At 41.7% G+C, this 128,267-nt stretch overlaps 4 long non-coding RNA genes, 2 pseudogenes and 2 gene segments (V, D, J or C); all 8 read right to left on the reverse strand.

Annotated features, from left to right (window-relative positions):
* Positions 1-1,232: 1,232 nt before the first annotated feature.
* LOC115104373 (immunoglobulin heavy variable 3-74-like) lies at positions 1,233-2,071 on the reverse strand. The segment is given in 2 exon segments: positions 1,233-1,854; positions 1,959-2,071. Coding segments are annotated over 2 exon segments (378 nt in total).
* Positions 2,072-12,256: 10,185 nt separating this feature from the next.
* LOC115104377 (uncharacterized) lies at positions 12,257-12,804 on the reverse strand. Its single transcript, XR_003859718.1, has 2 exons — positions 12,717-12,804; positions 12,257-12,558 (listed from the first exon to the last, which is right to left on the reverse strand). It is a non-coding gene; the product is annotated as an uncharacterized LOC115104377 (long non-coding RNA).
* Positions 12,805-19,474: 6,670 nt separating this feature from the next.
* On the reverse strand, positions 19,475-62,818 carry LOC115104380 (immunoglobulin heavy variable 3-74-like; the record flags this gene model as incomplete). The annotated part of the segment is given in 4 exon segments: positions 19,475-19,845; positions 60,210-61,166; positions 61,279-62,377; positions 62,492-62,818. Coding segments are annotated over 2 exon segments (537 nt in total), but the record flags the coding sequence as incomplete, so codon positions are not given.
* Positions 62,819-65,884: 3,066 nt separating this feature from the next.
* Positions 65,885-69,009, reverse strand: LOC115104384 (uncharacterized). Its single transcript, XR_003859725.2, has 3 exons — positions 68,874-69,009; positions 66,037-66,115; positions 65,885-65,904 (listed from the first exon to the last, which is right to left on the reverse strand). It is a non-coding gene; the product is annotated as an uncharacterized LOC115104384 (long non-coding RNA).
* Positions 69,010-71,109: 2,100 nt separating this feature from the next.
* Positions 71,110-73,641, reverse strand: LOC115104383 (uncharacterized). The gene is made up of 4 exons (XR_010461211.1): positions 73,528-73,641; positions 73,346-73,432; positions 71,305-72,619; positions 71,110-71,199 (listed from the first exon to the last, which is right to left on the reverse strand). It is a non-coding gene; the product is annotated as an uncharacterized LOC115104383 (long non-coding RNA).
* A 2,414-nt stretch (positions 73,642-76,055) lies between these two features.
* LOC115104379 (uncharacterized) lies at positions 76,056-87,871 on the reverse strand. The gene is made up of 3 exons (XR_003859720.2): positions 87,383-87,871; positions 76,602-76,708; positions 76,056-76,487 (listed from the first exon to the last, which is right to left on the reverse strand). It is a non-coding gene; the product is annotated as an uncharacterized LOC115104379 (long non-coding RNA).
* Positions 87,872-96,244: 8,373 nt separating this feature from the next.
* On the reverse strand, positions 96,245-103,780 carry LOC115103524 (immunoglobulin gamma-1 heavy chain-like; annotated as a pseudogene).
* Positions 103,781-104,902: 1,122 nt separating this feature from the next.
* Positions 104,903-120,504, reverse strand: LOC115103523 (Ig heavy chain V region 5A-like; annotated as a pseudogene).
* Between the last annotated feature and the right edge of the window lie 7,763 nt (positions 120,505-128,267).

Raw genomic sequence — 128,267 nt, forward strand, 5'->3', positions numbered from 1 at the left:
ATTAATGCGTCTGAGCTCCTAGAGTATGCGGCTCTTTTCTTTTGTAAGTTTAATATAAAGATACAATGTAGGAGTAGCGTCTAGACATGAACAACAAACAATACTGCCTGGGGAAGGAAACTAAGGGAGTGCCAGATAAAAGGGGAGGTAATGGAGTCCAGGCGTGCGTAATGATGAAGCGCAGTTGTGCGTAATGAAGTTTCCCAGGACCGGTGGTTCGAAAACCAGCAACGTGGAAATCACAGATGATGTTGGGATCCAGAATGTCCTCCCCTGAAACACAGCACCGCTCCTCTGGGCCATACCCCTCCCAGTCCACAAGGTACTGCAGCCGACCCCCACAACATTGGGAGTCCTGTAGAGATCTGACCGCATAGGCGGGAGCTCCCTTGACGTCCAGGGGGTCGGAGGGGTGTCGTGGGGACAAGGAACCACTGACCTGAGAAGGGAGACATGAAAAGATGAGATACGGTAGTCACTGGGAATCTGTGATCTATACGCCATCTTGTTGACCCTCTTCTGAATAGCATACGAAGTGGCGACTCATGCCATCCGCTGGATGCTGCTAGTGTCTGGAAGGTGAGCACGCACTCAGCAGTCGTCTGCTCACCCCCTCTTTGCCCTCCGGTGGATGATCAAAGATACCTCTTAACCGAGCCATGAACCACTAACACGAATCCAGCTCCTCCTCTCTCCCAGACAACCGTGGTCCATTCCTACGCCCGCCCAGTCATCAGAGAAATAACCGAGGCAACCTTCAACCTCTCGGTGGTAGGAGCTCCCATCTGTTGTGCAACGTATAGGGAACACTGTAGTCGAAAGCCACAGCATTTACATGGCGTGCCATCATATTTATCCGGGAAGGACAAGCGGTCATCGCTGAACTGGGCAGGTTGCTGAATGGGCTGGTGTGCTGGCTGGATCGACTGGTGGTAGAGTATCCTCCACTAGTTGAAGGCAACGCCTCTCGTAACGACGTTGAACGCTGGATGGGAGGAGTGGGAGTAGATGTGACAAGTAGAGATGAAAGGATCACGGTTTGCTAGTGGGAGCTGTACTGTACTTGGTTCATGACAATATTTAAATGAATAACCCTTATATGCTACCCAAAAGTATCTTCATTCTTATGTTTGCTGATGTAATACCTCTGAATTGCATACATTTGAAATCTGATTTCATTCAAATAAGCTTACCTAATTGAAAGGCATTACAAAATAAATGGTTTGAGCTGCTTGACATTGATAATAATTTTACTAAATGACCACATGTATTATTGATACTGTTGGTTATTTGACATCACATGAATATATTTCTGTCCGATAAAGATGTTCAAAAAAGAATAGCTAATATGAAGTCTGAGTTGCAAAAAATGCACTTCTGTGTTCATGTAAATAGTGTGCTTTTCACTGTTCATAATGTGTGTGAATGTTTTATGTGGATAACATTGATATCAGTGGACAGTGTTGTAGTGTGTGTGTTTAAACAAACGATGCGCCTCTCACACTGTGATCAGTGTTGATCAGTTTTTGTACGGTGCTGCAGCCTCCTGTGTCACTGTGTCTCTGGCACAATAATAAACAGCAGAGTCTTCAGTCTTCAGACTTTTCACCTCTAAGTACAGCTGGTCTTTAGAGTTGTCTTTGGTGATGGTGAACTGGCCCTGGAGGGACTGGGCAAATACAGTGCCAGTGCCACTGTCAATGCGCCCAATCCACTCTAGACCTTTCCCTGGTTTCTGACGGATCCAGTGTAACCAGCTCAGGGCTAGTCCAGACACAGTACATGACAGTGTTACTGACTCTCCAGGTTTCTTCACTACTGGCTCAGAGGAGGTGAGTGACTGTCCCTGAACAGCTGAAAAACAGACAGAGAGTTTAGATTACTGTGACCCTCCAGCCAAGTAGCACAGCTCCTCTCCTCTCTCCTACACTGGACAGAAATAACTCCAGTTAACTCACCTGAGATGAGAGCTAGGAGGAACATACATTCTAGAACTCTCATTGTGTTACGGATCTAAAATTCTGTAAAAGAAGCACAGACTGGGAGTGGTCGTCGTGACTGAGGGAGATGGTCTGTGGAGGGCAGTTATATCAGACTATTGAAATGGGAGGAGACCTTGGGTCTATGTGAACAGAAACACATTTGCATCTCTATGGTGTTACATGTTTCTCCCCGTAGATCTAGTGGTCTAAAATACTACGTATATTGGCACTGTTGTGAAAAGTTTTGGTGAAAACTCAAGGTGTACATGTAATAGTGACATAGACATGTATCGTTTAATTTTTTTAAATTGAACCTTTATTTAACTAGTCAAGTCAGTTAAGAACAAATTCTTATTTACAATGACGGCCTAGTAACAGTGGGTTAACCGCCTTGTTCAGGGGCAGAGTGACAGATTTTTATCTTGTCAGCTCAGGGATTTAAACTAGCAACCTTTCCGTTCCTGGCCCAACACTCTAACCACTAAGCTACCTGCCACCCAGTGTGACAGTGTATCAATAAGACGTTTTGGGTCCTTGAAAGCGCTACATATGTCCCATGTTTTATTATTACCGTTTCCACGACCCCTATGTTTCTGTTTTTAATAATCAGGTTAGAAACAGGTCATTATGTGCTGTGTAGAATACGTTTACTGAACACTTGCACTGTTCTAGTGAAGATAACACACACTCCCTTACAGTGTATGGACATCACCATGACAACTAAACACCAGACAGTCATCAGTTCCAATGTTCAGTGCTTGTCAGGTTAGTGCAGGGCTTGTTGTAATGTCAGTCCAAGTTGCCTATAATGAGATGGCCAGAGCTGAGTGTTTGATTATAAAGGGATGGATGGGAGGGAGACTTTGCATACACCGCCCTCTAGAGGCTTAAATAGAGACTGAGAGGGAATGACATTTGCTCTATTCCTTGATGATCTCCCCTCCCTGTCCTTTATTCTGCTCGCTGATTTTAAGATTTTACCAATGGGATGTTCAGACTAGATATGTTTAATATTTTATACAGCGCTGAACAGCACAGAAACAAGCACATTTCCCTATGTGGGACAATAGAAGTTGTATTGAATTATATGTATCTCTATCTGCTTATCCCCTCTTGGGAATCTATTATGGAGTTCCCCAAATATATATAAATGGTCCATTACTGTATTTAGTTTGAGTATATTTCTGTTTGCTGATCACATTAACTTCTTACGGATCAGTGAGAAGTTAACAGCCCACCTCGACAACATCCGGTGAAGTTGCAGAGCGCCAAATTCAAAATACAAAAGTTGTAATATTAATATAATTCTGTCCAATACAAATACTCAAAACGTAACAGCTAATATGAACTCAATTCTGTAAAGTTGACTTTGGGTTCATGTAAATAATGTGCTTTTCAGGTAAAAATGTGTGTGGATTACTTTTTGGGTTTAATATTGATATCCGAGATGCGCCTCATTGCCTCTCATACTGTGATCAGTGTTGATCAGTTTTTGTACGGTGCTGCAGCCTCCTGTGTCACTGTGTCTCTGGCACAATAATAAACAGCAGAGTCTTCAGTCTTCAGACTTTTCACCTCTAAGTACAACTGGTTTTTGGAGTTGTCTTTGGTGATGGTGAACTGGCCCTGGAGGGACTGGGCAAATACAGTGCCAGTGCCACTGTCAATGCGGCCAATCCAATCTACTCCTTTCCCTGGTTTCTGATGGATCCAGTGCATGTAGTAGCTACCCATGGAGAAACCAGACACAGTACAGGACAGTGTTACTGACTCTCCAGGGCTCTTCACCACTGACTCAGAGGAGGTGAGTGACTGTCCCTGAACAACTGAAAAACAGACAAGAGTTTAGATTACTGTGACCCTCCAGCCAAGTAGCACAGCTCCTCTCCTCTCTCCTACAATGGAATGAAATAACTCCAGTTAACTCACCTGAGATGAGAGCAAGAAGGAACACACATTTTAGAACTCTCATTGTGGGAGTCTTCTAAGGTTATGTAAAAGTAGGAGCACAGACTCAGAGTGTTTGTCTTGGCTGAGGGAGATGGTCTGTGGAGGGCAGTTATATCAGACTACTGAAATGGGAGGAGACCTTGGGTCTACATGAACAGACACACATTTGCATCTCCCACGTATTATTATTTTGGATCCTTGAAAAGCACTAAACTCAGCAAAAAAAGAAATGTCCCTTTTTCAGGACCCTGTCTTTCAGAGATAATTCGTAAAAATCCAAATAACCTCACAGATCTTCATTGTAAAGGGTTTAAACACTGTTTCCCATGCTTGTTCAATGAACCATGAACAATCACCTGTGGAACAGTCATTAACACAATAACAACTTATAGACGGTAGGCAATTAAGGTCACAGTTATGAAAACTCAGGACACTAAAGAGGCCTTTCTACTGACTCTGAAAAATACCAAAAGAAATATGCCCAGGGTCCCTGCTCATCTGCGTGAATGTGCCTTAGGCATGCTGCAAGGAGGTATGAGAACTGCAGATGTGGCCAGGGCAATAAATTGCAATGTCCGTACTGTGAGATGCCTAAGACAGCGCTTCAGGTAGACCGGATGGACAGCTGATCGTCCTCGCAGTGGCAGACCACGTGTAACAACACCTGCACATGATCGGTACATCCGCACATCACATCAAAAAAATAAAGGGAACACTAAAATAACACATCCTAGATCTGAATGAATGAAATATTCTTATTAAATACTTTTTTCTTTACATAGTTGAATGTGCTGACAACAAAATCGCACAAAAATGATCAATGGAAATCAAATTTATCAACCCATGGAGGTCTGGATTTGGAGTCACACTCAAAATTAAAGTGGAAAACCACACTACAGGCTGATCCAACTTTGATGTCATGTCCTTAAAACAAGTCAAAATGAGGCTCAGTAGTGTGTGTGGCCTCCACGTGCCTGTATGACCTCCCTACAACGCCTAGGAATGATCCTGATGAGGTGGCGGATGGTCTCCTGAGGGATCTCCTCCCAGACCTGGACTAAAGCATCCGCCAACTGCTGGACAGTCTGTGGTGCAACGTGGCGTTGGTGGATGGAGCGAGACATGATGTCCCAGATGTGCTCAATTGGATTCAGGTCTGGGGAACGGGCGGGCCAGTCCATAGCATCAATGCCTTCCTCTTGCAGGAACTGCTGACACACTCCAGCCACATGAAGTCTAGCATTGTCTTGCATTAGGAGGAACCCAGGGCCAACCGCACCAGCATATGGTCTCACAAGGGGTCTGAGGATCTCATCTCGGTACCTAATGGCAGTCAGGCTACCTCTGGCGAGCACATGGAGGGCTGTGCGGCCCCCCAAAGAAAGGCCACCCCACACCATGACTGACCCACCGCCAAACCGGTCATGCTGGAGGATGTTGCAGGCAGCAGAACGTTCTCCACGGCGTCTCCACGTCTGTCACGTGCTCAGTGTGAACCTGCTTTCATCTGTGAAGAGCACAGGGCACCAGTGGCGAATTTGCCAATCTTGGTGTTCTCTGGCAAATGCCAAACGTCCTGCACGGTGTTGGGCTGTAAGGACATCCCCCACCTGTGGACGTCGGGCCCTCATACCACCCTCATGGAGTCTGTTTCTGACCGTTTGAGCAGACACATGCACATTTGTGGCCTGCTGGAGGTCATTTTGCAGGGCTCTGGCAGTGCTCCTCCTGCTCCTCCTTGCACAAAGGCGGAGGTAGCGGTCCTGCTGCTGGGTTGTTGCCCTTCTACGGCCTCCTCCACGTCTCCTGATGTACTGGCATGTCTCTTGGTAGCGCCTCCATGCTCTGGACACTACGCTGACAGACACAGAAAACCGTCTTGCCACAGATCGCATTGATGTACCATCCTGGATGAGCTGCACTACCTGAGCCACTTGTGTGGGTTGTAGACTCCCTCTCATGCTACCACTAGAGTGAAAGCACCGCCAGCATTCAAAAGAACATCAGCCGGGAAGCATAGGAACTGAGAAGTGGGGTGTGGTCACCCCCTGCAGAACCACTCCTTTATTGGGGGTGTCTTGCTAATTGCCTATAATTTCCACCTGTATTCTATTCCATTTGCACAACAGCATGTGGACAGTTTGATTTCACAGAAGTGTGATTGACTCGGAGTTACATTGTGTTGTTTAAGTGTTCCCTTTATTTTTTTGAGCAGTGTGTATATATATATATATATATATATATATATATATATATATATATATATATATATGGTCACCCCCAAAACCAATTCTTTCTTTGGCCGCCTCTCCTTCCAGGTCTCTGCTGCCAAACTACAAAAATCTCTGAAACTGGAAACACTTACCTCCTTCACTAGCTTTAAGCACCAGCTGTCAGAGCAGCTCACAGATTACTGCACCTGTACATAGCCCATCTATAATTTAGCTCAAACAACTACCGCTTCCCCTACTGTATTTATTTATTTATTCATTTTTCTCCTTTGCAACCCCTTATTTTTATTTTTACTTTGCACATTCTTCCACTGCAAATCTACCATTCCAGTGTTTTACTTGCTATATTGTATTTACTTTGCCACCATGGCCTTTTTTTGCCTTTACCTCCCTTATCTCACCTCATTTGCTCACATCGTATATAGACTTGTTTCTACTGTATTATTGACTGTATGTTTGTTTTACTCCATGTGTTGTTTTACTCTGTGTTGTTGTATGTGTCGAACTGCTTTGCTTTATCTTGGCCAGGTCCCAATTGTAAATGAGAACTTGTTCTCAACTTGCCTACTTGGTTAAATAAAGGTGAAATAAATAAAATAAAATAAAAATAAATAACTAAATCCTCTCAAACAGCTTCATGAGGTAATCTAGAATGCATTTGAATTAACAGGTGTGCCTTCTTAAAAACATCTAATGACTCCCCATCCCGCATGAGGGAGCGTAATCATCGACTGACACTAATTAGCATAACGCAACGGACATAAATATTCCTAGAGAATATTCCTATTCTTGAAAATCACAAGTGAAATATATTGAGACACAGCTCACCCTGTCATCTCAGATTTCAAAATGCTTTACAGCCAAAGCTAGACAAGCATTTGTGTAAGTTTATCGATAGCCTAGCATAGCATTTTGTCCAGCTAGCAGCAGGTAACTTGGTCACGGAAATCAGAAAGGCAATCAAATTAAATAGTTTCCCTTTGATGAGCTTCGGATGTTTTCACTCACGAGACTCCCAGTTAGATAGCCAATGTTACTTTTTTCCAAAAATATTATTTTTGTAGGCAAAATAGCTCCATTTGTTCTTCACGTTTGGCTGAGAAATCGCCCGGAAATTGCAGTCACGAAAACTCCGAAAAATATTGCAAATTAGCTCCATGATATCGACAGAAACATGGCAAACGTTGTTTATAATCTATCCTCAAGGTGTTTTTCAAATATCTATTTGATAATATATCCACCGGGACAATTGTTTTTTCAGTAGGACCGATTGGAATAATGGCTACCTCTGTATTTTACGCGAAAATCACTCTGGGAGCCATCAGGTGACCAGTTGCGCAATGTAGCTGCTTACGGGTATTCTTCAACATAAATGCGTAAAACTACGTCACAATGCTGTAGACACCTTGGGGAATAGGGAGAAAAAGTAATCTGGTTGATAGCCCATTCACTGCTCAATAGGGACGCATTGGAACGCAGCGCTTTCAAAACACGAGGCACTTCTGGATTGGATTTTTCTCAGGCTTTCGCCTGCAATTTCAGTTCTGTTATACTCACAGACAATATTTTTACAATTTTGGAAACTTTAGAATGTTTTCTATCCTAAGTTATCAATTATATGCATATTCTAGCATCTTGTCCTGACAAAATATCCTGTTTACTACGGGAACGTTATTTTTCCAAAAATGAAAATAATGCCCCCTAGTCACAAAGGGTTAAAAGTTATTTTGTGGAATTTATTTCCTTTTTAATGTGTTTGATCCAATCAGTTGTGTTGTGACAATGTAGGGGGGTATACAAAACATAGCCCTATTTGGTAAAAAGCCATGTCCATATTATGGCAAGAACATAAGCAAAGAGAAACAACAGTCCATCATCACTTTAAGACATGAAGCTCAGTACATGCGGAAAATGTCAAGAACTTTGAACATTTCTTCAAGTGCAGTTGCAAAAAACATCATGCGCTTTGATGAAACTGGCTCTAATGAGGACCGTCACAGGAATGGAAGACCCAGAGTTACCACTGCTGCAGAGAATAAGTTCATTAGAGTTACCAGCCTCAGAAACTGCAGCCTGTCTGTTATGAGACGCGGTGTGGGTGAATGGATGACCTACTCATGTTTAAAGCATGGAGGAGGATGGTGCTTTGCTGGTGACGCTATCTGGGATTTAATTTGTATTTAAGTCACTCTTTACCAGCATGGCTACAACAGCATTCTGCAGTGATTCACCATCCCATCTGGTTTGTGCTTATGTAACCGGTTCTGCACCGGTACCTTTCTGCGTTGTGTTCTGGTAAGGTGTAGGTGGAAGATAAGGCTCTGGACACAATTCTGCCAGTTGTCTCTCTGTTAATGTCTGCGTGGAATATATACAAATACAAGGCAAATGTAACTGCTTCAGGCTGGACTCCATACAAGTATATTTGCCTCTCCTCATCACGCTCTGAGCAAACTGTAGTGTAAGAGTATCAACAAAAAGTACATTGTACAAAATGTACCTGTTCATATTTCCAAAAGACATTTTATAAAATGTTGTCCACCAATACACTAATAAATTGCTAATAAGTGCAAAATAATTCTTAGAGAGTGTACTATTGTACCATTATACCTGAAGCATACTAATGGAATAACAGAGCCATTTTTGACATTCCCGGGAAAGTAACAAATGAACGACAGCGAACTAGGCATATTAAACATGAAATACAAAATCCTCACATTTCACAACATACCTGCATGGAATGGATATAAATACAAAGCAAAAGTTACTACTGCAGTCTGGACTCCATTCAAGTATATATGCCTGATAAAAGACAGTGCAGAAAACCAATGAGAAAATAATAGAACAACTCCCGATGTCTGCACCTGAAAGAGACCCCCTCCCGCCACAAAGCTCATGATAGTTGAGCTAGCTTTGCAAAGTTGCACTCGAACATTATCCACATTCACATGAATATGTATTCCTATAAACAGTAATGCAACACTAAATTAGTGACGATATAACTTTTGATTGTCTCATCTTGTGAATTTGTGAACATTAGCGACATGTGCATTCAAAAGACCGGAGCATATGTAACACCTACCTCTCCTCATCATGCTCTGAGCAAACTGAGGAGTAAGAGCATGGCTCCTGTTGATGACATCACAGCATTAACACAATTTAGAAAATAAATAAAATAAAATAATTCACTCTTGAAAGTAATGTAATACATCTTAAAATAACCTTAAAATAATACATTAAAATAAATTTGAATGATTTTCGGTGAAATACATAAAGTATATTTTACACCTGTTACATTTAGTGGGACTATCGTTCGTTTTTTCAACAGGAAAATGACCCAACACACCTCCAGGCTGTGTAAGGGCTATTTGACCAAGAAGGAGAGTGATGGGGTGCTGCATCAGATGACCTGCCCTCCACAATCTCCCGACCTCAACCAAATCGAGATGGTTTGGAATGAGTCAGACCGCAGAGTGAAGGAAAAGCAGCCAACAAGTGCTCAGCATATGTGGGAACTCCTTCAAGACTGTTGGAAAAGCATTCCAGGTGAAGCTGGTTGAGAGAATGCCAGGAGTGTGCAAAGATGTCATCAAGGCAAATGGTGGCTATTTGAATAAAATATATTTCGAATTGTTTAACTCTTTTTTGGTTAATACATGATTCTATGTGTGTTATTTCATAGCTTTGATGTCTTCACTATTATTCTACAGTGTAACAAATAGTAAATAAGGGATGATTAGTTAATCTGCACTCTCCATACGAAAAGACAGAATACAACAAACAAATGAAGAAGGGAGTGTGACACTAATACTTTGAGCAGATTTGATGGATGGAGTATAACTGCTAAGAAATTGTAGTAACACAGTAATTGTGTATAAAGTATGTGTGTTTTAATTGTTGAAAAGTTTGTATTCTAGTGTCATGTTTAGTGTTTGGATACCTTTATATTCATATGAATGTCATGGAGTTTATGTACCGGTTCTGCGTTGGTTTGTATCAGTATGGATGGCGAGCACAATAATACACAGCTGTGTCTTCAGTCTGCAGACTCTGTCCTGTTAAAGTCATTGTGATGCTGGACATGTCTCTGGAGATACTGAATTTGTTTTTCAGTTTATCACTGTAATATGTCTACCATCGTGACAAATAAATCCGATCCACTCCAGTTCTTTTCCTGCAAGTTGGTGATTCACCCCTGTACAGTAGCTGGTGCTGGTTAAAGAATACCCAGAGGCCTTACAGGAGAGGGTCAGAGGCTGTTCATTCTAACAGAACACAGCTGTAAAATAAAACAAACAAAACTAATAATGTTCCTAATTACATTTCCAAAACTCTATTACTCCGTAGTACACCAATGTTGATGTATCAGTCCCCCAAAACTCACAGGATACAGCTGCCAGCACCAACAGCAGAGATGCAGGGAACATGGTTTGTGTTGAAGCTGAACTGATGGTAACTGCACTTGCTAAGTGAAAGCGGGAGAGATATTCCTCTTCATACAAGAGAGGAGAGTTGCTTTGCAGTGAAAGAGTCATAAAAAAAGAGGAAGGGACGTGTATCATTATGACATGTTATACACAGAATCAGTATCAGAATGTAATGATTATATTTTCAGTGAAGTATTGATGGTTAATTATAGCTAGCTAGTATGAACTCTGAATTTCCTTGAGAATTGGCACATCTTATAGAGCAAATAAGATACAACACATCATGTAGAGTGAAATGTACAGAGGAATGATTTGAGCATTACTTGTGTGTGTTTAAACACTTGATTTGCAATGTACAGTAGACATCTATAAATGTTATTTCTTGTGGGGGAAATACAATATGATTGAGTTTGTTTTCTACTCATGGCTGTTGAGATTGTTGTACACAATTTGTGCTTGTTTGTATCACTGTGGTAACGAGAACAGTTATACACAGCTGAATCTTCAGTCTGCAGACTGTCCTATTAAAGCCACTGTGCCTCTTAAAGTGTCTCTGGTCAAGCTGAACTTGTGTTTAAGAGAATCTTTGTAAGCTGTGCCTGCATCGTGAAACAGTAGATGTTCCCAACCCACTCTGGTATAATGCCTTCAGGTTGGACCCATGATACTCTATAGAGGTTGGTGCTATCAGTCAGAGAATACCCAGAGACCTTACAGGTGATTACCAAAGACTCCAGAATGTATAACCATTGAACTCGGCTGGGTGAGCTTAAGACCACAGTGTACACCTGTTAAGAAACATCATAATATCATGTAGAACAATCTCAAAGTACAACTATTTTAAAGCTATGTAATCATTAATTACACAATATATTCCTTTAAACATGTTATAAGTCTGTTAATTAAACACCCAAATCCTGAGAGACAGGAAACAGCTGCCAACAGCAGCAGCAGAGAATCAGGGAACAGGCTTTGTGTTGAAGCTGATGGGAGAGAGATACTGTATGATTCACACAGAGAGACTGTTTTATATAAGGTAGAGGGAGTGAGATGAATTAGTAAAAAAAATAGAAAGCTATGTGTAATTTGCACAAGGCAGGTACATTGTGATAATTTTTTATTTGACTATTTACGTCAGTTAAGAACAAATTCTTATTTACAATGTTGGCCTACACGCCTGGCCAATTGTGCACCGCCCTATGGGACTCCCAATCACGGCCGGATTGTGATACAGCCTGGAATCGAACCAGTGTCTGTAGTGACACCTCTAGCACTGAGATGCAGTTCCTTAGACCGCTGCGCCACTCGGGAACCGATAGCAATTAGAAATTTCAGAAAACCCACTGAACCATATTGACTTTTCACGCTTCACTTATAGGATGGGACTCAAAAGTATGTTTAGAAAAACAGCCATTGGACTATTTTTTAGAAATCCTTATTTGACCCTTATCACCAAAAAAGGTGTATTTATCAGCATTAAATTAACTATGGGAGTGTTGAATTTATGACCATGGAGTGTGTGCCATTTAGAGTCAAATCGTTTAGAAATCAACACCACAACTTTTAAACTGAAAAAAAACCTACACCCAACTTGCTGTGTATTTGTTGAAAATTAGTATGTAAGATGTTTTTGTCCAGGTCTTCCATTGAGCTGTTGCACTGTGCCTCCAGTTTTTGCACAATAATACACAGCTGTGTCCTCAGCCTGCAGACTGGTGATGTCTAAGTACAGTACATTACTACTGTCTCTGGAGATGGTGAATCTGCTCTTAAAAGAGGCTCCAGAGTCAATTGATCCACCACCCCAGATGATCCCAATCCACTCCAGTGTTTTCCCTGGCTGCTGTCGTATCCAAGCTGTACCATAGTCTGTCAGGGCATAGCCAGAGACTTGGCAAGATAGTTTCACTGACTCTCCAGGAGGTTTGAGTTGAGCAGGGGAGGAGGTCAAACTAATGCTGTATATATCTGAAAGAGAGCAGGAGTGTAGAGAAAGAGAGATGAGAGGAATTCCCCAAAAACTGTCACAATGGCAACAAAAGAACTGACTAACAAAATGATAAAACAACTGACTAATACATTGTTTGGTGTCCTGTATATAAAGAGACTAAAATCCCCCCACTTACATGGCAGGACTGCCAGGAGGAGTAGGGATGTAAGAAACATGTTTCTCTGTTGGATCTCTGGCAGTGTGTGTCTGAGTACAGACAGGGTGGTTGCAGTGAGGAAGGTCAGAACAGGTCATTTATATATCAGAGGGAGGGGCTTTATTTGCATACTGTCTGTCCTGCTAAGACAGGTGTCACTGGATGCATTCTATATGCACAATATACTCATAATATATGCACATACAATACAATACATTAAAATACCTACATACATACCTTTTGTAAATGTAAATAATGACTTCCAGTCGTGGCAGTGATGAAGTATGGAGTCATGGCACCATATTCTGGCCAGGGAAGATGAATGGCTGTGTCCTATAGCTTGTCATAATGTTGTATAATTTCAGTAATTGTGGTATGTTATCCCATGTATTCTTACAGAACCTAGTGGTAAGGCTAGTCAATATTTTTTATCACCATTTGGCATAAGTTGTCCCGCTATTTCAGGTGCATGTGGTATATTGACTATAACTCCTCTGATTTATTAACAAAGGAGATGGGCTAGACATTCTTACTGAGCATTTTATGGATAAAACATTTATTTTTAATACAATTAGTGGAAAAGAGGAGCATTACATAGCTGCTCTTCAGCTTCCATATTCTATACAGTGTCTCCCAAGAGGATGGGTTTTTATACAGCTCTGGTGCTGGTTTATTTTACTGTGAGGTTAGGCACAATAATACACAGTTGTGTCATCAGTCTGAAGGTTCTGCCCTTTTAAAAACACAACATTACTGCTAGAATCTACTGAGAGGCCGGACATGTTGTTCAGTGAATCCTTGTATTGTGTGTCTCCAGAATATGCATTTCCATTCCACTCCAATGCTTTTCCCTGCAGGTTGTCAGATCCAAGCTGTCCAATAGCTACCAACAGAAGAAGAGACCTTACAGGAGATGGTCAGTGTTTGACCAGGCTGGACAGTCATAGAGGCTGGCTGGAGTGAGTTCATAACTCTGTACACCTGGGAAAGAAAATAATGAACAACATTAAATACACAAAATATATACTATATACATTCTAGTAGCTAGTTACGTTGAAGCCAGTTTTATACTACAGGCAGATTTCTTTGTTATGTTTATTTGATTTTGTTCATAACATGACATGCGAAGTGACACGGACAAACTATGTACCTGTGCCTTAACCAGGGCAAAGAGTTATTCCTGCTCAGGTCAAGGAGGTTGGTAAAACTGTAGGGAATCTTGGAGGATGATTTTCTAAATATTTATAGAAATACTTCTCCATTGGGGTTAATACTCTGACCATGCTGTTATAGAATCAAAGGGGGGGGGGGGACCAACTCCACATTAATGCCAATGATTTTGGAATGAGCTTTTTGACGAGCAGATGTCCACATACTTTGGGTTATGTACCATGTGTTGACATACAAGTAGTTCTGTAGTTTTGACCCTTAAGGGAATATTATACTTCATTAGATACTCTGTTACTCTGTTGTACTGACACTCTACTGCCCTCTGTTGACTCTGTTGTACTGATGCTCTACTGCCCTCTGTTGACTCTGTTGTACTGATGCCCTACTGCCCTCTGTTACTCTGTTGTACTGATGCTCTACTGTCCTCTGTTGACTCTGCTGCCAGTTAGATTCTCTGAGGGGTTTTTGTACAGATCCTCCACTCACTCACACCACTGTCTCTCTTGCACAGTAATACACAGCAGAGTCCTCTGCTCTCAGACGAGACAGCTTCAGAGTCATCATGCTGTTGGAATTATCTTTAGTCGTTTCCATACGTCCTTCAAAGCTTTTAGCATGGTTACCTAGGCCTAATCCAGAGTAACCCATCCATTCCAATGCTTTCCCAGCAGGTTGTCTAATCCAATGTGTGTTGTAGCTACTAAAGGTATACCCAGATCCCTTACAGGAGAGACTGAGAGCTTCTTCAGGCTTTTTCATGACTGAATTGGAGGGAATGGACTCCAGACTCTGACCATTTAAACCTAATGGAGAGAGAGAGAGAAAGACATAGGAAGAATGTGTTACAGGGAAAGCAGCAGAAAAATTAAGGGTAGCAAGAGAAGAGAATTTACAAAAAACATTGTCACTGTTCAGTCATTCCATAAAAGACAGCTAATTAAGTACTGCAGAACTCACAGGTCAGACAGAGAGAGAGCAGCAGAAGGGAGAGTTTTCCTGTCATACTGAGGGTGGAGATATGAACTCAGCTGCTCCACGCAAGACAACAAGTCATCAGCAGAACATACGTATATATGAACTCTGAGAGATCTGGATTTACATCATGATGTCATGGGGGAGGGGCTGATAAATGAGGTCAGAGGTGAATTTATGACTCATAAGTAGGGCCAGGAGTTGTCCTTTATTACATGACCTGACCAGGAACAGAGTTTTTCCTGATCAGGTCACTTATTCAAAAAAAATCCAGGTTCTACTCACTACACACAACTGACTGAAGGACTGGAGGAACTGTGGGGAACATGATGATTTTCTAAATATTGATCATCTTCATGAATTCATTTTATTGTGGGTTCATTGAAATGGCATATACATCCATTTGTCAAGGAAATAATTAACATGTATATACAAAAAGGCCATTGGTGCCAAAAACAGTACACCAGTATTCACAGGATATGTTTTCAATGTGATAGTAATTGAAAATTGCAAAAAAAGAGTGTTTTACATTTATACAGCAGAGTCCTCTGTTCTCAGTACATACAGCTTCGATACACCATGCTGTTAGTGTCACACCCTGATCTGTTGCACCTGTCTTTGTGCTTGTCTCCACTCCCCTCCAGGTGTCGCCCATCTTCCCCATTATCCCCAGTGTATTTTACCTGTGTTCTCTGTTTGTCTGCTGCCAGTTCGTTTTGTTCCTCAAGCCTACCAGCGGTTTCCCCCTTGCGCCTGTGTTTTCAAGTTTTCCCGGGTTTTGACCATTCTGCCTGACCTGACCCTGAGCCTGCCTGCCGTCCTGTACCTTGCCCCACTACTCTGAATTAATGACCCCTGCCTGTTCTGACCCTGCGTTCTGCCTGCCGTTCCGGCCCTTTTGAACCCTATCTGGGTCACATGTGCAACCAGGGGAAAAAAATTCTCGACCACCTTTACTCCACACACAGAGATGCATACAAAGCTCTCCTCGCATTACATTTGGAAAATCGGACCACAATTCTATCCTCCTGATACCCGCTTACAAGCAAAAACTAAACCAGGAAGTACCAGTGACTTGCTCAATACGGAAGTAGTGGTCAGATGACATGGATGCTACACTACAGGGCTGTTGTGCTAGCACAGACTGGAATATGTTCTGGGATTCATCCAATGGCATTGAGGAATACACCACCTCAATCATCGGCTTCATCAATAAGTGCATCGATGACGTCATCCCCACAGTGACTGTATGTACATATCCCAACCAGAAGCCATGGATTACAAGCAACATCTGCATCGAGCTAAAGGCTAGAGCTGCCGCTTTCAAGGAGCGGGAGACTAATCCGGATGCTGAAAAGAAATCCCGCTATGCCCTCAGACGAACCAGTAAACAAGCAAAGTGTTAATACAGGATTAAGATTGAATCCTACTAAACCAGCTCTGACCCTCTTCGGATGTGGCAGGGCTTGAAAACTATTACGGACTAGAAAGGGAAACCCAGACGCGAGCTGCCCAGTGACGCAAGCCTATCAGACGAGTTAAATTCCTTTTATGCTTGCTCTGAGGCAAGCAACACTGAAGCATGCACGAGAGCACCAGTTGTTCTGGATGACTGTGAGAACGCTCTCGGTAGCCGATGTGAACAAAACATTTACTCAGCATTCACAAAGCCACTTGGCCAGACAGATTACCAGGACGTGAACTCAAAGCATGCGGACCAACTGTGAATTGTCTTCATTGACATTTTACAGAGTCTGTAATACCTACATGTTTCATGCAGACCACCATAGTCCCTGTGCCCAAGTAAACGAAGGTAACCTGCCTAAATGATTACCGCCCGGGGCATTCATGTCGGTAGCCATGAAGTGCTTTGAAAGGCTGGTCATGGCTCACATCAACAGCATCCTCCCGGACACCCTACACCCACTCCAATTTGCATACCGCCCCAACAGATCCATAGATGACGCAATCTCAATCGCACTCCACAGAATTGTTCCTCATGTATATCCCTTTGTCATGGTCTACTGGTCATACCATACGTGTGTCTGTGTGTTTGTGCATGTCCTTCCTTTCTCTACCAGATGGTTTGTGTACAGCTATTCCCATTAGTTTAACCATAGTGAATCTCTAGCACAGTAATACACTGCAGAGTCCTCTGACATCAACTGGCTCATGTGCATACATTAGTGCTGTCCTTCCATGCTGTGAATCAGCCCTGTACTCCAGAGGCATTGCTCTTGCTACTCTCTGAGCAATCAGTCCAGGTACCTGGCAGATCCAGTACATATAATTGCTGCTTAGAGTGAATCCACTACAGGCACATGTGAGTTTGAGGGATCCTGCAGGGGTACCCTGGACTGATTGTTCAGCCTGTGTGAGTACGACCGTTACACTGGACACCTGAGGAGGGAGTGGAATGACAGGTAAGATCAATCAAGCGGTTAAATCAGTACCACAGCAAAACAGGTTGTACTGATCAAACTACAGTCAGGAACTCAAAGGAGGCAGCTGCCAGCAGCAGCAGCAGAGATGAAGGGAACATGGTTTGTGTTGAAGCTGAAATGTTGGGAGCTGCTCTTCTCTACTCTACAGGACTCTCTACAGAGAGACGTACTACACTATTATAAAAAAAATAGCTATCTAGAACCTAAAAGGGTTTGTCGGCTGTCCCCATAGGAGAACCCTTTTTGATTCCAGGTGAAACAATTTTGGGTTCCATGTAGGAATATTTTCACAGACGGTTCTCAATGGAACCCAAAAAGGTTCTGCATGGAACCAAAAAGGGTTCTAATGTTATAATATTATTTCTAAGAGTGTAGGACAGACAAACATAGAGCCCGTTTATGTAACGGAGAGGTAGAGGGAGAGGACGTGAGGGGTAAGATTATATTTATCTATTTAAAATTATCTGCCGAAATTGTTGCAATCCCTATTAGTAACCTGTTCAACCTCTCTTTCTTGTCGTCTGAGATTACCAAAGATTGGAAAGCAGCTGCGGTCACCCCCCACTTCAAAGAGGGAGACACTCTTGACCCAAACTGCTACAGACCTATGTCTATCCTACCCTGCCTTTCTAAGGTCTTCGGAAGCCAAGTTAACAAACAGATTACCAACCATTTCGAATCCCACAGTACCTTCTCCGCTATGCAATCTGATTTCAGAGCTGGTCATGGGTTCACCTCAGCCACGCTTAAGGTCCTAAACGATATCATAAGAAACAATACTGTGCAGCCGTATTCATTGACCTGGCCAAGGCTTTCGACTCTGTCAATCACCACATCCTTATCGGCAGACTCAGCAGCCTTAGTTTCTCAAATGATTGCCTCGCCTGGTTCACCAACTACTTCTCCGATAGAATTCAGTGTGTCAACTCGGAGGGCTGATTGTCCGGGCCTCTGGCAGTCTCTTTGGGGGTGCCACAGGGTTCAATTTTTGGGCCGACTCTCTTCTCTGTACAAATCAATGATGTCGTTCTTGCTGCTGGTGAGTCTCTGATACACCTCTACGCAGACAACACCATTCTGTATACTTCTGGCCCTTCTCTGGACACTGTGTTAACTACCCTCCAGACGAGCTTCAATGCCATACAACTCTCCTTCCGTGGCCTCCAACTGCTCTTAAATATCAATGAAGATAATCAGCTATAAATCAGGTATCTTATTTTATTTTTCCCACAGAAGGCCTTTTGCATTTTGGTAGGCTATCATTGTAAATAAGATTTTTTTCTTAACTGACTTGCCTAGTTAAATAAAAAACTATTTTTAAAGTGTTAGTAACAGAAGAAGTGACCTTACAGGAGATGGTCAGTGGTTGACCAGGCTGGTCAGTCATAGAGGCTGGCTGAGTGAGTTAAAAATAACTCTGTACACCTGTTGAATGAAAAGAACGAACAACATTAAATACACAAAATAGCAACATGTTACACTATATGCATTCTAGTAGTTATGTTGAAGCGGGTTTTATACTTCAGGCAATTTTCTTTGCTTTGTCTTTCCTCCAAACCCACAGAGACTCACAGGAGGCAGCAGCCAGCAGCAGAGATGCAGGGGGCATGGTTTGTGTTGAAGCTGAACTGGTGGGAGCTGCTCTACTCTCCAGGACTCAGAGGTACATACTAGGACAGACAGACTGATACAGTTTAAGTAGAGAGAGAACCAGGTTTGCATTGACGTAAAGGGGGAGGGGATGTATAAGAGGGTTAGAAACACTGCAGGACCATCTCCACTATTACTGGACTCAACCTTTACAGAGACCCTCTTTAGATTACCTGTTTGAAAAGTGGGGCGGGTTGAAACACTACATTTACCTCCTTGGTTTATACATGTGGTTGGTGGATGAAACATATTTAAGACACTACTTTCGTTTTGACACACTAAACCATTTAGAATCAACATCCATATTATACATTTTTCCTTTAATAACATTTATTATCAGAGTCTTCATCAGTACTGGTCTTTATTTTAATCATATGGAGAGAGAGGGGCCCCTCTTGGTGTATCAACAACACTAGCACCATGTATTTAACAGGTGTATCATTGTGTTATTATTTGATACATCATTAGAATTGTTCCTCATGTTTCCCCTTGTCATGTGTTTGTACACGTCCTTCCTTTCTCTACCAGATGGTTTTTGTACAACTATTCTCATTAGTTTAACCATAGTGAGTCTCTAGCACAGTAATACACTGCAGAGTCCTCTGGCTTCAACTGGCTCATGTGGAGATAGATGTTAGAGCTGTCCTTCGATGCTGTGAATCAGCCCTGTACTACTGGGGCATTGCTCTTGTCAGTGTCCGAATAATAGTAAATGATCAATTCAAGTACTTTTCCAGGTGCCTGGTGGATCCAGTGCATATTAGTGCTGCTTAGAGTGAATTCACTACAGGCACATCTGAGTTTGAGGGATCCTTTGGGGGTCCCCTGGACTGACTGTTCAGCCTGTGTGAGTACGACCTGACAGTGGACACCTGAGGGAGAGGAATGACAGGTCAGATCAATCAAGGAATCACATCAGTATCACAGCAAAACAGGTTATACTGATCAGACTATAGTCAGGAAGCAGTAGAGATGCAGGGAACATGGTTTGTGTTGAAGCTGAACTGGTGGGAGCAGCTCTTCTCTACTCTCCAGGACTCAGAGAGACATACTACACGCTTAGAAAAAAAGGGGCTATCTAGAACCTAAAAGGGTTTGTTGGCTGTCTCCATGGGAGAATCCTTGGAAGAACCCTTTTTGGTTCCATGTAGGACTATTTTCACAGAGGGTTCTAAATGGAACCCAAAAGGGTTTTAATATGGGGACAGCTGAATAATTATTTTGGAACTTTTCTTCTAAGAATGTAGGACAGACAGACAGAGCATTATATAACAGAGAGTGAGAGGAAGCGAGGGGTGAGATTATATTTGCATAATGATGATAAACAGTATAAAAGCCCTGGGAATATCAGTGCAAATGGTGGTAAAATATTTATAATGTGTCAGTTTCTAACACTACACTCTAGAATGGTTAAACATTGTTTTCTTATTATTGGTAATCCTATACTATATGTTTAAAGTTATTATTGTAAAAACAAATGTATTGCGGTGTTTGTAAACATGTTGCTATTAGCGTTCATCAGAAATAAATAAGATTATCTGTGCTGAATGCGGAAGTGTTTTTGTGCGGCTTCTCCCATTAGTTTACCACTGTGACTCTCTAGCACAGTAATACACTGCTGTGTCCTCACTCTTCAGACTGTTCATCTGTAGGTATAGCTTACTGCTGGAGTCATCTCTGGAGATGGTGAATCTACCCTGGACTGACAGAGTAAGAGATTGGACTACTATATGTGCCTATATAAGCAACCCACTCCAGTCCTTTCCCAGGAGCATCTCTGATCCAACTCATCTCATATCTACTGAATGTGAAGCCAGAGGCTGTACAGGTCAGTTGGTGGGATTCTCCAGGCGTTTTAACTACTGGTCCAGACTCAGTCAGTGTCTGACCATGAACACCTGTGGAAATAGAAAGCAGAGATGTTGTTTAAGTTGAAACTAAAACCTGATGTCAACTTGTTTATTTGATAGACAGTATAAACACCTGTTAGATTGACTGTCAGTAAGAATATTCCTGTGGTAGGAAACATGGTGATCTGTTTAGTTCTCTAATGGTAGTTGAGAGTCTACAGCAGAATCCTCCTTCAACAGAGACATTAATAAAGATGGAGGACTAGAATGTTTTGCATGAGCTCCTTCTTACTGGGAGGACCAATCACAAGAGGCTTTGATAGATACCCACAGATCACCTAGTATGAGGTCATCTTGAGATGCTCTGTTATGAAGAAGAAATCCTTCTGTTTGTGTTTCTATGTATTTATTTTACCAGGTAAATTGATGGAGAACACATTTCCATGACAACACAAACGTGAGGAGGAGTTGTAAGGACTGTTTCAGAATGAATGTACAAATTATTACTCATGACAGTAAAGTAATATTGGTACATGCTGCCATCATGTTGTCATAGCATGATAAAGGGGCAAACTTCTGAAACATCCACTAAAACCAAATACTTTTTGACTTTTACTCAAGTCATTTTCTATATCTATACTTGTACTCAAGTATGTCAATTGGGTACTTTTTCCACCACTGATATTAACACATGTTTAACAGTGAGGGTATTGTGTTATACCTATATCTGTTCTTATCCTACTGTGGACCTATGTTATGACTAGTGACTGATACTACATCTAGTTCATACAGTCATCACATCATAGCAGGATATTTCATGTAAAGGCTAAGATCGCCCACTCCTGGTGGGTACATATAACTCCAAACATTGGTTGGTGAGTTTTTGTACAGGTCTGGTGCTGGTTTGTATCACTGTGACCACCGAGCACAATAATACACAGCTGTGTCCTCAGCCTGCAGACTGGTGATGTCTAAGTACAGTACATTACTACTGTCTCTGGAGATGGTGAATCTGCTCTTAAAAGAGGCTCCAGAGACAATTGATCCACCACTCCAGATGATCCCAATCCACTCCAGTGTTTTCCCTGGCTGCTGTCGTATCCAACCTGTACCTTGGCTTGTCAGGGCATAGCCAGAGGCTTGGCAAGATAGTTTCACTGACTCTCCAGGAGGTTTGAGTTGAGCAGGGGAGGAGGTCAAACTAATGCTGTGTATATCTGAAAGAGAGCAGGGAGAAGAGAGAGACAGACAGGAAACTTAACCTGACGAAAGAGAATCAATTACTTTTTCCAACCATCTACGTCTTTATACAAAAATGAACACATGGACAAAAACAACCTTATTTACTGGATTTAATGTCCAATCTTGTTTTGTACCTTGTATTTGAAGAGATAAAAATCACCCCACTTACCTGGTAGGAAGGACAGGAGGAGGAGAGATGTAAGAAACATGTTTCTCTGTTGAATGGCAGACAGTGTCTGTCTGGGTACTGGCAGACAGGGTGGTTGCAGTGATGAAGGTTGTGTCTGCGTGTGTGTGTGTGTGTGTGTGTGTGTTTGTCTGTGTGTGTGGCTGCCCCTCAGAGCTGGTCATTGATATACAGTTATTATCAGAGGGGATTATTTGCATATTCTCCGTCTTTTATTGACAGAGTAAACAGGAGTCAATATTGAGACATCAACCTTGGTTCTGGAAAAAATGCTTATATTGTACAGATTTCCATGCAAACATTCATGACTAACTCAACAATACTGTTCTTCTTCATGGAGGATTAAGAGTTTTTCCCCCCGTGTGGGACCACAGACTGTGAGAGACTAAGATAGTATTAATAAAGAAGCGGTCTATTACATCAGGAGATAGTGCTGCTATTGGGTAGGTGGGGGTTTTGACTACCACAGATTTCATGGTCAGTTGTTCTAGGTCAGATAGTTAGTTTGCTCGATGTGTCATTCATTTGGAACATTACACCATTCTGCAAATCTAGTGCAGCAAGAGATAGTGTTAAATGAGAGAGAATGGTGCTGTGGTTGAAGAAGGGATATACAGTCTCTACTTTGGAAAGTGTAGCTAGTTCACACCGCATGTTACAGACGTTAAGCATCAAGTGTATGAGATACATGTTATACAGTGTAGGAGAGGGAATTGGAGAGATACCTGGCGAAACCTTTAGTTCAGCTCAACATTAATGTCATTTGGACAGTCATGGAGGAAGGTTTGATTTTGATATGCCTGAAGTGCAGTTTAATTTTGGTGAAGCGGACCTAGAGATGCATCACTATGGTGATGTTGAAGAGGAGGGAGAAGAAGAAGAATAGGAAGAGAAGGGAGATCGTGGACGCTCAGGCCGGCCCAGACGACCCCGGCAGCCACAACAGCAACGGGCTCTAAGACACATAGGAGTCCAGATTAAAGACTACCTCTGTTGCTCTGTGTTAAACACCATGTTCGGAAACGTCATCTTCCTAGTGCTCCTGGCCCTGCTCTGCTCTTATCCGGTAAGATGTCTGACATTGATTGGATCATGTCATAACAAAGCACTAAGAAATAAGATGGTTGTCATGGTGAGCTGTATGGGTACAATGACGGCTCCAATCTACCTAGGCACTTTGTTATAGGTTTAAGAGTTTTAAGCCAATCAGGGATGAGACTTTTTAGGTCACCCAACCGCCATTGTGTAATTCAAGAGTTATACAATGCACTTTCTGCAGTTATTGTTGATCTAGCATGAGTAAAATGTGACCAGTTAAACTGACATTTTAATGACATTGAAATCAGAAATGTACAAAACCCTTTATTCCCCTGTCTATGTCCTTGTTTTTCACCTCTCAGGTGAGGAAGAGGATGGCGAAGAGGGGCCTGAAGGGGCGCGGCAGGGCAGTGGTCATGCTTACAGGACCAACACGGCTGCTGTGGTGGTGACCCTCTGTGGCCTGGCCATTTTCTTCCTCTGTCTATATTTTGGTAATTTTCTTTCTGACACAAGCGTGCTATATGAAGGATTGTCATCATATTCGAATAGTTATGATGCCCTCAAAAGCTACCACCCCCCCAAGTTCTGGCCGCAGCCCCAGTTCCGGCCACCGGGCGAGTCCAGGAAGATGCCCCAGGGGGAGAGGATAGGGTCACAAAGAGACAGTCAGTACACATTAGTAATACTAGACTTAATAGCCAGGGACGTTAATGCTACAGGCCTATAGTCGTTTAGCACAAATGGGTTTGTTGAATTGGAGATGGGTACTAAAGTAGAGCTTTTTCATAGCATACAGGATTGTATGCATAAATGCAGAGTGTGCAGAATAATACTGTAATAATACCTTATGCCCATCACTACTCTTTCTAAGAGAGGTCTTGGTGGGACCCTGCTTGGTGGTCTCTGAGTTTGGCATTCAACATAGTTTTTATTCTTTACCCTGTCAAAAACCTTCCTGCAGAATCCATGCTCAGCTAATATTTATGTGTGATTTTACAGAATCGTTGCACTATTATTTCAAATTGACTAACTAAAAACTAAAGTCGTACATTAGCTACACATAGTATTACTATATGGAATGTTGTCAAATATCACTTTGATATGAAATAAAATTATTTTTCACAATTCAATATCCTTACTGTTAAGTCACTGTTAAGTGTTAAGTCAAAGTTGGCGAACTCTCTTCTTTTGGACAGACAAGGTCCTTATGTCCTTCATGTATTTTCTGCTCTTTCTGAAAAGGAGACAGGTCACAACATAAAGAAAACCTCAGAGAGTTATTCATGAAGCATGGACAGTGTTTCTGAGGTTCGGGACATTTCATTCAAGTAGAAGGTTGTCTATTCCCGCTGTTTGCAGAGAAGACTTAGTCAATGTTCCACAGCCTGTTTCTATCTATATACTGAACAAAAATATGTAAAATATTGGTCCCATGCTTCATGAGCTGAAATAAAAGATCCCAGAAAGGTTCCATACACACAAAAAGCATATTTTTCTCAAATTTTGTGCACAAATTTGTTTACATCCCTATTAGTGAGCATTTCTCCTTTGCCAATAAAATCCATCCATTTACATTTACATTTAAGTCATTTAGCAGACGCTCTTATCCAGAGCGACTTACAAATTGGTGCTTTCACCTTATGACATCCAGTGGAACAGCCACTTTACAATAGTGCATCTAGGTCTTTTAACAGTTGTGGAATATCAAGAAGCTGATTAAAAAGCATGATCATTACACAGATCCACCTTGTGCTGGGGACAATAAAAGGCAACTCTAAAATGCGCACTTTTGTCACACAACACAATGCCACAGATGTCTCAAATTTTGAGGGAGCGTGCAATTGGCTTGCTGACTGCAGGAATGTCCACCAGAGCTGTTGCCAGATAATTTTATGTTAATTTCTCTACCAAAAGCCTTGGAGGACAAGGTCGTTTTAGAGAATTCAGCAGTACATCCAACCGGCCTCACAGCCACAGAGCACATGTAACTACGCCAGCCCAGGACATCCACATCCGGCTTCTTCACCTTTGGGATCGTCTGAGACCAGCCACCTGGACAGCTGATGAAACTTAGGAGTATTTCTGTCTGTAATAAAGCCATTTTGTAGGGAAAGACTCATTCTGATTGGTTGGGCCTGGCTCCACAGTGGGTGGGCCTGTGTCCTCCCTGGCCCACAATTGGCTGCATCCCTGCCCAGTCATGTGAAATCCATAGATTAGGGCCTAATGAATTTATTTCAATTGAACGATTTCTTTATATGAAATGTAGCTCAGTAAAATCTTTGAAATTGTTGCATATGTTTGTTCAGTATATGTCTGATGGGTTTTTGTACAGCTCCACCACTCACGTCACTGTACCCAGCGTGCCCAGTAATACACAGCAGAGTCCTCTGCCTTCAGACCAGGCAGTTTCTGATGTGTCATGCTTACTGAGCTGTCTTTGGTCAGTTCAATCTGTCCCTCCAGGGTTTTGGCATAGCCTGCTGCTCCAGTATTGGTGTTGATCCAGCCCATCCATTCCAGTGGTTTCCGGTAGGTTGGTGAATCCAGTTCGTACCATAGCTTGTGAAGGTATACCCAGTTCTTCTACAAGACAGGTTGAGAGTTTCTCCAGGCTTGTTCTAGAGTGGACTGGAGGGAATGGACTGCATACTCTGATCACGTAGACCTGATTTAGAGAAAGAGAGAGAGAGGAAACAAGGGGAGAGGAGAGAGGAGATAGGATGGAATATTAAAGGAAAACATGAAGGAATTGTAAATCTTCTTTGCTCAGCTTAGGAAGAGTTGATGAGGAGTAAAACCAAGCAGAACTCACAGGACAGACAGGTAAAGGTTTCCCTTCATACTGAGGGTGGAGATATAAACTCAGTTGCTCCACACAAGACAACAATACAACAAGTCAGCAGCAGAACAGAAGTATATATGAACTCTGAGGGATCCGGATTTACATCATGATGTCATGGGTGAGGGTCTGATGACTTCTACAGGATTGATGTGCCATCCCAGGACATAGACATATCTGATATAGGCAAAAAGCTTAAATTCTTGTTAGTCCAATGTACAAATCAAATCAAATCAAATGGTATTAGTCCCACGCGCCAAATACAACAGGTGTTGACCTTACAGTGAAATGCTTACTTACGAGAATAATAGACCAAAGTAACAAGTAATTCAAGAGCAGCAGTAAAAAATAACAATATATACAGGGGGGTGCTGGTACAGAGTCAATGTGTGGGAGCACCGGTTAGTTGAGGTAGTATGTACATGTAAGTAGAGTTAATTAAAGTGACTATGCATAGATGGCAACAGAGAGTGGCAGTGTTGTGGAGAGGGGAGGGGGGGGTCAATGCGAATAGTCTGGGTTGCCATTTGACTAGATGTTCAGGAGTCTTGTGGCTTGGGAGTAGAAGCTGTTTAGAAGCCTCTTGGATCTAGACTTGGCGCTCAGGTACCGCTTGTCATGTGGTAACAGAGAGAACAGTCTATGACTAGGGTGGCTGGAGTCTTTGACCATTTTTAGGGCCTTCCTCTGACACCGCCTGGTATAGAGGTCCTGGATGACAGGAAGCCTGGCCCCAGTGATGTACTGGGTCGTTCGCACTACCCTCTGTAGTGCCTTGCGGTCTGAGGCCGAGCAGGACCCATGTCAAATCTTTTCAGTCTCCTGAGGGGGAATAGATTTTGTCGTGCCCGCTTAACGACTGTCATGGTGTGCTTGGACCATGTGAGTTTGTTGGTGATGTGGACACCAAGGCGAGGGAGAGCTTTTTATGCATCTCGGTGTGTGGAGTACAGGTGGTCCAGAGTTATTTTCCCTCTGGTTGAACATTTAACATGTTGATAGAAATGAGGTAAAACTGATTTAAGTTTCCCTGCATTAAAGTCCCCGGCTAGTAGGAGCTCCACCTCTGGGTGAGCGTTTTCTTGTTTGCTTATGGCGGAATACAGCTCGTTTACTGCTATCTTAGTGCCAGCCTCTGACTGTGGTGGTATGTAAACAGCTACAAAGAATATAGATGAAAACTCTCTTGGTAGGTAATGTGGTCTGCAGCTTATCATGAGAAACTCTACATTCCTTTCACATGTTCACAAACTTCAAAGTGTTTCCTTTCAAATGGTATCAAGAATATGCATATTCTTGCTTCAGGGCCTGAGCTACAAGCAGTTAGATTTGGGTATGTCATTTTAGGCAAAAATTGAAAAAAGGGGCGGATCCCGAAGAGGTTGATCAGGGGTATATCTATGACTCATCTATAGGGCCAGGAGTTTTCGTTGATCACATGACATGTCACAGACAAACTCTGTCCCCATGCCCAAACCAGGGCCTGGAGTTTTTCCTGCTCAGGTCACGGAGGTTGGTAAAACCGTAGGGAATCTGTGAGAATGATTTTCTAAATATTTATAGAAATCCTTCACCATTTGGGTTAATTTACTGTAAATATCAGATTAGGGATCAAGCTATCAAGGACAGTCAAAGTGTTCTTCATGAATGAACACAGCTATGTAGGCCTTTATGTGATTTCTCTTTACTTTATATCTTTCGTCAGGGAAATGTGTATATTGTTTTGATGTACAAGTAGTTCTGTTATTTTGGTTCTTAGGGGAATATTATACTTCAGTAGACATGACTGTGTTGTACTGATGCTCTACTGCCCTCTGACTCTGCGGTACTGATGCTCTACTGCCCTCTGTTGACTCTGCTGCCAGTTAGATTCTCTGAGGGGTTTTTGTACAGATCCTCCACTCACTCACACCACTGTGTCTGTCTTGCACAGTAATACACAGCAGAGTCCTCTGCTCTCAGAACAGACAGCTTCAGATACACCATGCAGATGGTATTATCTCGGGTTATCTCGATCCGCCCTTCAACACTCTTTGTGTATGTACCAGTATACCCAATCCATTCCAATGATTTTCCTGCAGGTTGTCTTATCCAGCTCATACCATAGTTTCCACATTGTGTATACCCAGATCCCTTACAGGAGAGGGTAAGAGTTTCTCCAGGCTTTTTCTGGAGAGGACTTGAGGGAATGGACTCCATACTCTGACCATTTAAACCTGATGGAGAAAAAGAGAATGAAGAAGTGAACATGAGAGGGAGAACAGTAAAAATGGATCAAATCAAAGGAGAAAACAACCAATTAAGAATATTCAAATGTTAGCTCATATTTTAGTGTAAGCACAGTAATTAAAGGAGTAGGTGGCTGCAGAACTCACAGGTCAGACAGAGAGAGAGCAGCAGAAGGGAGAGTTGTCCTGTCATACTGAGGGTGGAGGTAAGAACTCAGCTACTCTACTACTAAAGACAACAAGACAACAGCAGAATATAAGTATATATGAACTCTGAGGGATCTGGATTTACATCATGATGTCATGGGGGAGGGGCTGATGACTCTGAGGTCAGAGGTCAATCTATGGCTCATAATTAGGGCCAGGAGTTGTCACATGACCTGACCAGGAACAGTGTTTTTCCTGATCAGGTCACTTAGTCAGAAAAACCTACAGGCCCTTCTCACCACACGCATAACTGACTAGATTTAATTTAATTGTGGATTATTTTAAATATGAGATAGACATCCATTTGTCAAGGAAAGACTCCTTGTTCATCATGATGAACACAGCTTAATGAGGTTCAACACCTCACATAGCCTGTCCTCTTTTTAGTTAATGCATACAACACCAGTTTGTGTCAAAAACAGAGTTTTTCAGACTCAACAGTTTCCCATGTGTATCAGGAATGGTCCACAACCAAAAGGACATCCAGTCAACTTAACACAACTGTGGGAAGCATTAGCTACAACATGGGCCAGCATCTTTACATTAGCGAGAACATTAGCAACAACATGGACCAGCATGTTGTACTGTAATGTTCACTCCATCTACTATGGACTGTTACTTTTCAAACAGTCATTATGCTATCGTGCAAAAATACAGAAAAGATGAACATGCTCATGTTTTCAGCTCCAGCTGTGGTCTGTAGCACCACCAAGGACCATTCTCTGATGATGTACACCCTCTGATAAAACTGAACCAGGAGAACTTTACCTCATTAGAATCTGACTTTCTGGGCCTGAGATATTGTAACTTGAAGGTCATTTTTAAGAGGTAAAATGTATAAGTAGAAAAATAGATTCTGACCAAATTGACTGAACACTGACTATTGAATCGTACATACTTTGAGTATGGAAAAACATATGTATAGTTACTTTTGTCATAATTATTATGCTTTAAGTCACAGAAACATATATTTTTTACCATCCCGTCAAACTGCATACATTCCATAGTCTAAGAGTTTATGTTTGATAATCCATTCTGTTCCACACTGATCCTGCTCTGCTTATCTCAGTAGTGTCTGTTTCTCTCACACACCCCACCCCTCTCTCTTCCCCTCTGTGACCCTCACAGCTGTGTGGCACCACGCTTGGTGAACTCCAGTCTGTCACCTGGGTGTTTCAGGGTCCCAGTTTAGCATCTCTGATGATTCAGATAGACAGTTAAAGCAGTTAAGTAGTCCAGGGACTGTCCCTATACATTTTCATTATCAAATTCTCACTACCTTGTTTCATTTGAAGAGAAACTGCCTTTTTATAAGCCAGCTGGTGGCTGGTAACCATACAATGTTTCAACCACATGAACACGACTGGCATTTGGTTTGAATAAATGGTGAGAATGATCAAATAATCTGACAATTTATTCACGGTTTCATTTATATGATAGACTTTGTTAACAGTTGTATCAATTATAGGATTTAATATTTTCAGTCATTCACTGCTACTTGTCACACACAATGTTATTGACACGCCATATTCATGTTTTGTAGAAAATATAACACACTTATCCAGAATTGCATTGAACAATGAGTCCTTATTTATCTAAAATAACAAATTGCTCTGTGGTTTCTCATAGCTGTTCTGGGCACCTCCCCCTAAATACTTCATGTAATGATTAAAATTATTTATATGGGGTAGAGTTTAAGAATGTATTTGTATCAGGTGTGTCCATCAAAATGAGTGTTGGGCTCAGTAGTTCAAAGCTACGCAAGCATGACTTCTACCCAGGATGCACCTGCACTCTGAAAGACATTTCCCTGGTATAGTATATTGATTAACCCAAAAAATGACCAATATATCATTGTAAAACTGCAGTAACACATTTAAAAACGAAATTACACTTGTTGCAATCAAAGTCATTCCAAAGGTTAGGTTTACCAGCTAACAGAGCAAATGAATGTGAACATACTTTCATATGATTGGTAAACAATACAAAACGTTGCAGAGATCCTATCCAACTGACAATCTCTTACAAATAAATATAAATGATTGGAACCAAGATTTTAAAATAACTGATATTGGCACAAGATAGAGGGATTGTTGGAACATAATTTATGAGATTACAGTTATTGCAAAAATATGCTTAATCCAATATAACCTAATGTATATAATGTATTATACAAGAGACAACATTCACAAATTCTACAGCACAAAGGCAGAGTCATATCTGAAGTGTGAAATTAACAATTACTCAATAATTCATGACTTCTGTGTTACGGTCTGTGTGTAGCTTGTGTAGATGTCAGGTGCAGGACAGCAGATATGAGTAAGTAAACGGAATTTACTCAAAAATAGGCTAATACAAATAAGCAAGCCCACATAAACAGACTGAATAACATAAACAATTACTCACAAACATACATGGGGGAACAGAGGGTTAAATACTGAACAAGTAATTGGGGAATTGAAATCAGGTGTGTAAGAAAGAGACAAAACAAATGGAAAATGAAAAGTGGATCGGCGATGGCTAGAAGGCCGGTGACGTCGACCGCCGAATGCCGCCCGAGGAGAGGGACCGACTTCGATAGAAAGTTATGGTCCGAGTTGGAAAGGTGGCTGTCAGAAGTATTACAATGTAAATGTACTTTTAATTTGTATGTCTGCATATTTCAAGACATGGCATATGAGTCTGCAGTGAGACACCTGGTGGGTTGGAAAATACTTTTCTCATCAATCATCTTTAAAAAAATACATAATACATTTCAAAATCAACCAATCATCCATTGTTCACGCAATGCAAATGTCAAATGCTTTTCTATCTAAATATTGAAAGTGCATGGGCAACGGAGAGGAGCAAAATCATGCAGTTTGAGGCCATGTGGCAGGAAGTGATACGGGCACCGCTGGAGATATGGGTGAGGGCTAGTGGGTCTGGGCAGGTGTGATGTTGTTGATGTTCGTATGATGTCGTTGTTTGTATGTGTTCTATTGTTGATAAAAGGGAGAATTAAATCTGGCCACATTTTTAGGTTAATGTAACTATACATTTATTATTATGTAAACATTTAGAGCATGCATGTTCAAGAGGTCATAGGTCATCACAGGTCTGTGGAGATCTTCACAATTGTTGCAACAATCTGTGCAAAATCTTCAACGGCATTGATCACTTACACCATGCACATTTAATGTAATCTCAACTGCAATCCACCTCATTTGGTTCTGCTATTAGATGAAGCATAGATAAATCATATTAATCTCTTCTATAAATTAACAGAATATCTGAGATTCTATTGCCATATGAATTTTGCTGTGGTTTTGAATGGTTGAAAGAGCAGTGTCCCTTTGGGTGACAACCAAAGCAAAAATCTGACACATTGGAAATCCAACAAACTTTTGGCTGCCTTTGAGGGGGTGAATATAGGTTGTAATCTCATTCATGAACGTCTCATCCAAATATTACCCAATTATCCACTTTGAAATTACGTAGAGTGCCCAGTGGGTAGCCATCTAAGGCAAGTTGTTTGGTGACAGTTGCTGACCATGTGCTGTTGAAACAATGGGAACACATTTTAGGGTACAGTACTTCAGGATCTGAATAGTATTTGTTTTTTGGCATCTAAGTGTAAAAAATCAAATAAAAAATTAAAAAAGGTATTGTCTGACTGTTGAACAGATAGAGAGAGAAGATGAAAGTGATAAAAGATTGACACAACCTCTAAGGGCAGTAGGCCAGATTCAAACTATGCTGACAAGATACCTCAATTTATTTCAGGAGCCACTTGTATGAATGTCTCTGTGATATTGTTGTGATAAATATCAAAATGCAATAGGATTTAAATGTAAATAATTTAATGACTGTTCTTTATCTTTATATTCCTTGTTGAAAAATGACTTCTCTGTAAACAATAGAGAAAATGTTCTGATTGACAGTGATCAGTGATATCTGGCTTTGTCTTTAATTACATGTTTTATATGCATGTGACATGCTACCACCCACCACTGGTTGTTATGCTAATTCGATCTCCCAAGTCTGTGTACTTACAGTGCATTTGGAAAGTATTCACACCCCTTGACTTTTTCCATATTTTGTTACATTACAGCCTTATTGTAAATGGGATTAAATAAATACAATTCCTTATCAATCTACACACAATACGCCAAAATGACAAAGCAAAAAAAGTTTTTCAGAACTGTTAGCAAATTTATAAAAACAGAAAACAGAAATATCTTAATGTAAGTATTCAGACCCTTTGCTATAAGACTCGAAATTGAGCTCAGGTGCATCCTGTTTCCATTGATCATCCTTGAGATGTTTCTACAACTTGATTGGAGTCCACCTGTGGTTGATTGAACATGGACATGCTTTGAATAGCACACACACCTGTCTATATAAGGTCCCACAGTTGACAGTGCATGTCAGAGCAAAACCAAACCAAGAGGTCAAAGGAATTGTCTGTAGAGCTCTGAGACCTATCCAGGCGCTGTAAGATTTGGCAGGTGTCACCAACGCATGGGCTATTGCATCAGGCTGAACAACACCATTTTCCTACGGCTGTATTTACCACAGAGCACAGCCTCTTGTGCCTTATTGCTCAATTACATCATCTATACTTAGGGTACAAAACATGAAGAACACCTTCCTAATGTTGTTCTGGGGGCCATTTTGCCCTCAGAACAGCCTCAATTTGTCATGCCGTGGACTCTACAAGGTGGCTACAGCATTCGATAAAGATGCTGGCCCATGTTGTCGCTAAGGATTGGAAGATGGTGCTGGTGTTAGGGCATGACAAGGTATTCAGAGTGCCCTCGTGCGGTGATAAAGACAGTCTTCCATTCGTTGCCTTCACATATACGGACAAGGTTATATGTACTTCGCAGGTCAAGTTTTGTATAGATGTTGGCGCGGACCACTTGTTCAAGGGTCGCTAGGATCAGAGGAAGAGGGAAACGGTTGTTGACTGTGACATCATTCAGGGAACGGTAATCAATACATGGACGAAGATCGCCATCCTTTCTTTTCAACGAAGTAGCTGGATGCAGCCGGAGAAGAAGGACGAATGAAACCATTTGAGTGTTTCATCAATGTAGTTCACCATTGCCTCATTTTCCGGGATAGATAGGGGGTAAACTCGGGTGGGGAAACTCCAGGGAGTAAGTCAAAAGCACAGTCCCCTGGGCGATGTGGTGGCAGAGTGGAGGCCTTGATTTTGCTGACGACATTGCTGGTAATGGGCGTATTCAGATAGTATCTTGGGTGGCACTGCAGAGGCAGAGTCCTCAATGGTGGTAGCTTTGCAGGGTAGGCTGAGACAACTGGTGAGTGAGGTAGAAGACCAGGACATTAGTTCACCTTGTCGCCACGAGATGGCAGGGTCGTGATAACAAAGCCAAGGGTGTCCGAGGCTGAATGGCTGTTTGGGGGATGCAAGTTCCATGAGTTGAATGGTTTTGGTGTGGAAGACTCCAATCTGGAGGGTGATGCTCGGTCAGGTGCGTAATGAAGCCCGTGCCCAATGGCTGCCAGTCCAGGGTGTTAATCCTTAAGGGAGGGGTGACAGGTGTTAGATCAATGTCAAGCTCTTGTACTAGCTGGTTATCGATAAAATGACCTGCTGCTCCCGACTCTGTCAAGCCCTCTACATACTTAGTAACCCCCTTCACGGTTATCAATACTGGGATGGAGAATTGCTTCTGGGAGATATTTACAAATAAGGACACGCCTACCTGCATGGTACCGGAGGGACCCTTATCTCTCCGTGGGGGGCGAACAGGGCAATGGCTGAGTAGATTATCTTTTCCGCAACAGTATAGGCAGAGCTCTTCCTGGATCCGCCCTTGACGTTCGATACACGGGAGAGGAGCATGGCCCAATTGCATGGGCTCTGGAAGACTCGGACGGGATGACGATATCATGGAAAGAGAAGGTTTCCAGCTCCTGGGTGGCAGAGTTCTTCAGCGGCCAATTATGAGGTGGTCGATAGAGATGGACATACGAAGGTATTGATTTAAATCCTGAAGGTCACCTCTACAGACCAGCTCTGCCTGAAGTTCTCTGTTGAGCCTTCTTTGGTAAACGGTAAGTAAAACAGCCTCACTCCATCCACACCCTGCAGCCATGGTGCAGAACTCAAGGGCATTCTCAGCAGCTGAATTGCATCCTTGTCGAAGTTCTATGAGGAGGTCTCCTATAGGACGACCGGAAGGAGAGTGATCGAATACCTCTTTGAAGAGGGTGTGGAAATGGGTCTCGGATCCGAGCTCTGTGCTGTTGGAAGTCCATATGGTGGTGCCCCAATCTAGGGCTTTGCCTGTGATTAGAGAGACAAAATCCACCCTGCTGTTGTCGGTAGAAAACTTAGTGGGGTTGTGCTCAATGTATTTTCTGCATTGCATCAGAAATCCCTGACATTTCTCCGTTGAACCGTCATATTTTCTAGTCATGGATAAGAATGAAAGAAGGCTATGGATTACGATACCTGGCATCGGAGGAGTACGGATAGGCTGGCGGAGAAGATGGCAGATTTCCTCCATACGCTCCTCTTGCTGGGTTAGGCGCCGCTGTAGCTTCGCTTAATCCATTCCGTTTTTAGGTGAGGTATTCTGTAATGAATACTCAGGGAGAAAAAGGTGTAGATTAACGCACAGAGCGCGGCAGGTGTTTATTTCACCTTCACAGAAGGCAGGAATCAATGGTCATACACAGGTAGGCAAACAGGCATGTGAATCAAAACTAGGACTGAAAGCTATAACTGGTTCTCACAAACGGGCTAGGAATAGTGTTAGTATTATCAAAACGAACAATACCTCACAAACGGCAAACGGAATGAACTGAACGAAATAAGGAGCTGATGAGACCAGGTGAGTAACTAACAGGTGTAGTCAATTAACAAAAAAATGAAAGACAGGGCTATGTTCAAGAACACAAAGAAACAGAACACAAGGTTGACTAAGAAAAAAAAAATGCAGAACCTTACAATATTTTATGGACAGGCATGTCAGAAAAACAAACATGATTGTCATTCATCAATTTGGCTAAAAACAGGAATCAGTATGAAATCAGAAACATAGGACACAATAGCATAATAGCAACCAATACTGGAATGGAGAAAATGAAGATCAGAATATGACAATTCAAATTCATAGCATTGAAATATTCTCCCATATGTTTTCCTGGAGCTTTCATGAATGGGGTAAAAAATAAATATACTAGAAGCGTTAGAAACAAGGATGTATTTCCCTGAAACTAATAGTGTATATCGTTGGTAACTCACGTTATCATGGTTCAATGATAGGTGTTCCATTCTGTGGACTGAGAATAAAAACACTTTGCACAACACACACATTTAGATTATAAAATAGTTTTAAAAAATACATGCAATTACACTACCTTTGGTAATTACCTGTAGTTCTTGAAATTAGAGAAAATAAAAAGCTCATCTAGAGAAAATATTGCATATACATTTTTTATTATCTCAATATTGTGCTATATGTTGGAATGTCTAATAAACAAATATATTGTATACATGAATAATATTGTTTTGTCAGAAATTCATGCCGTTGATACATTTGTGTACTCTATCGTCCGCCCTGCTGATCGTGCTCTATCTGAACTACATTATGCTTTCATTATTTTGCATCAAATCTTTATTGACCTAAATTATTATAAAACTATGTATGTTGTTTTCGAGTGTACGAAAATTATTCTAATGATTGAAGTGTATATACCTAGTATGTTGTACTAGTATAGATATTAAGCTGACTTTTAAAAAACATATTTATGAGTTAGTTATTTAAGAAGCTGAATATAAAAAGTGTGGCTTCTTACTGTCACGGTCTTCCTCCTCTTCATCTGAAGAGGAGAGGCGAGAAGGATCAGAGGACCAAAATGCGAGGTGGTATGTGTTCATAGTGAATTTTAAAAAAGAAAACACTGACCACTGCAAAACTATACAAAAACAATAAACCAATGACGACCGTGACGCTACAACTGAGACCTATGCTGACACAAGCCACTAAAATAGACAATCACCCACAAACAAACAGTGCAACCCAGGCTACCTAAGTATGATTCTCAATCAGAGACAACTAATGACACCTGCCTCTGATTGAGAACCATACTAGGCCGAAACATAGAAATCCCCAAATCATAGAAAATCAAACATAGACTGCCCACCCAACTCACGCCCTGACCATACTAAATAAATAAAAAACAAAGGAAATAAAGGTCAGAACGTGACACTTACATAGAAATGGGTCAGGCCACTTGCTCAATAACACAAAATAGATCATTCAATCTATGTTCTTACTGGTTCTAGACTATGTTGAAATAATCTAAATGACTGCAGCAGCCCCTTCATTAAAAACTTTAGATGCATTTGACCGTAGATCATTTTGTTTTATAATGGGTACATGTTCAGTACACATCCCTGCATTCTCTATTATAAAGTAGGCTGTCCTTCTTTGAGGTCACGTAGGTCAATTTGTTGCTCTCTTTGCCTTTATATAGATCTTTGACCTACTGTAAACTCCCTCGGTTGTTAACATCTACAATAATCATTAGACGTACGCTTCAGAGTTATCATACCCAGTGTCGGGGTTTGTACAAAGTTGGGTAAATCAGCTCTTTGCCTTTAGGATCTTTCTTACCCCCTATTACTTTGGGATTCTAATCCCCACTGTGACCAAATCTCTAACATTCCTGATCCTTCCCATATATTTGAACTCTAAACCTCCCACAATAACTATTGTCTATTGTTAGTCTCAGTGACCTTACTGACAATATCGATGTTTTATACAGATCGAAATACATTGTTGGATACAGTTTTCATGTCTTTCATTGTGCAGACATTTGTTTATTAGACTATATTTCTCATTAAGAATACTGTTGTCAGCCACTTGGAGGCTTGGTGCATGTACAAAGAAAAAGTACCAAATTCAACCATTGGTGGATGGTAACTAAAATAATGGCAATGCATGTAGTCATGTTAATGTTTTCATTGTTTTCTTGTCAGAATTTTATGGTTTTGCATATGACTGTGCATTATATGCTGTCGTAATAGGGTTGAGGATCAGATCAGATGCCTATTGGGCATTCTTGATCAATTATTGATCCATAAAAGACACACACCGGTTCTGGGTATGAGACAAGATAAATATTACAATTTAAGTAAAGTATCAAATAAACAGTATCCTAAATTGAGAGATGAATTAAAAATCACATCAACATCATAATCTTTCAGAATGTACCTGTTTTCCATATAGAATGACATGTATACAGATATTACAACTTTTTGTGTTTTGTCTTAGTGGTTGTTCTTTAGTAAATAGGAAACTCAACAGTGTGTTAGTCCGAGAAACATTATTGAGATGGTTGGTTTATTGTTGTTGAAAGCTTCAAATGTACACAATGTGAAGTGATATTGCAGCAACAGTTTTAAAGTGGGTAATTGTATCAAATATATATCCTTGCATGTTTGAATTAGAGCTCCTTTAAAGTGTTTTCATCACAGCCTGGTAAACACATTCTTGTAAGTTGTCTATGTTGACATTTCTGGTTATGTCTCGCATGTAACATAACACTAAAGATTATGATAATAATGTTATATTATATTTATGATAATACATATCTGCAAACCAAATGTATTTCCCCTTTTTTGCATCTTCAATAGTTGTAGATGTTCCAACATTCGTAGATGACCCTCAGGGTCATATAACAACCAGGGTTGCTGTAGAGTGGACATAAGTTCAACACTCAGGAGTCAATGTCCTATCTTTTGTATTTTTCATACCCTGAGAGAGAGAATATATTCCACACTTAAATAATAGATCATCATTCACTCACACAGCCATGTCTTCATAGAGGTTCATCATTTATTATCTGTAACGGCTTTCTTGTGGAGAAGGAGAAGCGGACCAAAATGCAGCGTGGTCATTTCCATACATGTTTATTGAACGACAAAAAAACCACAAACAATACAAAAACCTATACAGCCTATCTGGTGACTACAAACACAGAGACAGGAACAATCACCCACAAAATACTCAAAGAATATGGCTGCCTAAATATGGTTCCCAATCAGAGACAACGATAATCACCTGACTCTGATTGAGAACCGCCTCAGGCAGCCATAGACTATGCTAGACACCCCACAAAACCCCAAGACAAAAACGCACCACAAAAACCCATGTCACACCCTGGCCTGACCAAATAAATGAAGACAAACATACTATACTTCGACCAGGGCGTGACATTATCATAGTTTTGTCATAGCTTCTAATTATAGTTTCTAATCACAGATTGAATATACAGTGGGGCAAAAAAGTATTTAGTCAGCCACCAATTGTGCAAGTTCTCCCACTTAAAAAGATGAGAGAGACCTGTAATTTTCATCATAGGTACACTTCAACTATGACAGACAAAATTAGAAAATAAATCCAGAAAATCACATTGTAGGATTTTTAATGAATTTATTTGCAAATTATGGTGGAAAATAAGTATTTTCTGCGAACGTTAGATAATATTAACATGTTATACGATATATATACATTTTTTTAAATACAAGAATATGGGCATTTTATATTTAAAAAATCGATGTCATCGGTTTAAAACACCTATAACTCCTGTTTAATATTACAATATTATCCATAATATTCAATACCCACAGGCCGCATCCAAATCGAATATATTATTTTCACTAACTCACCTTCAGAAAGCTCCATTAGGATGGATTCACGGATGATCTTTTTATCTGTTGGCCTGTGGGTTTGTAGCTGTGCTAAAGCGGTGCGAACAGAGTGGGAAAGTATCTGTTTCACTAGACTCGTTCGCAGTTGTGTCCCTAACTAGAGATAGTACGGAATGAGTTTACAGGGCCGTGGTGGCATTTTTTCGGACGATATCCTGTATGCAACACCCTGTATATTTGGTTTAGATTCCAAAGGTAGTGATTTCAAACAACAGGATGGGATGTCGAGACATTTTGTCTGCATGTATTGCCTTTTGATTTCCTACCTCCTCAGGGGTAGTAGCTTGGGGGGTGTCCACCACCCCGTTTATAGACCGGGGTGGTGGGACCGGGCTCTGATTAGAAATAACATTGTTTTAAACCCAAGGGGGCTATCTCGCCATACTGTATTCTTTCTGGGGTGTTTGACTTTTTACCCCCCACATCCTCTTGGTGTTTGACTTTTTACCCTCCCCCCCACATCCTCTTGGTGTTTGACTTTTTACCCCCACATCCTCTTGGTGTTTGACTTTTTACCCCCACATCCTCTTGGTGTTTGACTTTTTACCCCCCACATCCTCTTGGTGTTTGACTTTTTACCCCCCACATCCTCTTGGTGTTTGACTTTTTACCCCCCACATCCTCTGGGTGAGATAAATTCGGATTTGAAAGACCTATGTGTTAATGAATCGAAAGTGCCCATTTTAAGAGACGCCGTCACACACTTTTTGATGGGGGGGTAGGCAGATAACAGTATGCATGATAGTGCAAACCTTGGTTTCAAACGATCCCTATAGAGACACACACCCCCATACCCTTTTTGTTTTTGAAACAAACACACACACGCACTCACATGGCTTTTCCGTAAGTCTTTTTCTTCCGACAGACCGGGGTCAGAGCGAAAACAAGAGCTTCCCATTCATTAAGGGGTGAGATACAATTTTAAAACCATTTTATTTCATTCAAAATATTAACTACTGTAATTGCTGGACTATAATCCGCTACTTTTTTCCCACGCTTTGAACCTCGCGGTTTATACAATGACGCAGCTAATTTATGGATTTTTCCCGCTTTCACAAGATTCATGCCGCCAAAAAACTGAGCACCGTCACATAATGTGACGTAAATCGAGCGCGCTCAAACTTCCCATCATTCTGATTACGGTAGTCATTTTGTCACCCTCATCATGGCAAAGACACGGAGAAATGCATATGATGCAGCTTTCAAGTTGAAGGCGATCGATCTGGCTGTTGGAAAAAGAAATAGAGCTGTTGCACGGGAGCTTGGCCTTAATGAGTCAATGATAAGACGTTGGAAACAGCAGCGTGAGGAACTGACTCAGTGCAAAAAGACGACAAAAGCTTTCAGAGGGAAGAAAAGCAGATGGCCCGAACTAGAAAATTAGCTTGAAGACTGGGTCAACACACAGAGAGCAGACGGCCGAGGTGTTTCAACTGTGCAGATCCGACTGAAAGCCAAAACAATCGCCACCGCAATGAAGTTTGAGGATTTTAGAGGTGGACCATCGTGGTGTCTAAGATTTATGAGATGTAAGGGCCTGTCCATCAGGGTACGGACGAGTCTGTGTCAGCAGCTCCCTCCCGACTACGAGGAAAAAGTTTCAAACTTCCGCAAATTCACTGATGCAAAGATAGAGGAGCATTCCATCGGCCCGCACGACATCGTAAATATGGATCAGGTTCTTCTGACATTTGACCTGCCTCTCACTCGGACTGTCAACAGGAAAGGCGAATCATCCGTCACGCTGAAAACAACTGGGTATGAAAAAACGCACTTCACCTGTGTTCTGAGCTGCACGGCATCGGGAGAAAAGCTTCCACCGATGTTGATTTTTAAACGCATGACGATGCCAAAAGAAACATTCAGAGAGGAATTGTTATGAAAGTCAACAAGAAAGGATGGATGACGGAAGGCCTAATGCATGAATGGCATATGGAGTGTTACGGCAAGCGACCGGGAGGATTCTTTCACAAGAACAAGGCATTGCTTGTGTTGGACAGCATGAGGGCCCACATAACAGATTCTGTGAAAGAAGCCATCAAGAGGACAAACTCAAGTGGGGAGAAATCCTTCACTAAAACGGGTCGCTTGCGAAGAGCCACTTATGGTCAAGTCTGCCAGTGGGTCCTGACAGCGTGGAGCATTGTCAAAAAATCCACTATCATCAACGGGTTTCGAAAGGCTGGACTGCTGCGTGTTGTTGAGGGCAGTTCAGCAGGGAATTTGCCTCCGGATGAAAGTGACGAGAGCGACAATGAAAACGATCCAACATCGGATGAAGCAATTCTGAGGCTATTCAACTCCGACACCGAAGGAGATGACTTCAGTGGTTTCAGTGCACAGGAGGAGGAAGATAGTGACCAATGACTTTACTGGTAGGCTACTGTTTCATTTTTGTTACAAGCCGTGTTTCGTTAAAGCCTATTTATTTTTGTTACAAGCCGTATTTCGTTAAAGCCTATTTATTTTTGTTACAAGCTGTGTTTCGTTTAAAGGCTGTGTAAAGTTCATTTGTTTCAATGTACCGGTAGGCACCTGCGGCTTATAGACATGTGCGGCGTATTTATGTACAAAATACATATATTTTTTTTAATCAGTTGGTGCGGTTTATATTCAGGTGCGCTTAATAGTCCAGCAATTACGGTACATACAGTTTAAAGCATGTCATAATTAAACCTTTTTACTATTCCTTTCTTACAGATATAGGGCCTGGTTAGCCCTGACCTGCATCCGTTTCCAATTCCCCCTACGCCATGACATTCTTGCACGCTCCATCAAAGCTCCGTAAATTTTCCCTCCATGGGTAGATAATCCGTCTGGCATGTAAGGTCCTGGGTATGTCTCAAGGATAGCCACGGCCAGCGCCGTAATTGTTCCCGATTTTGGAAAAGACTGTCCAGCTTTTTCATAAGGGTTATGAATATGGGATAATCACTCCATTTAAAGCTAAACACTGTCATAAAAAAGTTGACATCCATGCATGCCTCGGAAGATACACGAGAACTGACAGACTTTGTTGCATCTCCACTATATCTGTCATGTTGCTGTGGTCTTTTTAAAAGTCAATAAACATGTGTGTAAAGTGTACACTTTTGTTTCACTGTAGATTTGTTTAAGCCCACCTAGAAACACCTGATTTATCTCACAGCATTAACATGCATGAAACCAGTGTCACCAACAGGAGGTTGGGGAGGACAAGGGAGGACAAGCTCAAGTGCTGGAGTGGAATGGTATCAAATACAGCAAACACATGGTTTCAATGTGTTTGATGCCATACCATTTGCTCTGTTCCAGCCAATTATTATGAGCCATCCTCCCACCAGCAGCCCCCATTGGTATGTTGTAATGATTTTAGAGTCATTAGATCATGGGATATTTATTTTAAAGTTTTAGATTCAGACTCAGATCTCTCCCTCCTGGTAGATACTTCTAAATTCAACTGAACAAGGGAGGAGGTAGTTTTACTACTGGTGATGGTTTGTATCACTGTGGAGTCAAGCACAATAATACACAGCTGTGTCTTCAATCTGCAGACTCTGTCCTTTTAAAACAAGGACAGAGTCTGCAGTGTCTCCAGTGGAAGTGTCTCTGGTGATGCTGAACTTGTGTTTCAGGGAATCTTTATAAGCTGTGCTTCCACCACTACTAATATATCCAATCCACTCCAGTGTTTTCCCTACAGGTTGTCGCATCTAAGCTGCCCAAGTGTTAGTAACAAAATAAGAGACCTTACAGGTTTCTGTATGTATCAGTTATTATTGTAAAAACAACTGTACAGCGGTGCTTGTGAACATTTAGCTATTAAAGCATTCATCAACAAGATATGAGGTTGTCTGTGCTGAATGGGGAAGTGTTTTTATACAGCTTCCCCCATTAGTTTTACCACTGTGACTCTCTAGCACAGTAATACACTGCTGTGTCCTCACTCTTCAGACTGTTCATCTGTAGGTACAGCTTACTGCTGGAGTCATCTCTGGAGATGGTGAATCTACCCTGAAATGACTGGGATTAATATGTAGTAGTACTATAACTAGTAGCAATCCACTCCAGTCCTTTCCCAGGAGCATCTCTGGAGATGGTGAATCTACCCTGGACTGACTGGGAATAATATGTAATATGTAACTAGTAGCAATCCACTCCAGTCCTTTCCCAGGAGCATCTCTGGAGATGGTGAATCTACCCTGGACTGACTGGGAATAATATGTAGCAGTACTATAACTAGTAGCACTCCAGTCCTTTCCCAGAAGCATCTCTGGAGATGGTGAATCTACCCTGGACTGACTGGGAATAATATGTAGCAGTACTATAACTAGTAGCAATCCACTCCAGTCCTTTCCCAGGAGCATCTCTGGAGATGGTGAATCTACCCTGGACTGACTGGGAGTAATATGTAGCAGTACTATAACTAGTAGCAATCCACTCCAGTCCTTTCCCAGGAGCATCTCTGGAGATGGTGAATCTACCCTGGACTGACTGGGAATAATATGTAGCAGTACTATAACTAGTAGCAATCCACTCCAGTCCTTTCCCAGGAGCATCTCTGGAGATGGTGAATCTACCCTGGACTGACTGGGAATAATATGTAGCAGTACTATAACTAGTAGCAATCCACTCCAGTCCTTTCCCAGGAGCATCTCTGGAGATGGTGAATCTACCCTGGACTGACTGGGAATAATATGTAGCAGTACTATAACTAGTAGCAATCCACTCCAGTCCTTTCCCAGGAGCCTGTCTGATCCAAGCCATGTAGTAGCTACTGAATGTGAACCCAGAGGCTTGTCAGGTCAGTTGGTGGAATTCTCCAGGCTTTTTAACTACTGGTCCAGACTCAGTCATTGTCTGACTATGAACACCTTTTGAAATAAATCACAGATGTTGTTAAAACATCGTAAAGTGGTAGGCCACACAAGATCAGAGAATGGGACCACCGATTGCTGAAACGCTTAGCGCGTAAAAATCGTCTTTCCTCGGTTACAACATTCACTACCTAGTTATAAACTGCCTCTGGAAGCAATGTCAGCGCAAGAACTGTCCGTCTGGAGCTTAAGATCACCATGCGCAATGCCAAGCACCGACTGGAATGGTACAATGCCCGCTGCCATTGAACTCTGGAGCAGTAGAAACATGTTATTTTGGTTGATGAATAACACTTCGCAATCTGGCAGTCCGACGGACGAATCTGGTCTTGGCGGAGGCCAGGAGAATGCTACCTGCCCGAATGCATGGTGCCAATTGTAAAGTTTGGTGGAGGAAGAATAATTGTCTCGGGCTGTTTTTCATGGTTCGGGCTAGGCCCCTTAGTTCCAGTGAAGGGAAATCATAACTCTACAGCACATATGTCAGAGTCAAGGCCCGCGGGCCACATCCGGCCCGCAAGAAGGTTTTTTACGGCCCCTGGGATGATCTTGATTTATTATTAGAACCGGCCCGCAGCAAGCCGGCAGCCCGCAGATCTTTTACACGCACCAATACTACATTTCCCACAATGCAAAGGTGACGCACCGAGCAGTAGGCTGCTTCATTTCAATATTTATTGGCACATCAGTCGTCAGCATCACAGTAAAATTAACTTTCAGATACCCATCAAAAATGGCAAAACGGAAGGTGGATACTGAGAACCGGGGGTTTCAAACAAGGTGGGAGTCGGAGTATATGTTCACGAAGGTAGCTGGAAAACCTGTGTGTCTTCTGTGTGGAGAAAGTGTGGCGGTACTGAAAGAGTATAATCTGAGACGACATTATGAAACGAAACACGCGGACAAAAACAAGAATATGGACATGGAACAAAGGCTACAAAAGGCAGAGGAATTAAAACGAGGCCTCAAATCTCGACAGGCTCTGTTCAAAAAAGCCAAATCACAAGGCCAGGCTGCTGTCAAGGCCAGTTTTATTTTGGCAGAAGAGATCGCTAAATCAGCCCGGCCATTTACGGAGGGGGATTTCATCAAAAACTGCATGATTAAAGTTTGTGACGAAGTTTGCCCAGAAAAAAGGCAACTCTTTTTAAATGTGAGTCTGAGCAGAAACACCATTGCCGAGAGAGTAGACCAGTTGTCCATCAATCTAAAAGAGCAGCTTGTGAAAAAGGGAAAATATTTTATTGCATATTCCTTGGCTGTGGATGAGAGCACCGACATTTCTGACATTGCCCAGTTGTCAATTTTCATCCGCGGAGTGGACTCCAACCTAAGCGTGACAGAGGAGTTTTTGGCTTTACGTCCTATGCATGGCACAACTACGGGGCATGATTTGTATGAAGAGGTGTCAAGATGTGTAAATGAGATGGAGCTGCCTTGGGAAAAACTCGTGGGTTTGACAACCGACGGAGCACCTGCGATGTGTGGACACAGGAGCGGACTGGTGGCGAAGATACGGGAAAAGATGCAAGAGGAAAACGCGACAGGTGAGCTGACAGCTTATCATTGTATCATACACCAGGAAGCGTTGTGCGGTAAAGCCTTGAAAATGGAGCATGTAATGAGCATCATCACGCGCACAGTTAACTTTATCAGAGCCAAAGGTTTGAATCACCGCCAGTTCAAGGCATTTCTGACGGAGTTAGAAACGGAGCATGGTGATTTGCCTTATCACACAGAGGTGCGATGGCTAAGCCAGGGAAAGGTGCTTCAAAGATGTTTCGAGCTTCGTGAGGAGATTTGTCTGTTCTTGGACAGCAAAGGGAAAGACACAACACAACTCCGAGACGAAATGTTTCTGTGTGAAATGGCTTTTCTGTGTGACATTACGAGTCATCTGAATGCAATAAACTTGCAGCTGCAGGGTCGGGATCGTGTCATCTCTGATATGTACAGTACAGTGAAGGCATTTAAAACCAAACTGACTCTGTGGGAGACGCAGATGCGGAAAGAAAATTTGAGCCACTTTCCCAGCTGCCAGACCATGAAAGAGAAGCTCTCTACCAGTGCGTTCCCGAGCACACAGTTGGCTGATAAAATAGGTATGCTTGCCGCTGACTTTCGACGCCGATTTGCTGACTTTGAAGCACAAAAAGCAGGTTGGAACTGCTCGGTAACCCATTTGCTGTTGACGTGGAAAGCTCACCACCAAACCTCCAAATGGAGTTGATTGACCTCCAATGCAATGATGCACTGAGGGCAAAATATGCGGCAGTGGGTGCTGCGGAGTTCGCCCGTTTCCTCCCGGCACAATGCCCCAGCTGCGCATCCAGGCTGCTCAAACGTTGTCTATGTTTGGCAGCACATACCTGTGTGAACAACTGTTTTCTTTGATGAACCTGAACAAAACATCACACAGAAGTCGACTTACTGCTGAACACCTCCACTCAATTCTGAGGATTTCTTCAGCTCAGAGCCTTACCCCGAACATTGATGAACTTGTGGAAAAGATGGGACACCACCAAGTATCACCCTCAACCTCAAACAAGTGAACATTACTGTGCAATCACATATTTAGAGTTTTTACTCAGTTCAAGTTTAAAAGTTAAAATTTAATATTTGTTTTCACTGCATGTTACTTCTCCTTAAACAAAGTGTTGTTTTTGATTAATAGATTTTTGCACTTTATTTTTTTGTATTTCAATCCAATTATATTTGAAAAATATTTCAGTTGAGTGGATGATAGAAAATTGCTATTATTGTTTTTTCTTTGAAGTAAATTTAGCCCACTTTTGCTAAAATAGAAAATATAGTCTACTGATGGTGCCTTGAATACCGGTTTCTTTCATTTAATGTTCATGTTATGGGGATATTTATATAAAGGAAATTTGTCTTTTGTGTCTGTTGAAAATTAAAGATTACTGACAGAGCCATAAGAAAATATTGCTTTATTTATCTGATCATATTGTAATATATTTGTTAGGTTTTCAGTAGGTTCAATTAGGTTCACTAGACTATATGCGTCATTTAAAAATTTTTCAATGAACATTCGAACAGTCCGGCCCTCGTCTTGTAGCTGATTTTTTTATTTGGCCCTCCGTCCATTTGACTTTGACACCCCTGCTCTACAGCATACAATGGCATTCTAGACAATTCTGTGCTTCCAACTTTGTGGCAAAAGTTTGGGGAAGGCCCTTTCCTGTTTCAGCATTACAATGCCCCCATGCACAAAGCGAGGTCCATACATAAATGGTTTGTTGAGATCAGTGTGGAAGAAATTGACTGGCCTGCACAGAGCCCGGACCTCAGCTCCACCTTTGGGATGAATTGGAAGGTCGACTGCGAGCCAGGACTTCTCGCCCAACATCAGGGCCCAACAACACTAATGCTCTTGTTGCTGAATGGAAGCATGACCCTGCAGGTCATGTAGTGTATGTGCCTTGTGTTGATGTACAGGCAGTTATGTTGTTTTGTCTCTCAGGGGAATATTATACTTCAGTAGATGTGACTATATTGAAAGACGGCATCCCCAGCCGCGCCCTCAGAGCATGCGCAGACCAGCTGGCTGGTGTGTTTACGGACATATTCAATCAATCCCTATCCCAGTCTGTTGTTCCCACATGCTTCAAGAGGGCCACCATTGTTCCTGTTCCCAAGAAAGCTAAGGTAACTGAGCTAAACGACTACCGCCCCGTAGCACTCACTTCCGTCATCATGAAGTGCTTTGAGAGACTAGTCAAGGACCATATCACCTCCACCCTACCTGACACCCTAGACCCACTCCAATTTGCTTACCGCCCAAATAGGTCCACAGACGATGCAATCTCAACCACACTGCACACTGCCCTAACCCATCTGGACAAGAGGAATACCTATGTGAGAATGCTGTTCATCGACTACAGCTCAGCATTTAACACCATAGTGCCCTCCAAGCTCGACGACACAATAGTGGTAGGCTTGATTACCAACAACGACGAGGCGGCCTACAGGGAGGAGGTGAGGGCCCTCGGAGTGTGGTGTCAGGAAAATAACCTCACACTCAACGTCAACAAAACTAAGGAGATGATTGTGGACTTCAGGAAACAGCAGAGGGAACACCCCCCTATCCACATCGATGGAACAGTAGTGGAGAGGGTAGGAAGTTTTAAGTTCCTCGGCGTACACATCACAGACAAACTGAATTGGTCCACCCACACAGACAGCATCGTGAAGAAGGCGCAGCAGCGCCTCTTCAACCTCAGGAGGCTGAAGAAATTCGGCTTGTCACCAAAAGCACTCACAAACTTCTACAGATGCACAATCAAGAGCATCCTGTCGGGCTGTATCACCGCCTGGTACGGCAACTGCTCCGCCCACAACAGTAAGGCTCTCCAGAGGGTAGTGAGGTCTGCAGAACGCATCACCGGGGGCAAACTACCTGCCCTCCAGGACACCTACACCACCCGATGTCACAGGAAGGCCATAAAGATCATCAAGGACAACAACCACCCGAGCCACTGCCTGTTCACTCGCTATCCTCCAGAAGGCGAGGTCAGTACATGTGCATCAAAGCTGGGACCGAGAGACTGAAAAACAGCTTCTATCTCAAGGCCATCAGACTGTTAAACAGCCATCACTAACATTGAGTGGCTGCTGCCAACACACTGACTCAACTCCAGCCACTTTAATAATGGGAATTGATGGGAATTTATGTAAAATATATCACTAGCCACTTTAAACAATGCTACTTAATATAATGTTTACATACCCTACATTATTCATCTCATATGTATACGTATATACTGTACTCTATATCATCTACTGCATCTTTATGTAATACATGTATCACTAGCCACTTTAACTATGCCACTTTGTTTACATACTCATCTCATATGTATATACTGTACTCAATACCATCTACTGTATCTTGCCTATGCCGCTCTGTACCATCACTCATTCATATATCTTTATGTACATATTCTTTATCCCCTTACACTTGTGTCTATAAGGTAGTAGTTTTAGAATTGTTAGCTAGATTACTTGTTGGTTATTACTGCATTGTCGGAACTAGAAGCACAAGCATTTCGCTACACTCGCATTAACATCTGCTAACCATGTGTATGTGACAAATAAAATTTGATTTGATTTATTGTACTGATGCTCTACTGCCCTCTGTTGACTCTGCTGCCAGTTAGATTCTCTGAGGGGTTTTTGTACAGATCCTCCACTCACTCACACCACTGTGTCTCTCTTGCACAGTAATACACAGCAGAGTCCTCTGCTCTCAGACCAGAGAGCTTCAGATACACCATGCTGTTAGAATTATCTCTGGTGACTTCTATACGTCCTTCAATATTTTTTGAATAGATCGTTTTGCTGGCATCATAGTAGATTAATCCCATCCAGTCCAGTGCTTTTCCTGCAGGTTGTCGTATCCAGTGCATGCCATGGTTACTAAATGTAAAGCCAGATCCCTTACAGGAGAGGCTGAGAGTATCTCCAGGCTTTTTCAGGACTGGACCAGAGGGAATGGACTCCAAACTCTGACCATTTAAAGCTGATGGAAAGTTAAAGATACAGTAGAAGAGGAAGGTAAAGAAATTGAGGTTATAACAAACTAACGTTAATGTTCAGTCATTCCTCATTAAGAACAGTTGATAAGGAGTAAAACCAAGCAGAACTCACAGGTCAGACAGAGAGAGAGCAGCAGAAGGTAGAGTTTTCCCGTCATACTGAGGGTGGAGGTAAGAACTCAGCTGCTTCACACAAGACAACAAGACAGCAGCAGAATATAAGTATATATGAACTCTGAGGGATCTGGATTTACATCATGATGTCATGGGGGAGGGACTGATGACTCTGAGGTCAGAGGTCAATTTATGGCTCATAATTAGGGCCAGGAGTTGTCCTTTATCACATGACCTGACCAGAAAAAAGTTGGTCAGTTCACTTAGTCAGAAAAACCTCCAGGGCCTACTCATCACACACATATGCAACTGACTCAATGACTGGAGGAACAGTGGGGAACATGATGATTTTCAAAATGTTGATAACCTTCATGATTTCATTTAATTGTGGACTCATATAGCATATATATATATATATATATATATATTTTTTTTTAACCTTTATAGGCAAGTCAGTTAAGAACAATACGTAAAGGTCATGGGTGACAAAAACAGTACATTAGTATTCACAGGACCGGTTTCCAATGGGGCAGTTAAGCAAAATCTATAATTAAACAAGGAGGCCATTTTACGATTATGCTTTCTGTCATGAATGAACAGAGCTTAATGAGATTCAACACCTCACATGGCCTGTACTTTTTTTTGTTTATGTATACATGTATATAGATGATGTAATTAAGATATAAAGCACAAGAGGACGTGTTATGTGCTCAGTACAGTGACAGGTATTTGGCGTTGTTCGACCCAAAGCATTAGGTGTTGCTGATGCTTTTCAAATCTTACAACGCCCTGATAGGTATTTTACCTATCAGCTAACCACATTGTATGTTATAGAAATCTGAATAGAATTAGGAATTAGTCATTTAATAGGATCTCTTTGGAAATCTGTCAGTCGATGACACAGCCGATGACGTGGCACGCAACCATTGGTTGATGTATGCAACATCTGAAAGGGGGACGTGACCTTTCTCTCTACAGGGGAATTTAAATTTCAAAAGTGAAACAAATCTTCTGAGGTCTGATAGGCAGACAGCAAGGCTTATTGTAACCCCCACTATAACAAACTAAATGCTGGGCTAGAAGCAATGCAAAATAAAGTGCGAGGTGAGATAAATATAAGAGATGATTTGGACAGCAACATGAACATGATATTGTTATGGGAGGTGCAGTGATCATTTTCAGATAGAACATTTTCAGATGGGCATTGGTATGTCTGTGACGGCCAACACAGCACAGCTTGGAACGCTGCTCGTACAATCAGCATTCAGGATCCAAACAACCAGTTTCATAATGTATTATAGCTCATACCAAATTACATACTGTACTATGTTTGCATATGATTGCCTACAATGTCTCAAAACTCTGAGTGGTCCATAATGTGGTTCTGCATTTTGTATTGTCAATGAATGTACCAGTATGTATTGTGGAGTGACACTTTCATCAATGTTTCTAACTCTCTACTTTTGCCTGTAGGACAATGCTCATGTTAACAGCAGTTCAGTTTATGGTTTACTGGTTGATTTGGTTCTCAGTGGAATGTGTGCAGTTTGTAGTCTGCTGTACTGATGCTCTACTGCCCTCTGTTGACTCTGCTGTACTGATGCGGAAGGTTGCAAGTTCAAACCCCCGAGCTGACAAGGTACAAATCTGTCGTTCTTCCTTTGAACAGGCAGTTAACCCACTGCTCATAGGCCGTCATTGAAAATAAGAATTTGTTCTTAACTGACTTGCCTGATTAAATAAAGGTAAAAAAATTAATAAATTCGAACATTATGTTTCATGTATTAAGAAGAGTCATGAAATAGTTGATATCAAATCATATTACAACAGCACAAAAAAATATATTTTAAAAAACAATAACGAACAACAAGTAATGTACCCTAAAATGTATTCTCATTGTTTCAAAGTCACATGGTCAACAACTTTCACCAAACTACTTCACTTAGATGGCTAAACTTCACTCAATGACTTTTTCAATTAATAATTTGACATTTTCTCCCACATCTGCAATACATCACTGTTGTGTGTTGTTTTTAAACGTGTTACTGCACTTTTACAGTTATACATTGGTCCTTTTTAGGGTTAATCAAGATGCTATTTCAGGGAAATGCCTTTACCAGAGTGCAGGTGCATACTGGGGCAGAAGTCATGCTTGGGTAGCTTTGAACTACTCAAATCAAATCAAATCAAATTTATTTATATAGCCCTTCGTACATCAGCTGATATCTCAAAGTGCTGTACAGAAACCCAGCCTAAAACCCCAAACAGCAAACAATGCAGGTGTAAAAGCACGGTGGCTAGGAAAAACTCCCTAGAAAGGCCAAAACCTAGGAAGAAACCTAGAGAGGAACCAGGCTATGTGGGGTGGCCAGTCCTCTACTGTGCCCAATGCTCATTTTGATAGACACGACAAATAAAAATGCATTCTTGAACATATTCTCTCCAAGACATACTAAAGTATTTAGGGGGAATTTCCCAGGACAGCTTTGAGAAACCACATTGTTCAATGCAATTCTTGAAAAGTGTGTTATATCTATTACAAACACAAACCATGAATATGGTCTGTCAATAACATTGTGTGTGATGAGTAGCAGTGAATGACTGAAAATATTAAATCATGTAATGAATACAACTGCTAACAAGGTCTATAATATATATTTAATGGTGATTGAATTGATTGATTCTTTGATCCATCTCACCATTTATTCAAACCAAATGCAAATTGTGTTCATATGGTTGAAACATTGTATGGTTACCAGCCACCAGCTGGCTAATGCAAAAAGGCAGTTCCTCCTCAGCTGAAACAAGGTAGTGAGAATTAGATCATGAAAGTGTATAGGAACAGTCCCTACAGTCCCTGAGCTACTTAACTGCTTTAACTGTCTATCTGAATCATCAGAGATGCTAAACTGGGACCCTGAAACACCCAGGTGACAGACTGGAGTTCACCAAGCATGGTGCCACACAGCTGTGAGGGTCACAGAGGGGAAGAGAGAGGGGTGGGGTGTGTGAGAGAAACAGACACAACTGAGAAAAGCAGAGCAGGATCAGTGTGGAACAGAATGGATTATCAAACATAAACCCTTAGACTATGGAATGGATGCATTAATACTTACTTCTTATACAGTTTGACCAAAATGATGGAAAATATGCCGTTTCTGTGTGACTTAAAGCTTAATAATTATGACACAAGTAACTATATGTTTATTCCATATGTGAGACCTTACAGGAGATGGTCAGTGGTTGACCTGGTTAGACACTCATAGAGGCTGACTGAGTGAGTTCTTCATAGTAAATACTTATGGACAAAGAATTTAAAATGTAACTCACTACAAATAAAATCATATTAAAGTTTTAACAAAACCAAAGCCATCGCTTATTGTTCTATCTTTCCCCCAAATCCAGAGAGACTCACAGGAGAAAGCAGCAGCAGAGATGCAGAGAACATGATTTGTGTTGAAGCTGAACTGGTGGGAGCTGCTCTTCACTACTCCCCAGGACACAGAGGGAAGCACGAGGACTCTCAGATACAGAGAGGTTTTATAGGGACGTATTATGACACACATATAGAGCGAAGACAGTCAGGTATACAAGGACTGGGAATATCAACGCAAAATGGGGGGATATTATGTGATAACGTGTCAGTTTTTAACACTAGACTTATTGGGGATGAAACTGATATGATATGTAGTAACTCCTTAGAATGGTTAAACATTCTTTATGGGACTCAAATGACATGGGTGCTTTTTATTGGTAATCCTGTCCGTGTCCCCACTCTCTGAGGCTCTCAGGGGGAATGGAATATGAAGGGAAAAAACATTTCCAATACTGCATGACAAATATAAGTACCCACCTAACCATTATATTTATCAATGATATACGGTATGTATGTATGTATGCATGTATGTATGTATGTATGTATGTATGTATGGGCTGCAGGCCCAGACGGCATCTCCAGCCGCGCCCTCAGAGCATGCGCAGACCAGCTGGCTGGTGTGTTTACGGACATATTCAATCAATGCCTATCCCAGTCTGTTGTTCCCACATGCTTCAAGAGGGCCACCATTGTTCCTGTTCCCAAGAAAGCTAAGGTAACTGAGCTAAACGAATACCGCCCCGTAGCACTCACTTCCGTCATCATGAAGTGCTTTGAGAGACTAGTCAAGGACCATATCACCTCCACCCTACCTGACACCCTAGACCCACTCCAATTTGCTTACCGCCCAAATAGGTCCACAGACGATGCAATCTCAACCACACTGCACACTGCCCTAACCCATCTGGACAAGAGGAATACCTATGTGAGAATGCTGTTCATCGACTACAGCTCGGCATTTAACACCATAGTGCCCTCCAAGCTCGTCATCAAGCTGGAGACCCTGGGTCTCGACCACGCCCTGTGCAACTGGGTACTGGACTTCCTGACGGGCCGCCCCCAGGTGGTGAGGGTAGGCAACAACATCTCCACCCCGCTGATCCTCAACACTGAGGCCCCACAAGGGTGCGTTCTGAGCCCTCTCCTGTACTCCCTGTTCACCCACAACTGCGTGGCCACTCACGCCTCCAACTCAATCATCAAGTTTGCGGACGACACAACAGTGGTAGGCTTGATTACCAACAACGACGAGACGGCCTACAGGGAGGAGGTGAGGGCCCTCGGAGTGTGGTGTCAGGAAAATAACCTCACATTCAACGTCAACAAAACTAAGGAGATGATTGTGGACTTCAGGAAACAGCAGAGGCGACACCCCCCTATCCACATCGATGGAACAGTAGTGGAGAGGGTAGTAAGTTTTAAGTTCCTCGGCGTACACATCACAGACAAACTGAATTGGTCCACCCACACAGACAGCATCGTGAAGAAGGCGCAGCAGCGCCTCTTCAACCTCAGGAGGCTGAAGAAATTTGGCTTGTCACCAAAAGCACTCACAAACTTCTACAGATGCACAATCGAGAGCATCCTGTCGGGCTCACCGCCTGGTACGGCAATTGCTCCGCCCACAACCATACGGCTCTCCAGAGGGTAGTGAGGTCTGCACAACGCATCACCGGGGGCAAACTACCTGCCCTCCAGGACACCTACACCACCCGATGTCACAGGAAGGCCATAAAGATCATCAAGGACAACAACCACCCGAGCCACTGCCTGTTCACCCCGCTATCATCCAGAAGGCGAGGTCAGTACAGGTGCATCAAAGCTGGGACCGAGAGACTGAAAAACAGCTTCTATCTCAAGGCCATCAGACTGTTAAACAGCCACCAATTGAGTGGCTGCTGCCAACACACTGACACTGACTCAACTCCAGCCACTTTAATAATGGGAATTGATGGGAAATGATGTAAAATATATCACTAGCCACTTTAAACAATGCTACTTAATATAATGTTTACATACCCTACATTATTCATCTCATATGTATACGTATATACTGTACTCTATATCATCTACTACATCCTTATGTAATACATGTATCACTAGCCACTTTAACTATGCCACTTTGTTTACATACTCATCTCATATGTATATACTGCACTCAATACCATCTACTGTATCTTGCCTATGCCGCTCTGTACCATCACTCATTCATATATCTTTATGTACATATTCTTTATCCCCTTACACTTGTGTCTATAAGGTAGTAGTTTTGGAATTGTTAGCTAGATTACTTGTTGGTTATTACTGCATTGTCGGAACTAGAAGCACAAGCATTTCGCTACACTCGCACTAACGACTGCTAACCATGTGTATGTGACAAATAAAATTTGATTTGATGTATGTATGTATGTATGTATGTATGTATGTATGTATGTATGTATGTATGTATGTATGTACGTACGTGTGTATGTATGTATGTATGTATGTATGTATGTATGTATGTATGTATGTATGTATGTATGTATGTATGTATGTATGTATGTATGTATGTATGTATGTATGTATGTATGTATGTATGTATGTATGTATGTATGTATGTATGTATGTATGTATGTATGTATGTGTTTAAAGTATGGCTGAGCTCGTGCTATTAAACCATTCATCATAAATACATTTGGTTGTCTGTGTTCCATGGGGAAGTGGTTTTTGTACAGCTCTCTCAACACTCTCTCTCACTGTGTGTACCGGGCACAGTAATACACTGCTGTGTCCTCACTCCTCAGACTGTTCATCTGTAGGTATAGCTTACTGCTGGAGTCATCTCTGGAGATGGTGAATCTACCCTGAAATGACTGGGAGTAGTCAGCAGTAGTACTATAACTATAAGCAATCCACTCCAGTCCTTTCCCAGGAGCCTGTCTGATCCAGTTCATCCCATAGCTACTGAATGTAAACCCAGAGGCTGTACAGGTCAGTTTGTATGATTCTCCAGGATTTTTAACCACTGGTCCAGACTCAGTCAGTGTCTGACCCTGAACACCTGTTGAAATACATAGAATGTTGAAGAGGGTTTTGAAGCTAAATGCTAATGTGTCGATTTATTTCCGTGATACGCTTATAATTAGGCTGCATTTCCTCACCTGTTAGATAGACTGTCAGTAAAAGTATTCCTGTGGTAGGAAACATGGTGATCTGTGTTGTTCTCTAAAGGTAGTTTAGACCGTCCTCAGTAGAAACAACCTTCAACAGAGACATTAATAAAGAGGCAGGACTAGAGTATTTGCATGAGCTCCTCCTTACTGGGAGGACCAATCACAAGAGGCTTTGATATACACCCATAGTTCACCTTTGATATTTTTTATGTATCTTTATTTTACTGGGTAAGTTGAAAAACACTCTCTCTTACAACAACGATGTGTGGAAGGGATGCAATGTCAAATTGCTGATTAGATCATTATGAAAGTGGATCAATGTTTCTTTACCATCTGTCACTGAAATGTACCAGAGAGAAACCATGTTCTCTGAATCAACCCTTGAAGAATATCTTTATTAAATAACATTGTGGAAAGCTTTTCAATGCAAGGGAAATCCATAAGTGCCTCCTAGAGTGTGAAATTGGAACTAAAGGTCACATCTCTGCTCTTCATGTTCCATGTGTCCCCAGATAATGGGTTTGTACAGCTCTGGCCATGGTTTGTATCATTGTGGGAATTGAGAGCACAGTAATGCACAGCTGTGTCTTCAGTCTGAAAGTGCTTCCCTTGTGGAAACACTGTGCTACTGGAAGTGTCAATTGCGTAGCCGATTTTGCTCTTAAGTGGGTCTATTATGCTGGTGCTCCCACTGCCAGTTCCGCAAACCCCATAACCAATCCACTCCATGTCATATCCAGTAGTACAATAGCTAGCAAGAGTATAACCATAGGTCTTAGAGGAGATGGTAAAGGTGTAATGAATACTCAGGGAGAAAAAGGGGATTAACGCACAGAGCGCAGCAGGTGTTTATTTCGCCTTCGCAGAAGGCAGGAATCGTGGTCACAGGCAAGCAATGGTCATACACAGGAAGGCAAACAGGAAGGTGAATCAAAACTAGGACTGAAGGCTATAACTGTTTTTTTTACAAACGAGCCAGGAAAAGGATTAGTAGAGTCAAAATGAACAATACCTCACAAAGGTACAAACAGAATGAACTGAACTAAATAAGATGCTGATGAGACCAGGTGAGTAACTAACACAGGTGAAATCAATGAACAAAAATGATAGACAGGGCTACGTTCAAGAACACAAAGAAACAAGGCTATGTTCAAGAACACAAAGAAACAGGGTTACGTTCAAGAACACAAGGTTGACTAAGAAAATAAATACAGAACCTTACAAAAGGATTCTCCTGGACTTACAACAATTGAACCAGGCTGTGTTAGTGTGATATCACAGTAAATACCTGTATGGATAAAACACACAAATATATTAACATTGTTCACAAACAACCTTAAAGATACATTAGAATTGTTTATATTTCTGCCAATCCAAAAATGTGTCGAGTTCCTCCCAAATCCAGAGAGACTCACAAGATGCAGCAGCAGCAGACATGCAGGGAACACGGTTCATTTTGAAGCTGAACTGATGGGAACTCGGGACTCAGAGGGACACACACAGAGATTGTTTATATAAGGGAGAGGTGGGGAGAAAGAGAGGAAGAGAGGAGTGTGGTACAATCTGTATAGGGAGAAGAGGCAGGTGTGGGAGGAATGGGAATAGCAGTAAACCTTTCTTTCATAACTATATCAAAACCTTTCTTTGACAACTCTGCCATATTTTTATATTCATTTTCTATTGTACTAAGCTAGATTGTTACTGATGAGTAATAGTTAACCACTGGGCACAGATGTCAGTTTAATAATGTCTCGTTTTGATTAACATTAGATTCAGTTGTCATCTAACGTGAATTCAAACACAAACAAAAATAACACCGTTTTGGGATTTTGGTTAAAAGTTGGAAGAAAATACACATTGCAGAAATTCCTTTACATTGATGGCTTCTTGCAAATCCAATCAGGTATCCACCTTGTTTAATGTCAACAGATGGAAAAAATAATATTGTTTTAAACGAAGTGATGTGGAAACCACGTTGATTCAGACAGTTTGTGTCCAGTGGGATGACTCTTGATACTAGCAAAACCTATTGCCAATATGATTTCACCACAAGACAGAAGTGATAGTGGTCTCCAGTTTTTAATTACATTAGTAGTCAGATATTAATTTCGTGGTCGTTAATAGATGATCTTGTATGTCACCAGTGATGAGTATGAGTTTCATACAGTGTGTGAACGTTTTGCTCATAATGAAAGGAAACAGATGATACACCTGTTTTACATATTTCCTATGTACAGTATACTTTCAGGAACATTGAACTGCAACTGATAATTAACTAAATCTCTGTGTTTATGAGTCACTTCACATCATCTTCCCAGAAGGTGGGTTTTTGTACAGGTCTGGTGTTGATTTGTATCACTGTGGAGGGGAGCACAATAATACACAGCTGTGTCTTCAGTCTGCAGACTCCTTTTGAAAACAATGTGATGCTTTTTTTCAGTGAATCTTTATAAGCTGTGTCTCCAGCATTATTTATATATCCAATCCACTACAATGTTTTCCCAGCAGGCTGTCGAATCCAAAATGTAGTAACAGTAGTAACTGAATATGAGACCTTACAGGAGATGGTCAGTGGTTGACCTGGCTGGACAGTCATAGAGATTGGCTGAGTGAGTTAAAAAATAACTCTGTACACCTGAGAAAGAAAATAATGAACAATGTCAAATACACAAAATAGCAACATGTTACACTTAAACTATATCAAGTCTTGTAGTTGTGTTGCAGCCAGTTTTATACAACAGGCAATTTTCTTTGTTTTGTCTTTCCTCCAAAATCCCTAGAGACTCACAGGAGGCAGCTGCCAGCAGCAGAGATGCAGGGAACATGGTTTGTGTTGAAGCTGAACTGGTGGGAGCTGCTCTACTCTCCAGGACTCAGAGGTACATACTAGGACAGACAGACTGATACAGTTTAAGTAGAGAGAGAACCAGGTTATGATTGACATAAAAGGGGAGGGGATGTATAAGAGGGTTAGAAACACTGCAGGACCATCTCCACTATTACTGGACACAACCTTTACATTCTGATAACTCAGAGACCCTCTCTGTTATCTTTTTGAATGGGGGGGAGGGGTAAATATGAAACACTACATTTACAGCATTATTTCATACTTGTGGTGGATGAAACATATTTAAGACAAACTAAACTATTTAGAATCAACATCCATATTATACTTTTTTCTTGTAATACATTTAAATAGCAGAGTCTTCATCAGTACTGGTCTTTATTTTAATCATATGGAGAGAGAGGGGCCCCTGTTGGTGTATCAACAACACTAGCACCATGTATTTAACAGGTGTATCATTGTGTTATTATTTGATACATCATTAGAATTGTTCCTCATGTTTCCCCTTGTCATGGTCTACTGGTCATACTATACGTATGTCTGTGTGTCCTTCCTTTCTCTACCAGATGGTTTTTGTACAGCTATTCTCATTAGTTTAACCATAGTGAGTCTCTAGCACAGTAATACACTGCAGAGTCCTCTGGCTTCAACTGGCTCATGTGCAGATAGAAATTACTGCTGTCCTTTGATGCAGTGAATCGGCCCTGTACTACTGGGGCATTGCTCTTGTCACTGTCAGAATAATAGTAAATGATCCACTCAAGTCCTTTTCCAGGTGCCTGGCGGATCCAGTACATATTAGTGCTGCTTGGAGTAAATCCACTACAGGCACATGTGAGTTTGAGGGATCCTGCAGGGGTCCCCTGGACTGACTGTTCAGCCTGTGAGAGTACGACCTGACAGTGGACACCTGAGGGAGAGGAATGACAGGTCAGATCAATCAAGGAGTCACATCAGTATCACAGCAAAACAGGTTATACTGATCAGAATACAGTCAGGAACTCACAGGATACAGCTGCCAGCAGGAGCAGCAGAGATGCAGGGAACATGGTTTGTGTTGAAGTTCAACAGGTGGGAGCTGCTCTTCTCTACTCTCCAGGACTCAGAAGGACGTACTAGGACTCTCAAATACAGAGGTTTTTATATAAGGAGGAGGGAGAGGGAGAGAAAGGAAGAGGGGCTCAGTGAAATTTGCATAAGGAGAGGATATATATTATTAATGGAAATATCAGTAGGGAAACAATATGTAATAACTGTGCAAGCTATAAATACTCTAGTGTGTTCTCCATGTAATAAGACTTATACTGGAGGATAATGTTAGACAGGACTGTGATACAATGAGCTTTACACTCTGCTAATATTTTTTGTATCACAACTCAATAGTGTGAATTGTCCCCAGTCTTTATATTGGTGCATATATTTGTATTTATATCATAACACTTAATTATGTGTCTTGTTGATACTATAGAGCTTAGATCTTCTTGTTCGGTACTGGCCACCTTCATCATGTGAATGATTAAAACATTAAAGTGTTGGATCATGAATAAGTTCATTGAACGTTTGATAGACATCAATTAGAATACCATCAAGTCATATCAGGAGTATAATAGACAAACAACTCAGATATACATTTCCAGCACCACCAATGATGGGCTTGTATTCATTTACAAATTTGATGTGGTGAAGCATCTCTGTTGTATTTAATTTAAGGAGTCCTATTATACAAACACTGTACTGCTAGAGCTGCCATAACTAGAAGGGATCTTCAGTGAGTCTACAGTAGAAGTACTACTAATACATGTATAACCAACATACTCCAAAGCTTTTCCTTCAGCTTGTCATATCCAGCGAGGGCAGTAAGAATATTTACAAAACCCAGAGAATTTGCAGAAGATGCTGAAAGACTGTCCTCGTTTTCTAACCACTGGACCAGAATGGATGAGTTCAATATCACAGCAGACACCTGGAAGGAGGAACACACATCAATACACAGCATTGTCAGTTTTCATCAGAAATTAGAAATGATCAATTCAGAGTTGTAATAAATATCAATTTGTATGAACAGAGAAACTCACAGGATACAGCTGCCAGCAGCAGCAGAGATGCAGGTAACATGGTTTGTGTTGAAGCTGAACTGGTGAGAGCTGCTCTTCGCTCCAGTTCTCATAGAGGCCTCTAAGGACAGACAGACACTGTTTAAGTAGGGAATCAGAGGGAGGGTTTGCATTGACATGGAGAGATGGTGGGAGATACAGTATATAAGAGACACTTCAGGACCTCCACCACTATTACTGATAGTACAGGAAGGCCATAAAGATCATCAAGGACAACAACCACCCGAGCCACAGCCTGTTCACCCCGCTATCATCCAGAAGGCGAGGTCAGTACAGGTGCATCAAAGCTGGGACCGAGAGACTGAAAAACAGCTTCTATCTCAAGGCCATCAGACTGTTAAACAGCCACCACTAACATTGAGTGGCTGCTGCCAACACACTGACTCAACTCCAGCCACTTTAATAATGGGAATTGATGTAAAATATATCACTAGCCACTTTAAACAATGCTACTTAATATAATGTTTATATACCCTACATTATTCATCTCATATGCATACGTATATACTGTACTCTATATCATCTATTGCATCTTTATGTAATACATGTACTGTACCACTAGCCACTTTAAACTATGCCACTTTGTTTACATACTCATCTCATATGTAAATACTGTACTCGATACCATCTACTGCATCTTGCCTATGCCGCTCTGTACCATCACTCATTCATATATCTTTATGTACTGTATCAACAACACTATACCAACATATCTAACAGGTGTGTTATCTCTGTGTCACTGTGTGATGATACGGTATCTGAACATTGGCCAGCTAATGTTTGTGCATACACATGGGCAAGTACATCCTTTCTATTCCAGATGTTTTTTGTACAGCTTCTCCCATTAGTTTTACCACTGTGACTCTCTAGCACAGTAATACACTGCTGTGTCCTCACTCTTCAGACTGTTCATCTGTAGGTACAGCTTACTGCTGGAGTCATCTCTGGAGATGGTGAATCTACCCTGGACTGACTGGGAATAATATGTAGCAGTACTATAACTAGTAGCAATCCACTCCAGTCCTTTCCCAGGAGCATCTCTGGAGATGGTGAATCTACCCTGGAATGACTGGGATTAATATGTAGTAGTACTATAACTAGTAGCAATCCACTCCAGTCCTTTCCCAGGAGCATCTCTGGAGATGGTGAATCTACCCTGGAATGACTGGGATTAATATGTAGTAGTACTATAACTAGTAGCAATCCACTCCAGTCCTTTCCCAGGAGCATCTCTGGAGATGGTGAATCTACCCTGGACTGACTGGGAATAATATGTAGCAGTACTATAACTAGTAGCAATCCACTCCAGTCCTTTCCCAGGAGCCTGTCTGATCCAAGCCATGTAGTAGCTACTGAATGTGAACCCAGAGGCTGTACAGGTCAGTTGGTGGGATTCTCCAGGCTTTTTAACTACTGGTCCAGACTCAGTCAGTGTCTGACCCTGAACACCTGTGGAAATAGAAAGCGGAGATGTTGTTGAAGTTGAAACTAAAACCTGATGTCAACTTGTTTATTTGATAGACAGTATAAACACCTATTAGATAGACTGTCAGTAAGAATATTCCTGTGGTAGGAAAGATAGTGATCTGTGTAGTTCTCTAATGGTAATTGAGAGTCTACAGCAGAATCTTCTTTCAACAGAGACATTAATAAAGATGGAGGACTAGAATGTTTTTGCATGAGCTCCTCCTTACTGGGAGGACCAATCACAATAGGCTTGATATATACCCACAGATCACCTAGTATGAGGTCATCTTGAGATGCTCTGTTATGAAGAAGAAATCCAGCTGTTTCTGTTTCTATCTATTTATCTTACCAAGTAAATTGATGGAGAATACATTTCCATTACATCACAAACCTGAGGAGGAGTTGTAAGGACAGTTTCAGAATTAATGTACAAATTATTACTCAATGAGAGTAAAGTAATACTGGTACAAGCTGCCATCATGTTGTGATGGCATGATAAAGGGGCATACTTCTTATCTGTCGGAAAGATATCAGTTTGTCTCTGTGGATGGTTTGTCCTCTGACAAATCAACTGTACAGTTGGGTTTTCCTCAAGGTTCCGTTTTAGGACCACTATTGTTTTCACTATATATTTTACCTCTTGGTGATGTCATTCGGAAACATAATGTTAACTTTCACTGCTATGTTGATGACACACAGCTGTACATTTCGATGAAACATGGTGAAGCCCAAAACATTGCCATCGCTGGAAGCCTGTGTTTCAGACATAAGGAAGTGGATGGCTGTGCATGTTCTACTTTTAAACTCGGGACAAAACAGAGATGCTTGTTCTCGGTCCAAAGAAACAAAGAGCTCTTCCGTTGAATCTGACAATTAATTATGTTGGTTTTACAGTCGTCTCAAATAATACTGTGAAAGACCTCGTCGTTACTCTGGACCATGATCTCTCTTTTGATGAACATATCAAGACTGTTTCAAGGACAGCTTTTTTCCATCTATGTAACATTGCAAAAATCTGAAACTTTCTGTCCAAAATTTTTGCAGAAACAATTAATCAATGCTTTTGTCACATCAAGGTTATACTTGATGCAGCTACCCGGATAAAGCACTAAATAAACTTCAGCTAGCGGCTGCTAGAATCTTGACTAAAAAATTGGGCGTGCAAAATTATTCAGCCCCCTTAAGTTAATACTTTGTAGCGCCACCTTTTGCTGCGATTACAGCTGTAAGTTGCTTGGGGTATGTCTCTATCAGTTTTGCACATCGAGACACTGAAATGTTTTCCCATTCCTCCTTGCAAAACAGCTCGAGCTCAGTGAGGTTGGATGGAGAGCATTTGTGAACAGCAGTTTTCAGTTCTTTCCACAGATTCTCGTTTGGATTCAGGTCTGGACTTTGACTTGGCCATTCTAACACCTGGATATGTTTATTTTTGAACCATTCCATTGTAGATTTTGCTTTATGTTTTGGATCATTGTCTTGTTGGAAGACAAATCTCCGTCCCAGTTTCAGGTCTTTTGCAGACTCCATCAGGTTTTCTTCCAGAATGGTCCTGTATTTGGCTCCATCCATCTTCCCATCAATTTTAACCATCTTCCCTGTCCCTGCTGAAGAAAAGCAGGCCCAAACCATGATGCTGCCACCACCATGTTTGACAGTGGGGATGGTGTGTTCAGGGTGATGAGCTGTGTTGCTTTTACGCCAAACATAACGTTTTGCATTGTTGCCAAAAAGTTCAATTTTGGTTTCATCTGACCAGAGCACCTTCTTCCACATGTTTGGTGTGTCTCCCAGGTGGCTTGTGGCAAACTTTAAACAACACTTTTTATGGATATCTTTAAGAAATGGCTTTCTTCTTGCCACTCTTCCATAAAGGCCAGATTTGTGCAATATACGACTGATTGTTGTCCTATGGACAGAGTGTCCCACCTCAGCTGTAGATCTCTGCAGTTCATCCAGAGTGATCATGGGCCTCTTGGCTGCATCTCTGATCAGTCTTCTCCTTGTATGAGCTGAAAGTTTAGAGGGACGGCCAGGTCTTGGTAGATTTGCAGTGGTCTGATACTCCTTCCATTTCAATATTATCGCTTGCACAGTGCTCCTTGGGATGTTTAAAGCTTGGGAAATCTTTTTGTATCCAAATCCGGCTTTAAACTTCTTCACAACAGTATCTCGGACCTGCCTGGTGTGTTCCGCTTTTAACGGACCTCTGAGACTATCACAGTGCAGGTGCATTTATACGGAGACTTGATTACACACAGGTGGATTGTATTTATCATCATTAGTCATTTAGGTCAACATTGGATCATTCAGAGATCCTCACTGAACTTCTGGAGAGAGTTTGCTGCACTGAAAGTAAAGGGGCTGAATAATTTTGCACGCCCAATTTTTCAGTTTTTGATATGTTAAAAAAGTTTGAAATATCCAATAAATGTCGTTCCACTTCATGATTGTGTCCCACTTGATGTTGATTCTTCACAAAAAAATACAGTTTTATATCTTTATGTTTGAAGCCTGAAATGTGGCAAAAGGTAGCAAAGTTCAAGGGGGCCGAATACTTTCGCAAGGCACTGTATATATCTGAAAGAGGGCAGGGAGAACAGAGAGACAGACAGGAAACTTAATCTGATGAAAGAGAATAAATTACTTTTTCCAACCACCTACGTCTTTATACAGAAATGTGTACATTGTCTTGATGTACAAGTAGTTCTGTTATTTTGGCTCTCAGGGGAATATAATACTTCAGTAGTGTGACTATGTTGTACTGATCCTCTACTGTCCTCTGTTGACTATGCTGCCAGTTAGATTCTCTGAGGGGTTTTTGTACAGATCCTCCACTCACTCACACCACTGTGTCTCTCTTGCACAGTAATACAGAGCAGAATCCTCTGCTCTCAAAACAGACCGCTTCAGATACACCATGCAGATGGTATTATCTCGGGTTATCTCGATCCGCCCTTCAACACTCTTTGTGTATGTACCAGTATACCCAATCCATTCCAGTGGTTTTCCTGCAGGTTGTCTTGTGTATACCCAGCTCCCTTACAGAAGAGGCTAAGAGTTCCTCCAGACTTTTTCTGGAGAGGACTTGAGGGAATGGACTCCATACTCCATTTAAACCTGATGGAGAGAAAGAGAATGAAGAAGTGAACATGAGAGGGAGAACAGTACAAATTGATCAAAACAAAGGATAAATATATTTATTTTAGTGTAAGCACAGTAATTAAAAGAGTAGGCGGTTGCAAAACTCACAGGTCAGACAGAGAGAGAGCAGCAGAAGGTGTAGTTTTCTTGTCATACTGAGGGTGGAGATATGAACTCAGCTACTCTACTAAAGACAACAAGACAACAAGTCAGCAACAGAATATAAGTATATATGAACTCTGAGGGATCTGGATTTACATCGTGATGTCATGGGGGAGGGGCTGATGACTCTGTGGTCAGAGGTCAATCTATGGCTCATCAGTAGTGCCAGGAGTTGTCACATGACCTGACCAGGAACAGTGTTTTTCCTGATTAGGTCACTTAGTCAGAAAAACCTACTCACCACATGCATAACTACATAACTGACTTGATTTAATTTAATTGTGGATACTTTTAAATATTAGAAAAAGACATCCATTTGTCAAGGAAAGACTCCTTGTTCATCATGATGAACACAGCTTAATGAGGTTCAACACCTCACATAGCCTGTACTCTTTTTAGTTTCTGCATACATGTATATATACAAAACATTACTTTCCATCACATGTGACTGACCAGGTGAATCCAGGTGAAAGCTATGATCTCTTATTGATGTTACCTGTTAAATCCACTTCAATCCGTGTAGATGAAGGGGAGGAGACAGGTTAAAGAAGGATTTTTGAGCCTTGAGACATGGGTTGTGTATGTATGCCTTTCAGAGGGTGAATGGGCAAGACAAAATATTTGTGCCTTTGAACGGGGTACGGTAGTAGGTGCCAGGCTCACCAGTTTGTGTCAAAAACTGAAACGCAGCTGAGTTTTTCAGACTCAAAAGTTTCCCATGTGTATCAAGAATGGTCCACAACCAAAAGGACATTGAGTCAACTTAACACAACTGTGGGAATCCTTAGCGACAACATGGACCAGCATCTCTATGGAATGCTGTAGCCACCTTGTAGAGTCCACGGCATGACGAATTGAGGCTGTTCTGAGGGCAAAATGGCCCCCAGAACAACATTAGGAAGGTGTTCTTCATGTTTTGTACCTTAAGTATAGATGATGTAATTGAGCAATAAGGCACAAGAGGCTGTGCTCTGTGGTGAATACAGCCGTAGGAAAATGGTGGTGTTCAGCCTGATGCAATAGCCCATGCGTTGGTGACACCTGCCAAATCTTAAAATGCCTGGATAGGTCTCAGAGCTCTACAGACAATTCCTTTGACCTCATGGGTTGGTTTTGATCTGACATGCACTGTCAACTGTGGGACCTTACATGGACAGGTGTGTGTGCTATTCCAAATCATGTCCAATCAATTGAATTTACCACAGGTGGACTCCAATCAAGTTGTGGAAACATCTCAAGGACGATCAATGGAAACAGGATGCATCGCAGCTCAATTTCGAGTCTCATAGCAAAGGGTCTGAATACTTACGTCAATAAGATATTTCTGTTTTTTATAAATTTGCTAACAGTTCTGAAAAACTTTTTTTGCTTTGTCATTTTGGCGTATTGTGTGTAGATTGATAAGGAATTGTATTTATTTAATCCAATTTACAATCAGGCTGTAATGTGGAAAAAGTCAAGAGGTCTGAATACTTTCCAAATACACAGACTTGGGAGACAGAATTAGCATAACAGCCATTGTTGGTTGGTAGCATGTCACATGCCAGGTCAACATTCCAACAGGTCATACTAACGTTACATTTGTATACGTATTTCAACACTCAAAACACTTCTCTGAAAAACACTGTTTTAAGCCCCAATGTTTACCTTTTTGTGACAGTTTTTGTACTCTGGTGTTATCATGCCAATGTGTTTCATCTCAAATTGTAATTAAAGACAAAGCCAGACATCATTAATCACTGTCAATCAGAAAACATTTTCTGCATTGCTAACAGAGTGAAGTAATTTTTTTGTGTATTTTTCAACGAGGAACATAAACAGTAACATAAACAGGAACAACAGGAACGAGGAACATAAACAGTCATTCAATTATTTATATTTAAATCCTATTGCATTTTGATATTTATCACAACAATATCACAGAGACATTCATACAAGTGGCTCCTGACATAAATTGAGGTATATTGTCAGCATAGTTTGAATCTGGCCTACTGCCCTTAGAGGTTGTGTCAATCTTTTATCACTTTCATCTTCTCTCTCTATCTGTTCAATATTCATAAAATAACTTTTTTTAAATGTATTTTTTATTAAACACTTAAAACAAGATACCAAAAAACAAATACTATTCAGATCCTGAAGTACAGTACCCTAAAATGTGTTCCCATTGTTTCAACATTACATGGTCAGCAACTGTCGCCAAACAACTTGGCTACCCACTGGGCACTCTACGTCATTTCATAGTGGATAATTGGGTAATATTTGGATGACACGTTCATGAATGAGATTACAACCTATATTCACCCCCTCAAAAAGGCAGCCAAAAGTTTGTTGGATTTCCAATTTGGTTGTCACCCAAAGGGACACTGCTCTTTCAACCACTCAAAATCACAGCAAAATTCATATGGCAATAGAATCTCAGATATTCTGTTAATTTATAGAACAGATGAAGATGATTTCTCTATGTTTCATCTAATAGCAGAACCAAATGAGGTGGATTGCAGTTGAGATTACATTAAATGTGCATGGTGTAAGTGATCAATGCCGTTGAAGATTTTGCACAGATTGTTGCAACAATTGTGAAGATCTCCACAGACCTGTGATGACCTATGACCTCTTGAACATGCATGCTCTAAATGTTTACATAATAATAAATGTATAGTTACATTAACCTAAAAATGTGGCCAGATTTAATTCTACCTTTTATCAACAATAGAACACATACAAACAACGACATCATACGAACATCAACAACATCACACCTGCCCAGACCCACTAGCCCTCACCCATATCTCCAGCGGTGCCCGTATCACTTCCTGCCACATGGCCTCAAACTGCATGATTTTGCTCCTCTCCGTTGCCCATGCACTTTCAATATTTAGATAGAAAAGCATTTGACATTTGCATTGCGTGAACAATGGATGATTGGTTGATTTTGAAATGTATTATGTATTTAAAAAAAATATGATTGATGAGAAAAGTATTTTCCAACCCACCAGGTGTCTCACTGCAGACTCATATGCCATGTCTTGAAATATGCAGACATACAAATTAAAAGTACATTTACATTGTAATACTTCTGACAGCCGTCTTTCCAACTCTGACTATAACTTTTAGACTTTTTAACATTCCCAGAAGTCATGAATTATTGAGTAATTGTTAATTTCACACTTCAGATATGACTCTGCCTTTGTGCTGTAGAATTTGTGAATGTTGTCTCTTGTATAATACATTCTATACATTAGTTTAAATTGGATTAAGCGTATATTTGCAATAACTGTAATCTCATAAATTATGTTCCAACATTCCCTCTATCTTGTGCCAATATCAGTTATTTTAAAATCTTGGTTCCAATCATTTATATTTATTTGTAAGAGATTGTCAGTTGGATAGGATCTCTGCAACGTTTTGTATTGTTTACCAATCATATGAAAGTATGTTCACATTCATTTGCTCTGTTAGCTGGTAAACCTAACCTTTGGAATGACTTTGATTGCAACAAGTGTAATCTCGTTTTTAAATGTGTTACTGCACTTTTACAATGATATATTGGTCATTTTTTGGGTTAATCAATATACTATACCAGGGAAATGTCTTTCAGAGTGCAGGTGCATCCTGGGTAGAAGTCATGCTTGTGTAGCTTTGAACTACTGCGCCCAACACTCATTTTGATGGACACGCCTGATAAAAATACATTCTTAAACTCTTTCCCCTATAAATAATTATAATCAATACATAATGTACTCAGGGGGAGGTGCCCAGGACAGCTATGAGAAACCACAGAGCAATTTGTTATTTTAGAAAATTAAGGACTCATTGTTCAATGCAATTCTTGATAAGTGTGTTATATTTATTACAAACCATGAATATGGTCTGTCAATACAATTGTGTGTGATGAGTAGAAGTGATTGACTGAAAATATTAAATCATATAATTAATAGAACTGTTAACAAGGTCTATCATATGAATTAAACAATGAATAAATTGTCAGATTATTTGATCATTCTCACCATTTATTCAAACCAAATGCCAGTCTTGTTCATGTGGTTGAAACATTGTATGGTTACCAGCCACCAGCTGGCTTATAAGAAAGGCAGTTTATCTTCAAATGAAACAAGGTAGTGAGAATTAGATCATGAAAGTGTATAGGAACAGTCCCTACAGTCCCTGAGCTACTTAACTGCTTTAACTGTCTATCTGAATCATCAGAGATGCTAAACTGGGACCCTGAAACACCCAGGTGACCGACTGGAGTTCACCAGGCGAGGTGCCACACAGCTGTGAGGGTCACAGAGGGGAAGAGAGAGGGGTGGGGTGTGTGAGAGAAACAGACAGAACTGAGAAAAGCAGAGCAGGGTCAGTGTGGAACAGAGTGGATTATCAAACATAAACCCTTAGAATATGGAATGGATGCATTAATACTTACTTCTTATACAGTTTGACCAAATTATGGAAAATATGCAATTTCTGTGTAACCTGATATCTTTATTGAATAAAATTGTGTAAAGCTTTTCAATAGAGATCCTAAAAGAAGGGATAATTAGTTCATCTGAACTCTCTGTACATAAAGACAGAACAGACGAAGAGGGGAGCGTGATACTAATACTTTGAGTAGATTTGATGGATGGAATGTCACTGCTAAGAAATTGTAGTAATACAGTAATTGTGTATAAAGTATGTGTGTTTTAATTGTTATATAAGTTTGTATTGTGGTGTCATGTTTAGTGTTTGTATACCTTTATATTCATATGAATGTCATGGAGTTTTTGTACAGGTCCTGTGTTGGTTTGTATCACTGTGGGTAGCGAGCACAATAATACACAGCTGTGTCTTCAGTCTGCAAACTCTGTCCTGTTAAAGTTATTGTGCTGCTTGAAGTGTCTCTGGAGATACTGAACTTGTTTTTCAGTTTATCACTGTAATATGTGCTACCATCGTGACAAATGAATCCAATCCACTCTAATGATTTTCCTTTAGGTTGGTGATTCACCCCTGTACAGTAGCTGGTGCTGGTTAAAGCATACCCAGATACCTTACAGGAGAGGGTCAGAGGCTGTCCAGGCTGCAGAGTCAAAGAGCCTGGCTGTGTGAGTTCAGTCTGACAGAACACACCTGTAAAACAAAACAAAACAAACGAAATATTATGTTAATTACATTTCCAAAACTCTATTACTCCCTATTACGCCAATGTTGACGTATCAGTCCCCCAAAACTCACAGGATACAGCTGCCAGCACCAACAGCAGAGATGCAGGGAACATGGTTTGTGTTGAAGCTGAACTGATGGTAACTGCACTTCTGAACTCAGTGAAAGAGAGTGAGATATTCCTCTTTATACACAAGAGAGGAGAGTTGCTTTGCATAGAGTGAAAGAGTTATAAAAGGAGGAAATAAACAACTTGTATCATTGTGACAAGTTATACACAGAATCCGTATCAGAATGTAATGACTTGCTGCTGATATTTTCAGTGAAGTAACTATGGTTAACTATAGCTAGCTAGTATGAACTCTGAATTTTCTTGATTATTGACACCTCTTATAGAGCAAATAAGATACAACACATCATGTAGAGTGAAATGTACAGAGGAATGATTTGAGAATTGCTTTTGTCTATTTTCACACTTGATTTACTATGTAGACGTCTATGAATGGTACACCAGTATTTCTGGTCGGGGAAATACAATATGATTAAGTTTGTTTTCTACTCATGGCTGTTGGGATTTTTGGAAAAGTTTTGGGCTTGTTTGTTTCACTGTGGTAATGCGACCCATGGACCCATGATACTCTATAGAGGTTGGTGCTATCAGTCAGAGAATACCCAGAGGTGATTACCAAAGACTCCAGAATTTATAACCATTGAACTCGGCTGGGTGAGCTTAAGACCACAGTGTACACCTGTTAAGAAACATCATAATATCATGTAGAACAATCTCAAAAGTACAGCTATTGTAAAGCCATGTAAGCATTAATTACACAATATATTCCTATAACGATGTTATAAGTCTGTAATTGTTTCAGGTGCATGTGGTATATTGACTATAACTCCTCTGATTTATTAACAAAGGAGATGGGCTAGACATTCTTACTGAGCATTTTATGGATAAAACATTTATTTTTAATACAATTAGTGGAAAAGAGGAGCATTACATTGCTGCTCTTCAGCTTCCATATTCTATACAGTGTCTCCCAAGAGGATGGGTTTTTATACAGCTCTGGTGCTGGTTTGTATGACTGTGAGGGTAGGCACAATAATACACAGCTGTATCTTCAATCTGGATGTTCCCTTTTAAAAACACAGTATTACTGCTAGAATCTACTGAGAGGCCCAACATGTTCTTCAGTGAATCCTTGTATTGTGTGTCTCCAGAATATACATTTCCAATCCATTCCAGTGTTTTCCCTGCAGGCTGTCAAATCCAAGCTGTCCAAGTTTTAGTAACAGAATAAGAGACCTTACAGGAGATGGTCAGTGGTTGACCTGGCTGGACAGTCATAGAGGCTGGCTGAGAGAGTTCATAAATAACTCTGTACACCTGTTGAAAGAAAATAATGAACTAAATATAATATGGATATTCAATGTACAACAGTAGTCTTCTGTAACAAGCAATACGTGTTAAATATGTGCCACAGTCAATCATGACAGCCTCTTTTTGAAAGGCCTTTACTTATGACTTAAACAGATTCATTTTCTACCCAGCTTATTCATTAATGCTGTGTGATAAATCAGGTGTTTCTTGGTGGGTTTAAACACATCTACTGTGAAACAAACGTGTACAATCTACACACATGGTTATTTACTTTTAAAAAGACCACAGTACCATGACAGATATAGTGGAGATGCGACAAAGTATGTCAGTTCTCATGTATCGGCAGGGTAGCCTAGTGGTTAGAGTGTTGGCCTAGTAACTGGGAGGTTGCAAATTCAAACCCCTGAGCTGACAAGGTACAAATCTGTCGTTCTGCCCCTGAACAGGCAGTTAACCCACTGTTCCTAGGTCGTCATTGAAAATAAGAATTTGTTCTTTACTGACTTGCCTAGTTAAATAAAGGTTCAAAAAAAAATCTTCCAAGGCATGCATGGATGTCAACTTTTTTATGACAGTGTTTAGCTTTAAATGGAGTGATTATCCCATATTCATAACCCTTATGAATAAGCTGGACAGTCTTTTCCAAAATCGTGAACAATTACGGCGCTGGCCGTGGCTATCCTTGAGACATACCCAGGACCTACATGCCCGACCCATGGAGTGAAAACTTACAGAGCTTTGATGGAGCGTGCATGAGAGCCTGGCATGGCGATGGTGAATTGGATACGGATAATGGTCAATGCTAACCAGGCCCTTTATCTGTAAGAAAGGAATAGTAAAAAGGTGTAATTAATTATGACATGCTTTAAACTGTATGTACTTAATATTTTGAATGAATTAAAATTGTATCTCACCCCTTAATGAACGGGAAGCTCTCGTTTTCTCTCACACCCCGGTCTGTCGGGGTGAGAGAACGAACGACACCTGCCTCTGATTGAGAACCATACCAGGCAAAACACAAAACCACAACATAGAAAAAAGAACATAGACTAAAGCCATGTGCGTGCGTGTGTGTGTGTGTGTGCTGGCGTGTATGTGTGTGTGTTTCAAAAATAAGAAGGGTAGGGGGAGTGTGTTCAACAATGCCCGGGCATCTGCACTCAAGGCCCTCTCTCTCTCTCTCTGCAGGGGTCGTTTGAAACCAAGGTTTGCACTATCATGCAAACGGTATGTTCAGATATCTGCCTACCCCCCTCCAAGAAGTGTGTCGGCGTCTCTTTCGATTCATTAGCACATATGCCCTTTCAAATCCAAATTTATCTCACCCCCCAGAGGATGTGGGGGATAAAAAGCCAACCACCCCAGAGGATGTGGGGACTAAAAAGTCAAACACTCAAGAAAGAATACAATATGGCGAGACAGCCCCCTAGGGTTAAACAATGTTATTTATAATCAGCGCATATGCTAAAGGTCCCGCCACATCAATCATCAATCATCATGACAACTTCAAAGGAATAGATGCAATATATGCATAAATTAGCACACCCTCTAACGCGTGAGAATAGGAACAGGATGCCCATATATTGGCATAAGCACGTGATCAGTTCCCGCCAGGATGTCCTGACCGGATGCCCAAATATGCGCATGCACACGTCATCCTAACATAGGGTCATAAATCATACGTTTGACGTGTGCCGTCTACTTTATTCTCTCTAGTGCCCCCTGTCGGTGCATCAATAACACTAGCACCATGTTTTTAACTGGTGTATCATTGTGTTATTATTTGATACATAATTAGAATGGTTCCTCATGTATCCCCTTGTCATGATCTACTGGTCATACTATACGTGTGTCTGTGTGTCTGTCCTTCCTTTCTCTACCAGATGTTTTTTTTTACAGCTATTCTCATTAGTTTAACCGTAGTGAGTCTCTAGCACAGTAATACACTGCAGAGTCCTCTGGCTTCAACTGGCTACTGTGCAGATAGAAATTTGTGCTTTCCTTCGATACAGTGAATCGGCCCTGTACTACTGGGGCATTCCTCTTGTAAGTGTCAGAATAATAGTAAATTATCCATTCAAGTCCTTTTCCAGGTGCCTGGCGGATCCAGTACATATTAGTGCTGCTTAGAGTAAATCCACTGCAGGCACTTGTGAGTTTGAGGAACCATCGGGGGTCCCCTGGACTGACTGTTCAGCCTGTGTGAGTACAACAAAATGCAATTGTATTTGTTGTCCGTAGTTTATGCCTGCCCATACCATGACCCCACCACCACCATGGGGCACTCTGTTTACAATGTTGACATCAGCAAACCCCTTGCCCACACGACACCATACATGTTGTCTGTGGTTGTGAGGTCGGTTGGGCATACAGCCAAATCCTCTAAAATGACGTTAGAGGCAGCTTATAGTAGAGAAAGGAACATTCAATTATCTCGCCACAGCTCTGGTAGATATTCCTGCAGTCAGCAAGGCCAATCGCATGCTCCCTCGCCATCTGTGGCATTGTGTTGTGTGATAAAACTGCACATTTTAGAGTGGCCTTTTATTGTCCCCAGCACAAGGTGCACCTGTGTAATGATTGTGCTTTCTAATCAGCTTCTTGATATGCCACGCCTGTCAGGTGGATGGATTATCTTGGCAAATGAGAAATGCTCACTAACTGGAATGTAACCAAATTTGTGCTCTAAAAGTGTGAGAATTAAGCTTGTTGTGTTTATGGAACATTTTTGAGATCTTTTATTTCACCTCATGAAACATGGGACCAGCACTTTACGTGCTGTGTTTATATATTTTATCAAGGTATTTGATAACTGTGCATGCTATGAATCATCTGTGTTGTCCACGTCAAAGCCAGACTTATACAGGAAGACAATTTTATGCAGGACTGTGATAAGATGACAGTGTTACACTCTGCCAATATATTTTGTATCATAACCCAGGAGTGTTATTGGTTATGGTTAGGAAAAGGGTAAGGTTTCACTAAAATGCTCTCCTAACCTGCTATGAAAAGTAAATTCTGTCCACAGCTGTACTCCATCAACTCCACAACTGTGTTAATGGTCTCAAGTTTTTGGATATTTCATTTATAACATAGTATTTGTTATTTGTATATTTTTGATAATACAGAGCTTAGACCTTCTTCTTCTGTATTGGTGAGGCCATCTTCATCATATGAATGATTAAAACATGCAATGGATCATGGATGAGTTCATTGAATGTTTAGTAGACATCAATTAGAATACCATCAAGGTTGGCAAACAATTCAAACATTTAGTTCCAGCTTAAATTAAATTACACATTGGATATTGAGGAGCATCTATGTTCTATTCAATTTAAGGAGTCCTATTATACAATGAATCCCTGGAGGAAGGGTTTTTGTACAGCTCTGGTCATGGTTTGTATCACTGTGTCCACAGAGCACAATAACACACAGCTGTGTCTTCAGTCAGAATTTATATTTTATTTTACCTGTATTTAACTAGGCAAGTCAGTTAAGAACAAATTCTTATTTTCAATGATGGCCTAGGAACAGTGGGTTAACTGCCTGTTCAGGGGCAGAACGACAGATTTGTAAACTGTCAGCTCAGGGATTTGAACATGGAACCTTTCGGTTACTAGTCCAACACTCAAAATACATTTCCAAGTAATAACTAGAACTGATCTTGCTATTTAGTGCATCTACAGTGGTACTACTAGTACTACTACTGCATGTATAACCAACATGCTCCAATGCTTTGCCTTCAGCTTGTCATATCCAGTGAGGACAGTAAGAAGATATAGAAAACCCAGAGAATTTCAGGAGATGCTGAAAGTCACTCCTGGTTTTATAACCACTGGACCAGAATGGATGAGTTCAATATCACAGCAGACACCTGGAAGGAGAAACACACATCAATACACACTGTAATTGACCATTTTCATCTGAAATTAGAAATGATCATTCCAGAGTTGTAAGAAATGTCTATTTTTTTAACAGAGAGACTCACAGGAGGCAGCTGCCAGCAGCAGCAGTAGAGATGCAGGGAACAGAGTTTGTGTTGAAGCTGAAATGCTGGGAGTTGTTCTTCTTTACTCTCCAGGACTCAGAGGGCCTCTAAGGACAGACAGACAGACAGACACTGTTTAAGTAAGGAAAAAACAAGAGGATGGGTTTGCATTGACGTAGAGTGATGGATGGAAGGAGTGGTTATACTGTAGAGGTGGGCATCAGTGGAGTCTGCTGAGGGGAGGACAGCTCATAATAGTGTCTGGAATGGAGTGAATGGAATCATTTCAAACACGTTTGTCATACCATTCCTATCACTTCGTTCCAGCCATTACGATCAAATCCAGACATGATTATGAGCCATCCTCCCCTCAGCAGCCTCCACTGTTGGACATAGTAAAGCTCTTATCATATTGACCTTAAGAAGAAGGTCCACAGTTTGGAACGTATATTTTATATTATGGAGAAGGTTGGAGCTAAACATTGAGAAAACCATATCTATTCCGTCTAAGCCAATTATTTGTTATCCTGTCAATGATATCAATGTAGTACAAACAGAATTAGTCATTACATGGGGGGATTAGACTTGATTTTATTACAGCAAGAAGGTTAATATCACCATTTACTGATTGAAACGTATTGCTCCAACTATTTAAGGGATGAGTACGTTTTTGTACATGTCTGGCCCTGGTTTGTATCACTGTGAGTCTCTGGCACAATAAAACACAGCTGTGTCTTCAGTCTGCATGTCTGGCCCTGGTTTGTATCACTGAGTCTCTGGCACAATAAAACACAGCTGTGTCTTCAGTCTGCATGTCTGGCCCTGGTTTGTATCACTGAGTCTCTGGCACAATAAAACACAGCTGTGTCTTCAGTCTGCATGTCTGGCCCTGGTTTGTATCACTGAGTCTCTGGCACAATAAAACACAGCTGTGTCTTCAGTCTGCATGTCTGGCCCTGGTTTGATCACTGAGTCTCTGGCACAATAATACACAGCTGTGTCTTCAGTCTGCATGTCTGGCCCTGGTTTGTATCACTGAGTCTCTGGCACAATAAAACACAGCTGTGTCTTCAGTCTGCATGTCTGGCCCTGGTTTGTATCACTGAGTCTCTGGCACAATAATACACAGCTGTGTCTTCAGTCTGCATGTCTGGCCCTGGTTTGTATCACTGAGTCTCTGGCACAATAAAACACAGCTGTGTCTTCAGTCTGCATGTCTGGCCCTGGTTTGTATCACTGAGTCTCTGGCACAATAATACACAGCTGTGTCTTCAGTCTGCATGTCTGGCCCTGGTTTGTATCACTGAGTCTCTGGCACAATAATACACAGCTGTGTCTTCAGTCTGCATGTCTGGCCCTGGTTTGTATCACTGAGTCTCTGGCACAATAATACACAGCTGTGTCTTCAGTCTGCATGTCTGGCCCTGGTTTGTATCACTGAGTCTCTGGCACAATAAAACACAGCTGTGTCTTCATTTACATTTACATTTACATTTAAGTCATTTAGCAGACGCTCTTATCCAGAGCGACTTACAAATTGGTGCATTCACCTTATGACATCCAGTGGAGCAGCCACTTTACAATAGTGCATCTAAATCTTTTAAGGGGGGTGAGAAGGATTACTTTATCCTATCCTAGGTATTCCTTAAAGAGGTGGGGTTTCAGGTGTCTCCGGAAGGTGGTGATTGACTCCGCTGTCCTGGCGTCGTGAGGGAGTTTGTTCCACCATTGGGGGGCCAGAGCAGCGAACAGTTTTGACTGGGCTGAGCGGGAACTGTACTTCCTCAGTGGTAGGGAGGCGAGCAGGCCAGAGGTGGATGAACGCAGTGCCCTTGTTTGGGTGTAGGGCCTGATCAGAGCCTGGAGGTACTGAGGTGCCGTTCCCCTCACAGCTCCGTAGGCAAGCACCATGGTCTTGTAGCGGATGCGAGCTTCAACTGGAAGCCAGTGGAGAGAGCGGAGGAGCGGGGTGACTTGAGAGAACTTGGGAAGGTTGAACACCAGACGGGCTGCGGCGTTCTGGATGAGTTGTAGGGTTTAATGGCACAGGCAGGGAGCCCAGCCAACAGCGAGTTGCAGTAATCCAGACGGGAGATGACAAGTGCCTGGATTAGGACCTGCGCCGCTTCCTGTGTGAGGCAGGGTCGTACTCTGCGGATGTTGTAGAGCATGAACCTACAGGAACGGGCCACCGCCTTGATGTTAGTTGAGAACGACAGGGTGTTGTCCAGGATCACGCCAAGGTTCTTAGCGCTCTGGGAGGAGGACACAGTGGAGTTGTCAACCGTGATGGCGAGATCATGGAACGGGCAGTCCTTCCCGGGAGGAAGAGCAGCTCCGTCTTGCCGAGGTTCAGCTTGAGGTGGTGATCCGTCATCCACACTGATATGTCTGCCAGACATGCAGAGATGCGATTCGCCACCTGGTCATCAGAAGGGGGAAAGGAGAAGATTAATTGTGTGTCGTCTGCATAGCAATGATAGGAGAGACCATGTAAGGTTATGACAGAGCCAAGTGACTTGGTGTATAGCGAGAATAGGAGAGGGCCTAGAACAGAGCCCTGGGGGACACCAGTGGTGAGAGCACGTGGTGAGGAGACGGATTCTCGCCACGCCACCTGGTAGGAGCGACCTGTCAGGTAGGACGCAATCCAAGCGTGGGCCGCGCCGGAGATGCCCAACTCGGAGAGGGTGGAGAGGAGGATCTGATGGTTCACAGTATCGAAGGCAGCCGATAGGTCTAGAAGGATGAGAGCAGAGGAGAGAGAGTTAGCTTTAGCAGTGCGGAGCGCCTCCGTGATACAGAGAAGAGCAGTCTCAGTTGAATGACTAGTCTTGAAACCTGACTGATTTGGATCAAGAAGGTCATTCTGAGAGAGATAGCGGGAGAGCTGGCCAAGGACGGCACGTTCAAGGGTTTTGGAGCGAAAAGAAAGAAGGGATACTGGTCTGTAGTTGTTGACATCGGAGGGATCGAGTGTAGGTTTTTTCAGAAGGGGTGCAACTCTCGCTCTCTTGAAGACGGAAGGGACGTAGCCAGCGGTCAGGGATGAGTTGATGAGCGAGGTGAGGTAAGGGAGAAGGTCTCCGGAAATGGTCTGGAGAAGAGAGGAGGGGATAGGGTCAAGCGGGCAGGTTGTTGGGCGGACGGCCGTCACAAGACGCGAGATTTCATCTGGAGAGAGAGGGAGAAAGAGGTCAGAGCACAGGGTAGGGCAGTGTGAGCAGAACCAGCGGTGTCGTTTGACTTAGCAAACGAGGATCGGATGTCGTCGACCTTCTTTTCAAAATGGTTGACGAAGTCATCTGCAGAGAGGGAGGAGGGGGGAGGGAGGGGGATTCAGGAGGGAGGAGAAGGTGGCAAAGAGCTTCCTAGGGTTAGAGGCAGATGCTTGGAATTTAGAGTGGTAGAAAGTGGCTTTAGCAGCAGCGACAGAAGAGGAAAATGTAGAGAGGAGGGAGTGAAAGGATGCCAGGTCCGCAGGGAGGCGAGTTTTCCTCCATTTCCGCTCGGCTGCCCGGAGCCCTGTTCTGTGAGCTCGCAATGAGTCGTCGAGCCACGGAGCGGGAGGGAGGACCGAGCCGGCCTGGAGGATAGGGGACATAGAGAGTCAAAGGATGCAGAAAGGGAGGAGAGGAGGGTTGAGGAGGCAGAATCAGGAGATAGGTTGGAGAAGGTTTGAGCAGAGGGAAGAGATGATAGGATGGAAGAGGAGAGAGTAGCGGGGAGAGAGAGCGAAGGTTGGGACGGCGCGATACCATCCGAGTAGGGGCAGTGTGGGAAGTGTTGGATGAGAGCGAGAGGGAAAAGGATACAAGGTAGTGGTCGGAGACTTGGAGGGGAGTTGCAATGAGGTTAGTGGAAGAACAGCATCTAGTAAAGATGAGGTCGAGCGTATTGCCTGCCTTGTGAGTAGGGGGGAAGGTGAGAGGGAGAGGTCAAAGAGGAGAGGAGTGGAAAGAAGGAGGCAGAGAGGAATGAGTCAAAGGTAGACGTGGGGAGGTTAAAGTCGCCCAGAACTGTGAGAGGTGAGCCGTCCTCAGGAAAGGAGCTTATCAAGGCATCAAGCTCATTGATGAACTCTCCGAGGGAACCTGGAGGCGATAAATGATAAGGATGTTAAGCTTGAAAGGGCTGGTAACTGTGACAGCATGGAATTCAAAGGAGGCGATAGACAGATGGGTAAGGGGAGAAAGAGAGAATGACCACTTGGGAGAGATGAGGATCCCGGTGCCACCACCCCGCTGACCAGAAGCTCTCGGGGTGTGCGAGAACACGTGGGCGGACGAAGAGAGAGCAGTAGGAGTAGCAGTGTTATCTGTGGTGATCCATGTTTCCGTCAGTGCCAAGAAGTCGAGGGACTGGAGGGAGGCATAGGCTGAGATGAACTCTGCCTTGTTGGCCGCAGATCGGCAGTTCCAGAGGCTACCGGAGACCTGGAACTCCACGTGGGTCGTGCGCGCTGGGACCACCAGATTAGGGTGGCCGCGGCCACGCGGTGTGGAGCGTTTGTATGGTCTGTGCAGAGAGGAGAGAACAGGGATAGACAGACACATAGTTGACAGGCTACAGAAGAGGCTACGCTAATGCAAAGGAGATTGGAATGACAAGTGGACTACACGTCTCGAATGTTCAGAAAGTTGAGCTTACGTAGCAAGAATCTTATTGACTAAAATGATTAAAAATGATACAGTACTGCTGAAGTAGGCTAGCTGGCAGTGGCTGCGTTGTTGATTCGGGGGCTAGCTGGCTAGCTAGCAGTGTTGATTACGTTACGTTGCGTTAAAAGAACGACAATAGCTGGCTAGGTAACCTAGAAAATCGCTCTAGACTACACAATTATCTTTGATACAGAGACGGCTATGTAGCTAGCTATGTAGCTAGCTACGATCAAACAAATCAAACCGTTGTACTGTAATGAAATGAAATGAAAATGTGATACTACCTGTGGAGCGAGGCGGAATGCGACCGGGTTGTTGAGTTCTAATCGGTAGACGTCTTCAGTCTGCATGTCTGGCCCTGGTTTGTATCACTGTGAGTCTCTGGCACAATAAAACACAGCTGTGTCTTCAGTCTGCATGTCTGGCCCTGGTTTGTATCACTGAGTCTCTGGCACAATAAAACACAGCTGTGTCTTCAGTCTGCATGTCTGGCCCTGGTTTGTATCACTGAGTCTCTGGCACAATAAAACACAGCTGTGTCTTCAGTCTGCATGTCTGGCCCTGGTTTGTATCACTGAGTCTCTGGCACAATAATACACAGCTGTGTCTTCAGTCTGCATGTCTGGCCCTGGTTTGTATCACTGAGTCTCTGGCACAATAATACACAGCTGTGTCTTCAGTCTGCATGTCTGGCCCTGGTTTGTATCACTGAGTCTCTGGCACAATAAAACACAGCTGTGTCTTCAGTCTGCATGTCTGGCCCTGGTTTGTATCACTGTGAGTCTCTGGCACAATAAAACACAGCTGTGTCTTCAGTCTGCAGGTTCTGTCCTGTTAGAGTCACAGTATTGCTGGAGGATTCTAACATGAGGGTGTATTTGTTTTTCAAGGAATCCTTAAAGGAAGTGTATCCAGTACAGTATGTATGCTTCCAATCCACTCCAATGCTTTTCCTGCAGGCTGTCCAATAGCTAGATAAAGAGTATGAGACCTTACACGAGATGGTCAATGGTTGACCTGGCTGAGTGAGTTCTTCATAGTGCACACATGTGGACAAAGCATTTGAAATGGAACTCACTACAAAATATAATCATATTAACATTTTAACAAAGCAAAACATTTGCATAAGGAAGACAGTCAGGTATAAAAGGACTGGGAATATCAGTGCAAAAATATGGGTAAAATATGTGATAATGTGTCTGTTTTTGGCACTACACTTATAGGCAATATGGGAGAGATGTAGTAACTCCTTAAAATGGTTAAACATTCTCTATGGGACACGAATTACATAGGTGCTTGCTTATTATTGGTAATCGTGGCCTTGACCCAGCTCTCTGAGGGTGTCTCAGGGGGAGTGGGATATGCATGAAAATACATTTCCAATTCACACGTGTCTAATCTTGGTGAAATAGAACAAATATAGGCACCCACCTAATTATTATATATATATATATACATATTTATTGTATTTTTTTATTTAATTTTTTTATATATTGTTTTAAACCCCTTTTTCTCCCCAATTTCTTCATATCCAATTGATAGTTACAGTCTTGTCCCATCATTGCAACTCCTGTACAGACGAGAGAGAGAGAGAGAGAGAGAGAGAGAGAGCAGTGCGTCCTCCGAAACACAACCAGGCAAATGACGCAATGCACACTTAACGCAGAAGCCAGCCGCACCAATGTGTCAGAGGAAATACAGTGCCTTTGACCGCTGCGCCACCCTGGAGGCGCACCCACCTAATTAGTATGATTATTCATTCTTTACTCTATGTACACTACATGACCAAAAGTATGTGAAAACCTGCTGGTCGAACATATCATTCCATAATCATGGGCATTAATATGGAGTTGGCTCACCCTTTGCTGCGATAACAGCCTCCACTCTTCTGGGAAGGATTTACATTAAATGTTGGAACATTGCTGCGGGAGCATTATTGAGGTCGGGCACTGATGTTGGGCGATTAGGCCTGGCTCGCAATCAGTGTTCCAATTCATCCCAAAAGTGTCCAATGGAGTTGACGTCAGGGCTCTGTTTAGGCCAGTCAAGTTCTTCCACACCCGTCTTGACAAACCATTTCTGTATGGACCTCGCTTTGTGCACCGGGACATTGTCATGCCGAAACAGGAAAGGGCCGTCCCCAAACTGTTGCCACAAAGTTGGAAGAACAGAATTGTCCAGCTTTAAGATTTCCCTTCACTGGAACTAAGGGGCCTAGCCCGAACCATGAAAAACATCCCCAGACCCTTATTCATCCTCCACCAAATTACAGTTGGCACTATGCACATTCCTGAGAACGCATTTCCACTGCTCCAGAGTCTAACGGTCAGGTTTACACCACTCCAGTCAATGATTGGCAGTGCGCATTGTGATCTTAGGCATGTGTGTGCGGCTGCTTGGCCTTGGAATCCCATGTTTTGAAGCTCCCGATGAACAGTTCATGTGCTCACGTTGATTCAAGAGCCGGTTTGGAACCCGGGAGTGAGTGTTGCAACTGAGGACAGATTATTTTTACTCTACACGGTTTAGCACTCTGCGGTCCGGTTCTGTAAACTTGTGTGGCTTACCACTTCGCTGCTGAGCTGTTATTGGTAGTTGAGACTGTCCTCAGCAGAAACAGCCTTCAAGAGATACATTAATAAACATGGAGGACTGGAGAGTTTTGCATGAGCTCCTCCTCACTGAGAGAACCTATCACAAGAAGCTTTGATATATACCCACAGATGTAATGTTCTGCTATGATACAATCCTGCTGTTTGTGATTATATTTATTTTATCTATTTTATCAGGTAAATTGATGGATGATACATTTCCCATTTACAACACAAACCCTGATGAAAAGTTGTAAAAACAGTGTGAGAATTACTCACTATTCCACACGACAGTAGGTTACTATTGCTAGAAGCTGTTATCATGTTATTATAATATGATAAAGGCCATCCCACTGGGGGAAAAAAACAGGTTGAATCAATGTTGTTTCCAAGTCATTTCAACTTGAAAAATCTATGTGATTATGTTGAATCAACTTAGGAAACTGATTGAATTTGCAAAAAGTCATCAATGGAAAGGCATTTTGTATTTTTTTCACCCAACTTTGAACCTAAATCCAAACACATGGTGACTGTTGTTGTTGATGATGAATTGACAACTCATCCAAATGGAAATCAAAACTAGACATTGAACTGACATCTGTACCCAGTGGTATAGTTCTGACAAAACAATGAATCAATCCCACGATATATATTTGTGAATAACATTTGAATACATTTCAGTAGTGACGGTATTCCATTATACCTACCCAAGCGAGAACTTTTGAAATATTATAATATATTACAAGTATACTAAAGTATTCTGAAATATACTATATATTCTAATGATATACTTCAAATACGAGACGTACTCTTATTGTACAGTACCAGTCAAAAGTGTGGGGCACACCTTCTCATTCAAGGGTTTTCCTTTATTTGTACTATTTTAAGCGCAAACTAGATGGGATGGCATATCGCTGCGTAATATCGTGGTAGCCATGCTGGTTAAGAGTGCATTCTAAATAAATCACTGATAGTGTCACCCGCAAAGCACCCCCGCACCATCACACCTCCTCCCCGATGCTTCAAAATGGAAACCACACATGCAGAGATCATCCGTTCACCTACTCTGCGTCTCACAGTTGGAACAAAAATCTCAAATTTGAAGGCATCAGACCAAAGAATAGATTTCCCCCGGTATAATTTACATTGTTCAGGTTTCTTGGCCCAAGCAAGTCTCTTATTGGTGTCCTTTACGTGTGGTTTCTTTTCAGAAATTTGACCATGAAGGCCTGATTCGCGCAGTGTCCTGTGAACAGTTGATGTTGATTTGTCTGTTACTTCGTGAAACATTTATTTAGGCTGAAATCTGAGGTGCAGTGAAATCTAATGAACTTATCCTCTGCAGCAGAGGTAACTCTGGGTCTTCCTTTCCTGTGGCGATCCTCATGAGAGACAGTTTCATCATAGTGCTTGATGGTTTTTGCGACGGCACTTGAATAAACTTTACAATAATGATGGACTGTCGTTTCTCTTTGCTTATTTGAGATGTTCTTGCCATAATATGGACTTGGGCTTTCACCAAATAGGCCAGTCTTCTGTATACCACCCCTACCTTGACACAACACAACTGATTGGCTCAAACGCATTAAGAAGGAAAGAAACACTTGTTCATTGAAATGCATTCCAGGTGACTACCTCATTAAGCTGGTTGAGAGAATGCCAATAGTGTGCAAAGCTGTCATCAAGGCAAAGAGTGACTACTTTGAATAATCTAAAATCTTAAATATATTTTGATTTGTCTAACACATTTTTGGCTACTACTTGATTCCGTATGTGTTATTTCATAGTTTTGATGTCTTCACTATTATTCTACAATGTGGAAAATAGTACAAATAAAGAAATACTTTTGAATGAGTAGGTGTGTCCAAACTTTTGACTGGTACTGTTTATCTTAATTGTGCTATAAAAATACAATCATTACACTTTAACACACTTATTAAAAGTGTACTTTAAATTCATAGGTTTTTCATTCACTATCACTACACTCAAACACACTCACTGTAATTTAGTATATTCATTCAAACACACTTGGAAATGCTTTTTTGTTGAAGCATTGTTTTAGTTTTTTTCTTGAAACTCTGTTTGTTAGTGATCAAGTACACAGTAAGTATAGTTTCAGTACGAATAATAAGTATGGAAGTACTTCCGGAATTCCTATTCAGAAGAGTGCAGAGAAAGTTGACAATGATAAGGGAACGTGCACAGCCATGGAACATGCTTCCCAAGGGTGTCTTTTTTTACATCTCAAGATTATATACTTAAATGTACTTTTTTGAAAGTATACTTAGCATGTCCACAAAATATATTCCAAGTGTACTTTTGCATATTACCCAGCATCCTTTTTCTGCATCTGATGTTTTTATTTATGATATTGTTCCTAATATTCAAATCAAATCAAAATCGAATCAAATTTGAATAGTAACACGTCCCGAATACGTAGACCTTACAGTGAAATGCTTACTTACAAGCCCCTAACCAACAATGCAATTTAAAAAATATATGAATAACAATAAGAAATAAAAGTCACAAGTAATTAAAGAGCAGCAGTAAAATAACAATAGCGAAACTACTCTGTACCAGTACAGAGTCAATGTGCGGGCTCACCGGTTAGTTGAGATAATATGTACATGTAGGTAGAGTTATTAAAGTGACTATGTATAGATGATGACAACAGAGAGTAGCAGCGATATAAAAGAGGGGGGAGGGGCGATGCAAATATTCTGGGTAGCAATTTGAATAGATGTTCCAGAGTCTTATGGCTTGGGGGTAGAAGCTGTTGAGACTCTTGGACCTAGACTTGGCGCTCCTGTACCGCTTGCCGTGCGGTAGCAGAGAGAACAGTCTATGACAAGAGTGGCTGGAGTCTTTGACCATTTTTAGGGCCTTCCTCTGACACTGCCTGGTAAAGAGGTCCTGGAAGACAGTAAGCTTATCCCCAGTGATTTACTGTCGTGTCTTTGGCATCATTAAATTGAAGACTGTTATTTTACCAAATCAATTCTCTGTAATTATTATTACGTGATTAAACTAATCATGTAAATGTAATTATCTAGGAAGTCGGGGCACCAAGGAAAATCTTCAGATAACAAAGTTATAATTTTCCTAATGTAACTCTTCAGATATTTTAGTATTGGATCAATTAGTCTTCTAATTTATGAATTATTCTTTACCTCACGTTAGTCTCATTCCAAATGTCGTAAATTCTTGGTTATCTGCACGAACCCAGCCTTTACTATGAATCATCCACACACCAATTTTCTTAATAATTTCTTTACTAACTAACTAAATAATCACAGAAATGCATAAACAAACAACAGTAGATATAGTTACAAGGAAATGATAGGGGAGGTTCCCTAGTGGGCTAAGCCGATATGACGGCTTGGTAGACAAAGGGAAGTGGGTGTGGACTGAGAAGGGCGGGAAAGACAAAAAGGAGTCACTACACAGTTAATTATATTGATTGAAATGCTAATCGTTTGCACATGAACGCTCACTCATTCGGGAATAATTGCAATCAATATATATTTACCCCCAGTGTGCCGTCGTGACCTCTGTTGGAATCGTCAGTCCTTCTGTTGGAAAGTTCATCCGAGCGCCTCTCTGCTTCCCTGAAGACTTTCGTGGTTAGAACCGATACTTCAGAGTTCCATTCAGAAATGTTCTTATAGAATAGATGTTTTGGCGGGTGTCGGTCTTCGCATTCCAGGTTGACATCATTTCTAGCTGCAGACTAGTAATTAGTATCTAAGATTTGCTCTTATTCTGTCAGGATCGATAGCCTCTGCGTTTAACCATTTCCACCCGTGTAGCCAATGCACCACGTGGTATGGTTAGGAATTCAACAACCATTACAACCTTAGCTTATACTGAGGTTTTTGTGATCTAAACTCAACCTTTGCCCCCTCGAGGTACGTGTGGTCTGGTGAAGATTTCTTCAGGTGGGGTGTTACAGATACAGGTATCCTGTGTGTGTATTTCTTTTCTCTCCTCCTCACAGGTGGCAAACATCATTCCCCAATCAGTCATAAATCAGTCGCTAATCAGAAGACACACCTCCTGTTTCCATTACCCTATCACATTCCCTTTCCCTTGGTTTAAAAACCCTGTCTGTTGTTTGCTCTAGAGCTCAATCTCTCTGTCAATGCCATCTGTCTGTAGAGCTCTTGTTTGGTTTTTGCATCTACATGTCACTTTGTCCCCACCTGTGAGTATTGGTTTTGTTATGGTGTTTGTTTGACGGTGGGAAAAGGGGGAACCAAGATAAGTCGCCCATGGGCACACATTACCCGTAGGAATACTTTGTATAAAAACACTAGTTAGAACTGGGCGGACCACCCACTGTATTTTTGGTTAGTTAGTTAGCTGTATGGAAGTAGGCTAGTCTAGCTTAGGGGTATTTTTGGATATTTGTTTCTTTCCTTGGGTCCAGCTCAGCTACACTTTGCATGAGTCATGTTACGGGTCTCGTTACCATCCCCCTAGACTGTCGGGCCAAAAGGGATTCGTAACATGGGGGGGGGTTTGTTTGTAACAGTAGAAAAGGGCTGTCCCATGAGCCAGATCATGGCTGTGCTCATGGGGGTGGGCCAATGACTTAGTTCAACTTTAAAGGGAATACAATTCTCTCACATTAAAGGTTCCTTTTGTCCAGGTGGGAAAAGGCAGTGTGGAGTGCAATAGAGATTGCATCATCTGTGGATCTGTTAGGGCGGTATGGAAATTGGAGTGTCTAGTGTTTCTGGGATAATGGTGTTGATGTGAGCCATGACCAGCCTTTCAAAGCACTTCATGGCTACAGACATGGGTGCTACGGGTCGGTAGTCAATTAGGCAGGTTTAACTTAGTGTTCTTGGACACAGGGACTATGGTGGTCTGCTTAAAACATGTTGGTATTACACAATCGGACACACGAGAGGTTGAAACTGTCAGTGAAGACACTTGCCAGTTGGTCAGCGAACATTTCCCAGGGCATAGACATCACATAGTAGGATTTTTTAATGAATTTATTTGCAAATTATGGTGGAAAATAAGTATTTGGTCACCTACACACAAGCAAGATTTCTGGCTCTCACAGACCTGTAACTTCTTCTTTAAGAGGCTCCTCTGTCCTCCACACCTGTATTAATGTCACCTGTTTGAACTTGTTGTCAGCATAAAATACACCTGTCCACAACCTCAAACAGTCACGCTCCAAACTCCACTATGGCCAAGACCAAAGAGCTGTCAAAGGACACCAGAAACAAAATTGTAGACCTGCACCAGGCTGGGAAGGCTGAATATGCAATAGGTAAGCAGCTTGGTTTGAAGAAATCAACTGTGGGAGCAATTATTAGGAAATGGAAGACATACAAGACCACTGATAATCTCCCTCGATCTGGGGCTCCACGCAAGATCTCACCCCGTGGGGTCAAAATGATCACAAGAACGGTGAGCAAAAATCCCAGAACCACACGGGGGGACCTAGTGAATGACCTGCAGAGAGCTGGGACCCCAAGTAACAAAGCCTACCATCAGTAACACACTACGCCACCAGAGACTCAAATCCTGCAGTGCCAGACGTGTCCCCCTGCTTAAGCCAGTACTTGTCCAGGCCCGTCTGAAGTTTGCTAGAGAGCATTTGGATGATCCAGAAGAAGATTGGGAGAATGTCATATGGTCAGATGAAACCAAAATATAACTTTTTGGTAAAAACTCAACTCGTCGTGTTTGGAGGACAAAGAATGCTGAGTTGCATCCAAAGAACACCATACCTACTGTGCAGCATGGGGGTGGAAACATCATGCTTTGGGGCTGTTTTTCTGCAAAGGGACCAGGACGACTGATCCGTGTAAAGGAAAGAATGAATGGGGCCATGTATCGTGAGATTTTGAGTGAAAACCTCCTTCCATCAGCAAGGGCATTGAAGATGAAACGTGGCTGGGTTTTTCAGCATGACAATGATCCCAAACACACCGCCCGGGCAACGAAGGAGTGGCTTCGTAAGAAGCATTTCAAGGTCCTGGCGTGGCCTAGCCAATCTCCAGATCTCAACCCCATAAAAAATCTTTGGAGGGAGTTGAAAGTCTGTGTTGCCCAGCAACAGCCCCAAAACATCACTGCTCTAGAGGAGATCTGCATGGAGGAATGGGCCAAAATACCAGCAACAGTGTGTGAAAACCTTGTGAAGACTTACAGAAAACGTTTGACCTCTGTCATTGCCAACAAAGGGTATATGACAAAGTATTGAAATAAACCTTTGTTGACCAAATACTTATTTTCCACCATAATTTGCAAATAAATTCATAAAAAATCCTACAATGTGATTTTCTGGATTTTTTTTCTCATTTTGTCTGTCATAGTTGAAGTGAACCTTTGATGAAAATTACAGGCCTCTCATCTTTTTAAGTGGGAGAACTTGCACAATTGGTGGCTGACAAAATACTTTTTTGCCCCACTGTATATGGACGGAATTAATCGAACAAAAGGACCAATTGTGATGTTTATGGGACATATTGGAGTGCCAACAAAAGAAGCTCGTCAAAGGTAAGGCATGTTTTATATTGTATTTCTCCATTTTGTGTAGCGCCTGCAGTGTTGAAATATGCTACTCTTTGTTTACTGTTGTGCTATCATCAGATAATAGCTTCTTATGCTTTTTCCGAAAAGCCTTTTTAAAATCTGACATGTGGGCTGGATTCACAATGAGTGTAGCTTTAATTTAGTATCTTACATGTGTGATTTAATGAAAGTTTCATTTTTATATCATTTTATTTGAATTAGCCACGCTGCATTTTCCCTGGCTTTTGGCCAAGTGGGACGCTGGCGTCCCCTATCCTAGAGAGGTTAAGAGGGTTGGCGCACCGATCCCTTTAGCGGGATCATTTATCAACATCCGCTGAATTGCAGAGCACCAAATTCAAATTAAATTACTAAAACTATTTAATTTTCATGAAATCACAAGTGCAATATACCAAAACACAGCTTATCTTGTTGTTAATCCACCTGGCGTGTCAGACTTCAAAAAAGCTTTACAGTGAATGCAAACCAAGCGTTTATATGAGGACATCTCTCTCAGCCGAAAAAACATTAAACAGCTAGCAGCAAAGTAGGTTGGTCACGAAAGTCAGAAAATAAATAAAATTAATCGCTTACCTTTGATTTTCGGATGTTTGCACTCCCGAGACTCCCAGTTACACAATAAATGTTTGCTTTGTTCGATAAAGATTATTTTTATATCCAAAAATCTCCATTTGGTTGGCGTGTTTTGTTGAGTAATCCACAGACTTGTGCAGGTCACGACGGGAAAATGTAAATTCCAAATAGTATCCGTAAAGATCGTAGAAACATTTCAAACGTTTTTTATAATCAATCCTCGGGTTGTTTTTACAATAAATAATAAATAATATTTCAACCGGACGGTAGCGTTTTCAATAGAAGAGAGATAAAAGATCTCGCTCCAGTGGCTCGCGCATGCACAAGTCTGGGGACACCCAGCTATCCACTAACGCGATGTGATCATTCTCGCTCATTTTTCAGAATAAAAGCCTGAAACTGTCTAAAGACTGTTCACACCTTGTGGAAGCCTTAGGGAAAGGAATCTGGTTGATATCCCTTTAAATGGAGTGTAAGCATACAATGGAACAGAGAGGTTTCAAAATAACAGCGCTTCCTGGTTGGATTTTCCTCAGGTTTTCGCCTGCAATATCAGTTCTGTTATACTCAGACAATATTTTGACAGTTTTGGAAACTTTAGTGTGTTCTATCCTAATCTAATTATATGCATATTCTAGCTTCTGGGCCTGAGAAATAGCCCCCTAGTCTCTAAGTTTTAATTGATCAGCAAATGTCACAAAACCAATACATGGCTAAACGACAATCAATTACTTTTCAAATCATAATTTGACATTTTCTCCCACATCTGCAATACATCACTGTTGTGTGTTTTTAAATGTGTTACTGCACTTTCACAATGATACAGAGGCCCTTTTTAGGGTTAATCAAGATGCTATATCAGGGAAATGTCTTTATCAGAGTGCAGGTGCATCCTGGGTAGAAGTCAAGCTTTGAATTACTCCACCCAACACTCATTTTGATACACACCTGATAAAAACACATTTTTAACTCTCTCCCCTATAAATAATTACAATCAAGACATATTAATGCATTTAGGTGGAGGTGCCCAGGACAGATATGAGAAACCACATGTTGTTTTTGTCGCACTGCTTTGCTTTATCTTGGCCAGGTCACAGTTGCAAAAGAGAAATGGATCTCAACTCACCTACCTGGTTAAATAAAGTTGAAATAAAAATAACTAAATAAATATGGACATTTGTTATTTTAGCTAAGGACTCATTGTTCACTGCAATTCTTGAAAAGTGAGTTGTATCTATTACAAACACAAACCATGAATATGGTCTGTCAATAACATTGTGTGTGATGAGTAGCAGTGAATGACTGAAAATATTAAATAATAAAATGAATACAGCTGTTGACAACGGCTTCTAATATAAATGAAGTTGTGATTCAATTGTCTCATTATTTGAACCATCTCCCCATTTATTAAAACCAAATGCAAATCGTGTTCACATGGTTGAAACATTGTGTGGTTACCAGCCACCAGGTGATTTATGTAAAAGGCCGTTTCTCCTCAGTTGAAACATTGTGTGGTTACCAGCCACCAGGTGATTTATGTAAAAGGCCGTTTCTCCTCAGTTGAAACATTGTGTGGTTACCAGCCACCAGGTGATTTATGTAAAAGGCCGTTTCTCCTCAGTTGAAACATTGTGTGGTTACCAGCCACCAGGTGATTTATGTAAAAGGCAGTTTCTCCTCAGTTGAAACATTGTATGGTTACCAGCCACCAGGTGATTTATGTAAAAGGCCGTTTCTCCTCAGTTGAAACATTGTGTGGTTACCAGCCACCAGGTGATTTATGTAAAAGGCCGTTTCTCCTCAGTTGAAACATTGTGTGGTTACCAGCCACCAGGTGATTTATGTAAAAGGCTGTTTCTCCTCAGTTGAAACATTGTGTGGTTACCAGCCACCAGGTGATTTATGTAAAAGGCCGTTTCTCCTCAGTTGAAACATTGTATGGTTACCAGCCACCAGGTGATTTATGTAAAAGGCTGTTTCTCCTCAGTTGAAACATGGTAGTGAGAATTAGATCATGAAAGTGTATAGGACCAGTCCCTACAGTCCCTGGGCTACTTAACTACTTAAACTGTCTATCTGAATCATCAGAGATGCTAAACTGGGACCCTGAAACACCCAGGTGACAGACTGGAGTTCACCAAGCGTGGTGCCACACAGCTGTGAGGGTCACAGAGGGGAAGAGAGATGGATGGGGTGTGAGAGAAACAGACTACATTGTGAAAAGGAGAGCAGGGCCTGTGTGGAACAGAGTGGATTATCAAACATAAGCCCTTAGACTGTGGAACGGATGCATTAGTAGTTACTTTTCATGCAGTTTGACCAAAATGGAGACTCTTGTCCTGCTCACTAACTTCAAGCACCAGCTGTCAGTGTAGCTCACAGATCATTGCACCTGTACATAGCCCATCTGTAAATATCCCATCCAACTACCTCATCCCCATACTGTATTTATTTTTTCTCCTTTGCACCCTGTATCTCTACTTGCGCATTCAGCTTCTGCACATGTATCACTCCAGTGTTTAATTGCTATATCGTACTTACCTCGCCACTATGGCCCATTTTATTGCCTTACCTCCCTTATCTTACCTCATTTGCACACACTGTGTGTGTGTGTGTGTGTGTGTGTGTGTGTGTGTGTGTATATATATATTTTTTTTCTATTGTATTATTGACTGTATGTTTGTTTATTCCATGTGTAACTCTGTGTATGTGTCGAACTGCTTTGCTTGATCTTGGCCAGGTCGCAGTTGTAAATGAGAACTTGTTCTCAACTGGCCTACCTGGTTAAATAAAGGTGAAATAGAAAATAAAATGTTTTTTTTTAATTATGGAAAATATGGTGTTTCTCTGACTTAAAGCATAATAATTGACACAAGTAACTATAAATGTGTTTATTCCATACTCTAAGTATGTGCAGTTAAATAGTTAGTTTATATTGATATGTTAATTAAATTTGGTCAGAATCTGTGACGCTTTGGCTACTTCTACATTTTACCATTATCATCATGTTCACAATCTCACAGTATTCCTCTAACCTCATAGTCTGGAAATATATATATAAAACACAGAAAAATCATGCTTTTGACAGCACTGGGTCTTCAAATACTTTTTAAATACTTATGCTTATTAGCCTCTTATTGACAGTTCTTAATTAACAAATCATTTCTTCTAAATAACAACCAGGTGAATTCATATGACTTGATATCTGTATTTAGCAGTAACATATAAAGTAATAACAGGTTTTTACAGTTTTCTTACCTGGTCATTGCAGTCTTATTTACCTGTAATTTCCTATTGACGTTACCCCGTTATTTCAGCAGTGTAAACTGAAGTGCTACCAGCCTTTAATCCAGGGAATCGCCACCCATCAACAAGGCATTTTGAGACGGGGGTGCAGCCCAATATTCTAGATTGGATTCCTCTCCTTAACCTGTACAAATCTGAGCACACGGGATATGTGGAAACGATATGGTGGAAACTTATTTCTGAAGGTTCATCTCTGTGCATTTCACATCTGTGGAGAGGAAGGAAGGAGAAAAGGAGCAGAAGCCACTTCAGTCTATTGGGACACATCCTGGCAGGGATTACATCTCCCTCTACTGATCCATACAGAGATAAAGACATCCAATACACAAACCAGCACACTGAAATAAACAATACACTGTGGCAGAGTAGCGCAGCATCTGGGTAGAGCATAGTTATGATGATGATGGTGGAGCTGACAACAGTGTTGATGTTGATTTAGTTATGTTGGTGATCACGGTGGTGACCAAGGACCTGCTGATGATAAAATGGTGACTATCCGGCTAAACGGCTGTCATTTGTCTGTGCCCTATTGCGTGAGGATGTTCACTGGTTATTTCTCCATGGTTGGTGATGGAGACTGAGGAGAGGGTCAGATGGAGAAAGAGGTGGTCAGACAGGGAAACGCTGCTAGATGGACAGCCTGCTGGGCATTGTGCCCTCCTCTCCCCTGTCGTCAGCCCCTCAACACGTTGGTTGTCAAAATGCTATGACTCCGTCCCGGCAACAGTGTCAAAGCGTTTGTCTTCAGCCTCGGCGGTCTGAGCCAATCAGAGCACTGACGATGCCAGATTACACAGCAGCCAGCCAATTGGGAAGCTGGGTGAACACAGTCTCTTCCCTCTCACGTGAATTCCTTCGAACTATCCACACACACACACAGATATTCACGCTCACAGTCTTTCATTCTTGCAGACATATGCACACATTGTGAGAATGCAACGGTCTCTTCCTCTTTATTCATGGGGACCTTCCCTAAATGCAGCCAGCTAATATTTTCAGTTTTCTGAACTGTGAGCATCTGCATACAGACCAGTGACCACTGCCACACATGACTGGCCTTTCACATGGGAAACGTACCAGCTCACAGTCAGATGCACCCCAGTCTTGTGGCGTCCTCTAGTGGACAACAATGGTGTTACAGTGATGAAACGAGGTGCATGACAGCAAATGGGTGGGTTTGCTGTGGGTAGAAAATCCTAATAAATTATATTTAATTGACACAAGCTGTCTCCAATCAATTAATGTCTGGTTGTGCGTGTGGTTTGGTGGCAGTATCACCTAAGCCAGTGGAGGCTGATCTACAAATAATATTCCCTGCCAAATAATAGGCTTTGTGTGATTAAGATTCAAAGATCTACGCCACCCCTGGCTTCGACAAATCCCCCCCATCAAACAAACACGCAAAACAAGACTTTCATTGATTGATTGGAGAAAGCTTGTGTCAATTTAATTAAATTTCCTAGGTTTTCTAGCAGCAGCAAACGTAGCTTAACATGCTGGAAATATCAGTAGAAAGTGCCAGAAAAACAACAACCAAAAAGCATGGTCCTACTTATATGCTCTCTATGTTGTTCTCAAATGACATATGCAACCATATTTATATTCTTACTAAAGGTATATTTTAACGATTTAAAAACGATTAACTACAAATAACACACAAGAGGGAGAAGGACAAAGTAGGTTGTTTGAAATTATGTTTTATTATCAGAAGATAATTCAGCAATAACTGCTATGGTATGCTTTATTTAGTAGTGGTTAAATTTAAAAAATGTATCATCTCTGCTCAAATTCTATAACGCATTAACAAGAGATGAGAGCAAGTAAGCACCACCACATTGTCTGTTTTTGTGGGGAATAAAAACAAGAACACTTCCCTGTCATCAAACCAGCTACAGTAAACCGTAAGAAATTAAAACTATGTAATGTTCTAAAGAAACGTGTTGTGATTTTATAAGAAAAGGTTTCATTTCCAGTTGAACTCCTAGAGATCCATCATATGGAAGTGTCCTGAAGTCATAATTGTGTCTGAAAATATAAAAAGGAAGTAAGTTTAAGTTGATGTGAAAACATTGGAATGTTTGTTTTACATTCAAAATGCTGAACAGGATGTGAGAACAGCAAGTGTAGCTGTGGCTTAGCCAGCAATACAATGAGAGTAAGTGTCATAATGAGATTTCAGTGACAGATACATAATGCAAAGAAACAAACATATAGCCTTTGGGGAGACCAATTTGAATAATATTGAACATGAAGATAATCTGAATCCCCTCTGTGTGGGATGACATTCGATGTCTGAAACTCAACAGGTGCTTCAACAGGGAATTAAAGTAGTAAAGACACACTGGGATAAAATAATGCATTCTTCTTTAAAAAAAAGGCAAACCGCACAAATATATATTTGCACTTCAAAGCCAGGCAGTGAAAACCTGTGAGGTGGTTATATCCTCCCTCTCACCTTGACCAGAGTGACTGTGAAGCTGTAGAGGAGGGAGATGAGGAAGAGGACCAGGAAGATGCAGACCATGTTCCAGTTCTCCTCTGCAGTGTCCGCCAGAATGGGATCAGACCTGTTCTCGTCAAAGAAGACACCCTCCACCTCAAGGAGCTCTACTCAAAATGAAAGAGGAGATTTTCAGTGAGAAAAAGTTGCAGAAACAGGCTAGCCTGGAATCTATACTGAAATGCTCTGTTACAATGGTGAAACAGAGCATATGAGGCTAGAAACAGGCTAGCACCAGGAAAATGGTCTTGTATCAGAATTGAGCGAACAGAGAGACACCTGGTTTGGATATGTTCAGGGCGAGAGTCTGGGTGGAGTGGGTCACCCTGCAGGTGTAAACAGCCCCCGGTGTCAAATCCTGGTGTGCCAAGCTCAGGTGACTCCTGATGCCGAACTTTCCTCCTGGTGCCCTGTAGGGGTGCTAGTGTTGTTCCACAGCTCTGTGACGTTGTCCAGCAGCCAGGTGTTGTTGATGTCTGAAGGGCTGAAGCCAAGCACCAGGCAGACAAGCTCACTGGGACCCTGGAACAGGGTGGCTGTTGGTGCGGAGGGGGTCACTGAGCCTGGAGAGAGACAGAAAGTGAGAGTCAGGGAAGATAGACTGGAGTGGATGAGACTGGGCAGAGAGGGGCCTGCATGACAGTCTGGGAGAGAAAATGGGTGGATGGAAAGGGGGTAATCATGTGCGATAACATCAACAAAACTGTGTACGTGAACAATAAACTTTTATTTGTTTCTATATGTATGAGTGATGATGACTGAATAAAGGATGTACATACTTTGAGGCCTGGTGCTGAAACTCCATGTACCCTAAAATGCTATACATTCTTGGGGCATTGTTTGCATCTTACTGAATTGTATAATTCATAGAGTCTCGCTGCAGTCTGCAGCCATAAACTATGATGTTGTAGCTACAGTATATCTACTTTTTCAAAAGCCTCGTCGACTGCAAATCCAGAATCCGCTCCTTGACAGCTAGCAACACAGATTATTATTGGTGGTGGTGTTGTTGTATCATTGACACTAGGGTTTGCATTTGCAACGGTTCTGTCCTGTCTAGACGGTACGTTCAGACTCACACTTGACCGCAAGTGACTTTGACACCAAAACTTCAGAACCTTGGAGTTGAGAACTTGCTAAGAAGAAAGGATATAATCAGTACGTCCTTTTAACTACTCAAATCAAAGCTTAATTTTTACATGTTTTCACTTATGAGTTATAATGAATTGGCTAAATGTGGAAATATCTACTTGTATTGTTTTGCTTCTTAGAAAAATGTGCAAATGAATGCATTAGATAGCATAACAATATAGCTTAGTTAGCTAGCTAGATAAACATAACCAGCGAGCTAATTAAATTTTAGTTAGCAAATCCAACAGAACTGATAATTTGACTAATTTAGCAATATATTGAGTAAATGTTATTCTGAGGTGTTTATAAAAATTGTACTAATGAAAATGGTCTGAGGTCAATTCTAAATTCAACTCAAAGAGTGGTCTGCTGACCTAGCCTACATTTCTGTCATGATGACATTTATTTTACACAATGAGGGGTTTGGAGGTTTGAATAGCCTATTCGTAGACCTACTATAGGACATGAAAGACAGAGTTGGGATGGGCATTGTGCACTACAAATCATTTTTATTGGGAGACACACTAACCACATATCTCTGGTATTGTTCTCATCTAAACTCTTCAAGTCATTAGACAACATTATCAACCAACAGTTTTACTATTCATCAGTACATGTTATTACAATCTAATCCATGGCACTGTTCAAATCAACAGTCCACTCACCAAATACATTCTCTATTGTGCTGGGGATAGGTCTCTCGGGACGACTCATGTCTGACAGCACAGGAGTAATTGGAGTTCTGATTCCACTCGGACCTGGGCACGATGAGTCTACTGTTCATGGAGTAGGTGCTGCTCCCTGCATAAAGAACTGAAGGGCTACTGGAGTAGCGAGATAAAGGTAGGCGACTGCCAGCCTTCTCCCAATTCACTATTACATCAGAGGGGAAGAACCCAGACACTAAGCAAAGCAGTGTGGCATCATTTGACCCCCATAGATCCGAATCTGGTGGTCTCACTATCTTTATAGAGGGTGGCTTGGGATCTGGAGGGACAAAGCAAATGAACAGGAAACGGATTAGTTATTGGATTTTGGGCCTATTCAGTCAAATGTAACATTAACATATTGTTTATTAATATCTCAGATTGGCACCGACATAATAGCATGCACAAATATGTATGTATGTATGTATGTATGTATCAAAAATCTGCATTCTGGGTTATGTGTACCACATGAGTGTTGAATTTGCCCACCTCTGCATTTGGTGATATGCTCCTCCTGGGCTTGGCTGGAGCGGTGGTGCTTCACCTCACAAGACACACGTTTGTGTGCATGCCAGTCCCCTGCAGACACGTTAAACATGATCTGCTCAGTCTGTGTCCCATTTGAATGATCCTTGGGGGTCGGTGTGACCCCACCTTGAGAAGCCACAACCTCATCCACCTTCCAGCTGACAGAAAAGTCCCCAAGGCTGAGACCCACCAGCAGACAGGTGACAGGCACCTTTCCATCTGTCCTCAGCTCTTGAAGAGTGGGTCCCTGTAGGTAAACCCCCACTTTCTGAGATGATATTGGAGTCACTGAGAGGAAGGGGAATTGAGTGTCTTAAGCCATGTTCAGATAAAGAATTCCTACATTACTAAAGGATGGTTAGGCCTATATCACTGCTCCAGGATAGTATATGTCATAATAGCAAAAACTACCTGCACATATATTGATGCTCTTCCTGACTTTCTGAAGATACTTGTCAATGACCTCACAGGTGAAGACCCTCCCCTGGTTCCACTCCTGCTGTGTTACTGTGATATGACTGGGTACTGCCACATGTCCGTCTTCCCCCATCCTTCTCTTATAGGCTGCTGCAGACCTCTGTTCACATCCAGAGAGCCACTTGATCTGAGGGTTGAAGCCCCACCCAGAACACATGAGTTTCTGGGTCCCTGAGCCTGACGGCTCCTCACTGGGGACTGGAAGGCGCTCCAAGGATGGTTCACCTGGAAACAACACAAACACTTTCCCATTTTAGACATGGAGTGGTAAATTAAGATTATGCAACCAACAATATAAACCTATTTTCATGTTGTTAGGCCAAATACCATTAAATTGTTTTTTTTTGTCCGAGAGTTGGTGAATAAGGCGCTGGAGAATGCGGTAACTCAGCAGACGGTGAGGTTTGGACCAATTCCAGATTCCGACCAATGGGATGAATGCTACATGCCTCCGGGCCTTGTGGACGATGCTGATTCATTCGATCCTGATGACCTACAATTAGATACAACTTTTCTTAGTTCTGAAGTGTGAAGGTTGTAGTGAAAATCATAAAAACTGAAGAGCTATAACTGGAAGTAGGGATAGAACTAACCCCTTAAGTTGAGGAATTAGTGGTGTAAATACTTTTATCTTGTGTGTGTAATATTTAGTCAATGATAGATTGATAGTCATTACTTTAAACATACAAATGATTCTAAGATATTTCACCCTGAAACTGTATCACTTTGTGTGAAATCCATTAGACACATAAGACTATAAGTTGATCATGTGTGTATCTTAGGCAGGATAGAATTAGGACATTGTGTTCCTTTTTAGCTATGTAAGCAGGGTGTAGTTGCGACAACAAAGGATAAGATGAGCTATCGACAGACAACCTGTGCAACTGTGAAACCAATAAGAGAAGATTGTGTCCTCACCCAGGGTAGTGGAAAAGTTCAGCCTGTCCGACTAGGGAGTAGCCCATGATAAGAACTTGTGTGTGTATAAAAAGACTAGCTCTGCACTAGAAGGGCAGAGCTCTCTGAATAAAGAACTGATCATTTGTATGCTGGGACTGTCTGTTTATTTAAACTTAGAGTCTTACAACCTCTAGGATACAGATGGAGTTATAAAATAGTTCAGTTAGAACATTGAGATTGTAAGATTTTTTAAACAAAGATGTAGACTGAAAATGACAGTTGTGAATGAGGGAGATGGTCTCTGGGGTTCAGTTATTATAGCAGACTATTGTAATGGGAGGAGACATTGGCTCTTGGTACACAGAATATATTTGCATCTCCATGGGGTTAGCCTGTTATGACTGCAATCCCGATACCGGGATCGATATGACAACTACCAGTGAAAATAGAGGGCGCCAAATTCAAACCACAGAAATCTCATAATTACAATTCCTAAAACAAACATGTGTCTTATATAATTTTAAAGCTATTCTCATTGCTAATCCCACCAAAATGTCCGATTTCAAATAGGCTTTTCAGCAAAAGCACTACAAACGATTCTGTTAGGTCTCCACCAAACCACAATAAGCACAGCCATTTTCCAGCAAAATATAGCATTCACAAAAACCAGAAATAAAGATAAAATGAATCACTGACCTTGAATTGTCTTCATCAGATGACACTCATAAGACTTCATGTTACACAATACATGCATGTTTTGTTTGATAAAGTTCATATTTATATCAAAAAATCTGAGTTTACATTGGCGCGTTAGATTCACTAGTTCCAAAAACATCAAGTGATTTTGCATAGCCACATCATTCAACAGAAATACTCATCATAAATGTAGATGATAAGACAAGTTATACACATGGAATTATAGATATACCTCTCCTTGATGCAACCGCTGTGTCAGATATAAAAAAAACTTTACGGAAAAAGAAACGCCTGCAATAATCTGAGACTGCGCTCAAAAGTAAAAACACCACAGCCGCAAAGATGGCGTCACAATAAACAAGAAATTACATGATAAATATTCCCTTACCTTTGATGATCTACATCAGAAAGCACTCCAGGAATCCCAGGTCCACAATAAATGTTTGTTTTGTTCGAAAATGTCCGTTATTTATGTCCAAATACCTTCTTTTGTTAGCGCGTTTGGTATACATATCCAAACGCTAGTTCTGGTCAGCGTTATATCGGACAAACTTTAAAAAGTGATATTACCGGTCGAAGAAACATTTCAAACTAAGTACAGAATCAATCATTAGGATGTTTTTAACATATAGCTTCAATAAAGTTCCAACCGAAGTATTCCTTCTTGTCTTCGTGAGCAATGAAACTCAAGTAACTACCATGAGGAAAAAGCGCGATCACAAAATGGCTGCTTGATGGATATCTGATATATTCTGCTCTCATTCACTCCCACAACAACATAGAAGCGTCATTATAATTTCTATTGATGTTTGACATCTAGTGGAACCCCTAGGCAGTGCAACATCATTCATACCTCAGGGGGATTTCATTGGGGACTCTGGTGAATACATACAAGCTCAGATTTCTGACTTCCTAATTTGACTCAGGATTTTGCCTGACAATATGAGTACTGTTATACTCACAGACATCATTCAAACAGTTTTATAAACGTCAGAGTGTTTTCTGTCTAATACTAATAATAATATGGAAATATTAGCAACAATGACTGAGGAGCAGGCCGTTTGATATGGGCACCTTTCATCCAAGCTACTCAATACTGCCCCTGCAGCCATAAAAAGTTGAACTTGTTTCATCTAAACTTGTTCCATCTAAACTTGTTCCATCTAAACTTGTTCCATCTAAACTTGTTCCATCTAAACTTGTTTCATCTAAACTTGTTTCATCTAAACTTGTTCCATCTAAACTTGTTCCATCTATACTTGTTCCATCTATACTTGTTCCATCTAAACTTGTTCCATCTATACTTGTTCCATCTAAACTTGTTCCATCTAAACTTGTTTCATCTAAACTTGTTTCATCTAAACTTGTTTCATCTAAACTTGTTTCATCTAAACTTGTTTCATCTAAACTTGTTTCATCTAAACTTGCTTCATCTAAACTTGTTCCATATAAACTTGTTTCATCTATACTTGTTCCATCTAAACTTGTTCCATCTATACTTGTTTCATCTATACTTGTTTCATCTATACTTTAACGTTATTGACCTTCATGGTTCTGTATTACATATTGTACTAATCCTGTTTGCTGAAATTTGACATTTGGTTTCATTCAAATAGACGTTATGAGGTAAATGGTTTTAGCTGCTAGAGATTATAATTGAATGGCTGTAAAGATATTTATGTTTTTATCTTGATGACAGATGTGTTTTATGCTTTTCAAATAATAATGGTTATAATTTAGAGTAGTATGTGTCTACTCTCTCCTAGTATTGGTCGGGCCATGGGATTTATGTTGACAGAGACTGGAGCTCAGAAATATTTCACAGACTCTCACAGTAAGAGAAGTGCTTGCTTAATCAGTTTTTGTACAGCGCAGCAGCCTCCTGTGTCACTGTGTCTATCTGGCACAATAATAAACAGCAGAGTCTTCAGTCTTCAGACTGTTCATCTGGAGATACACCTGCTGCTTGCTGTTGTCTCTGGAGATGGTGAACCGACCCTGAACAGACTGGGAGTAGTAAGTGCTGCCACCATCACTGCTGGTAATAGCTGAAACCCACTCCAGTCCTTTCCCAGGAGCCTGTCTGATCCAAGCATTCCAATTGTTGCCACCAAACCCAGAATATGTACAGGTCAGTTTGTGGGGATCTCCAGGCTTTTTAACCACTGATTCAGACTCCGTCAGTGTCTGACCCTGAACACCTTTGGAAATTAAATTACAAATAATCGGTCAATCTTTCTAGCAGTTCATAAAAATAAAAACACACATGAAAATGATGGTACATCCATTTTAGACACATAATATTGTCACTTACTTTTTACAGACACCACCATGAGTACTAAAGTCCAGGCAGTCCTCATTGTTCAGTATTAGTTAGTACAGGACTTGTAATGTTATAATGTCAGTCCAAGCTGCCTATAATGAGAAGACCAGAGTTGAGTCTCTGATTATAAAGGGATGAATGGTAGGGATACTTTGCATAGACCGCCCTCTAGAGGCTTAAATAGAGACTGAGAGGGAGAGATCTTCTGCTCTATTCCTTGATTCTCTCTCCTCCCTGTCCTTTATTCTGCTCTCTGTAGTTCATATTTCCATATGGGATGTTCACACTAGATATGTTTTGTATTTTATGCAATGCTGAACAGCACAAAAACAAGAATATTTCCTTATGTGGGACAATACCATTAGTATTGAATTGGATTTATCTCTTAGTCCCCAATTCCAGAACAAATTCAAGAATGCTTACAGTATTGTATAGACCCATTATTGCATGGAACTCCCTTCCATCTTATATTGCTCAAATGAAAAGCAAACCTGGTTTGAAAAAAGCAACACCTGCCGGCACAACGCCTCTCCCCTATTTGACCTAGATATTTTGTGTGTATGTACTGATAGGTTGGCTATATGTGCCTTTAGTGCCTTTTTTTAAATGTGTGTAGTTCTGTCCTTGAGCTGTTCTTGTTTATTCATGTTCTGTATTATGTCATGTTTCATGTTTTGTGTGGACTCAAGGAAGAGTAGTTGTTGCCTTCGCAACAGACCTGTGCAGACAATAGTTGTATGTTGTAGTTTATTTGATAATACCAACATTTAAAATACTCAAGAAAGTCAAATATAGTTTGTATAGAGTTATATTTCGGATGTTTCAACGAAAGGCAACTATTTTCTAAGGGTTCTAAGATGACATATGTAATTGTTTGTACCATGGAACATTTAGCTATTTGTTTTAGAATTTTAGGACTCCTTAGGGTATCTACTGTAGCCCATAGAAATGCATTGAATAACACATCCATTAATGGCAAAAAAGACAGTAAAAAACAAATGATAAGGAATAAGGTTTTGAAGTGTCTGTCCTTTATCTAGGAGATATAAGAAACCTCAGGAAATATATATATATATATATATATATTGGACACATATTTTGGTCAAATTGATCATATTAGTAAGCCAAACCGTTTGGACGCTACAGACGTTTTCACGAAAATAACGATCCTAGGGATGTCTCATGTTCTGACAACATCACTTTGGCTCGGCCACCTTCTACCGCAGATTTGGAAGGCCGCCATAGGCGGGTGGGGTGGATTGAGACGCAGCCCATGCAAAAACTGTTATCTCTACCTTAAACAGGTGGATTGAGACGCAGCCCATGCAAAAAGACAGGTCTAGCTTAAACTGACGGATTTCAATGGGGATTGTTTTATTATGTTACTTGACGCACCTGTGAGGGACATGGAATCACCTCAACATTAGAGTAGACCACTTTTGCAGCTTCTAGATGACTATCAAATATATTTTCATAAGGAATGAGACATAAGGTAATACGGGAACACTTGGCATTAAGTTATTATACATGTGTGGTATTTTTGTGATTATTACAATAGCAACATTGTTGTTACATATGACTTTGCATATTTTTTTTAGATAAAGATGCTCAAAACATAATAGCCTTTGAAGTGCATAAAATTGACATTGCATTAATGTACGGTATTCATACCCCTTGACTTTTCCACATTTTGATACGTTACAGCAAAGAAAATCACTCATCAGTCTACAGACAATACCCCATAATGAATAAGCAAAAACAGGTTTGTAGAAATGTTTGCTAATTTATGAAAAAGAAAACATTTAGTCAGTACTTTCTTGAAGCACCTTTGGCAGCAATTACAGCCTGCAGTCTTCTTGGGTTTATGACACTACAAGCTTGACAACCTGTATTTGGAGAGTTTCTCTGATTCTTCTCTGCAGAACTTCCCAAGCTCTGTCAGGTTGGACGGGGAGCATTGCTGCACAGCTATTCCCAGGTCTCTCCAGAGACGTTAGATTGGGTTCAAGTCCGGAATCTCGCTGGGCCACTCAAGGACATTCAGAGACTTGTCCCGAAGCCACTCTTGCATTGTCTTGGCTGTGCTTAGGGTCGTTATCCCTTTGGAAGGTGAGCTTTCGCTCTAGTCTGAGGTCCTGAGTGCTCTTGAGTAGGTTTTCATCAAGGATCTCTCTGTACTTTGCTCCGTTCATCTTTGCCTCCATCCTGACTAGTCTGCTGCTGAAAAACATCCCCACATCATGATGCTGCCACCACCATGTTTCACCGTAGGGATAGTGCCAGGTTTCCTCCAGACATCACGCTTATCATTCAGGACAAATATTTCAATCTTGGTTTTATCAGACCAGTGAATCTTGTTTCTCATGTTCTGAGAGTCTTTAGGTGCCTTTTGGCAAACTCCAAGTGGGCTGTCGTGTGCCTTTTACTGAGAAGTCTGGCCACTTTACCATAAAGCCCTGATAGGTGGAGTGCTGCATAGATGGTTGTCTTTCTATAAGGTTCTCCCATCTCCACAGAGGAACTAGAGCTCTGTCAGAGTAACCATCGGGTTCTTGGTCACCTCCCTGACCAAGGCCCTTCTCCCTCGATTGCTCAATTTGGCCGGGTGGCCAGCTCAACGAAGAGACTTGGTGGTTCCAAACTTCTTTCATTTAAGAATGATGGAGTCCACTGTGTTCTTAGAGATCTTCAATGCTGCAGAAATAGTTTTGTACCTTTCCTCAGATCTATGCCTCAACGCAATCCTGTTAGGAGCTCTACAGACAATTTCTTTGACCTCATGGCTTGGTTTTTGCTCTGACATGCACTGTCAACTGTAGGACCTTATATGGACAGGTGTGTGTCTTTTATGTCCAATCAATTTAATTTACCACAGTTGGACTCCAATAAAGATGTAGAAACATCTCAAGGATGATGAATGGAAACAGGATGCACCTGAGCTCAATTTCGAGTCTCATAGAAAAGGGTCTGAATACTTGTGTTTTTTATTTTGAATAAATGTGCAATATTTTCTATAAACCTGTTTTCGCTTTGTCACTATGGGGTATTGTGTGTAGATTGATGAGGAAAAAATGAATTTAATCCATTTTAGAATAAGGCTGTATCTTAACAAAATTGGAATACTTTCTTAATGCACTGTACACCTGCTGCTTGCTGTTGTCTCTGGAGATGGTGAACCGACTCTGAACTGACTGGAGGTAGTAGAACTACTACCACTGCTAATATAGGAAACCCACTGCAGATCTTTTCCAGGAGCCTGTCTGATCCAAGCTGCATTAATATTTCCACCAAACCCATCATATGTACATGTCAGTTGGTTTTTCTCCAGGCGTTTTGACCACTGTTCCAGACTCAGTCAGTGTCTGACCATGAACCCCTGTGGAAATAAAATACCAAAAACTTTAGAGTGGAAACATTCATACACATGAACAGTGACATCTTTAAACAAGTTGATAGACACCGTTGTAGCAGATGATTTTGAAAGAATTCATGAAAATGATGAGACATTCATTTAAGTGGACAGAATATTGTCACTTACATATTACAGACATCACCATGAGAACTAAACTCCAAACAGTCCACATTGTTAATGACCAGGTCTAAGTGTCTGATTATTAAGGGATGAAGGAGAAGGAGGCTTTGCATAGACAGCCGTCTAGAGGCTTAAATAGGAACTGAAAGGAGAGAAATCTGCTCTTTACCCTGATTCCCTTCCTCCCTGTCCTTCATTCGGCTCTCTGTTTTCATACTGTAATTAGAGCAGTAAAAATACATGTATAGTGGTGTACGTGTCAGCATTCAGGGCTCAAACCACCCAGGTTATTTATTTTACCTTTATTTAACCAGGCAAGTCAGTTAAGGACAAATTCTTATTTTCAATGACGGCCTAGGAACAGTGGGTTAACTGCCTGTTGTTGGGGAATAATCAGAATTGGTTGGTAACATAGGTAAGATGTTTTATATTCATCATATGCTTATGAGTTATTTCTCATAAGAATGTATTTTGTTGTACTATAGTGGTGGCCATTGGCAGTTATCTGTTCTATGTCAAGACTAAGTTGCATGGGCTGCAGAGAGGGGAGAGGTCAAGGTATCATCATGTGTAAACATATCTTTTGCTCCACTGTGTCTGTGTGCCAGTCACTCCCTACTTTTCCCATCGGGGAGAGGGAGGATGGCAGTGTTTGGAATCATTCTATGCTCTCCGTGAGTTTGTCCAGGATTGGTTGTATTTAGAATTGGTTGTATCTAAATGACAATTTGATATATGCCTGTTGATATGGAGGGTTGGTTTATGGTTCTGAGGTTGAGTAAGGAGACAAAGCTGAACGATGTATTATGTCTATGCTGTCTGACTATGTGTGTTCTTTGCTATTAAAGGATCTCAGTTGCAATGTGTAAGGGGCTCTCAGAGAATTCATTGATAGACACTGAATTGATCTGAGAGTCACAGGGTTATGATAGAGCTCATATAATTAAAGATGGACTTTTATAACTAACTCTGACTTGTGTTGTGGTTTGCGCTCATGATTTGGTAAATAGAGGAAAATTTCCACGACACTGTTCAGGGGCAGAACGACAGATTTGTACCTTGTCGGTTACTAATCCAACACTCTAACCTCTAGGCTACCCTGCCGCCCCAGGGACAAGTAAAGACAAGTATATGGTAAAGAAAGTATTCTCTTTCCAGTCTTTTCGGTCCTCTGAAGCAGCAGGTGGTCAGCAGGTTGTCACTGTCAAAAACACTGTCCTTGGAGAGCAATTCTGAGGTAATAATTTTGTGCAGACTGAGCAAGCGTTTATACGGTGAAAGAGAACTGGAACTACCCGGTATCCTCCCTCCTTCACGGCCGCTACGAGGTAAAATAGAGCCAAGCACCCAGCATAGCAACGGACGCTTTGGTTCATTACATAATCCGGTGAGAATGTTGCAAGTTCTAGCAAGTGTCAACCAGTTTTTGTACAGTGCAGCAGCCTCCTGTTACACTGAGTCTCTGGCACAATAATAAACAGCAGAGTCTTCAGTTTTCAGACTATTCATCAGGAGATACACCTGATGCTTGCTATTGTCTCTGGAGATGGTGAACCGACCCTGAACTGACTGCCACCATTACTGCTGGTAAAAGCTGCAACTCATTCTAGTTCTTTCCCAGGAGCCTTTCTGATCCAACAATGGCCACATAATTCAGTATACGTGCAGGTCAGTTTGTGTGATTCTCCAGGTTTTATAACTACCGATTCAGACTGAGTCAGTGTCTCACCATGAACACCTGTGGAGATAAAGCAACATAGAGATAATACCTGGACTAAAAACCACACATAACAATATGTTTACATAAAACTAGTCTTAAAGTGTTCACCTGGCAACCCTACAATCATCAGTAGTAAATCAGACTAGTCCGTTTCAGTTCCTCTCCTCCGCTCTGCAGTGAGATAAGTAGTAATGGATGAGGTCAGAATTTTGCAATGACTCCTCCTCTCAGGGTGGGAAGATCACACAGAGATCATATGGAGATTCAGAGATGGGGAACAGGTACATTTGACCTGAAAACTTAACTTATAGAGACAGTGAGTTCATTTACATTTTAATAAAGGGGAATGGATTACAGTATAATGATACCTTACTATAAAAAACATTTAGTTCACCTAAACTAGCTCGGATACATAAAAAAACGAAGAGGGGAGCGTGATAATAATACTTTGAGCAGATTTGATGGATGGAATGTCACTGTTAAGGAACTGTAGTAATACAGTAATTGTGATGAAAGTATATGTGTTTTAATTGATATCTTCTTAGGGATAGGGGGCAGTATTCGGAAGTTTGGATGACTGACATGCCCAAAGTAAACTGTTTGTTACTCAGGCCCAGAAGCTAGCATATGCATTTAGAAAACACTCAGGTTTATAAAACTGTTAAAATAATGTCTGTGAGTATAACAGAACTGATATGGTAGGTAAAAACCCGAGGAGAATCGATTCAGACTTTCTTTTGTTTTGAGGTCAGCACCCATTGAAATTCCTGTGTATGGGAAAATCAAAGGAAATCCTCCCAGATTGCAGTTCCTATGGCTTCCACTAGATGTCAACAGTCTATAGAAAGAGTTTCAGGCTTGTTTTTTTTTAAAATTAGCTAGAGTTTGTAGTTTTTCTTGGAGAATCTCATTTTGGCTGTTGTCTTGTGGCCCCGCGTGGATGAGGATGCACACTTCGTTATTTATCTCTGGTAATGAGCATACTATTCTCCATCTAAAATGTTATCATTCATTTACGTATTAGGGTACCTGAGGATTGATTAGAAAAATAAACCGACTACTTTTGGATATAAAGAAGGTCTTTATCGAACAAAACGAACATTTGTTATGTAGCTGGGACCCTTGGGATTGCAAACAGAGGAAGATCTTCAAAGGTAGGTGATTTATTTTATCGCTATTTCTGACTATTGTGACGCCTCTGCTGGTTTGGATAATGTTTTTAATACTTTTGTATGTTGGGCGCTGTCCTCAGATAAACACATGGTATGCTTTTGCCGTAAAGCCTTTTTGAAATCTGACAAAGCAGCTGGCTTAACAAGAAGTTAAGCTTTTAAACATTGTAAGACACTTGTATTTTCATTAATGTTTAGTATTACGATTTTTGTATTTTGAATTTCGCGCTATGCAATTTCACCGGAAGTGGGGCACTAGCAGCCCGTCTTTCCCAAAGAGGATATACAACTTTGTATTGTAATGTTTATACTCATTTGAATGACATGGAGTTTTTCTACAGGTTCTGTGTCTGTTTGTATCACTGTGGGTAGCAAGCACAATAACACACAGCTGTGTCTTCAGTCTGCAGACTCTGTCCTGTTAAAGTCACTTTGCTGCTGGAAGTGTGTCTGGGGATTACTGAACTTGTTTTTCAGTTTATCACTATAAAATACAGTTGAAGTTGGAAGTTGCATACACCTTAGCCAAATACATTTAAACTAACAATTTCACAAATCCTGACATTTAATCCTAGTAAAAATTCCCTGTTTTAGGTCAGTTAAGATCACCACTTTATTTTAAGAATGTGAAAAATCATAATAGAAGTAGAGATAATTATTTATTTCAGCTCTTATTTCTTTCATCACATTCATCAGAAGTTTATGTACACACAAATAGTATTTGGTTTTACTTGAGTCAAATGTTTCGGGTAGCCTTCCACAAGCTTCCCACAATAAGTTGGATGAATTTTGGCCCATTCCTCCTGACAGAGCTGGTGTAACTGAAACAGGTTTGTAGGCCTTCTTGCTCGCACACGCTTTTTCAGTTCTGCCCACACATTTTCTATGGGATTGAAGTGATGGGCTTCGTGATGGCCACTCCAATACCTTGACTTTGTTGTCCTTAAGCCATTTTGCCACAACTTTGGAAGTATGCTTGGGGTTATTGTCCATTTGGAAGACCCATTTGCGACCAAGCTTTAACTGATGTCTTGAGATGTTGCTTCAATATATCCACATAATTTTCCCACCTCATGATGCCATCTATTTTGTGAAGTGCACCAGTCCCTCCTGCAGCAAAGCACCCCCACAACATGATACTGCCACCCCCGTGGTTCACGGTTGGGATGGTGTTCTTCGTCTTGCAAGCCTCCCCCGATTTCCTCCAAATATAACGATGGTCACTTTGGCCAAACAGTTCTATTTTTGTTTAACTAGCCCAGAGGACATTTCTCCAAAAGTACGATCTTTGTCCCCATGTGCAGTTGCAAGCCGTAGTCTGGCTCTTTTATGGAGTTTTTGGAGCAGTGGCTTCTTCCTTGCTGAGCAGCCTTTCAGGTTATGTCGATATGGGACTCGTTTTACTGTGGGGCTTGCAAACTATTACAGACTACAAAGGGAAGCACAGCTGCGAGCTGCCCAGTGACACAAGCCTACCAGATGAGCTAAATCACTGTTATGCTTGCTTCGAGGCAAGCAACACTGAGGCATGCATGAGAGCATCAGCTGTTCCGGACGACTGTGTGATCACGCTCTCCGTATCCGACGTGAGTAAGACCTTTAAACAGGTCAACATACACAAGGCTGCGGGGCCAGACAGATTACCAGGACGTGTGCTCCGGGCATGTGCTGACCAACTGGCAGGTGTCTTCACTGACATTTTCAACATGTCCCTGATTAAGTCTGTAATACCAACATGTTTCAAGCAGACCACCATAGTCCCTGTCCCCAAGAACACAAAGGCAACCTGCCTAAATGACTACAGACCTGTGGCACTCAAGTCCGTAGCCATGAAGTGTTTTGAAAGGTTGGTAATGGCTCACATCAATAACATTATCCCAGAAACCCTGTACCCACTCCAATTTGCATACCGCCCAAACAGATCCACAGATGATGCAATCTGTATTGCACTCCATACTGCCCTTTCCCACCTGGACAAATGGAACACGAATGTGAGAATTCTATTAATTGACTACAGCTCAGCGTTCAGCACCATAGTACCCTCAAAGCTCATCACTAAGCTAAGGATCCTGGGACTAAACACCTCCCTCTGCAACTGGATCCTGACGGGCCGCCCCCAGGTGTTGAGAGAAGGTAGCAACACATCTGCCACGCTGATCCTCAACACTGGAGCTCCACAGGGGTGCATGCTCAGTCTCCTCCTGTACTCCCTGTTCACCCATGACTGCATGGCCAGGCACGACTCCAACACCATCATTAAGTTTGCAGACGACACAACAGTGGTAGGCCTGATCACAGACAACGACGAGACAGCCTATAGGGAGGAGGTCAGAAACCTGGCCTTGTGGTGCCAGAATAACAACCTATCCCTCAACGTAGCCAAGACAAAGGAGATGATTGTGGACTACAGGAAAAGGAGGACCGAGCACGCCCCCATTCTCATCGACGGGGCTGTAGTGGACCAGGTTGACAGCTTCAAGTTCCTCGGTGTCCACATCAACAAACTAGAATGGTCCAAACACACCAAGACAGTCGAGAAGAGGGCACGACAAAGCCTATTCCCCCTCAGGAAACTAAAAAGATTTGGCATGTGTCCTGAGTTCCTCAAAAGGCTCTACAGCTGCAACATCGAGAGCATCCTCAATGGGGCGGCAGGGTAGCCTAGTGGTTAGAGCGTTGGACCGGAAGGTTGCAAGTTCAAACCCCTGAGCTGACAAATCTGTCATTCTGCCCCTGAACAGGAAGTTAACCCACTGTTCTAGACCGTTATTGAAAATAAGAATTTGTTCATAACTGACTTGCCTAGTTAAATAAAGGTATGGCAATTGCTTGACATCACTGGTGCTAAGCTGCCTGCCATCCAGGTGGTGTCAGAGGAAGGCCCTAAAAATTGTCAAAGACCCCAGCCACCCCAGTCATAGACTGTTCTCTCTACATGGCAAGTGGTACCGGAGTGCCAAGTCTAGGACAAAAAGGCTTCTCAACAGTTTGTACCCCCAAGCCATAAGACTCCTGAACAGGCTACCTGGACTATTTGCATTGTGTGTGTCCCCAAACACTATTTTTTCACTGCTGCTCCCGCACATTAGCTAACCGGGCTATCTGCATTGTGTCCCACCACCCACCACCCGCCAACCCCTATTTTACGCTACTGCTACTCTCTGTTCATCATATATGCATAGTCACTTTAACCATATCTACATGTACATACTACCTCAATCAGCCTGACTAACCCGGTGTCTGTATTTCGCCTCGCTACATTTATAGCCTCGCTTTTTACTGTTGTTTTATTTCTTTACTTACCTAACACCTTTTTTGCACTATTGGTTAGAGCCTGTAAGTAAGCATTTCACTGTAAGGTTGTATTCGGAGTACGTGACAAATGAACTTTGATTTGATTTGATAAAGATACTTTTGTGCCTGTTTCCTCCAACATCTTCACAAGGTCCTTTGCTGTTGTTCTGGGATTGATATGCACTTTTTGCACCAATGTACGTTCATCTCTAGGACACAGAATGAGTCTACTTCCTGAGCGGTATGAACGCTGCGTACTATTGTTTGTACAGATTAATGGAACGTGGTACCTTCAGGCTTTTGGAAATTGCTCCCAAGGATGAACCAGACATGTGGGTCTACAGTTTTTTTGGGGCTGATTTCTTTTGATTTTCCCATGATGTCAAGCAAAGAGGCACTGAGCTTGAAGGTAGGCCTTGAAATACATCTACAGGTACACCTCCATTTGACTCAAATTATGTCAATAAGCCCATCAGACACTTCCAAAACCATGTCTGGTATTCTCCAAGCTGTTTAAAGGCACAGTCAACTTGTATGTAAACTTCTGACCCACTGGAATTGTGATACAGTGAATTATAGGTGAAATAATCGGTTTGCAAACAATTGTTGGAAAAATTACTTGTGTCATGCACAAAGTAGATGTCCTAACCGACTTGCCAAAACTATAGGTTGTTAACAAGAATTGCATGGAGTGGTTGAAAAAAAGGTTTTAATGACTCCAACCTAAGTGTATGTAAACCTCCGACTTCAGATGTATGGTACTACTGCCACATATATATCAACCCACTCCTTTGCTTTTCCTGCAGGCTGTCGTACCCAACCTGTACAGTAGCTGGTGCTGGTTACTGAATACCCAGAGACCTGACAGGAGAGGGTCAGAGGCTGTCCAGGCTGCAGGGTCATAGAGCCTGACTGTGTGAGTTCAGTCTGACAGAACACACCTATAAAACAAAACAAACAAAACAAAACATGTTGTTAATTACATCTCCAAAACTCTATTACTCCCTATTACACCAAGGTTGATGTATCAGTCCCCCAAAACTCACAGGATACAGCAGCACCAACAGCAGAGACACAGCGAACATGGTTTGTAATGAAGCTGAACTGAAGGTAACTGCACTTCTGAACTCAGTGAAAGAGAGTGAGATATTCCTCTTTATACACAAGAGAGGGGAGTTGCTTCACATACAGTGAAATAATTATAAAAAGGTGGAGGTGACTTGTATCATTGTGACATGTTATACACAGAAACAGTGTCAGAATGTAAGGACTGGTGTCCTCCAAGGATAACTAGCTAGTATGAACTGTGAAGCTAGTATGCTAGTATGAACTGTGAATTACCTTGATCATTGACACCTCTTATAGAGCAAATAAGATACAGCACACCATGTCGTGTGAAATGTACAGAGGAATGATTTGAGCATTACTTTTGTGTTTTCACACTTGATTTATTATGTAGAAATATATTAATGGTACACCAGCATTTCTGGTTAGGGAAATACAATATGATTAAACTTGTTTCATTCTCATGGCTATTATTCTACAGGTTTGGGGCTTGTTTGTATCACTGTGGTTTCAAGAACAGTAATAGACAGCTGTATCTTCAGTCTGCAGACTCTGTCCTATTAAAGTCATTGTGCCTCTCGAAATGTCTCTGGTCAAGCTGAACTTGTGTTTCAGTGAATCTTTGGACCCATATTTACTTTCTCTTTTCGATTTTTAATTTGTTTATACCTTCCGGTAACCTGCCTCACCCAATGTGATATGGAATCGCCATTATTTTTAACTTTTAGAACACACTCAAGAACCTCCAGAAGCTAACCAGCTAACTAGCTACAAGCTATTTAGTCATTGTTAGCCACTGCTAACTGTTTTTTAACCTGGATAACACTCGCCAGTCCAGCTTCCCTGCCCCATCCACCGCTGCCCCCCTGGACACTGATCACTTGGCTACATAGCTGATGCATGCTAGACTGTCCATTAATCACGGTACTCCATTCTGCTTGTTTATGTTTTATCTGTCGGCCCCAGCCGCACTCAGGCTCTGTGTGTAGTTAATCCGACCCCCCCTGCCTAGCCTACGCCATTTTACCTGCTGTTGTTGTGCTAGCTGATTAGCTGTTGTTGTCTCACCTACTGTTTTAGCTACTGTTTTAGCTAGCTCTCCCAATTCAACACCTGTGATTACTGTATGTCTCTCTCAAATGTCAATATGCCTTGTATACTCTTTGTTCAGGTTAGTTATCATTGTTTTAGTTTACAATGGAGCCCCTAGTTCCACTCTTCATACCCCTGATACCTCCTTTGTCCCACCTCCCACACATGCGGTGACCTCACCCATTACAACCAGCATGTCCAGAGATACAACCTCTCTCATCATCACCCAGTGCCTGGGCTTACCTCCGCTGTACCCGCACCCCATCATACCCCTGTCTGCGCATTATGCCCTGAATATATTCTACCATGCCCAGAAATCTGCTCCTTTCATTTTCTGTCCCCAACGCTCTAGGCGACCAGTTTTGATAGCCTTTAGCCGCACCCTCATACTACTCCTCCTCTGTTCTGCGGGTGATGTGGAGGTAAACCCAGGCCCTGCATGTCCCCAGGCACCCTCATATGTTGACTTCTGTGATCGAAAAAGCCTTGGTTTCATGCATGTCAACATCAGAAGCCTTCTCCCTAAGTTTGTTTTACTCACTGCTTTAGCACACTCTGCTAACCCTGATGTCCTTGCCGTGTCTGAATCCTGGCTCAGGAAGGCCACCAAAAATTCTGAGATTTCCATACCCAACTATAACATCTTCCGTCAAGATAGAACTGCCAAAGGGGGAGGAGTTGCAGTCTACTGCAGAGATAGCCTGCAAAGTAATGTCATACTTTCCAGGTCCATACCCAAACAGTTCGAACTACTAATCTTGAAAATTACTCTCTCCAGAAATAAGTCTCTCACTGTTACCGCCTGCTACCGACCCCCTCAGCACCCAGCTGTGCCCTGGACACCATTTGTGAATTGATTGCCCCCCCATCTAGCTTCAGAGTTTGTTCTGTTAGGTGACCTAAACTGGGATATGCTTAACACCCCGGCAGTCCTACAATCTAAGCTAGATGCCCTCAATCTCACACAAATCATCAAGGAACCCACCAGGTACAACCCTAAATCTGTAAACAAGGGCACACTCATAGACGTCATCCTGACCAACTGGCCCTCCAAATACACCTCCGCTGTCTTCAACCAGGATCTCAGCGATCACTGCCTCATTGCCTGTATCCGCTACGGAGCCGCAGTCAAACGACCACCCCTCATCACTGTCAAACGCTCCCTAAAACACTTCTGTGAGCAGGCCTTTCTAATCGACCTGGCCCGGGTATCCTGGAAGGACATTGACCTCATCCCGTCAGTTGAGGATGCCTGGTCATTCTTTAAAAGTAACTTCCTCACCATTTTAGATAAGCATGCTCCGTTCAAAAAATGCAGAACTAAGAACAGATATAGCCCTTGGTTCACTCCAGACCTGACTGCCCTCGACCAGCACAAAAACATCCTGTGGCGGACTGCAATAGCATCGAACAGTCCCCGCGATATGCAACTGTTCAGGGAAGTCAGGAACCAATACACACAGTCAGTCAGGAAAGCTAAGGTCAGCTTCTTCAGGCAGAAGTTTGCATCCTGTAGCTCCAACTCCAAAAAGTTCTGGGACACTGTGAAGTCCATGAAGAACAAGAGCACCTCCTCCCAGCTGCCCACTGCACTGAGGCTAGGTAACATGGTCACCACCGATAAATCCCATGATTATCGAAAACTTCAACAAGCATTTCTCAACGGCTGGCCATGCCTTCCGCCTGGCTACTCCAAACTCGGCCAACAGCTCCGCCCCCCCGCAGCTACTCGCCCAAGCCTCTCCAGGTTCTCCTTTACCCAAATCCAGATAGCAGATGTTCTGAAAGAGCTGCAAAACCTGGACCCGTACAAATCAGCTGGGCTTGACAATCTGGACCCTCTATTTCTGAAACTATCCGCCGCCATTGTCGCAACCCCTATTACCAGCCTGTTCAACCTCTCTTTCATATCGTCTGAGATCCCCAAGGACTGGAAAGCTGCCACAGTCATTCCCCTCTTCAAAGGGGGAGACACCCTGGACCCAAACTGTTACAGACCTATATCCAATCTGCCCTGCCTATCTAAGGTCTTCGAAACCCAAGTCAACAAACAGGTCACTGACCATCTCGAATCCCACCGTACCTTCTCCGCTGTGCAATCTGGTTTCCGAGCCGGTCACGGGTGCACCTCATCCACGCTCAAGGTACTAAACGATATCATAACCGCCATCGATAAAAGACAGTACTGTGCAGCTGTCTTCATCGACCTTGCCAAGGCTTTCGACTCGGTCAATCACCATATTCTTATCGGCAGACTCAGCAGCCTCGGTTTTTCGGATGACTGCCTTGCCTGGTTCACCAATTACTTTGCAGACAGGGTTCAGTGTGTCAAATCGGAGGGCATGCTGTCCGATCCTCTGGAAGTCTCCATGGGGGTGCCACAGGGTTCAATCCTCGGGCCGACTCTTTTTTCTGTATATATCAATGATGTTGCTCTTGCTGCGGGCGATTCCCTGATCCACCTCTATGCAGACGACACCATTCTATATACTTCCGGCCCGTCCTTGGACACTGTGCTATCTAACCTCCAAACGAGCTTCAATGCCATACAACACTCCTTCCGTGGCCTCCAACTGCTCTTAAACGCTAGTAAAACCAAATGCATGCTTTTCAACCGTTCGCTGCCTGCACCCGCACGCCTGACCAGCATCACCACCCTGGATGGTTCCGACCTTGAATATGTGGACATCTATAAGTACCTATGTGTCTGGCTAGACTGTAAGCTCTCCTTCCAGACTCATATCAAACATCTCCAATCGAAAATCAAATCAAGAGTCGGCTTTCTATTCCGCAACAAAGCCTCCTTCATTCATGCCGCCAAACTTACCCTAGTAAAACTGACTATCCTACCGATCCTCGACTTCGGCGATGTCATCTACAAAATTGCTTCCAACACTCTACTCAGCAAACTGGATGCAGTTTATCACAGTGCCATCCGTTTTGTCACTAAAGCACCTTATACCACCCACCACTGCGACTTGTACGCTCAAGTCGGCTGGCCCTCGCTACATATTCGTCGCTAGACCCACTGGCTCCAGGTCATCTACAAGTCCATGCTAGGTAAAGCTCCGCCTTATCTCAGTTCACTGGTCACGATGGCAACACCCATCCGTAGCACGCGCTCCAGCAGGAGTATCTCACTGATCATCCCTAAAGCCAACACCTCATTTGGCCACCTTTCGTTCCAGTTCTCTGCTGCCTGTGACTGGAACGAATTGCAAAAATCGCTGAAGTTGGAGACTTTTATCTCCCTCACCAACTTCAAACATCTGCTATCTGAGCAGCTAACCGATCGCTGCAGCTGTACATAGTCTATCGGCAAATAGCCCACCCATTTTTACCTACCTCATCCCCATACTGTTTTTATTTATTTACTTTTCTGCTCTTTTGCACACCAATATCTCTACCTGTACATGACCATCTGATCATTTATCACTCCAGTGTTAATCTGCAAAATTGTAATTATTCGCCTACCTCCTCATGCCTTTTGCACACAATGTATATAGACTCCCCTTTTTTTCTTCCTTTTGTGTTATTGACTTGTTAATTGTTTACTCCATGTGTAACTCTGTGGTGTATGCTCACACTGCTATGCTTTATCTTGGCCAGGTCGCAGTTGCAAATGAGAACTTGTTCTCAACTAGCCTACCTGGTTAAATAAAGGTGAAATAAAAATTTAAAATAAATAAAAATAAGCTGTGCCTGCATCATGAAAGAAGTTCACAACCAGTGGTAAAGTACTACTTTAACACAATAGCAAAATAACTGACTAACAGAATGCCAAAACAACTGGTTAACACAATAGCAAAACAATTGACTAACACAATAGCAAAACAACTGGTTAACACAATAGCAAAACAATTGACTAACACAATAGCAAAACAACTGACTACCATAAAGGCAAAACAACTGACTACCATAAAGGCAAAACAACTGACTACCATAAAGGCAAAACAACTGGTTAATAACACAATAGCAAAACAATTAACTAACACAAAAGCAAAACAACTGGCTACCATAAAGGCAAAACAACTGGTTACCATAAAGGCAACCAAATACTTTTTTACTTTTACTCAAGTCCTTTTCTATATCTATACTTGTACTCAAGTATGTCAATTGGGTACTTTTTCCACCACTGATATTAACACATGTTTAATAGTGAGGGTATTGTGTTATACCTATATCTGTTCATATCCTACAGTAGTCATATGTTATGACTAGTGACTGATACTACATCTAATTCATACAGTCATCAGATCATATCAGGATTTATTTCATGTAAAGGCTAAGATCGCCCACTCCTGGTGGGTACATGTAACTCCAACCGTTTATGGAGTAGGTGAGTTTTTGTACAGGTCTGGTGCTGTTTTGTATCACCGTGACCCCCGAGCACAATAATACACAGCTGTGTCCTCAGCCTGCAGACTGGTGATGCCTAAGTACAGTACATTACTACTGTCTCTGGAGATGGTGAATCTGCTCTTAAAAGAGTCTCCAGAAGTGATGGATCCACTACCCCAGATGATCCCAATCCACTCCCGTGTTTTCCCTGGCTGCTGTCGTATCCAAGCTGTGCCATAGTCTGTCAGGACATAGCCAGAGACTTGGCAAGATAGTTTCACTGACTCTCCAGGAGGTTTGAGTTGATCAGGGGAGGAGGTCAAACTAATGCTGTGTATATCTGAATGAGAGCAGAGTGAAGAGAGAGAGAGAGAGAGAGAGAGAGAGAGAGAGAGAGAGAGAGAGAGAGAGAGAGAGAGAGAGAGAGGAAACTTAACCTGACGAAAGAGAATACATGACTTTTTCCATATATCTATGTCTTATGTTTTCTTATTTAAACTCTACAAACTCATGGGCGAAAACAACCTTATTTACCAGATTTACTCTACAATCTTGTTTTGTACTCTGTATTTGAAGATATTAAAATTACCCCACTTACCTGGTAGGAAGGACAGGAGGAGGAGAGATGTAAGAAACATGTTTCTCTGTTGAATGGCAGACAGTGTCTGTCTGGGTACTGGCAGACAGGGTGGTTAAAGTGATGAAAGTTGTGTCTGTGTGTGGCTGCCCCTCAGAGCTGGGTATATAGCAGAGGGGATTATTTGCATATTAGACAAAAGTCAAAATTGAGGATCTAGGAAATATGCTGTACAGCTTTCCATGCACACATACACGACTACCTCTACCATGCTTGAGGTAGGAAACTACTGTAAGTGATCACCATCAGATACTACCTATGCTACAGTGATCATGGTGTCACGTTCTGACCTTTATTTCCTTTGTTTTGTATTTATTTAGTATGGTCAGGGCGTGAGTTGGGTGGGCAGTCTATGTTTGTTTTTCTATGTTTTGGGGTATTTCTATGTTTCGGCCTAGTATGGTTCTCAATCAGAGGCAGGTGTCATTAGTTGTCTCTGATTGAGAATCATACTTAGGTAGCCTGGGTTTCACTGTGTGTTTGTGGGTGATTTTTCCTGTCTCTGTGTTTTGCACCAGATAGGGCTGTTTTGGGGTTTCCACGTTTATTGTTTTGTAGTGTTCATGTTTATCTGTTTTTATTAAACATGAATCAATATAACCACGCTGCGTTTTGGTCCGCCTCTACTTCACCACAGGAAAACCCTTACACATGGAGGATTTAGGCTTTTTTTCCCCACAGGGACCAGACTGAGAGAGTATTAATAAAGTACCTATCTAGTTTGTCAAAAGATAGCAGATCAAACCACCACCTACCCACAGCAGCACTACTTTAGATTGCATGGTCAGATGTTCTCGGTCAGATAGTTAGCTCAATGTATCATTCACCACAGAGATTTGGAACAGATTTTGTGCCTGCGGAGAGTCTCATTTCATACAAGCACATTTCCGTCCATGTTCCTCTCGATTCCCTTTGGCCTTTAAAAAAATGCAAGAACGACCCACTTTGTGTACGTTGTCAAATGTTGCTTTGTTATTAAATAAAATGCATTATTACAATTCAGAGGTTGTTGTTTAAGCGTTGTGAACATGTTCTATATGTAATGTAATATGTTGGGTGTGCAGGCTTTTACACAAACACATCTGATATTGACAGTCTAGGCCCTTATGCAGTGTCGCCTTTAGCCTTCTTGGGACCCTAAGCCAAATATGGTGGTCACCCCCCCTTGCCATGACTTATGACATGTTTATATGATATCTGTATGATAGTGACTAACAAAATCAACGGGGTCACCTTGGGGATCAGGGACCCTGTGCTCTTGCCCTGTGCACACAGTCAGTCATTTGGTTCTGATAGCTGGTTAGATTACCTTACCTAGCAATCAAAATAATGGTAACTGACATGGGCTTATTGAGTTACTGACATAACAAGTGGAAAACTGCTGATGCACTACCAAATGTTTAAAACACTGGTTGGGTGCCACTTTGCGGCCGCAGTCTGCGTATAGGAAAAGGCGATAAGGTGTCCTTATCATCAGCGTATTTAATTTAGATGTGTAGATCAGGTGTGTTAGCAAAATCCTGGTCATTGTGAAAGATGACTCCTACACATGATGACCTGTGCATGTTTATTGTCTTATTTGTCTAACCCTCCTCAAAAGAATATCAAGAAAAACTCAAGGCCCTCTTCATGAAGCATAGACAGTGTTTCTATGGTATGGACATCTCATATGAAAGCATATGGTTGTTTACCCCAGCTGTTTGCAGAGGAGAGTTAGTGAAGTGTGTCAGGGGAGTACAACAGTGTGTACATGTTTCACAGCCTGTCGCTATCCATGTCTGAGGGGTTTTTGTACAGATCCATCACACATTCACATCACTGTGTCCAGCGTGCACAGTAATACACAGCAGAGTCCTCTGCCTTCAGACCAGACAGTTTCAGATGTGTCATGCTCACTGAGCTGTCTTTGGTCAGTTCAATCAGTCCCTCCAGGGATTTGGCATAGCCTGCTGCTCCAGTATTGGTGTTGATCCAGCCCATCCATTCCAATGGCTTCCCTGTAGGTTGGCGAATCCAGTTCATACCATAGCTTGTAAAGGTATACCCAGTTCCTCTGCAAGAGAGGTTGAGAGTTTCTCCTGGCTTTTTCTGGAGCGGACTGGAGGGAATCGATTCCATAGTTTGACCATTTAAACCTGAAGGAGAGAAGGATAGAGAGGAAACAGGGGGAGAGGATAAAGGAGAGAGGGTGGAATATTGAGTGAAAACAATGGAAAATTGTCTTCAGTCATTGCTCAGATGAAGAACAGTTGATAAGGAGTAAAAACCAAGCAGAACTCACAGGTCAGACAGAGAGAGAGCAGCAGAAGGGAGAGTTTTCCCGTCATACTGAGGGTGGAGGTAAGAACTCAGCTGCTTCACACAAGACAACAAGACAGCAGCAGAACATAAGTATATATGAACTCTGAGGGATCTGGATTTACATCATGATGTCATGGGGGAGGGACTGATAATTCTGAGGTCAGGGGTCAAGCTATGACTCATTGGTAGGGCCAGGAGTTTTCGTTGATAACATGACATGTCAAATGACACGGATAAACTCTGTCCCCATGTCATAATCAGGGCCTATAGTTTTTCCTGATCTGGTCAAGGTGTTTGGTAAAACTGCAGGGAATCTTGGAGGATGGTTTTCTGAGAATTTATAGAAATAATTCCCCATTGTGGTTCATTTACTATAAATGTCAGATTAGGGATCAATCTATCGAGGACAGTCACCTTGTTTAACAGGAATAAACACAAATAGAGTATATAGGCCTGTATGTGATTCCTCTTTATTTTCTATCTCTCTCTCTTTACTTGTACCTTGTGTTGATGTACAAGTAGTTCTGTTGTTTTGACTCTTAGGGGAATATTATGCTTCAGTAGATGTTACTCTGTTGTTCTGATGATCTACTGCCCTCTGTTGACTCTGTTGTACTGATGCTCTACTGCCCTCTGTTGTACTGATGCTCTACTGCCCTCTGTTGACTCTGTTGTACTGATGCTCTACTGCCCTCTGTTGTACTGATGCTCTACTGCCCTCTGTTGTACTGATGCTCTACTGCCCTCTGTTGACTCTGTTGTACTGATGCTCTACTGCCCTCTGTTGACTCTGCTGCCAGTTAGATTGTCTGAGACATTTTGTACAGATACTCCACTCACACCACTTTCTCTCTTACACAGTAATACACAGCAGAGTCCTCTGTTCTCAGACCAGACAGCTTCAGAGTCATAATGCTGTTGGAATTATCGTTAGGCGTTTCCAGGCCTAGGTAACAATGCTAAAAGTTAATGGTTACCTAGGCCTAATCCAGAGTAACCTATCCATTCCAATGCTTTCCCTGCAGTTTGTCTTATCCAACCTGGGTTGTAGCTACTAAAGGTTTACCCAGATCCCTTACAGGAGAGACTGAGTTCCTCCAGGCTTTTTCTGGACTTAACTGGAGGGAATGGACTCCCGACTCCAGCCATTGAAACCAGATGGAGAGAGAAAGAAAATGAAGTGCTAGAGAAAAAAAGAAGGAAAACAGAAAAGTGAAGGAAGGCAAGATAAGAGTGTTTAAAAAATCCATTGTCCATGTTCACGAATTTCACTAAGAGCAGCTGATTAAGTACAGTAGAACTGACAGGTCAGCCAGAGAGAGAGCAGTAGGAGGGAGAGTTTTCCTGTCATACTGAGGGTGGAGATATCAACTCAGCTGCTCCACACACGACAACAAGACATCAGCAGGACATAAGTATATATGAACTCTGAGGAATCTGGATTTACATCATGATGTCATGGGCGAGGGGCTGATGAATGAGGTCAGTGGTCAATTTAGGGCTCATAGGTAGGGCCAGGAGTTGTCCTTTATCACATGACCTCACCAGGAACAGAGTTTTTCCTCATCAGGTCACTTAGTCAGAAGAACCTCCAGGGCCTACTCACCACACACATAGCTGACTGAAGGACTGGAGGAACTGTGGGGAACATGATGATTTTCTAAATATTGATTCCATTTAATTGTGGGTTCATTTAAATGGTATATACTGTAGAGACATCCATTTACCAAGGAAAGAATGTATTGAAAAGTGTTTCCATTAAGGTCATGGGTGACAAAAACAGTATAGTAGTTTTCAACGGACATGTTTCCAATGAGGCAGTTAAGAAAAATCAATAATAAACAAAAAGAGGCCCTTTTACATGTCTACTTTCTGTCATGAATGAACACAGTTTGAGATTCAACACCTCACATAGCCTGTACTTGGTTTTGTTTCTGCATACATGTGTATAGATGATGTAATTAAGCAGTAAGGTACAAGAGGCCGTGTTATGTGCTGAATACAGTCACAGGTTACTGACGTTGTTCAGCACGAAGTGATAGCCCAGGCCTTGCTGACGCCTGTCGAATATTACAGAACCTGGATAGGTATTTTACCTATCAGCTAACCACGTTGTATGTTATAGAAATCTATATTTAATTAGGAACTAGTCATTTAATAGGATCTCTATGGAAATCTGTCAGTCGATGACACAGTCGATGACGTGGCACACAACCATTGGTTGATGAATGCAACGTCTGAGCAGGGGAACATGAAAATTCTCTCGACAGGGGAATTTACATTTCAAAAGTGAAAGAAATCTTCAGAGGTCTGATAGGCAGACAGCAAGGCTTCTATTAACCCCTGCTATACCAAACTAAATGTTGGGCTAGAAGCAAGGGGAAATAAAGTGCGAGGTGAGATAAATACAAGAGATGATTCGGACAGCAACATGAACATGATATTGTTATGGGAGGTGCAGTGATCATTTTCAGATGGAACATTTTCAGATGGGCATTGGTATGTCTGTGACGGCCAACACAGCACAGCTTGGAACGCTGCTCGTACAATCAGCATTCAGGATCCAAACAACCAGTTTTATAATGTATTATAGCTCATACCAAATGACTTACTGTACTATGTTTGTATATGTTTACCTACAATGTCTCAAAACTCTGAGTGGTCCACATTGTGGTTCTTAAATCTGCATTTTGTAATGTCAAACAATGCATCAGTATATATTGTGGAGTGAAACTTTCATAAATTTTTCTAACTTCTAACTTTCTACTCTTGCCTATAGGACAATGCTCATGTTAATAGTAGTTCAGTTGATGGTTTACTGGTTGCTTTAGTTTTCAGGAAATTGATGCTCTACTGCCCTCTTTTGACTGTGCTGTACTGATGCTCTTCTGCCCTCTGCTGACTGTGCTGTACTGATGCTCTACTGCCCTCTGTTGACTGTGCTGTACTGATGCTCTACTGCCCTCTGTTGACTGTGCTGTACTGATGCTCTACTGCCCTCTGTTGACTGTGCTGTACTGATGCTCTACTGCCCTCTGTTGACTGTGCTGTACTGATGCTCTACTGCCCTCTTGACTGTGCTGTACTGATGCTCTACTGCCCTCTGTTGACTCTGTTGTACTGATGCTCTACTGCCCTCTGTTGACTGTGCTGTACTGATGCTCTTCTGCCCTCTGTTGACTCTGCTGCCAGTTAGATTCTCTGAGGGGTGTTTGTACAGATCCTCCACTCACATCACTGTGTCTCTCTTGCACAGTAATACACAGCTGAGTCCTCCCCTCTCAGACCAGACAGCTTCAGATACACCATGCTGTTAGAATTATCTATGGTGACTTCTATCCGTCCTTCAACATTTTTTGCATATGTAGTTCCACTAGCATCACTCCATATAATGCCTATCCATTCAAGAGCTCTTCCTTCAGGTTGACGTATCCAGGCCATGTTTTAGCTACTAAATGTAAAGCCAGATCCCTTACAGGAGAGGCTGAGAGGTTCTCCAGGCTTTTTCAGGACTGGAGGGAATGTCCTCCAGACTCTGACCATATATCCCTAATAGAGAAAAGAGAAGGAAGACAATAGATCACTAATATGTTAAATCAATGGATGTTATAATTCTCTATATGTAAAATACCTTGTTCCAATGAATTGCTAGATTATTGAGTACATACTGCAGAGGCCCAGCAAGACCAGGAGGAGGTGTAGTTTGCCTGTCATCTTTTCAGGATAGAAGACAATTCACACATGGTAGGAAACGTCACAGAAGGACTTGAGAGACAGAACTTACATGACAATCATGGTTGGGTGATAACCCTTTTTTTGCATGTGACAGGCTTTCAAGGCAATCAATTCTAAGACAAAGCCAGACATCAACGATCACTGTCAATCAGCAAACATGTTCTGTAATGTTTATACAGTAAAGTAAGTTGCTGCTCCAGCCACAACTGTTTTTTCACGTCTCTCATTCAAACGTTTCTTCATGTATTAAGAAGAGTAATTAAATAATTGATATTAAATCATATTACATTTTGATATTTCTCACAACAATAAGAAATTGTGCTATGTTGTCTTATACGTTCTAGGCATAGTTTTGAATCTGGCCTACTGCCCTTTGGCACAACCTCTATCTTTCATAACTGTCATCCTTTCTCTCTATCTGTTCAATAAAGTCAGAAAACACCATACAAATGTATTTTTTTAAACAACACACAAAACAAGTTCATTTTAAAAATTGAACCATTCACATCCTGAAGTATTGTACCCTGAAATGTGTTCCCGTTGTTTCAATGTCCAATGATCAGCAACTGTCACCAAACCAATACATGGCTAAACGTCACTCAATGACTTTTTCAAATCATAATTTGACATTTTCTCCCACATCTGCAATACATCACTGTTGTGTGTTTTTAAATGTGTTACTGCACTTTCACAATGATACATCGGCCCTTTTTAGGGTTAATCAAGATGCTATTTCAGGGAAATGCCTTTACCAGAGTGCAGGTGCATCCTGGGTTAGAAGTCATGGTTGGGTAGCTTTGAACTACTGTGCCCAATACTCATTTGGATAGATACGCCTGATAAAAACACATTCTTAAACTCTCTCCCCTATAAACAAGTTCAGTTAGCAAGATACACTAAAGTATTTAGGGGGAGGTGCCTGGAACAGCTATAAGAAACCACAAAGAGCAATTTGTTATTGTAGTTAATACTCATTGTTTTATGCAATTCTTGAAAAGTTTGTTATATATATTACCAACACAAACAATGAATGACTGACAATATTAAATAATTGAAGTACTACTGCGGTGAACAAGGTCTATAATATAAATTAAATTGTGATTAAATTCTCATTATTTGATCATTCTCACCATTTAGTCAAATCAAATTAAAATTGTATGGTTACCAGCCACCAGCTGGCTTATGCAAAAAGGCAGTTCATCCTCAGCTGAAACAAGGTAGTGAGACTTAGATCATGAAAGTGTATAGGAACAGTCCCTGCAGTCCCTGAGCTACTTAACTACTTTAACTGTCTATCTGAATCATCAGAGATGCTAAACTGGGACCCTGAAACACCCAGGTGACAGACTGGAGTTCACCAAGCATGGTGCCACACAGCTGTGAGGGTCACAGAGGGGACGAGAGGGGGGTGGGGTGTGAGAGAAACAGACACCTGAGAAAAGGAGAGTAGGACCGGCGTGTGTGTGTGTTTACTTCAAGATATCTACTACTGAATAAAAATATAAACTCAACATGTAAAGTATTGGTCCCGTGTTTCATGAGCTGAAATAAAAGTTCCCAAAAATGTTTGATACACACAACAAGCTTATTTCTCAAAAATGTTTGTTTCCATCCCTGTTAGTGAGCATTTCTCCTTGCCAAGATAATCCATCCACCTGACAGGTGTGGCATGTCAAGAATCTGATTGAACAGCATCATCGTTACACAGGTGGACCTTCTGCTGGGGACAATAAAAGACCACTCTAAAATGTACAGTTTTGTCACACAACACAATGTCACAGATCTCAAGTTGAGGGAGTGTGCAATTGGCATGCAGTGCAGGAATG

This window comes from Oncorhynchus nerka, linkage group LG26 (assembly GCF_034236695.1).
Source record: "Oncorhynchus nerka isolate Pitt River linkage group LG26, Oner_Uvic_2.0, whole genome shotgun sequence".
NCBI lineage: Eukaryota > Metazoa > Chordata > Actinopteri > Salmoniformes > Salmonidae > Oncorhynchus > Oncorhynchus nerka.